Source organism: Borostomias antarcticus (assembly GCF_949987555.1).
Source record: "Borostomias antarcticus genome assembly, chromosome: 13".
NCBI lineage: Eukaryota > Metazoa > Chordata > Actinopteri > Stomiiformes > Stomiidae > Borostomias > Borostomias antarcticus.
In genome coordinates this window covers 10,753,777-10,877,554 of record NC_140246.1, presented here as the reverse complement: position 1 = coordinate 10,877,554, position 123,778 = coordinate 10,753,777, and the positions used below count along the sequence as shown (strand labels likewise).

The 123,778-nt window shown below is 44.8% G+C and overlaps 2 protein-coding genes across 3 annotated transcripts in view; both read left to right on the top strand.

Annotated features, from left to right (window-relative positions):
- Positions 1 to 12,396: 12,396 nt before the first annotated feature.
- Positions 12,397 to 89,931, top strand: osbpl8 (oxysterol binding protein-like 8). The gene is made up of 25 exons (XM_084447497.1): positions 12,397 to 12,684; positions 25,213 to 25,266; positions 36,714 to 36,813; positions 57,450 to 57,486; positions 59,220 to 59,408; positions 71,637 to 71,707; positions 73,989 to 74,069; positions 74,815 to 74,916; positions 75,192 to 75,395; positions 77,718 to 77,802; positions 78,148 to 78,307; positions 80,442 to 80,667; positions 81,612 to 81,796; positions 84,043 to 84,124; positions 84,248 to 84,346; positions 84,543 to 84,639; positions 84,812 to 84,910; positions 85,050 to 85,147; positions 85,322 to 85,411; positions 86,454 to 86,590; positions 86,915 to 87,100; positions 87,733 to 87,820; positions 88,722 to 88,827; positions 89,023 to 89,128; positions 89,355 to 89,931. Exons 3-25 carry the CDS (start codon positions 36,766 to 36,768, stop codon positions 89,485 to 89,487), a joined length of 2,709 nt encoding a protein of 902 aa, XP_084303623.1. The 5' UTR covers positions 12,397 to 12,684; positions 25,213 to 25,266; positions 36,714 to 36,765; the 3' UTR covers positions 89,488 to 89,931.
- Positions 89,932 to 121,048: 31,117 nt separating this feature from the next.
- The window catches only part of nap1l1 (nucleosome assembly protein 1-like 1), a 17,557-nt gene continuing 14,827 nt past the window's right edge, over positions 121,049 to 123,778 (top strand). Inside the window, exon 1 of one of the 2 annotated variants that reach the window (XM_084448234.1) lies at positions 121,049 to 121,135. The gene's annotated coding sequence lies outside the window, so the exon portion shown is untranslated. The remainder of the gene's footprint in view (positions 121,136 to 123,778) is intronic. The other variant, XM_084448233.1, reaches the window with a different exon arrangement.

Here is a 123,778-nt window from a genome sequence, read left to right as displayed (position 1 = left end):
ATCTAGACACCACGAGCATGTCAATATGACTTTATGACCGAGCACTAGGCCATACCCAACATCAGGGGCGGAATGGGGAAATAATTCAGGCCGGGAAATGTAGCCCCAGTCAGGCCACTTTTTAAGCCGGATCAGACCAGTGATGTTTTGATAAACTATACAGTACGTACAGTATATCTACATTATAGCCACGGTCCTTTCTCCACCAGTGCTTTTTTCACCTACAGTATTGATTGAGATCGAGAGTATGCTGTAAGCAGACATTTACACGCTGCTGTGTTGTGACCATGACAAGTACAGTAGACATCAGCCTCATTGTCCCACACCCGATGAAATTGTACCAGAGCTCACCACCTGGGGGCACTCGCCACAATTCACTTTGCCAAGTATATTTTGCTTTGTAAAAAAGAAAAGAAAGGTTTGGTGTCTCAATAACAGTATATAGTGTCACGTCCTTATTTGGGGGTGGTCCGGGATTCAGCCAGATGATGCAGCTGAAGCTGAGTGCGTCTAGGGGCCAGACCCAGGAGCCTGAAACACACCCTACATGTGGCCTTGTGAGGAGAGGGCCAAGCAGGAAGTTGAGCAACTGTCCCAATGAGTTGCAGGGGATGTGAGTTGTGGGATTTGGGTGGAAAAGGGAAGTGCCTGGTTTCTTTACTCAGTAGTGTCAGACACACAACTTACACAAAACCCAGAAGAGGAAGGAGAAAGTTATGACATGAGGGGTGTGAGGACACCCCAACTCAAGTACAACTGAGAGCACAGAGCCCCATGAATGCATTTTGTGGCTCTGTGGGCGCTATGGCTGTCAACTGAGCTCAGAAATGATATTCAACCTTCTCTCTTTAATATTTTCCGATATTATATTCGCCTCTATCTGGGCCCAGGCACATTCACAATCACGCACACACAGACATACACCAGTGTTTGCCATGTCTCTCCTATGATATTTTTTAGCCTTTCTTACTCTGAAAATGCAATTTAATGTAATTTATTGCTTTATAAATGTTCTTAGCCGTTAGACAAACATACTCCAGGAGCTTGCTCGATCATCTCGTTGAGAGGGGTCAGGGAAGAATTTTTACAGCTGACTTTTCTGGCCCCCGGGTGAAAACGTTTTTTTTGCTTCCCTCTGGAATATATAGGGGTTGGACCTATGCCCACCTAGTTCTCTGTAAAGTGCATTGTGTTGCCTCTGCGTATGAAATGCACTATACAAATAAGCTTTGATTTGAAAGCTTAACATCACAACATCAAACTGCAACTGCCTGCTGGTGCTAGCTTCCTCGCCGATGGTGATGTTGCTAGTGCTAGTGCTAGCTTCGATAGCCTCTGGAGCACTTCTGCATTCGATTGCACCTGCTGCGCTGTCATTTCGAGTGGTAGCTTCTTCATTAGCATTGCCAGTTTTTTTTTTTTTAATGAAGAAGTGGTCAATTGTTTTTATAGCTCTTTTCGCCATTGTGAGCAGGTTGGCTATAGTTGTAGCTTGTTGAGCACTGAGCAGTAGGCTACAGTCAGATCTCATTTTTTTGTGGTAACAGATCAAACCGGAAATAGTTGAGGTAAATTTTTTGTTTAAGTAATAAATACACTTTTTAAATGAATGATGACCTAACACAAACTGGTACAAACCACAACTATGTATTTAATAATTGTGTTAATTAGTAAAAAAATAATAATAAAAAAATAAAAATAAGAATTGGAGCAGAGTTGGACTGGCCAATCAGGGGGGGCAATTGCCCCCCCTGCCCCCCCTATAAAATCGCCCATGATAACAATAACAATATTTTCTTTGAAAGCTACGACTCCCGGAACGAAGGCCGATAGACATGCTGGGTGGATGGATCCTGGTGACATTTATATTGGTAATTTGTGACCTTTATTGAGTGACACAGCCACTAATCAATGTGTTAGGTCTATTATATTGTTTCCAAACCTGCAGCAGTTTTCTATTGGAATAACTTGTATAATGACATAGATTGGAAAAGCACTTGGGTCTTGTCAAGAAAATTCCTTATAACAAATAAGGTGCGAGAGGTCACATTCAAGTTACTTCATAGATGTTATCCTGTCAAGACCTAATACATCCATGGTCAAGACCAACCTTATAAAGTATAAAATAGATATTGATACATCTGGTTCGTTTTGTGGTAATGGAGAGTGTAGTATATTTTATACTGTATCATACTGTATTACATCAATACATTTGTATTACTCTCATGTAGTAATCATTTTATTAAGAATAATGAATAAGCTTCATTTTAGGTAGAACTGTGTTAACATAAGTAGTTTAACAGGTTACAACAGATGTCAACATTCCTTTGTCTTTATCTCTGGGTCAGCGTGACCTAAAGTTCACCGCGGATGAAGAAGTCAGTTAGCCTACAGTTTGTAACGTGATCCTAGGAGGACACAGGAAGAACCCAAAATAGCCCCATGTCCGAGGGGGGCAGAACATCAGTTGACCGTTTGTGACCATGTTTATATCCCTTGTATGCAAATTGTTTGTCATGTGAGACCTGGCCTGAAGCCAGGACATATAAACTCGGCCCCATCTTGAGAACCTTAGTAATGCCGAAGATTTGACCCCGTGTAAAAGGCTTGCTCAATAAATTGTTGATTCGACCGCATTTTTCTCCTGAAGTACTTTTTTACTCAAAGTTGTGCATTAGAAATATACGACATACCAAAGTTGACTCCTTTGTGAAATTGAATATTCAACATGTACTATTTGGTCTTTTGATATATGATAAAATTAATCTAGACAAAATGTATGTTATCAACCTACTCTTAATCATAGCTAAGTTTCATATTCACTGTACAAAATGTGCTGACCAGCATCCAAATATTGTTGTATTTAAAGCCTTATTGATATCTTATTTAGAGAATTTAAATCATTGTATGAACCCCAAAGCTATTAAAACCAGGAAACTGTGTGATAGTTATGTTATGTTATGTTATGTTATTTTTATTTATAATGCGCACCCTCAACCAACTGTTACATCATCCCGGGGCGCATGCATTATGCAATAGTCTAAAATGTATATTACCTCAAGCCTTTTTTTTCCTTCTTTTGTTTTTATTTTTCTGTGATTGTGATATATTGATGCCAGTTCTGTAACTGCACTTTATCTTGATATACCGTATTTTGTAATTATTCTGTGAATATTTGTAAAAATAATAAAATAAATAAAATAAATAAAATAAATAAAATAAATAAAATAAATAAAATAAATAAAATAAATAAAATAAATAAAATAAATAAAATAAATAAAATAAATAAAATAAAATGCTGGGTGGATGGACAAAATGATTGAGGAAGTTCAACAAATAGATTGTATAGAGTGGAATTAAAATGACAGTATAGAGTGGAATTAAAATGACACTATACATAAACTCAGTTTGATGCACAAGTAGCAGTGGGCCATCATATATTGTGGTTTAGGCGTGGGTTTCAGTGGGTTCTATTTTCCATCCTATGATTCGAGCTTTTTAAAATGTATTTTACTTGATTTCTTATATCTTCTTTATCTTCTTTTTATTGTGTTTTATCATCTTATTTTGCCTACTTTTATGTTCATATAGTTTCTTTTTACAATATGAGGTACTCTGTGCATATAATTTCCCTGTTGTAAAGCACTTTGAGCGGCATTTTATATGAAATACAAATAAAGCTATACAAATAAATCTTTATTATTATTTAGAATGATTTACTGGCCTAGATCCACAGATGACCATGGAAGCTTATCTCTGATTCAACATTCCATATAACGCTTTTTTTACATTGCAAATTGTAATTTTACTGTGTGACATGTGTAGGTTAGGTAGCTAGCCTGCGGCATATAATCAACTGTAAGTTCATAATGTGATTTGACTGTCGTCCGTTTAGAAGCTGTACTACACTATTTCTGACACTAGATGTCATACTTGACCAATATATTCTGTAATGACCAGCCTGTGGTGGGAAGTTCGGATGTTTGTTACTGACTCGAATCTTTGAATCTCTTTCAGTCAAATGAACGAATGTTTTTTTTTCGAGTCATTACATTCATTTGAGCTAGTGTGGCACAGTAGCCGTCATGAGTGGTAGCTGGGGTGGAGCTCTGACAACGTTAGCCCAGTTAATACATTTTTTACAATGAAAGAACTGGGAGATGCAATCAAGTCAGGGGCCATACAACCCCAGGGAGAGATGGTCTGTCCTATGAGCTCTTTAAACATCTGGAGGAGGAAGCTTTAGTGGAGATTTTAGCTTTGATTCAAACTGTGTGGTAGGAGGGGAAGCTGCCATCTGAATGGAAACATGTAGTAGTAATTCCAATCCTGAAACCAGGCAAAGATGGGTCTGATCCGACATTATATCGACCTATAGCTTTAACGTCAGTATTCTGTAAGATCATGGAGAGAATGATCCATTCCAATAGGTTAGTGTATTTCTTAGAAACTAGGGGTCTCTTTACAGAGTTTCAGAATGGCTTCAGGGTTGGTAGGTCTACCATGGAGTCAGTGGCAGTTCTTGAGCAAGACATCAAGAAGGCATTTGTGAATAAAGAGGTTGTTGTAGGAGTGTTTTTGGATATTGAGAAAGAAACTCTTTATGGAAGGAGGGGCTGCTAATTAAGCTGTATGACTAGGTTAGGGGCAGGCAGAGTTAGGGGCAGTATGTTAAATTGGATCCAAGACTTCTTGAGGAAGAGGACAATTCAAGTGAGAGTGGGGGGGAGAGCTCTAAGACAGTGGAGATAGAAAATGGCAACCCACAAGGAAGTGTTATCAGCCCAGTCCTGTTTAATGTAATGATCAACGATATATTTACTAATATTGGAGGAGGGTTTGGACAGTCCTTATTTGCTGATGACGGGGCCATTTGGAAAAGAGGTAGGAATATTGGGTTTATCTTAAAGCAGGCCCAGAGAGCCCTGAATTCTATAGTGGAATAGGGAGACAAAATCTAAATATGTTGTCTTTGGTTTTAAAAGGAAGCTCCCAAATCTTCACCTGAGTATTTATGGGTCTCTTCTAAAGAGGGTTAAAGTTTTTAAATTCCTTGGCGTCTGGATGGATGAGCGACTAACGTGGGCAGGTCACATATCAAAAGTGGTGGAAAAGTGTGAAAGAGTGCTAAATACTATGAGATGTTTGGCTGGATGCGACTGGGGTCCGACAGGGAGACCATGTATCTAATATATCAAGCAATGATAAGATCAAGTATTGATTATGGGTGTTTTGTTTATGGGTCAGCCTCCAAGTCACAACTTAGCAAACTAGATGTGCTCCAGGCTAGGGCACTGAGACTCTGCTGTGGAGCGTTTAGAACCTCTCCAGGCCCTGCTCTGTTAATGGAAATGGGCGAAATGCCCTTGTCTATAAGGTTCAAGTTAGGGCTGCAGGACTGGATCTAGTTACGCAGTGCAGGTCAAGCATTTCCCGCAAAATGTTTGTTGCAAGGGTCATGTGAGTCTGGAGGCGGGGCTAAACACAGATCTTTTTTTTGACACTGTTAACCAGTGGGCTGGTGAGGTGGGCATGGAGCACTCAATAATTTCAAGTCATAGGACCTGGTCTCCGGCGCCATTGTGGCTAATGCAGGAGCGGGACGTTAACCTGACCGTCTTAGAAGGGGTAGACAAGGAGGGGATCCAGATGTTCCTTACGGGTGAAATGGTGACACATTTAGGGATTTTCACAGATGGGTCCAGGGATCCAGAGAGTGGGAGGGCAGGGTTTGGGGTCTATGTGGCACAGTTGGACCTTTGATTGGGGCTGCGTATCTCAAACGGCAGCTCTGTCTTTGTGACAGGATTGCGGGCTATCCTCTGGGCCTTGTGGTGGGTTGAAGATGTATAACCAGAATGGGGGCTCATATGCTCTGATTCCGCAGTTGCATTGATAGCTTTAAGAGAGGGCAGATCAGAAGCACGGCCCGATCTTATCCATGAGATAATGATTGTTCTGTACAGAATTGCCAAGGCCAGCTGTGAGGTGAAGTTCTGCTGGGTCCCAGGTCATGCTGGAATAGTGGGGAATTAAATAGTGGACTCCGTTGCTAAGAATGCTCTAGGTACAGAGGGAATCGATCTGTCTATACCCCTGGGAAGAGTGGAGCTGAGGGGACTAATCAAGGAGGGAGTTATGAAAGACTGGCAGGGAATGTGGGACAGGGAGACCAAGGGGAGACACTGTTATGGTATCCATCCTTCTGTTGGAACGAGCGCCTCTCCTTCTGTGGGACCAAGGAAAGACTCTGTTAAAATGTGCAGGTTGAGGTTAGGTCACACTGGGCTTCATCAGTCTCTTGTTATTGTGGGAAAACATTGCACTGGGTTGTGTGAGTGTGGCAGCCCTGAAACTGTGAAGCATGTTTTTATGGAATGTACTTGGTACAGAGAGCAGAGACAGTCTTTTTGTGTGTGGCTGTAAGCCAGCGCACCATGTATAGCAAAAATGTCGGGTTGTCCCTTCCTGGCTCCCTTTCCCTTGTTGACCTGCAGTTCTATGTTGCTACCACAAGAGGCAGTGGTCCCAAAACCTGCAGTGCTATGTTGCTACCACAAGAGCATTTACCGTTTTCAGCCACAGGAGGGCAGCAACAGGCTTAGATAGACTGGGTTCCTTGTTCAGTGGGCAGCAACAGGCTTAGATAGACTGTTCCTTGTTCAGTTTCAGCAATTCAATGAGTATTTGAGTTAGTTATTTGTGTAAGTATTTCTGTTATTAAATTATATTTCTTTATTATTTCAGAGACCACACACTCACTGTCTGTTTATGTAAGTGAATGGAATTGAAAGGTCAAACAATGTGTATAAAGGGTCTAAAAAGAAGTAATACTGTCACAATACTGAGGAAAGCGTGCATGCTCCCCTCACTTAAGAAACTGGGCTCCACTGCCCCCGACCCAATATGACGTGAGGGGGCGGAGTCTCGCCACCACACCACAGACCCCACAACTCAGCCCTCGAGTGGGCTAGAGACACAGGGTCTTCACTGGTGGGGGCAGGTGGGTGGCCCGGAGAGAGGTACACTGTCCACAGCCAGCTCTGACCCAAGGGGGCGGAGTCTCGCCATCACGCCACTATCCACGCCAAGGATCCCACAACTCAGCCCCTGAGTGGGCTAGAGACCCACGGGCTTCGCCAGTGGGTGCAAGGAGATTGCCCAGAGGTCACTGTACTGCGCTCAATCAGCTCTGACCCAAGCAGGCGGAGTCTCGCCACCACACCACTATCCATGCCATGAACTCCACAACTCAGCCCCTGAGCGGGCTAGAGACACGGTTTTGACCAGTGGGTCTATGGAGATTGCCCGGAAGTAACTGCACTACACCAGAACTGCTCTGTCGCGAGGGGGCAGAGTCTCGCCACCATGCCACGGCCAATGGGCCTAGGATATAGACAATTAACTACCGGTGGAATGGTGGTGGAGCATCCATCGGGGACCCGCTGTAGGTCCGCTAGCCTTGTGTTATATTCCGCCGGAGGTCCGCCAACTCGTCCATCGCAGACCCGCTGTAGGTCCGCTAGCCTTGTGTTATCTGGGTTTATCCCTTACCTTCGTCCAGAAACAGAAGTTGAACCAATTGCAGCAAAATCGCTAACGTTACAGGATCATCAGTGTAACTGCTTTAGCCACTGACCGCTACCATTAATGTTATGGAAGCTGCTGCTAGTTGTTGAGAGCTCATGAGCTAACTGGCTATCTCGCTCTTATTGTGCAGGATTAGCATTGGAACTGATGTGTCCAGGCGACAAGACCTATCTTAATTTATCAGACATTATTTCATGTCATTTCAATTCAGTTATTTCAGTGGCATTACTAGCTTCCGTCTTACCAGTCCTGAACAGAAACAAGCCAGCCACGCACATAAGCCAGGCTTGATCTGGCCTGGTTACAGATCACTGACTGCATTAGGAGTCTGTTCATTCTCCCTTCATTCTTTCATTCTCCCTTCATTCTTTCTTTGGCCTGAGTGAGAACCACCATCCGATCACATGAGAAGTGTTAATATTCCTGCACAACACGGGACTGTATGATAGAATACAAAGTGTTGGTGTACCTAGGTAATCAGTACTGACTGGTGGAGGTAATACGCCTCGACACGTCTACACTGCCGAAAACGCAACAGAAGAAGTAGCCGTCATGAGAACGAGGAAGAGAACGGAAATATCCGTAGGCTATTGGATATGGCTGGCGATCAAATAATATTTTCCTGCCCGGAGGCGGTTTATAGTGTGTTTAACACACAAATTAAATGTCTTACTCACATATATCAATAACGTGTGTATATTATAGCCTATAGGGAGGGAAAGTAATCTCATCGCCCCCTAGTGGTAGCGTTCCTAATGCCTAGAGAATGAATGGGATTTCTCATAGACACGTCTTTAGAAAAAACATATCTTGGTCGAAAGTAAACGGCAAATACTCGAAGACAAACTTTATTGATTCTGGTGATCATAGTTGATTTTCAATCACAATCCGAATTATGAAAATATTTTTCTTAAATTCCATTGACTTTGGAGGAATGGAGCAATTTCTTTTCTTTTTTTTAAAGAAGGCAAAATAGCCTACTGTTTGAAATTCTCACGGTTAGTAGATTATTACTGTAAAGACACTCACACGTTTTTTTGTTTGTTGATAACTTCACCGAAATGGGTTCGTAGTAGGCTAGAATATCCGGTCTATGGGAGTTTACATTGAAACTCCTCTCCGATAGGAACAAATCCGCTAGGGGCGCATGTTTTCACTTTCCCTCCCTATTATAAAGTGAAGCGTGTGCATGGATGTATTAATAGAACTGGATACAGTCACTCCATTCACTGACCGCTATCAACAATGAAGCCCTATTGAACCGCGCCATCTTGGCAAATTTGTAGTCATTTGACTATTTCCGGTGACTTTTGTACTTGCGCAGTTGTGCTTTTCTGGTCTTCCGGTGACTTTTGTACTTGCGCAGTTGAGCTTTTCTGTCCGACGCGCGTCCACGAAAAAGTTCACGTTTATGTGAAATGTAGACGCACGTTCCCGGCTCTCTCGGCTCTCCCCGCTTTGATTTAGCAATGAAAACCGGCTTGCATATTAACCTGTTTTTGTCAAATATATCCATTGGAGAAATTATTTTTTCATCCAGGCATCTTAGTTTTAACAGGTTAAATATAACTGAACATGTTTTGTTTGCTAGTAGATGGTATTCATTCCGTTCGCGATAACGTTATTGCAGCCAGGCTAAATTCCTCCAGGGAGCCAGTGACCGGCGAGTTGAAGAGCTTCACTCCCTGCCAGCAGGAGCTTTGGCCGCTGCTACCGCATCTCGGATAACCCGCTGAGTTCGTGGCTGCTATTTCACATTCGCCCTTGATCAATCCCAATACCGATCCATGGTAATAATGAATCAATCGTTCAGATCAGATCGGCAGTGCTGCATGCATGTTACAACATCATTGTTAGCTTTATTAACATAACCATAGCCTACATTTATCTCTCTAACGTTAGGCTATCCATCTTACACCAGTCGGCCATTCGATAGCTAGAAGCGGTCAACGCCAACGTTGACTGAAAACACCGTGTATCGTTTCATCTTTATGCTACACATCAACTCCTTTCCATTGTATGTGAATAAATTCCTGTTATTCTAAAAATATCCCATTTCTGTCCATTCCTGGAAAAGGCTAATAATTGCTATCAAATGATCACTCCAGTTTATCACCGTATCCCACTACCATTTCAACTATGCACAGGAGGTTGTCTTGTGGTCATTTTCATAAAAAAATGATTAGCCTGATCAGTTTGTTGTATGTATTAAGCCCTTTTTGAGCGGTGTGCTTTGACTACTCTCCTTTTTTGTGGTCATTTTCATTAACGCATTTGATTAAACAGTCAATGGTATTAAAAGACTATATCCGCACTGGCCTATGAACGGCTAAAGATTCCCCAGGCAGAACTGGTTGATGCTGCTAGGGAAAGGGATGTCTGGGGCTCCCTGCTGGAACTGCTGCCTCCGCGACCCGACCCCGGATAAGCGGATGACGATGGATGGTATTAAAAGACTTTAGCCGGGACCCCGTTGTTGTTAGAATTAATAGGCTACCTTTATTTGTGGTACTTGAACTTGTGTCTGCGTTGCTGGCTTGCCATCATGGATGTATTAATAGCTTATAGCTTGCCATACTCACCAACCTTGGGACCTCAGAAATAGGGAGCATTTCCAAACCAAATTGCGGGGGGGGGGGGGGGGGGGGGCATTAAAAGCATTACAAATTAGACATTAAAAGCATTCAGACTAAATGTGAAACATTATATATATATATATATATATATGTGTGTATGTGTGTGTGTATGGAGCAATTGTTTTTAATGTCCGACTTTTGTCTGTCCTGTTCAGTAAATGTGCATCTGTCCTAATTTATTGTAGCCTATCTACTACACAACCTAGTTCAAATGTATGAATCTCCCGCGGAAGTCAGGAGGGTTGGCAAGTAGGCTATGGTCACTGCTCCCCAGTAAAATTGAATAATTGAGGGGTTACTTACAGTACAAAAAAAGTACAGCATTTGTAGAACTCGGATGGTACTACATAAATTGCCATGCAAAGCCAGAGACTGTTGCTTGTAGACGACAAGACTGCTGTAACCATTCAAGTGTGGAGGCTACACTGCATTGAAGGTGGGTTGGCTTACTTGACAGTGCACACAGAAAACAGACACCACAAAAAAGGGCTTAAAGCAGGTCCAAAACAGCAGCAGGTCTGGTTGAGGTGTGAACTGGTCTCCTAAAAATGGCTTGAGCTGTGAGGATAAGAGGAGGCACACTGTAATTTGCACAGACAGCTTCAGTGGTAGTTTTAAAGTATTTATTTATAATAATAAAACAGATGATAATAAAAATATAATAAAAAAAAAACAATAATGTGGGACGCATGGCCATGGAGCACATGTGTGTCATACACTGGGACAGCTACATCCACAATATGTAAAATGAGAGCACAGAACAGACCCACTGAGTGGTTTGGCTGGGGAGGATGAGAAGAGGAAGAGGAGGAGGGGGTGGGAAAGGGATGAGGAAGAACAGTGAAATAAATGAACAATGTGATGGCAACAAATATGTCTTGGTACAAAAATGTACTTAGCCTATGTATACTAAACTAACAAAAAAAAGAGCAACAGCAGTATGTTCATCATCACATAAAAATAACACACTGATTTATTTGAGCTGTTCTTATTAAAAAATAATGCTTTGTCAGTTGAAGTTGCAATCCAGAGGAGGTGTAGGCCAAAGCAACTTCACCCACTCCGGATTGTTGCTTCAAGGGACCGCAAGATGTTTCTTAAAAAAAGGTAATTTCCCAAAGTGGATAAATGACATGTTTGGGTGTTTTCAGTCAACGTTGGCGTTGACCGCTTCTAGCTATCGAATGGCCGACTGGTGTAAGATGGATAGCCTAACGTTAGAGAGATAAATGTAGGCTATGGTTATGTTAATAAAGCTAACAATGATGTTGTAACATGCATGCAGCACTGCCGATCTGATCTGAACGATTGATTCATTACTACCATGGATCGGTATTGGGATTGATCAAGGGCGAATGTGAAATAGCAGCCATGAACTCAGCGGGTTATCCGAGATGCGGTAGCAGCGGCCAAAGCTCCTGCTGGCGGGGAGTGAAGCTCTTCAACTCGCCAGTCACTGGCTCCCTGGAGGAATTTAGCCTGGCTGCAATAACGTTATCGCGAACGGAATGAATACCATCTACTAGCAAACAAAACATGTTCAGTTATATTTAACCTGTTAAAACTAAGATGCCTGGATGAAAAAATAATTTCTCCAATGGATATATTTGACAAAAACAGGTTAATATGCAAGCCGGTTTTCATTGCTAAATCAAAGCGGGGAGAGCCGAGAGAGCCGGGAACGTGCGTCTACATTTCACATAAACGTGAACTTTTTCGTGGACGCGCGTCGGACAGAAAAGCTCAACTGCGCAAGTACAAAAGTCACCGGAAGACCAGAAAAGCTCAACTGCGCAAGTACAAAAGTCACCGGAAATAGCCAAAAGACTACAAATCTAGCCAAGATGGCGCGGTTCGATAGGGCTTCACTTTAGATTTCGAATCCTGGGGGCTTGGTGTTAGCTTAGCAAAGACACTCACTGCTTCCGTTTTGGATCACATGCAGTGAAGTGATTGCACGTCCCAGTAGGGAAAAAAGAGAATTCAACCTTTATTTATACATGTCTCACCGAAACTGCGGCTGTGAAGATAACGAACGAAATCGATGAAAGAGCTATAAATCACGTGACGCCTTCTTCTTCACTTGAAAAAATCGAATGCTGATCTATACAGATCGGTACCTGTACTGTACCAGGCGTGGCAGTCGATCATCGAGAGAGGATGTGCAGAAAGGCACTACAGCGCTAGAACTCGGAGCTTTGCTAAAATTCAGTTAAAAATCAATAGGTAAATAGCCTGTTAACTTATTTCGCTCTAATATTAACTTTCGTTGAGCTTCTGTCTAACATTGTTGACGTTAGGGAACTAACGCCTCTGCTGCTGTGTGATGGAGCTAGCTATCCAGCTCAACGCCTAGCTATTCTTCCTCTCTTCGATACTGTTAACACTCTTAGCTGAACAGCAAGTGAAAGGCAACTATTTAACCCAGGAGGGACCAGTCTGCATTTGACCAAAGAAGGTAGGTGTATTGAACTATACGTTTACTTCACTAACAAACGTTAGGTAGTTATAGCACTCGCTACACACACATTGACAAGGGAGTTGGGTTAGCTATCGTTAGCTAGCTAACGTTACATCTCCAGTGTTACACCGCTAACGTTAGCTATCTAAGATAGTTAGTGTCATACATTTAGATGCTACAAAACCGGCGATAGTAAGGTTAGCTAGCTAACAGTTAGCCATTCAGCCATCTATTCATCCATCCATCCAACCATCCATCCATCTATCCATCCATCCACCTGTCCTGTGTGAACACTGAGTGGGACTGTCTTTGATTGACAAGTCATACAGATCCAGACTGTACTTGCAGTGTAAGGCAATTTGCTTCAATCAAGATTCTTCAGATAGCGCTGCATCACTGAGTCAGATACTGTCGATCAGGTTATGTAACATATGAAGCATGCTGCAAATGTCTCCTGCGATTTTACCATAGCTATAGTTTTTCGTTTTGGTATGGGACAAACACCTTCGTTGTTGTTTATGTAAATCTGATTTGAAAATTAAAAAATGCAATGTTTTGCAGTTTAATAATAAGCTCCACATTAATTCACGATTCAACCCTGATTAACCAGTTGATAAATCGTAGAACGGTACACTACTGCTGCTTGTCGCCGCAAAGTTCAGCACCATTCGCCGTTTTCATTCTCTGATAAATCTTGTCAGATTCAAGTTGGACACTATGGATGCAGTGTTTATTTTGGAAACATGCTTCTTTGTATGGCCTCAAATTACACTGGTGATCCCGGTGGAGAAGGCCATACAGTTAGTAGCATCTTTGATGCTGTAACTTTCTCTGAAGTGAAGGGCCTGCAGCACCACACTACCACGGGACACGGTTCTACAAAGACTTGCTCTGTTGCTCTTTTTTATTTTATTTTTTATAATGGGCCTCATGTCAAACTGATTGTGTAAAGGAAGTAGCTCAGTTCGTTTCAGTCCCGTGCCATTTTTAACAGTTGAAATGAGTGTACTACTGTATTTGAATTAAGACATTTTCCTCTCAAAGACTAAATGATCACTTAAGTATACAGCTGAGACCTTACAGTGCATATATGCAGGCTCATCGTGGCTAGGCCTGGATTTTGTTGAACACACATTTCCATGTTTTCCATTCTCAGTGCATATTTGCATCTCAACGAACTGAAGGGTTCCCAGGCAGGAAACTTTCCTCATGCGAGCAAGGCCCATTGGGTCATTGGCTCAGGCCTTTGAGGTATGCACTTCATTTTGCCTGTCAAATGTAGTTTCCATTTGGCCTTCCTAAACCCCAACCTGTTGTTGGTCAGGGGTGCAGACTTGAAAATAGCAGTTTTTAATCCAAAGTAGGTCATTTGTTTGATCTGTGTATGTATGGGTTTGCATGTTTGTCACCTTTTTCACCTGTGATCTGTTTGCACCTCTGTTGGTGGACTGTTGCTCTCTGATATGGCACCCACATTGCTCAATTTGAATACAAGTAGACTATCTATCAAACTTTTTATTGCAACACCACTCAGAAATGTTGTTGTTCTTCATCTTTCCAGTAAACTAATGTGACTATTTTGATGGCTCATTGCATAACGGTGGTCCTTGACCTTGTGAGTGATAGTAAGTCGTTGTGTGAAGAAAACTCAGTCTTCACTCTTTGTGGTTTTATGGTGTAAAACTGTCTTTATTTTATGTGCAGCATGGAGAGAGACAATACAGCATTCAGAGTCAATGCAAAATCTCAGAAGATCCCTTCAGATTGAATGTCCAGCAGCAGTCAAAAGCAGATAGTGGTGGGTACATTGCTTCAAGGACACATTCCTCAGGGTATGAGATTAATGGTTGACTCACAGATAGAAAACAACTTAGAATATAACTGACTAATTTGATTTCAGCAAGCATAGCCTACATTTTCAGTTGTTAACGTATGGGTCATTTGAATGCATAGCTTTTTTGTTGTTGTTTATTTATGGGACACATTTGGCCGTGTAGAGCAGGTCTCCAGACACCACAATTACATTAGGGAGTGCGATTGCTCATGCTCAGGCAAAATGAGGGTGTCAGCCATGTTCATTAAATCAACTCGTATTGCCAATGTGGGGCTAGCTCCACATTTCAGAGGGGTGTCATTAAATCCAGAAAACAAACCAACCAGAATACAGAGTGGTTAAAGGATAAGGACACTGAATTTCATGTTTAGCCCTATTCCTGGCTTCCCTGGCATGTATCTGACTAGTACAGTTTAAAATATTTCTGTTTTGTGCAGTACAGAGTTCTGTGGCAATAACGCGAAATTCGGATTAAACCTCTGAGGTTTACAGCGTAAAGGATGGCTGTTGTAGGTTCGGTGAAATTCGTACTGTTTACAAGTTTCTGTTTACATAGTCTAAAGGACCTATGGTGTTTACAGGACGACTTCAGAGCTGGGTAAGCATAAACCATGTAATTCCTGAACTTGAAGTCCACGTATATCATACTTTTTATAGTTTTTCGAGTGTGCCTATAGCTAGCAACGAGCCAGAGTGCGCGCGCCAACGTTATTGACACAGAACTCTGTACTGCACAAAACAGAATATTTTAACCTGTACTAGTCAAATACATGCCAGGGAAGCCAGTAAGAGGGCTAAACATGAAATTCAGTGTCCTTATCCTTTAAGGCCTACATTTGAAAATATAATGAGGTTGGTTATACACCAAAGGCTGAAAATGTAGCTAGCTGTATGCCTGTAGGCCTATGTTGGTATCATACTGTAGTAGGCTAATACATGGATGCATGCTAATAAATGGATGCATTAGCCTGTAGCTATTTCTAAAAGCAGGCCTCGAGAATGCCTTAAGATGGACACCAAGAGTTGCTGATACGAGACCCAGGTAGAGGTTAGAGTGTGATTTCATATATCAGATATTCTAATATCTTCAGATGATTAAATCAGATTGCACTGATGGAATGATTATATTCCTCAGAGTGTAGCTTGATATTAGCGTGGAGCCCGCGTTCACAGCCGCACCAGCGTAGCTTGTGTAGAGTGTGAATCAGGCCTTGCCATTATTATAATGATTTAATGTTGCATTGTCAGAGATGTGATGCTGATAAAAAAATAGATTTTATCAATTGTGTTGAGTCATTTACTACCCTGACACTCTACCTTACTCTAATCTATGTGGCATACCAAGGTGCTGCTCTTACTCCATGGATATGGATACCATGTCTCTTATCCGCTTGGCCAATCTTGGTTGTGGGTACACAGCACACATAGACAGACAGGCCATAGAGATTAAGAGGAACGGTGTTGGCCAGGCAGACCATACAGAGAATCAAACCTATAGTGTGTCTCTGTTGTTGGCCTCATTGAGGATTTGTGGACACAACACGATACATGATGCAGTTGGTGGCTTGGGTGTTCAGCGCCTGTCTATCACATTGTCACACTGTCATCATGTCTGCTGTCCCTTGCAGTCCCCAAACTCCACGATGATGGATGGAGGCCCTAGTTACGACCTCAACTTCTGGATAATTTATCTTTGACATGACCACCGTTATAGGCTGATAGAATGAAATGCGCTAAAGTTCTATTCATCTTAATCCATTGAATTTTGCGGTGGGACAGTGATAGCCAGGCTGACCAACCATTTTTCCACTGTCAGCAATCACTTCCCATATTAAAACCCATATGATAGCATTATCTAGTTTAATTGCCCAACATTTCCAATAATTAGGCTAACCAATAATGTTGTTTCACTTTAATCCTAACATTACCCTCCATGTTTTTAATTATCTTTGCGTTGAACAATGGTGTTGTTTGGTCACTAAATGTAGGGTACATTTAAACCTGGGTCTCTCTGTGCACTGTTGTTGATATTGCATCCTGTCTAGGTTGAAACTCAGCCTTGGTGCCAGAGCTCCCTGGCTGTGACTTGACAGGTGAAGGGGGTGATGAGAACAACCCTATCCCCTACTGTGAAGGCACTGGACGGAGATAGTCATGGCAACTGACTGCACCGCAGCAGGGGATGTCTGTTTGGGCTTTGGCTTGAGTAACTGGCTATTGCGTAGGCTTCTTCCTAGAGAAACAACAGATAAGTGCGATGGTAATCTCAAGTTTCCTTTCCTGTCTGCTATCTTAAAGGCAAGACGAGTGTGTATTGTGTTTGAAAAGGTCTTGAACTGAAACTGGCTTGCAGCAGAAAAAGTTTTACTACTGTGACAGAGCGGATTATGATTTTGCATGACTGGCTTTGCACAAACTCCCATACTGAAAGCAAATAATTGCATTATGCTTAAAGCTGAAGTACGGAACTTTAACACCAGTCTCTTAATGAAATGTCAGTTATTTTCGAGTGACAATTAGGCGCACAATAGGTTCAGTGCAGAATAGGATTCATTATAGGTGAGCATACTGTAGGTAGATGAGGTACGCCTAGTCCTTAGAGAACATGCCCCAGCCAATTAACCTCAGCGCTCGCCCTCGTGACGCCTCCAGAGCTGCAAAGCTTCAGATATGAAAGGACCTCATTAGATTTGTGCACCCAAGTGACAGTCCCCCTGGGAATTGTGCTGTACTGCATATTCCCCTTAATTATTCTAGGGTCACACTGAGTGGCCAATACTCAAATCAAAAGGACTCGGCTGGACATCGGTACGCAATCAATGGACTTGGCACAGACCTGTGGTAGAACAGATTGTGATTCAGGTTTATTTTTCACATGTAAAAGTACAGTGTACAATATACAGTGAAATGTTGCTGCCGGTTCTGATGTGCTCTAAAGATTATAGATAATTACAAATACACACAATGTAATACAAATACCAATCACAATATAAAAATACCGGTATGGATGGATTATGTACATGCTACAGTATAAATATAGATATAAATAAACCCGGGGGTGGGGGGGGTTATACTGTCTTTTACAGATAAGGCATGAGTGTCTCCCTGGAGGGAGATATACTGTCATCTGCATTATGTAAGGGATAATGAACGAGAGGCCGGGCGTTGTGCTGTTTTAATGACCGATGCGGAGCATGTGAATTACCCGAGGCGTAGCCCAGCTGTTTACCTCTGCGAAGCCCGGCCATTAGCCCGCTTATACAACAGCCTCCAACAGAAAACATCATTCTGAAAACAAAATACATCTATTGCTCATATTAGCTTTGAAAAAATGATAATTCATGGTTATACCATTTCCATAGCAACTGGTAACTTGTAGTACATCCACCTACATTTTATTAGTAATAATTGTTGTTGTTGTTAGTGTATTTTTTCAGGCGAGAAAGTAACCATGTACATTCCCAATATGTGGTCAGTTTCAAAATAACAGCTGGTGACTTTCGGAGGTTGCTGGCAGGCTCTGTAGTCTACAGCCTCAAGACTGTCCCGTCGAGTGCACTTGCATCAAACACCATGAGTTGTTTGATTACGCATGCAGTCCCTACTAGTGTAGGCTATAGTTTTGGGCAATATAGTATTAACACAAGCCATTGTATAAACATATTTATACAACGGGTAGTTCTGACCACCCATTGCAGTTGGCTAAGACGCATTCGGAGCCGTGGTATAAATACTCTGCAACCACACACCTGTGACCGCACAGGTGATGTTTTGTATTAATGCGCTGCCAATCCTGTTAACATTTCAGAACATTTGTTCCAATGCATTTACTATTACTTAGCTTTCTATCCTTTTGTATCTTATGTAACAGCATTATTAGCATCTAGGGAGCAACAGCATCCCCACAAACTCATCTGATAGTGCTACTTTGCAAACATTCTGGTGCTGCACTTGTCGGTGGCTCTGCTTGTTAACGAAACTAGAAAGGGTTCTCAGAGACCACAGGGCTCCACCCATTAATGCATTTTGCTGGTGTAATCGAGTTGAAATGGTTAAACTCACTTCTCTGCATAAATATAGCACACTTGCACCATTGAAGAGTAAGCTTTTTGGTGGTGTAACTGATAGTGATTTTTATTAGAGGTGGTCATGTATGAACACAACTGAACATACTTGTGTCATTTTTTCAATCAGCCATTATAGACAGTAACATAAGACATACATTACAAAACTATATACAGAAATTAAGTCCAGTGTCCAAGTAAGTTCACTGGGGGGTAAAAAGGACGGTCACTAGCCCAGTGTCTCTGGGAGGGGTAGAAGGGCACTAGTCCTATGTACATGCCTCTGGGAGGGCTATGTGACGGATAATACTGTTTTTATGCCTCCGCCAGGCGATAGCCTGGCCGGAGACGTTATGGTTTCGGGTTGTCCGTCCGTCCGTACGATGTTTGTTAATGCAATATCTCGGGAACGCGTTGACTGAATTTCTTCCCTTTTGGTACAAATGTTCACTGGAACTCAAGGATGAACTGCTTAAATGTATATGTGGGTCAAAGGTCAAGGGTCACTGTGACCTCCCAAAAGGCGTTTTTGGCCTAGTGAACACGATATCTCAGGAATGGCTTGACAGAATGTGTTCATATTTGGCCAAAATGTCCAGTTGGACCTTTTGGTGGTCAAAGGTCAAAGCTCAAGGTCACTGTTGCCTCACAAAATGTGTTTTTGGCCTGATGAACACTATCTCAAGAAAGGCTTAACGGAATTTGTTCATATTTGGGTAAAATGTCCAGTTGGACACATGGATTAACACATTGCATTGTGGAGGCCAAAGGTCAGGGGTCACTGACCTCACAAAAGGTGTATTTCATTTCATTTCAAACCTTTTTGGCCTGCTGAACACGATATCTCAAGAACGGCTTGACAGAACAATATTTGGCCAAAATGTCCAGTTGGACTACATTAGATTAATTGGATTAGATTTTGGTATTCAAATGTCAAAGTTTAACTGAATGTTAACTGCAACTTGCATTGTTGGGCGGGCTATCCGAGATGCGGTAGCAGCGGCCAAAGCTCCTGCTGGCGGGGAGTAAAGCTTTTCAACTCGCCTGTCACTGGCTCCCTGGAGGAATTTAGCCTGGCTGCAATAACGTTATCGCGAACGGAATGAATACCATCTACTAGCAAACAAAACATGTTCAGCTATAATTAACCTGTTAAAACTAAGATGCCTGGATAAAAAAAATTATGTCTCCAATGGATATATTTGACAAAAACAGGTTAATATACAAGCCGGTTTTCATTGCCAACTCAAAGCGGGGAGAGTGCGTGCGTCTACATTTAGAACGTGCGTCTACATTTCACATAAACGTGAACCTGTTCGTGGACACGCGCAGTTGTGCTTTTCTGGCCTACGCAAGTACAAAAGGCACCGGAAATAGTCAAATGACTACAAATTTGCCAAGATGGCGCGGTTAAATAGGGCTTCACTTTAGATTTCGAATCCTGGGGGCCTGGCTCAGCCATTCTCTCTGCCAAAATACATCTCACTTTGTGTTGTTGTTTTTGCCTGAAGTCAAAACTCCGCCTACGCGCTGCTACCTGTGTGGCTTTTCCTCTGGGATGAGGGTCAGAAAGCATTTAGCATGTTTTTCAAAGTCAGACAGCATTTAGTATGATTAGTCATGCACGGTTATCTTTTTTTAATTTGTATTATTGTTTTTATGCACGGCTATCTTGATAAATGAAAATGTAACCGGTTGTACTGTTTCACCGCGGTTCACCGTGACACCGGTACGTCCAATCCCTAATTTGCATGTGCTTATGTTATGTACACTAAATATTCTATGTACACTAGATGTTCTAGATAGTCATTCAGGTGCCAAATGGCTTGTGGGAAGAAGCTCTTCCTGAGCCTCTCCGTGCTCGCCATGTGAGTGCGGTATCTCTTCCCTGATCGAAGCAGAGAGAACAGTCCATTTCCTGGGTGGCTGGGGTCTTTCAGGATCCTGTTGGCCTTGCATCTTAAGATAAGATAAAATAAGATGCACTTTAATAATCCCCGTGGGGGAAATTTTGAGGAAATGTTCTAGTGTAGATGTCCTTGAGTTAGGGGAGTGCCCCCCCCCCTTCCCCCCCCCCAGTCGTGTGTGTACAAGGAGTACAGTAGTGGAGACAGAACACAGCCCAGGGGGGCTCCCGTGTTAAGGGTGAGGGAGGATGAGGTGTGGCTGTCTATCATCACCACTTGGGGTCTATCCGACAGCAAGTCCAAGATCCACCTACCTGGAGCCTGGGGGGAGTTATGGTGTTAAAAGCTGAAGTCAACGAACAGAACAACAGTCTCACATAACTCAACATGTTCCCCTTGCTCTTGTCTAAGCTGGATCGGGTATGGCAGTGTGGAGGATGTGAGTGCATTCCTCTGTGGATCTGTTTGATCTGAGTCTGTATGCTTATTGTAGGGGGTCTAGTGTGCTGAGCAGTGAGGAGCAGCATGCTTCTTGAAGCATGTGGGGACAATGGACTGAGCCAGGGTTAGGTTGACTGTAAACACAGGTGCCCGTTGGGACTGGAAGACTGGGGATAGCCTGGTATCTTCTAAAGCTAGCCTGTATTGGTAAGAGTCGCATTTCTGTGGCAACTTGAGCTTTAGAGTGTGTTAGTTAATGCATTTTATATATTTAAATTAGTTGGACAAAGCTCAGATTAGCTGTGAGTTTAAGATGTTGTTTTGTGTGAGTTTAAGCTGTTGTTTTGTGTTCTTGGCCAGAATTTACCTTGAGAGAGATCAGGCTTACTTCAGTGTCTATTCTATATGTATTTTTAAAGTAAGTGGTCTGCTGTCATCTTGCTCAGAACCACAAATATTGAGGGCTTTTCCAAGACCAAAGATGCCGACTGCCTTTAGCACCGGAGATGCAATTGTGACCAAGCTGGAGTCTGTAAGGTGTTTCCGTCTAGAAGCAGCTTACTCTGTGACACAGCACCTTTGCCTCACCTCACCATAAAATAATCCCGTTCTCCTGCATGTGTGTCATTCTCTGCTGTCTGGGTAGCCTTACAAAAGGCAGGGCTTCCTGTCCACCCAAAACAGTTGTTGTGGGTTCACACATTCACAGCCAGCAATGCCAATACAGAGCCAATTACAGCTCAACACTGGGTGTGAACTCTAAGGGTGTAACCCTGGGGAGCACACTAGCATTGTAGAATGACTTACTGCACTACTAAAAGGCAGTGAGAAAGGAGAAAGCTAGAACAAAAGGATGGGTGATGCTTGACTGTTACTGAGGAATCATCGGACCGGCCTGGAGGATGTACCGACCCACCATCTCTGTCTGGGGAGCCGTCACTGGGATGAACAGCGTTATGTTAGCATTCCTCCGTCGGTTTGACTTCTTTATTGGTGAGACGAAGGACCTTTTTGTGCACAGCTTCTTTGTGAATGGAGTTAACACAATGGGCACAGTGGGCAGACATTTTCTTCTTTACTACTTTGGCTTTGGCAGCTTTGAAAAAGCCTTCTCAAATTGGAAATGCCGCCAAGTGTCTCCCGAAGGAATGATGTGTGCTTGGGAGTGCCTTTTTGCCTGTAAACTGACAGTTGATGGTGGAATCGGTAGTTAATTTCAGATTAACTATCCTGGACTGAGTAGGCCTATATTTCAAGTGTAATGAAGTGATTGACTTAAATATAGCAGACTTTATTTTGTTACGTTGGAGTGGATAATAAGCTATTTGTCTGGTGTTTTTTCTATAGAAAGAAATACAGGGTTTCTTTCACACATCACATACATGCGTGCCTAATGTCTATAATTTGATCACAAGTTGCCTAGGATTTGGCAATAAATGGCCTTTTTATTAAAACAGCCATTCTGTCCCTAATCATTCGGGTTGCATCATGGAAAGTAGCATGTCTTTTGTGAGGGGGTGTCACCAAAAGAACGGTGTAGAATCAGGCTGATCTTGCTAGTCCGTATGTGGCTAAGACCCGGCCTACGGTAGGAAGAGGGAGAGTGACGCTGATGTGCACCGGGGGTGCACTCTTATGTCACTTGCTATGCTGCAGGTCATTATTTTAGTTTCGGTTGTGCCTTCACCAAGCCCACTAATCCAACCAGTCCGCCTTACTGCTGGAACAAGGTCCCTCAAGGCAGGCAATTTTACAAGCTAGTGGCCATGAGGCTTTCAACCAGTACATTGGTATGAGGCTGAGAAAGTCAGAGCTGGTAAGAGGGCTTTCCAGGTACTGTATTTTTTCTCTGTGGATTGGCAGATTTAGACGAGTAGACAGATAACAAAAACACTGGAGGAGATTTTGAGTTTGGGAGTGAAGTTTTTTGAGTTTGCAATGAATAAGCCAAGTACCCATTGGAGAATCAAAACCAGAAATAACAAGTAGCCTAGTTAAAGCCTATGGTTGAAGTGAATGCATGGTTTGTTCAATAGATAGGCTTAGTCCTGGATGAACTTATTCTGTAGGTTTTGTACATTTAAAAAAGTGCTTCTGCACTGCCCAAGGGTGAACTCAGTAGTATTTTCATGACTCACACAGCAAAATTGAAATGTCCAAGAAAAAGAAAGAGCACAGTAAATGTTCACGATTTGTGTCTAACTGACTGTGCTTTTATAGGCCAGTGTTTTCTTCAGGCTAAACTTGTGTGTATTCATTACTGTAGAAGAGCAAGATTTTCATTGGCTGACCCTGTGGGCCATTACCAATAAAAAGAGCCACCGTGTGCCTCATTAAAGGCACTATGGGGACTATTTTCATTCTTGGATGTGTGTGCATTTCTTTCCTGCTACATATGCTACATTGTTCTCTCATCAGTTTGCAGTTCTCTCAGCTCTACACTACATGACCAGAGCAGAGCAGTTTGCTTTAGAGGAGGTGAATACTGTTGTAGAGGTCACACATTATCCATGTGTCATATGTCTTTCTTGACCCCCTAAAGTGTAAAGCTAGAACCTCTCCCGTTATTCACATGACACCATTTCATCACAGGACTGGAGTGTCTGCATGTTAGGCGTACTGTAAAAAAAAAGTTTGAAAAAAACAAACAAGTAAGCTGTTCAGGTTTATGAGCAATCTCTACTGCCCTCTAGTGCTCGTGTGCAATGGTATTGGCCACTCTTGATTGGTTTAATCTCATGCTACACATGGACACACGTCAGGTATAGAAGCAGCTGCACTTATTTTTATTCATAGTTTTGTCCCATTGAAATGAATGATGGAATGTTCAGTTGATTTGAAAATATCCACACATTTTGCAAACTGACCCTACTTCAACAATTTTCACAGTACCTACAGTACGTTTTCATATTATACATATGCTTTCTCACATTCAAATGTAGTTTTTGAAATATTCCCTGTTTTGTAAATATAATGCACACCATAAACACCAGCAAATTCTACCAGCAAATTCATACCAGTTTTCTAGCTTGTCACTACTCCTACTCCTTCTACCCTATACAAACATAAGTAAGTAGCATTGAGAACCAATGTTTCCCAAGCCTAGTGGCCCATAGGGCAGGAGCCTATCTCTTGATTCCTTAGCGTGTGAGGCAAGCTGTGATGCAGCTTGATGTACAAGTACTCCCCCTGGACATGATGCTAGTATGTCAATCTAACCCTTGAGTGCCAAGCTGGAAGCTATTGGGTACCATTTTTTACAGTCTTTGGTATGACTCGGCTGGGGAACGAACTCCCAATCTCAGGGCGGACACTCTAACCACAAGGCTACTGAGCTGGGGCCACAAACATATATCTCAAAATGTTCATCTGGTTGCCAGGATTCCTGCGTAAATATCTAAGCTGTGAGGTCTAAAGCCGGCCATGCTTTTCTCATGCCTGCCCTCTAGTGCTGGTGTGCAACAGTATTGGTGACTCCTGATTGGTCTAAATCTCGTGCTCAACTCGAGCCCTTTTGATATTCTGCGTCGCTAGCCATTCCTTTAGATGTGTTTCTCCAGCCCTAGGTCCGTGCCTATCTGCAGCGTCCACCTGGCCCAGAGTGGGTCCGCGCCACTGGGGGCTTCCAGCTCCATGGAAGTATGTGATACAATTATCCCAGCCAACGGAGGGTGGAATAGAAGGGGAGGAGAGGGAGAGAAACATCCCCCTATCTCTCCCTCCATTGCTTTCACAGGATTATATTTGGACTGTAGATTCATTGGAGACAATGTTTTTCCTCATCTGGGCCGTGCGGCCGATGTGATTGGTTCGGCAGCTGTTGAATGCTACCTGTCCAAGCTTTTGTATTTTGATTGGGCAGGCTGATTTCCCTGAAATTAATGTTACTAAAAGCCCCCTAGCTGTCCAGCCCTGTGAGATAGTGTGTGTGTGTGTGCGTGCTCGTGTGCGTGTGTGTGCGTGCCTGTTTGTGCCTGTTTGTGCTTGTGAGATAAGATGAACTTAAATTTAATTTAGTCTCAATTTAATAATATTGTCTCAAAATGAAGCACTCTGACTAGGCTTTCTCTGGTCTTTTATTTTTAAGAGACAATATTAAACACACACACGTACAGTACACACATACACACCACTGACACGCACACACACCACAGACACACACGCACACGTTATGCTTCCTGCCGTCTGTCTTGTGGTCCCATATCATAAGGGGAGGGGAAAAACATTGTGATGTCATCCCTCTCAACCTCTCTCTCTCTATCTATCTATCTCTGTAAAGGCTGGCTCTGGTGTTGCCGTGAGAGACCGCTTTCTGCCGTGAGAGCTGCGTGAGGTAGGTCCTATATTTGTCACTGCTTGCCTCGCGTGTGTGTTCTGTCACTGGCCAGTGAATGTGCGTGTGTATAACCGCCGCCTGTGTGTGTAACATGACGATGTGCTTTTGTCTGTGTATGCGTGCATGCTTTTGACACAGCCTGAACAGCGTCTGTGTGTGTTTGTGTGTCTGGGCGTGTGTGTGTGTCTGCGTGTTGCAATATCGCAGTGTATGCCAGCTCGTTGGCAGCACAGTGAGGGAGGGCTTGGTTTTGTTGTTTCGTTAAGACAGAAGCCTGATCAGAAAAGATGGCACACAGCACTAAGGCCTCTCAATGTCAAGAAGTGTGTGTGTGTGTGTGTGTGTGTGTGTGTGTGTGTGTGTGTGTGTGTGTGTGTGTGTGTGTGTGTGTGTGTGTGTGTGTGTGTGTGTGTGTGTGTGTGTGTGTGTGTGTGTGTGTGTGTGTGTGTGTGTGTGAGTGTGTGAGAGAGACAATTGGAACGAAGGAGAAAAGGCACACTCTCACCTCTCCCAAGTCCCCTAAGTATGTTTTCTGTTAAACAAGCCAATGGCTACATCTACATTGCATGCATTGTTCAACATCACCTGCATTGTGTATGGGCTTTTCTCTCTGCAGAATGCGTTATCTAGTATTTGAAATGTTGATGTCATGTGTCATGACAGAACCCTCTAGCAGCCTTCAGTGTATAGTATGCTCTCTGTATTGAGCTATTTAGCCATATGGGCTATGCCCTCTCTAGCTACCTGGGGTAGATCTATCCTAGCCAGTTGGGCTAACTGCGCTAGCTCTTTAAACAGCTGTTGTCAGAGGAGAGGGTTTGCTGTTGCCTGGGAGTGGTCTAGAAAGCTCTGGGTCAGCACAGTCACCTTGACACCAGGCAAGCCAGAGCATCCCTAATCAGTAGTCTCTCCCAGAATCCTCCTCTGCAAAGGAGAGCAGAGAGGTGGGAGGAAACAGAAGCCTAGGGCTGTTGGTCCCTCATTTTCTCGTAAATGAAACTAAATTAAATGGTTTTAGCCCAGCCTATTTAGTTATTAAATGTTTCATTACCGTCATTATTCTGTAGGCAAGGTCTTTAATATGTTTATCGGCGTGTGTTTTCTTGTGGAGTGGTGATCTGTAAGCTCATGTGTCACCCTGTCTCTCTTTATGGTGCTTGTTATCTCTGCTTTGCACTTCAAGGTTTTTAGACTAGCTGGCTTTCATCAAGGCAACATGAACACACACCTAAAAGATGTGTTTAATTCCCCTTAGTCTCAGACTGCTCTCCACCCCATGTCCTGTTTACATAGGTGATTAATATTCCACACACTGTGACCTACATGAGTGTTTAAAGAAGCCCCCCTCCAACACACCAGCAAAATGGTACACGGATATAACATTACCCTTAACAGTAGCATTTTGGATGGATGAATAACTTTCCCCATCAGAGCATGGTGTTTCATACCCCTAGGCTACATTGCCATCTAGCCTAGAGGATTGTGACTGGCTGACATTTCCAAAGTGACGCTACATTGATTTTTCTCCATGGGAAATCTCATCCACCCCTGACCTAGCTCTGTGGACCTTGAGAAATGTTTTTCATGAAACTCAGTAGAGGGGTGTATCCTGTAGCATTGGCCAACTTAGAACCCATTCGATTTTAGACCAGATGATCTGAATCACGGGACGGATCCACATATTATTTTTCATTAACATTGAGAGTGTAGTGGTGTCGTGATAGGAGTTATACTTTCAACCGACTAGCAACTACTACCTTTTCATGAAGCTTCTTCGCAAAACGTCATGGCCACAATCCTTTTGCGGGGATAAAAACAGCCCACCTCAATCCACTGCAGTCAACCAAGCAAACTAGCTACAGTAGGACACAGTGTTAGATTCTAGCTAGGTAGCTAGCTAGACAGCAGAGAAGACAATCTCCTTCCTGTTTATACCAGCACATGCAAGCATGCTATCTTTAGTTAGACAGACTAGCTATCTAGCTAACATTACACACAGGACTGTCTAAGACAAGGCGTTTTGTCAGGGACTTTTGATATGGATCTCGACAGTGCATCAGAGCTGGCTAGAAGGGAGCGTGTCTATGTTCCCACAGCTCTATGGTCCCACAGCCCAATGGTCCCACAGCTCTATGGTCCCACAGCCCAATAGTCCCACAGCTCTATGGTCCCACAGCCCAATGGTCCCACAGCCTTAGTAAGTCTTAGTAATGTGGGACCAATGGGCTGTGGGACCATTGTGCCTAATTTTGAAGAAAAAAAAAAAGTCTTTGTAATGTGGGACCATTGGGCTGTGGGAACATAGAGCTGACCCCGGCTAGAAGCTAGCTAGCATTACACCTTTATTTCTTACCTTCGTGGCTAACATGTTGGATGTCACATGTCACATGTCACATGTCACATGTTAGCTACTCCACTAGCTGCAATGCTAATTCTCGGTATGTTCCACTCAATTGACTTAATGCTAACAACGTTAGCGATTTAAAAGTCTGCTATTTTGGCCTGCCAGGGGTTCAGTTAAAGGGGAAACGCTGACTGGTGGTATGTGCTTTAAACATTGCAACAACAGAGCTGGTTGCACAACTTTGGGGACTGATATTACTTCCTCCCGCTGACATGGACATGTGAGAGACAGATCAGGCCCTGCTTGGTATGACTGTGGTTGTGTTGTGGTATTGATTCCATGATTCAAAGATGTCTATAATGTCAATATATAATGTAGAATGCCATGCTCAAACCAAGCATCTAGTGAGAGGGAGCGGTGGTACCATGTAAAATGACATGCTCAAACCAAGCATCTAGTTTCAAATGTGTTTATTATAGCTTGTCTTAAGTTGGATTTCAATGTAGGAACACTTACATTAATCAGAGGAAACAACAGACAAACTCAGGTGGATGAAAATAACATTCAATTGATTTGATAGGAAACAATATTTCATGTATTTAATGTATAGTGTATTTCACATTGCAAATGTTGGCATAGTAGTGCCTGTATGACTCCCATCTCGAATCAAGATCTTGTGCTTTCTTCAGAGTAGTTTCACAGCACTCGATGAGACGGGTGGTGTCGGGGAACTTCTTGTCCTTCTTTAAACTAGAGAAGCCCACTCCACTTAAACATCCAATAAATGTATGCTGACGACAGACTTCAATTAGCGGATCTGCGCTCTCCGAGCACCCTTTTCTGTTGAAAGGGGTGCAGGAAGAGCCCAAGGGAACCAAGTTTTGTCTGTAAATCTGTGACCTTTCAGCTGTTTCCACCATGTCTCTCTCTCATAATGACTTGTCTTTGAGATGAGGACATCAGAAGTCAGTACACCTGCACTATGGCCGTGTCCACATAGTGCCTTTTTCTGAGCGCCTGTGCCCTTTTTCAATTGTTTTCCAATGAGGAGAGAGCGTTGGCTCTTGTTCTGTTATTCGCTTGCATGGCTTCTACCACTTCTATGCTGAGCACACCCACCTGGTCCTGTCATTTCTCCCTTCTGACACACAAGTAGAGGCACGCATAGTTTTGTGGCTTGGCTGACATCTCCGAGTGGATGGTGACACACCACCTTAAGCTCAAATTGGACAAGACTGAGCTGCTGTTCCTTCCAGAGAAGGGCTGTCTGCACCGCGACCTGGCCATCACCAGTGACAACACAGTGGTTACGCCAACTCCAACTGCGATGAATCTGGGAGTGACCCTGGACGATCAGTCATTCTCGGCACAGATCACAGCCGTTACATGCTCTTGCAGATTCCTACACTACTAATCAGGAGGATTCGCCCTTACCTCACTAATGAAACGGCGTAGGTGCTCATCCAGGCTCTTGTCATCTCCTGTCTGGACTACTGCAACTCCGTCCTTGCTGAGGCCCCGGCATCAGCCATTAAACCTGTGGAGCTTGTCCAGAAAGCTGCAGCTCGCCTGGTGTTCAACCACCCAAAGTTCTCCCACAGAACGTCCCTTCTTAAATGTGACAGACATGTCCATGTCGATTGGTTGCGATTGGTTGCCCCGTCACTCTGGGGCCCCTGCAGTCGATCGGCACGGTGAGGGCTCTCTTCGGTCCTGGTCCCACATTGTTGAAATGAACTGCCCACTAACGTCAGGACAGAAGAGTCAAAACTCACTTCTTCAAGAAGTACTACCAGGATCCTTCCTCTTAAGCACCTATTGTATTTATATTTTGCTACTCTTGCACTTGTTTAAAAAGAAAATGCACTTGTGAGTTCTGGTGAGTAGTAGTACACTGACTACCTACATTAAATGCAATTATTGTAAGTTACTTTGGATAAAAGTGTCTGCTAAATGACTAATGTAATGATAAGGATGATGGGGAGAGACAGGGATGCCTGCTTTGTCAGGCTGTTCTGTACAGCCTGGTCCTTCTTAAGGTTGTACTTTAGACAATATGCCTCAAATGATTGACATCCCTGCTTGCCTTTCACGTCCGTTCCTCACATGAAACGAATAGGTCATGTGATGCTGCCATCATTAGTGTCCAGTACCCAAACCAGGCCCGTAGCCAGGGGGGGATCGGGTGGATCGAACGAACCCGTCCCCCCGTCCCCCCCGTCAACAACTTGCCGAGCGGCGGGATCTTCGGGAAAAATGTGATACGGTCCGCTTTTTGATAAAAAAACGAACCCCCCCTTCCACGAGGTTGGCTACGGGCCTGCAAACAGCTCAGAACACCCAGTGGAATGATGTCAAAGATGGAGAGACCTGACATTCTCAGCCCTGCTGTAATCAATTTTCAAACCAAAATACTCATGGGAAATTACTTGAATCACGTGGTTAGGTCAGGGGTACTAACGTATATTTCACTTAGTAAAACCATAACATTACCTATAGGCTTACTGTATTGTATTACTATTTATCAGTCATATTGGACAACCTGTTTTTATGGAAAACAATGGAAGTGGATGTACTGTATGTTCATTGTTTTTACTCTATCCTGACTTTCATCTCAAATAGTGTCCCTAGGGAATGAAGGCTGCCAATTAGTAGGTATGCGGAGTGTGTGCATGTAACCTCCGTTGACCCTTCTCTGAGGCTGATTCTGGTACAGGCTTATCTGAGGAACTTGTACCTGTAGTGTGTCTCCTGCCCCCCACCGCTGTGCCACTGCCAAGCCACTATTCTCGGTTTCCCTGCCCGTGTCCTGTCTTTGGCAATGATGAATAGTTCTTTGGGACCATTCACTATTTATGGGAGGGGGTCACTGGAGGTCTTTAGAGTGCTCGGAAATAAAAATGCATGACCCTCCCTCTGACCGAAATATAATTCCTCCCTGAGTGATTGAAAAAAAAAGATTGACCCTCCACCACCAAATAGGCAATATTAATTTTAATATGGTGTTACTCGAAATAAGGTTCAAATCTGCCCCCCAGTTTTGCTTATTATACCAATTACGTTATACATGTTACTGTAATGTCAGTAGCGAATGAAGGAAGTGAAAGCACGCAGCTTTATCAACCAGCAACAGTGAAATGCATTTCATTTCCTAGCCTTCTAGGAACAGGCGCATGTCAGTGTCTGTTAGTAATGTCTATGGTTCCACACACGTTGCTAATCTACCCCATCATCACGAGCAGAGCGCCACCGGGTCATACAGAATAGCTTGCTAAATTATGAAATGCTGAAGAAACTATTTTATAATGATCGATTCAAATTTGTATGACCCTTCCCTGGACGCATTAAAAAACAGTAACCCTTCCTTGGATTAAATTTTAAAAAGCATGACCCTCCCCTATTTTCCTCCAGTGATCCCCTCCCATAAATATCAAACCGTCCCTTAGTTGCCAGGCAGCATGGATCAGCATAGAGTGAGAAAGAGAACGGGAGAGGGAGGGAGGGAGGGAGGGAGGGAGAAAAGCTGCTATGCCAAGTTGCTGCTAATGCAAGGTTATTTCAAGGGTATGGCTAAACAATTCATGGAACACACACCGTTTAAAACTAGTGGCAATATGGAAAAATAATGGAAAAACGTGAGAGAAAAACAAAGCAGTTTTTTGTTTAAAGATTTGGACCTGTACTAATGTATGCCATCATGCTCCTTCCTAATGGAAAGTAGAATGTTTTGGTAAAGTAATCACACCTTACTGTAGACATGGAGCTTTGCTTTGCGGAACTCTTTATGTAAGAAACAAACCAAAGAAAGTGAACAGTAGCTAACCTCAAACACGTTTACTGGAGAAATTCAAGCAAATCCCATTTTATTTTTGCAATTATCATAGGTTAAGGCCATTTTGGTGTTGAGCTCTGGAACAGCAGCCACTTGAATGTTTAAGCCCATTGTCCTTGACCAGCCCACATTGTTATACAGTATATATTCTGGTTCATCAGGATGTTGCTTGCGGAGTCATCATGGTTTAGCACTAGAACTAGCTATGCCAGGCCTTTTGAGGAAGGGTAGAGTTAATCTATCTATGGTAGGTAATAGGCTAGTTCAGAAGGGTTGTGTGAAGCGTCTGTAGGGTGTTCATGGGTGTGCTAGTCTGTGCAAGTCTCTCAGTGCTCCTGCCTGTACAACTGTGTGACTGAGCGTCTGTCAACCCCTCCCATGTTCCTTCACAAAAATAGCTTCACTTTCAGTAAAGCTACAGGAGTCCAGCCTGTCACTAGTTCCTGTTTAACAATCTTAGTTCCTTACCTTTCAAGCAATATCAGTCCCCTCTCTCATTCCCTCAGAGCTGTATGGCATTCTCACTGTTCTGGGTGCAATTTTCCCCTGATTAGATGGCCTTTTAAACTAACGATGGGTCCCAAGACAGTCTGGTTGGGGGGCAGCTAAAAGCTCATGGTTAAAAGCTATTTCAATATGTTCACATTACACAAAATTGCAATCATCTTGAGTGGCTGCAGCTTATCTGTAGAGAAGCATTTGTTAATAGACAGCTTTTGGGAGTTAGCGCCACCTGAAAAGGAGTCTATTGTAAATAATTAAAACAGGTTGCCTCTCTCTTATTCAGTTGGGATCACGATAAAGGTATCACGATAACACCGTGTTTGATTTCCGCGCTTTGAAATACTCACTAAATATTGTTCAGCATCAACCAAAGTGCACCAAGATTCATTTTAATGTTTATGCAGAAAGAAGAAAAAGTACATAGTGCTGCTAATTTCATTTGTGGTTTTCAATATGAAACTTGGTGAAATGACTTGTGTCTATCGGTAGTTTTTCAACATCTTCAGCACATTTTAACAATACCACGATAATACTGATAACCGTGATCATTTTGGTCACCATAATCGTGATGTGAAATTTTCATACCGTTACATCTCTACTATCGACAGCTTTAATACAGTGCGGGCAGACAAGACAACGGACTAGCAGGAAGCGGAAGGGAGAGGGGGCTAACCCTGCTAGTGAACAACAGATAATGTAATCCTGGACACAGTCTTATTCCTAACTGTTAAGGAACCAATGTGCAATCATTGAACTGATTGCTGTAAGCCTGCGTCCAACCTATACTGAAAATTATTTTAATTTAAAAACGGGGCGAGTTTGTCAGCGCAACGAGGGAACTATTTAAAAATAGGTTTAGAAGCCATCATGTTCAACTTTTGAACTGTAAGTAAAACGCGAAAATGCAAATATCTCTTAACGTGAGCTTTACTTCGGAAAATGGATTGCGGTAATGTGATATACGTTGGGTGACAAGTTTTAGGAGATCAAATCATATTTAGACAGATATGGTTTAACATCTTACTTGAACATGCTGTAACATTCTGCTTGTCTAAATGCATTTTTTATCTATTGAAGTAATAGATAAAAAATCTATTACCCCCCCCCCCCCCCCACAGACACACACACTACTCTCTCTCTCTCTGTGTGTGTGTGTGTCTCTCTCTCTCTCTCTCTCTCTGTTATTGTTGAAGCCTGTGTACTGTGTTGGACTAATCGTTCCTTTGATGTGTTTCCAGGATCACCCAATTTAATCTGCGGCTTTTAAGTTTCTGTGTGTGTGAGCGAACTAGGAAATATGACCCTAGCTTCATACCAGAAAGTTAATGGATTGTTACTATTTACAAGCCTTACTATTTGTTGAGCCATCTGTAGCTAGTAGGGTTGCAAAGGGGCGGAACATTTCCGGAGATTTACTGTGGGAAGTTAACCTCAGGAATTTTGGAAATGTTGCCCTTTTTTATAGCCCATAACAGGTTTTTTTTCCAACAAATTTTTATTTTATTTTATACATTTATTTTAGGATTTTATCCCATTTTCACCTGGTAGCCAATTTGCCCTGAGAAGAAGTTGTAGAGTTGCTAAGCACATCGACCATCCGCTGGTGCCAGACAATATGGTTACGAAGAATGCAAAAAATTGAGGTCTGCACTGACAGCTGCTCCAAGGTATATTTATTACTTGAGGACAAAAAATGTTTCGACCCAAGGTGGGTCTTCGTTGTGAATGAAATTCAAGTCTCAACAAAGTGTTCTGTTTTCCTACTTGAATGTTGTTCTAACTTTGTAGTTCGTTCTCATAGATCAGTCTGTTAAAACTACAAATTCTTCCTGTGTGACATCACTTCCCTGTCCTCTTCATCCTGAAACTATGTCACTTCCTTTTTCACTGTATAACCTATCAACCTCATCCACATCTGACTCACTCTGCCTGGATTCACTTCCTGAGCTAGAGTCCGACTCTGCAGAATCGTTACAGAATAAAACTATTGCCTTTGTTTAAAACCAGCTTGACCAACCACTCAGCGTGTTCTTTGAAATCTAAACTAAATCAAGTAAGATTTTTTCCTTAGCACCGCCCCAATCCCTTTTATAGGGTTCACCCAATTATTTCTAAGTGCACAGGGTCACCACTGGGGGTCAGTCATCACCAGGAAAAAACAGTACCCCATTATGACTGACCTAGTGTCCAGATACCCCTACTAACTGTTGAGGATTCATCACACAGCCTGGCCAGTCGGCAATACAAAGGGGAGAGACAACTCCATGACTCTCTCAGCTCGCAACCGTAATTCCGACACCAGACAGGGCTGCTGTTGTGTGACGAACCCTCAAGCTGAGATTAAACTAACCACCCTCGAGGAGTAGCGGCCCAATAGGCCTCTCCCTCTGAGATCTGGCCGTACTCGGATCTGGCTGCACCAACACTAGACTACGCCACCACGGACCCCTATAACAGGGAACTTAAATGTATAATATTTGCGAAAAAAACAGAAAATGCAATTCTAGATCTTGCAGCATGATCTTACGGCGTATTCACATATGTTAGTGCGCACCATTGATGCGCACCAAAAGCAAAAGTGATACATTAGCTGTGTTCGGAATCGCTCCCTCGTTCCCTCACTCCCTATTCCCTATATAGGGTTCACCATGTAGTGAACTACCTAGGGAACGGAGAAAATGTAGGGTACATGCACTGTTCCCTGCAAATCAAGGTGAATTGTGGGTAATAAATAGTGGACTATATAGGGAACGAAAATTCCGTGGAGAATTCAGACACTACAAACAAAATGGCTGACGCCCTATATAGTGCACTATATAGTGAATAGGGAGCGATTCCGAACACAGCTATTGTTTCATTTCTCAGCTTCTGCGGTTCGCTTTCACACAGCACTTTCTTTACTCTGGTCCAAATGCAGCACCACAAGTCACATGAAAAGGCTCAGTGCTGTCATTGGTCAATATCTTTCTGGGGGCTGGTGCAAGAGCGTCATGAAAAACTCCCGGGAAGAACAAATTTATAATGTGCACAAGGTAGTTGCGTAGGTCCGAGGTCTCGCGCTTTCACACCATAACTGGTGCGCACAAGAATTCAGTTGAAGCCACTCCGAGACCACCCCTTCTGGAGGGTCTCGGTGCGGCTGTTTTGGTGCGCACCTGAGTGCAATTGCTGTGTTCACACAGGCCTAAACGAAGTGCTCTCGGGCCCAAAGCTCGTTTGGTTCGCACTAACTAGTGTCTGTGTGAATACACCCTTTAGTTAACACAACCTAATTTTAATGCAAATTCAGTTGATTTTCTACTCTGCACAGTGAATTCCTCCATCACATGTACAATGCATTCTTCTAACACATTCATAGCTAATTCCTAGCATCCTGCACACTAAGAGGGCTTTAGAATCCATTAAAGTTCAACTCACAAATAGATTAAGTCAAACATGTCATTTTTAAAATGTGTGTATTAGAAATGTTTGCCTGAATGTCAGCTATGACAAAACAAAATGTTTATATTTATGTCTGTACATGACATGGTAAATACAGTTGGCAAATAACCCCAAAAGTCCCAGTTTATTGTCATTAATTCCCATTAATACCCGTAAATTAACATTAATTCCCATGAAAATTTTCCAACTTTGAATATTCACAGAATTTTGCAGCCCTAGTGTCTAGCCACATGGGAGAAGCTAACGCACTGGAGTACTGAAACCAATTTGTATTTTTAGCCTCTGTATCACTGTCTTGCTTGGCAGAAATATGTCTTCCTGGCTGACTGTGCTGTGTCCCTGTCTCCTGTCATGAGGAGAAATGGCCGGCCCCAAGGCTGCAGCAAAATAGCTGAAGCAGGTCAAGAAACAGCTGAAGTCCGTGGGGAGAAATAATTCCTTTTTTTCAGTGTTCTCTCTTTTCCTCTCCGAGATACGCCGTGACAGCCCACCCACCCGGGCCTCCACTTGCCCTGGAAAACAGTACAGGACTGTCATTTTTTAAAGGCCAGCTTGGCCGGGAGGCAGTGGGTTTTCACAGGGACCAGAAACCATCTCAGTTCTCTCAACTCAATGGACAAAAACTGTAGCAAAAACTGTAGGACAACTTTAGCCAATGGGGGCTAAAGTGCTCAGATGTGTTGTTATTGATCTGTTTTGAAGGGTTGAGAGAGGATGATGAGGTACCGTGGCGACTCTCATATTAGCCGTTAAAGTTATTGACATTTTGGAGGAGCATTTTTTGATTGCTTGGAAAATCGGACCGCTGGTGAGAAGACGGTGGAGATAGACACAATCAGTTGTCCCTCCAGGAGATGGGGATTAGATGCGAGAGTGTTTTTGTCTCTCCCGGTGGTTTGTCAAGATGGACAGGTAAAAGCAGTTTGAAGTAGCTGAGAAATGGAGAGATATTGAGTTTCACAGCATGGATGGGTGGGTGTGTTTTGAGCTCAGTCGTGCTCTGGAGGAGCATCATATGTAGGCCTAAGGGAAAGTGAAATTGAAGAGGAAGAGCTGTCCAATGGTATCGGCTACAGATGTCCCAGTGTGTATTGTGAGATCCCTGAGAGGGCTCACTCCAGGTGGTTTTGGCATATTTTCGATTGGCATATTCTGATGCTAAACTGCACTGTTCCCTCATCTTTTAGTGGTGTGTTTATGTGCATATGAGTGCGTTCGTTTTGTGTTTGTGTTCATGTTCGTGATTGAAGTATGAATGTATCGGTCCAGTCTGTCAGTCCCATCTGCTACATTAAAATTCCTCATTTCTCTCTCTCCTCACAGACATGCAGGCCCCTGAGCAGCACTAACGACAGACCGGACTCTGGGGAGAGCCATGGAGTCTTGTTGCTCTGAGTCCCAGGGGGAGCCTGAGAAAACTGTGGTGAGTAGATCCCAAGTCCCCTCTTGTTGTCAGGCAGGGGAAATGTCACACAATGCCTCAGTCTCTCCTCTTAGCCTTGCTCTTTCTCTCTCCAGCTATACTGTAGATGGCAATTAAAAAGTTAGACAGTGCTAGCTTTGCTTCACCTGTCCAGACAAGGACAGCACACATACGAGGACACACTACACTGTCCAAACGTCCCCATAATTGATGGCCATGGCTCTCTGAGAAGGTCAAGATGGAGGCAGATGGAGGTATAATATCCCCATTAGCACCAATGACAGCAGGGGTATATATCCTGTGTTCTCCATATCTTAATGATAAGCCCAGTAATATCGCTGACCTGCCACAGGCTTGGCAGAGTGCTTGCTCGCGGCTACTGAGCCTGTTCTCTGTAGTAGTCTTGTCAGCCTAGACCAAGCTAGACCAGGCTGTGTGGGAGTCACTAGAGGGTCATAACAGCCACTCTTGGGCTCAGTCACGGCTCACATTGCTGCACTTGTTAGCACTCTGAAGCAGACACTAAAAGGCCACAAAAGCCTTTATGTTCTCGCTCACTCTTATCAGTGAATGTCAACATAAGAAGAGAGATATTGTACTGTAAGTTGGATGTGGCCCATTGTACTTGGGACACTCATGCAGGACACACACACACACACACACACACACACACACACACACACACACACACACACACACTCACAAACACACACTTACTGGTACAGAGCCACAGCTGCTACCCACAGCATATACACATGTACAGTACTGTAGTTTCCTATTCAGAATAACCAGGGTTTGCTCATTAAGGGTTTGCTCATTTAGTCACAAATGTAGGAAGTTGGTGCAATTATGTCAACAGTCAGCTCATTAACCTTTTATCCTAAGGGACTATTAACCCAATACGATTGGAGGAAATTACAGTTTAATACAATAAAATGTATGCCAAGCACATCCACCACGCTGGTGCAGGACAAAATGACATCTGATAAAGTAAGGTTGAGGTCCGCACACAGCTACTCCACAGGACTATTTATTAGGTAAAAGTTGACAACGTTTCGAAATTACAATTTGCCTTCTGTAACATTGTGTTTTAGTCCATCGGAATCCCATTTGGAGTAGACAGCCGATAGATGGAAGGACACGCACACACACTACATACTCCTACCTCCCTCTAACTCCCAGGAGTGTATAGAAGCCTCAGCCCTGTACCTTAGAAACAGTATTTCACCTAAATTATAATCCTCACAGCCACCTTTTACAGTGGGTGTGAAGGCAATTATAACTCCAGATGACTCCAGTGATTACAGCGGGGGCTGCTTCTCCTATGGGGCTTTTAACACACAATGATATCCTTTTGATTAAAACTGAGCTAAAGACCTTTTCTGTTCCTCACAGCCAAGCGGGGAGTTGGTTTGCAACTCTTTGATTAGCCTACTACTCTGACTGCTCTACAAAGGAAACGTTTTGATACAGTGAAGTGGTGATGTATTTGTTTGTGCTGTCCTTTTGTCTTCTTTTTCACCACTTGGCCATATCTCTGTACGGAAGACTAGGGCAGCAGAATGAGTTCTCAAATAGAGCTGTAGTAGTATGACGGACATATCATAGGTATAGGTACTGCATTTGTAACACGCTCCCCATCCAGTTGTTACACTGGCCCGGAGCGTCATGGTGACACTATTTCCGTTTCTATGAAGGCACTATGCTATTTGAGGGATGATGGCGCCCAACACAGATTAAGGTGCCTGGGAAGGCATCCAGGAGACTGCAGCCTCTCTGCTCTCCCAAACATCCTCACAAGAAGGATCAGTTCACAAAGGGAGGCTCATGGGAAATGTGGTCTTTTTGGGCGGAAAACACTTCCGCTTCCCGAAACTCCTCGTAGGGCCTTTAAGACATAGCCTACCCTTTTCCCATAATTAATAACAAATATGTTTCTTCTCTCTTTTTTGCTGCAATCCAGCTAAGCTTGATTCAACATCAGGTCTAAATTTCAGGTTATTTACTGCACAATTTGTAACCTTAATTGAGTAATTGATTCTGAAGCTCCAGAAACGCCCTATTTCATGTAACACAGAGCGGTTTATGATTTCTGATTAGAAAATTTGAAAGGTTCTGAAAAATGCAACCAACAAATGATTGGACACACTTATTACAGTCCTGCGACTTCCACAGATTACAGATTTATTTCATTTTAGTGTGAGAGCGTTTTATTTATTGCTTGCTGTCACATTGGGATGTACTGTGAAGAAAATTGCAACAAAAAGTGCTTCTGAGCCAAACCGTTTACTGCACCTTTAACTCACCATGCCCTTGCCAGTGCTCCAAAAATAGGGCCGTCGTCATTTTTATCCGAGCAGGAACAGAATCTGGGGCATTTTGGCATCATTTTTCCTCCGCTGTCCATTCAGTTGGACTGTGGCAGCAAGATGAAATTTCCCTCACAAATCCCCAATTATATTTTTGTCAAGGACCCAAATACTATACATGACTGACTGGCCATACTGTAAAACCCTCAGCAGTGGTGAGGTATTACTGCTAGACCTCCTGGTAGAAGGTACAGTAGAAGTGGGAGAAGTTGGTTTGGAGGTGATACTGGGAGGCAGATGTAGCCTACAGGTACTGCTACAAGTACTCTATTCAATCCCAAGTCTGCATCCTGTCTTTTAGTTGTAAGCCCATGTCCTCTCGATATCCCCTTACAAAAGCCCATTCCAGCTCAGCCCAGTTCAGTATAGCACAGTACAGCCCAAAATATTATAGACGTGGACTCACAGTGTAACATGACCTTTTGAGCAACCACCACTTCCTTGTTTGTTGTCTGTTTTGGATACTATAATGCCCATGGCGTATCTGTTTGATTGTAAGATCAAAATCTATTTGGCCTTAACCTTGCACAGTGCTAAAGTGAACTAGCGTTGATGTCCAGCTCTGTCATGTTCTCACAACCTTCTTCACTGCCGCACAGGAAACAAACATCCTCTGTCGCTTGCTCTCTTCCTGTAGATAAGAACCAAACACTCATCCAAAGACTCTGAAAGTTTAGCATGGAGAACAAGCCAAGTAAAGGCACTGTTGACAGAACTGACAAAGACAATGACATTCTTGCCAGAGGATGGAAACTATAAAGCAAATGCAATGGCCAAAATTCAGACGGGTGACAGTGACGTTACAGTATGACCTTCTTATAACACTCAAAAACAAAGCCAAAGGAGGTTAGGAGGACCGTTACTATAGGTACAGTACACATCCCCAACAGTTGCAGTGGCAACGTTTTCATTTTATGGCTGTCCGCCATAACACCCGAGGGTAATGGTGCTTGGCTCTTTAACAATCACGTCTGGACAGACGGAAGCTTCTAGGATGCCTGGTCCTCCAGCGCGTCTCTCTCTGACAGGAAATACAATTCATTTTGTCAGTTTTAGAGGGAGGAAAGGATACGATACGATAATACTTAATTGTCAGAAACGGTAATTATTCAGAAGGTATGGACCATGTATCAACTCTTACTGATCGATGCTGTCTCTCTAGAGAGGGACTGATGGACATGTGTGGAATGCGGCATGTGGAACTAGGCCTACACCAAGACATGTGTAGGTGGGTTAAGGGTCTGTGTACGGGCTAGATGGGATTATGTAGTGTACTGTGTGTACTTCTAAGTGGTACAAGGCTATACACTGTCTGTGTGTCTGTGTCTGTGTCTGTGTGTGTGTGTGTGTGTGTGTGTGTGTGTGTGTGTGTGTGTGTGTTTTAAGAGGGGACGGTTTAAGAGATTGAAGTGCACACTAGACCAACAACTCACACACATACTTCCTCTGCAGTATCTGGTTACCATGGCCCCCAGACGGTGAGTGTCAGTGAGACGGCATCCTGTGATTATGATGAAGTATCTTTTCAGCGTACTCTGCCGTCATTGCTGAGTGGACCTGGGGTGGGGGGGTCTTTTAGACTAATGACACCTCGGTTAAGGTTAGCTTGCATGAGATGTCACAGAGACAGCGATAGAAACCAAGAAGTGCAGTTAATCAGTGAGAGATGACAGGGATCGCCATGACTCTTTTAAAGAAGCCTAGTTGGAGCAGAAACATCCTTGTAGCTGTTTATATTTCAAACAAGGTTTACTCAGTTCTATGTTTTTTTAGATTAAGTTGCTAACATCTTTGCATAGGGATTGTACACTTGGGTCTGGCCAAGAGATTTCTAATGCGACTTAGAAACTAAAAGGCCCTATAAATCATTGCTTTGTTGTGCTCTTCTGACTTATCATATAGGTTGGAGCTCAACTCAGCTTAGTGCTCAATGGAGCTTAGTAGTTTAGCCTGATTAAATTAGCTATGTGTATTATATTGCAAATAAGCTTTGATAACTTAGTGTGATGAATACAGAATGCTAGTTTGTCGATTTGTGTGTCTTGAGTCTAGAAGTGGAGAAGCGCTGTCTTGTTCAGTGGTACTCCACGCTCCCTAGCTTCAACAAGGTGTGAGAAACAGATCCAATTCAAGATTTAAAATGATTCACTCTGTCTGGGCCTCATGGCTCTGTGTCTCTACAAGAATCACAGCCTTTCTGTTGAGACTGGATTTATATTGAGACTGGATTTATAGTGTACTGTACCTCCACAATCATCTCTTTGTAAGGCTGCCAAAAGCGAACATACGCATCTGTAGCATTGTAGTTGTTTTTCTTATTGTAGATGCTGGGCAATTTTATAATGTCGTATCTGGACCCAGGCACACTCACACTGACGCACACAGACATACACCAGTGTTTGCCATGTCTCTCCTATGATGTCTTTAGCCCTTTTTGCTCTGAAAATGTAATTTAATGTAATTTATTGCTCTATAAATGTTCTTAGCCATTGGACAAAACAAACTCCAGGAGCTTGCTCGATCGTCTCGTTGAGAGGGGTCAGGGAAGAATTTTTACAGCTCACTTTTCTGGCCCCTGGGTGATACTGTTTTTTTTACTTCCCTCTGGAATATGTAGGGGTGGGATCTATGTCCACCTCCCTTGTTCTCTGTAAAGCACATTTTGTTACCTCTGTGTATGAAATGCGCTATACAAATAAAGCTTTGATTGATTGAAATAGAATGTCCTCATACACTAACTTTAGATAACTGGGCATCTAGTCAAGCTGCTTGTTAGCTCAAATGGCTTTTAAAGCATTTTGCTAGTGGGGCAGAGTAATTTGTGCTTTTATAGCATCATTCGAAATAAGGCAGGTTTTCAAACAGCAACTCAAATCAACTGTGCAAACATAATGTTTGCCTATTGACGACTAGCCTGACCTCTGTCTGATCTAAAAGGTGCTAGCACATTTGGCAAAACACACATTGTGAAAAGCAAACAAAATATTACCTCAGTCGGACTTGCACAGAAGATCATCGACAAGCCGGCAGAGGAGAGTGAACATTTGTGTTGTTGATGCTCTCATCTCGTCCATTTGTCTTATTTCTCATGCCTTGTGCTCACCTGTACGCTGCACACGTGCCTGGTGTAGGGAGTCACATGGGTTTGTTGTTGATACTATTATCCCATGTTGGTCCAGTCTAAAACCTGGTGCCATGTAGAAGAATGTGAGTGGTAAACCTGCTCATCAGACAGTATCCACAGTATATCTTGCCATTTCTCATAATATGATCGCCTTATCTCTAGTCATACAGGCTCTTTTTCTCATACCCTCAAAGTTGTGCCCACAAAAACAGTTTATGCTCCTGCGGGAGCAGTTGTACCCGCTCTACCGGGTGCAAAGATAGACCAGCCCTCCTCTGGCCTAGTTGGCATTGTGTCATCAGAGCTCCCCACTTCTTCCCTTTATTCTCTCATTTCACAAGGTCAGCATGAAACTGAGGAAATTACTAAAGCACTCAATCCATCTCTTCATTACAGGCAAATTAAGCCTCTTCTTAAACAAATAGATTCCCCGCTACTTCAGCTGTAGCCTCCCCATTCACAAATATGTTTTCTCTCACCCGGCCTTTGAGGATTGTGCACAGACTGTTAGTGGAAGAGTGCTCTGAGGTAAACTGTGAAGTAGGTTAATGGAAAAAGAAAAAGAAACACTGAGGCAATGAGACAGTGAGGCCGAGCACCCATAATAAGATGGCCGCATAGTTGGGGTTGTGTCTGCTTTTCCATTGCTCCCTGGGTTGTATGGTTTTCTGTGATGGCTGTGGAAATTATATTGGCCTGTTTGGTTTATTGGTGCAGAAGGACATGAATTAACAGGCACTCATTGTGGTTTAGTGAGACACAGGATGATGGTTGTTTTGTTGCTGTATGATGTGCAAACTGTGTTCAACTGTGGATTAGTGGAGAATATGAGTGCGCACAGTTGAATGGGTGTGTGTTTGAGGGCCTGTGTGTGTGTGTGTGCGTGTGCGTGCGTGTGTGTGTGCGCGTGTGTGTGCGTGTGTGTGCGTGCGTGTGTGTGCGTGTGTGTGTGTGCCATTTTGTAAAACAAATGACAAAGGCAAACTATTAGGGAAGAGAAAGGATCAGAGAGACATCTGGAAAAGCAAAGGAGCTATCGAGACAGAGAGCTTGCAAACCGTAGACTGATAAAGCTGAGAGAGAGAGTAAACAAAAGAAATGGAGGGATGAAATACAGAGGGCAGGGGAGCAGAGAGAGAGAGAGAGAGAATGAACGAGGGAGGGGCTGTGTGTTTACGAGAAAGCGGATGAGAGAGGAGAGAGGGAGAATGCTCGTCAGTGCAGCTGCCAGCAGGACAGCATGTGAAAGAGGGAGGGGTCTCGTGTTCTCCAGCACACTCTCCCTCAGTGTGTGTGTGTGTGTGTGTGTAAGCTCAGCTCAGTCGCCCGTCGTACCAGGTTTGGTCCTGTCACACAGCGGCAGCAGCAGCAGCCACCACGTCCCCGCCGGCTGACACACACACACGGTATGCGCTTCCTCGCTTACTTAAACATGGGAACAGGAGTGGGTGGAGGGTGCCTGCAGCTTAACACAAGCTAGTTGTTGCAAAACTGTCTTGTCTACACCAGTCTCTGCTTGTTCTTCTTCCTCAGGTTGTTCAGAGTTTCATAGAAGTTGCCGTTTGTATCTGTGTGCCCGATCAGACCATGTGAGTCATACCTTAAAAGAGTTGTGAGTCTCTATTAATTCAGGAACGGCTGTTGTCTAACCGTGGCTAATGATTCTTGTTGATTGTGTGGAACATGAGCTTAAAGCCTACAAACTGTGTGTACTGTACTCAGCTAGCATCTGGAGCGGACATAGGGGTCACTAAACACTATGACCTGGAATCCTGCCATTAAGAGAGATAGGACAGCTGTCAGCTTTGCATAAATAAGCACATCCCTTCTCTGTATGAGCTTGGGGGTGATGGCCAAGGCATGGATCTAGTCTAGTCGGAGACCAGGCCTCCCTGTTTAACAGGCAGTATCACAGCAGCCAGCCAGGTAGACAGATCCTGAGGGCGACAAGTCTTCCCAGGCCAGAAGGAAAGACAGCTCTTCCTTCCGACCAGCACAGAAGTCTACTGTCAAAATCACTGTGGCTATTCTTCTTTTGAGCACTAACAATAACATTTCCAATGACGCGACAGTTACCCTGAGGCGTTTTTTGGAGGGTGGATGAGGACAAAAGAGCAAGTTATCATACGAAAGGAAGTAGTTCTTGTGTGTTGTACCCATGACTCTACCCACGATGCTGTTGGACAGGCCGTTTTAGCTGAAGAGGGAGGAGGGTTTTGGCTGTGGCTCAGCATCGATGATGCAGACAGCTGGGAGTAAGCGCATGTAATCAGATTGTTAGCATTAAGAGGGTCCTGCTGTGTAAATTGATTTTGGAGCATGAGGGGAAACGGGGGATTGGTACACTCCCCCTTCAGCGGGGAATCTCTGGAATGAGTGATCCTGAACAGGACTCTCGCTGGTCGAGATGCGCTTTCACCGGAGAGCTCTCTCTGACCACACTTGGAGATACTGGTCTGATGTTCCAAATGGACACTGATTACATCATATATGAGTTCTAATGGGAGGGATACGGATGGGATCATTACAGTATATGACCTGTAAGACTAGACAAGACATGTGAAACCAGATCCATTCAACTGGGGGCCAGACTAGGCTATCGCTGAAGTAATTTCTTTCAACAGTCAGAGAAAGCAATGTCTGCAATGTTGTCAGTGAAGCTCTTGAAACACATGTTCAATGACATGAAATCCACCATTGTGCATGGTCATGTGTTCTTCAATGTAACTTCCATTTGGCAGGTAGCCTAGTTTCAGTCATGCTGTGAACTAGTGATTTGTTTCTCGCTGTGTGTGACTGTGGGAAATGCCTACCCTTAGTGTAATGTGATCATCGTGCCTATAACGCTTGCCTATATCAAATAGTGTTTGACTCTACCCTTTGTCAAACCGCACCAACGTGGTTGCGGCCTAAGGCCTGGATAACACTACTGCGTTTGTTCATGGATACGTTTTTGAATGGTTAAAATGAACCGTGATTACACAGGAAATTGCATGTACTGTAAAGATCTGTTCAAATCTCTTACCCGTTAAGGGTATATTTTTCTTGGCTAGTCTAGAATGTTGTGAGTTTAAAATGCAGCTGTCCAGCCATCCAACCAACTCCAACAGTCAGCAACAAATACATTTCCATCCCCCTTTGTTTTACATGTCTGGTGCACATTCCCTGCTTTTAAAATAATTCCTTTTTTGTGATCAAACCAAAAAGATAGCCTACTTTTATTTCAAACTCTAATTGTAATCTCAATCTGTGTTGCTGTGGTGATAATATAATAATAATAATAATTATTAAAATAACAACATACAACCAAAGTAACAACATACAGCTACTGTTTCAAAATCCCAAAATACTTTATTTATCAAGCTACCAATTACTTCACACTGGAAGTGGTAACTTTGTTGTATATATGCCTTGCACAATCTTAACTGGTCATAGTCAGCTAGTTGTCAGAACAGACTGTCTTTTATCCTACTTAAATGACTCAATCACACAGAACAATGTACTCTGATGACTTGCACTGAATGGAGTCAGCCAGGGTTGCATAATCCTGACTTGAGTTTCTGATTGATTTTGCTAGGCTACTATCAGCTCTCTAGTTAACCGTGGTACAAAATAGATTGTATAAAACAAGTTGTAGCAGCTGCACAATCAAGCCTAAACAATGATGAAATCAGCCCACACATGATTAAATCATTAAAATACTCAGCTAAACTACAGTACAAAGTGGTCACACTTGTAATCTACAAAGTAGCAGGTGGCAAATGTTTCTCATTCAGACGAGAGGGGAGGTGACGTGACTGCTTGCCTCTGCACACACAACGTCAATGCGTGTCGCCTTTTTTATGGATTTCTTTTGAATGGCTCGGATCTACCAGCATTGTCTCTGCCATCGACTGGTCAATCGTGATCGACGTATTGGGCACCCCCGATGTAGCCTATGTTGTAAGAGATGAATGAACTCAGACAGGTATATTGCTATTAATTCTCAACCACTCTCATCTACTTCGTGTTGCTGCATTTTTTGTTTTATTCTTATTATTTTGAAGCGTCTACTTTTTAGGGGGAACTTACAGTATAAACATTGAATACAGTAAGTTCAGCCTACGTTATTATTCGCTTGGCTGTTTTTGCATGACTCCTGTTACTCTTATTTCCAAAATTATATTAACTATACTATCCACTAAGATACTGTATAGCTGAAACTCGTAAATCACCTGTTTGATTGTTATAATGTGAAGTGAACACAGTGTTAGTGTAGGCCTATTCCTATAGTTTTTCAAAATCCTATCTGCCTATTGCACTAGAATGCAGGTCCTGATTTCGAGCACCAAAACGTAGCTCCAGCCGTATCCCAAGGCCTCCGTTTTCGAGCTTCGTTTTGGCTGCGGTAATGTTATATTTAGGCGCAAACGTAGGTCTTTTTCATCGAAAACACCAAAAAACAGAGGCGATCAGGCAAGTATGCATTTTCTTCAATCCCTTAGACCTCCTTTCTCCGTTACCAAGCTACAGTACAAGCTCATTTGTTGCCATGTCCCTCAGGGTTTGCATGGCAATGACCTGCCAGCTTCAGTTTGTCACGGAGCCTCTGGATCCCAAGCAGAGCTGAAACTGAGACACCCGTTTTAGATATATGGTTGACTCCCACTCTAGCATGACAGGACCAACCAGAACACCGCGGCGGCCCCATAACGTCCCATGCAGCATCAGGGTGTGAACAGAAGACCCCCCGCTCTACTTCTCCCTGATGACAGATACAGTTCCATTAAAGAGAGGGGATGAAACCGACCCCATCGCTGCCAGGGATATTCTACTCTTCACCCTCAAGGCGTTGGTCAGAGGCTATCTTTACGTTCTATTATGGGTATTATAGGTTAGCGTAGTTTGCCTGACGTCTGTTTGTGGGTTTCCTTTGACGGTATTGGGCTTCCTTCCTCTCGTCCTTCCCGTAAGACCTATTGTTGTTGTTGTTGTTGTTTTTGTTGTTGTTGTTGTTCTCACACCTCGAGTTGAAGTTCAGGCTGAGTCTCCGCCAGTTTCAACATTTTACCATGACATTACAAAGACGCTGGGATAGCACCACTTGTCACTTAGCACCACTGGGCACCATGTGTTACTGTAGTTCTGTCACTCTAGGCGTATGGTCAATCGTATCAGCTATACCTTCAATGAGACACTTTCAGGGACATTGGCAATTTGCTGAGCCCAAGTTTTGGCAATAGGTAGTACAGTATAACCATCACACTTCCCCGCCCAGGGGTGCATGGTTTTTAGGTCTGTGCACCTGTTCCCTTGCCTTGCGAGACCATCCTGATCTAGCGAGCTCACATTATGGTTCTCCCCACGGATCAGTGTGGCAACGCAAACCGTTTGTCGCTAGAGGCAGTGCCAATGTGCGTCACTCACAATTATGAGCAGGCAAATGGCTCAACCCATTGTATTGACTAAGGTTTGGCAGTGTGGCCAGATTGATCAGTGTACAGAAACAGAATGTGAGCTTGTGAGGTCATACAATACAAGGCTACCTGTTCCCAAGGCCCTCTGTGATAGCTCTTCTGGGGGTTATCTGAGGTGTGGAGCGAGACTGTTGCTCTCCTCTCACTAGTAACCAACAATATTCCCTCCATGGGAGGCCAGAGGCACTGTCAGTCCCTGCCCAAACTTTTCTCACCATGTCTCTCTCTCTCAATTTCTCTTTTTCTCTCTCCCCCCATCTCTCGCTCTCTTACTGTCCTGGCCTGACCAAATTCCCCTGACTAGAAATATCACACAAAGCTGTTAAAAGGTGACCAGTGGACAAATATGATCAAATGCGTCACAATCAGCAGCATATGTTTTCATTTGAGACCTTTCATTTGAGTTACACAGAATATTGTGTGGGTGTGTGAGTGTGAGTGTGTGAGTGTGTGTGGGAGGGGGGGGGGCTTGCTGGCTTTGCACAAGCTGTAAACACACACACACACACACACCAAGTCCCATGGGCAGTTGCCCCCGCTGACTCCTCTTCCCAGTCCATCTCTAAGACTTGGACCTAGCCCTGCCCACCTCAGCCCAGGATATATCCATCATCTCAGGTCACGGATGAAAAACCACCCTGACACTAATACCCAAGGCCTCAGATTTGCGGCGTTCTCACTCAAAAAGTCATTGCAGAGGAAAAGAGAGAGAGAGGTTGGGAAAATGGATGGGATGGGGGATTGGTGTGTGCAAGAGGAAGGAGAAACCATTACTGGTACATTGCCGGTCTGCTCTTCAGAAATGCAGTGGGAATCTTATTCAGGACTGGCTTCTCGGTCTGTTGAACTAATCCTCCGTAGACCATTTTAGTCTGGCGCTAGTTCTGCTTCTAAATCCTTCTGGACTGTCACTTCAGTGTTTGTGTTTCTCCAGTGTAAAATGGAAAGTCCGCCAGCAGCACTGAACAGGCTTGAATACCTCTCCTGCCGTGCCTTGGCTACTGGCCCGCAGTGTTTACTCAGCGCGCTGGTTGCTTTGCGCTGACCGGCGCGGATCCATTTATCTAATGTTTGACGGAGAAGCTTCTTGAGTGTGTTTTTCAGCAGGCCCGAGCACGGGCGGCCACTGGAAAGGACCTGAACAAGCTGAGGGAGAGTTTTTTGTGGTGTATAACCATTAACAGACGCACGCCGTCACAGGCTTTGTTTGCTCTGCCTTTTTAGTCCTTTACCGCAGCACTAAATGCTCCATTAGGTAAATCTACTGTAGATTGGTTAAGAGGAGCAGCTAGGAGGATTAACTGAAAGGTGCTGATAATGCGATAGGACATACAATGACCAGATAGTTGATTCACCTAATAGATTGATGTAAGCTTCAGTAGGGTTTTAGCTGAAAATTTTAAACACTGTATACACTTCTTATACACAACATTATAGTTTAGTCCTTCAACTGTCTTAATATCAAATTAATTATAGTGGATCCAGTTATGGGTATAGGTATAGGGTGGGTGCAGCTATGTTGGATGTTTTAATTACTAGTTAACGTCAAAATATTCCAACAATTCACTTATTTTCTTTTATTTGTTTATACATCTCATGGTTGACCTAGTGCAGCCAGTGGAGTGTAGTTGCCTCGTGACGGTGCCGTTGTTCGTCTTGTTACTTTGATGGGCTTGTGTACTCAGGGGCCGAGCGGTCAGCATTTGTCACGCCAGAGTGGGCATCGATAGCCACAGGGAGTTCTCATCAGGAAGCAGCTGGAAAGTGGTCAGCAGCAAAGGATCTTTGGGGGCTGATTAGCCGTCGTCGCAGCATCAGTACCACCTGATGGGAGCAGGCGATGGGCCCCTGCTCAGCAGAGAGAGAGGGGCTGAAGTGCCCGCTCTGACATCCCTACACACACTCACCCGCTTGGCACCCCTTCCCCTAAGAGATCTGAACACCAGACATTGTCCATTGAAAGTACAGTTTAGTCCATGACTAGGCTTGATCAATGTCTGTGCAACCAGCCCATAATGTTATGCGATAACATGATGGTGTCGCCCATCGAAGATGTTTGACGGCCGTCGTGGATGGCTTAGGACATCATGATGTGACAGACAAATACATTTAGCCTACAGCCTAGCATGTACATGAATTTGAGTGGCACTGCATGCATTATAGAGTGGAGAGGTGAGCTGAGAACAGCGCAGCATAAAGAAGACATCCCACATGTCTGTTCCTATTTGACCATTTAAATAAGTATGTGATAGACAATTAAAGCAGTGGTTCTCAACCTTTTTCGAGCTCTGGTCCCCTGGCATGTTTTGAATAATCCTGAAGGACCCCCCACCCCTGGCCTGGGTCCAGACTTTCAAATTTGCCCACTCCACCGAAGTTGACTGATTCTTCCAATCCAATCCAACTTCATACATAGAGCACATTTAAAACTACAGGAGTTGACATTTAAAACAACAAGAGTTGTTTCTTAAAAACACAGTAGATAACACAATAGAAACATAATGAAACATAACAAAAAAGAGCTACCCTGAACTGTCAGCATGGCCTGGAGTGTACAACTCAGCTTGACTCCCAACTGATATCACACTTGCGGTAACCGCTATATTGGTGTTACTTCCTTTTTCAGTACGGCGGCCGTCAAACACAAAACACCATTGTTTCTTAATGTCTTCATTTATAAGGAATCTAAAGTTAGTATTTTTTAATTTAACAGAAAAATACTATGATTCATAAAAAATAATTATTCAATTAATTGAACTAACTGGCTAAGATAAACTAAGATTTCAACGGAGTGTAACAAGCTGACATTCTGTCTGATATCAGGCTACCCCACACCACCTCTTCACAACAATATACTATTTAGTAGCATGGCCACCCATTAAGGGGCCTGGCCCACCCCAAAAGTGCACGGCCTCTCCTCTGGCGCCCATAGATTAATTAATTAATAACATTAATTAAATAAGCCTTGTTACTTTTAATTTTTATTTTATATATTTTAGATATGTATTTTCCACCTTTCCACAGTCAGTTGAGGTTGTGATTTCATCTCATCTGCATTCTGGCTCCAAGTAGGCCAGCTGGGGATTGCAAGGTCCCTGGTTCGATCCTAGCTCCTGGCAATGTGCCCAAGTGTCCTTGAGCAAGACACTGAACCCCAAGATCGCTCGAGTTTGGCACGGTGGCGCAGTACCTAGTACTGTCGCCTTACAGCAAGAAGATCTCCAGGCCTTTCTGTGCAGAGTTTGCATGTTCTCCCCATGTTCGCAGGGTTTCCTCCCAAAGAACCCAATACGAAAAACATGCAGAAGTGCAGATGCTCTTCAGTCCGGTCCCTGACTAGGACTTGGACGATGGCTGCCCACTGCTCCTGGCTGCCCCTGGAGGAGGACAGCTTGGATGGGAGAAATGTAGGGAACAATTTTCACCGGTGACACCTGGACTATTATGCAAGATCGTTTCTTTGAGCTGATTATCCTTCGGGGTTATTCAGGTCAGGTCGATGTGTTTGAAGGACATGCCTATCTTTAAATCAATTTAAAGATCTTTAAATTAAAATATCTTTAAATTCTTATTGGGGCGGCTGTGACTCAGGAGGTAGAGCTGATCATCCAATGATCGTAGGGTCAGCGGTTCGAATCTCGGCTCCTCCTGTCCACATGTCGAAGTATCCTTGGGCAAGACACTGAACCCCAAATTGCTCTCAATAAGCAGGTTGGCATTGGCACATTGCATGGCAGCTGCCGCCATTGGTGTGTGAATGGGTGAATGAGAGGCCATTGTAAAGTGCTTTGGATAAAAGAGCTGTATATAGTTAGGTCCATAAATATTTGGACATTGACACAATTTTCATCATTTTGGCTCTGTACAACACCACAATGGATTTGAAATGAATAAGTTCAATTCAATAAGTGCAGACTTTCAGCTTTAATGTCAGGGTATTTACATCCAAATCTGGTGATCGGTGTAGGAATTATAACAAATTGGATATGTACAGTATGTGGTGTCCCCCTTTTTAAGGGACCAAAAGTAAATTGACAAACTAACATAATCATAAATCAATGTCATTTTTAATATTTGGTTGCAAATTCTTTGCAGTCAATCACAGCCTGTAGTCTGGAACCCATAGACATCACCAGACGTCGGGTTTCGTCCCTGGTGATGCTCTACCAGGCCTCTACTCCAACTGTCTTCAGTTCCTGCTTCTTCTTTGGGCGGTTTCCCTTCAGTTTTTTGTCTTAAGGAAGTGAAATGCATGCTCAATTGGATTCAAGTCAGGTGACTGACTTGGCCATTGCAGAACATCCCACTTCTTTGTCTTGAAAAACTCTTTGGTTGCTTTTGCAGTATGCTTCGGGTCATTGTCCATCTGCACTGCAATGAGTCCTGAAGCATTTGGCTGAATATGAGCAGATAATATTAGTCGAAACACCTCATAATTCATCCTGCTGCTTTTGTCAGCATTCACATCATCAATAAGGGAACCAGTTCCATTTGCAGCCATACGCCATAACACTACCAACATCATGGTGGTATGCTTTGCATCATGAGCAGTTCCTTCCCTTTCCATACTCTTCTCTTTTGCATCATTCTGGTACATGAAGTCTCATCTGTCCATGGGATATTGTTCCAGAACTGTACAGGCTTTTTAGGCCTTGTTGAGACTGGATTTCTAGGCTACTTTCTAGCCAATGTTGACTGAGCAGTTAACAAAATCCTCCTTAAAGGACAATGCTCGTTTTTGACAACCTGGACCTTATTTACGACATATTATAAGACGTTTGACTCACCGAGATCACTTTGGTGTAGTTCGGAGGCATGTAGAAGAAATTTAAAATCCAGCGCGAGCCAGTATATCCATGTAATGGCGGTGATCAGGGCAACGAGAATGCAGTTTCTAAAAATCTATTTTCTGCCGCGAAACGGTTGTTTTCATCAATCTGTCTTGATGAATCGCTAGTTGTGCTTACATAGAGCATAGGCCTGTTGTGGTTTTCACATGCCATGATCTTTAGAAACGTCTTTCGAAACGAAATAGCTTCCTCACTTGCTCCAGCACGCATTCGCACAGCGCGCAATCGTTGCTCCAGCACGCTGTGCGCATGCGTGCTGGAGCAAGTCATTTGGTGTTGTTTTTAAATTGTAATGATTTGTGCATACAATGTTTCTCATATCAAATTTCACATGACCAGCCGCACCATCCCTCGCAATCTCAAGAGGCGGCAGAACACTGTTATTATGTTCAGTTATCAGTCTTGCATTGACTGAATCGTGGCAGTTAGTGTGCAACGCCTAATAAAAAGACGGTCGTGAAACGCTCAATTAACTTAAAATGAAATGAAAAACGTGTGAATGAGAGTAGGTCTTTGTGATCCAGAGCCATAGAGGCTGTACTCTATTGCTATCTTTCGCTCTCATTCTCCCTCCCACCCTGTCTCTCTTTCTCTGTCTCCTCTCCATCCTCCCCAGGGACTCAGACTGACAGCCATTGTCTGTTGCTCCTTGGAGGTGGTAGAGTAACCATGTAATCACTCTCACTGAGGACGTCCTCTGATGCCAAGAGCTGCTGATGCTCCACAGCCCCCCAACACTGGCTAACACTGGTCAATTAAATCTCTCTCTCTACCCCACCCTCTCTCCTTCTTGCTCCAAAGGGAAAATGGTCAGTATAATAAAAGTAAAAGTTTCTGGTCAGTCAAACTTTCTCTCTGGTTATAGCGCTAATGCTATCAGGAGCCCAGGTGGAGGGTGTGTTTTGATGGTGATGGCCCATCCCCCCAGACAGTATTTGTTTGCCTTTGTCACTCAGCTGATGAGAGAAAAAGGAGTATAAGGATATTACGCGCATGCACACACACGCATACATACACACACACACACACCACACACACACACACACGCGCACGCACACACACATACACAAACACAGTTACACACATCCTTTCTTAAAGAAAGTTCCCTATCATTAGTCTCCTTAAGCCACAGTGAAAGAGACTTCAGCGATACCTTCCCGCGTTACACCACCAAAACAAAATGGGTCACCAATGTGCTGCAAGTTACGTTAAAGCTGCATTCATTTATTTTATTTGCATTGTCAAAACTAACGAAAACCACCCAAATCAGATTGTTTAACTGTGCCATAGTGTCTACTTCAATGACTCATCCCTACAGGTCGCCGGTCTGTTGCATTTCTGTCTGTGTTGTCAATATCTGGCCCGTGCCTTTGCTCCGACCCCGTGCCTTTTATGGCTCTGGCCATTCATTTTAGCCATTTGTTTGTGCGAGTCCCTTACTGCCATGTAGTGGTAAGATAAAATCAAGGAATGCAGCTTTAAACTGTATATACAGTAATAGGTTTTGCCACAGCATTAAGAATCTCTTAAAAGAATGCAGTTTTCTGGGGGGGAAAGGGACTACACACATTACAAACAGAGGAAACCATTTAAGCCACCTTAAAAACGTTTATTTTTAAGACCTACAAGGAAAACATTTAAAACATTTAAGACCTACTTGGAGCATCTGCAGATGGAACACTTGGCCACCTCAGAGCCCAGATGTCAGCATAATTGAAGCGTAATCATCACTTGGACAAGGAAAACAACAAAAGAAGAATTATAGTAAATCCCACAAGAAGCTTAGAAGAATTTACCATAGGAGTACTTGACAGCAGTGTACCAAAGCGAATTGTTTCAGTTTTGCATTCTAAGGGAGGCTAGCTTCTGGGTACTAATAATAAAGGGGGGGCACAAAAAATACTGACTGAATTATTCTCATATTATTCAAATATCTCATTTATATTATGTATTTAACTTATATGAAATATATGAACTCATCATATTGCGCTTACATAGAAATAACCATATTTAAGTTAACCAACTTTGGATGGCAAAACGCCAGTGTCAGCATCATAAAGCAAAAACAGGCGTTAGAGGAAATTGCAGGAATGGTACGACCCCCCCCCCCCCCCCACCCCCGCAGCAAGGAATCTCTGAAATGAGTGATGATTCTGCGTTTATGTAAATCCAAAATTCTCAGATGGGGGGGGCAACTGATTTATCCTTAATTTGGCATCTGTCACTAGTCTGCCAGTGCAGGCGGTTCTAGTCCGACCAGGAGGATAGAAAGGGAAGGCTGGGGACAGTCTGACACTCCTCTGACCGCCAACCCCCCGGGTCCTCCCTCCTCTGCCAGATAAAAGCCCCAAAACCCAGACCAACAAATGGCACTGTCTGAAAATACACCTTTCATGTTTTCTCCTCTCTCCCTTAGTGTATGCCAGAGATAAGCCTCTCTGGAAATAGAACTAGGCAGGCACCGTACACAGACTCAAGCTATTGGGAATGGGGGGGGCTGGGGTAGAATTGTATGGTTTGGGGCAGAATTAATACTTGTTTTATGGGCTGACAACATATCCCTCATGGACGAGGTTCTGAATGCATTGACAGTGTTCTTTGCTTATCAGTTTTACCCATTCATCATTTACCTGGAGGGCTTGAATTACAGTATTTCAATTGTAAACCTACCAGCTCCACTTGGTCTGTAACTTCAGTAGCTGACGTCAGTCGTGGCAGTCGTCAGTCATCACCCCAACACGCTCACACCGTCTTACTGTAAATGATGCACTCCCAAGTGACATCATCTATTTGCTTTACCTACCATGCTGTTTGGTGCAGCGTCTGTCTGACTTCATTCACCTGACTTGGTCATCTTGGGGAGTTGCTGGTCTATGCCGAACCCTGTTGGTTGGATGGAGTTCCAGTGTTCTGTGACTGCCTCTAATGGCGTGAATTGTAAATTGCTTGTGGCGTGGCCAGGTGCTGCTGTGTCTAACAGGTTTGTACTAATCCTGTACATGGAGATAGATGTCCAGAAACTATCCCTACTCTCACTCTCTCTGACATGAAGACAATTCCATCTTGCCACTCCGATCTAGTCAATTTCAGCCCTACTGAAGACAGTGCTCCGATCGGGTCAGTTTACAAACTACTCCCGTAACTAAAAGCAGAAGGGAGGAGAAGCTGCTGGTCAAGGGGCTTAAGTTTGAGGGCTGGGGTTCAGGGCACTATGAGGGAAGAAGGCCACCTTTATTTAACTCAAGGAAAATGATTGATAGGCCAAGAAGCCTACCTTTAACCAACACTGGCTTGCTATAATGCTGCTAACTAGTGTCTCCCAGTGGTACACACGTCATCTTCTTATATCATTTATTATATTATTCATGTAAGTTATTTAAATGCTAATAGGACACAAGTAGTCATCACTCCGCTACGAATGCCCTTGATGTGTTTTTGTGTCCCCATTACTGTGTAAACTAATTTCCCCAGTGTCACCAAGTTATTTCATCATCAGCGACTCTCCAGATCATCATTCCACTCCACACACACACACACACACACGCGCGCACACACACACACACGCGCGCACACACACACACACACACACACACACACACACACACACACACACACACACACACACACACACACACACTATTCATCCTCTCCTCGTCTGCATAATTAATCAGAAGTAATCACCTGGTAAGACCGACAGTGTGTGAAGAGCTGTCACTCAATAGGGCTTCACATCTCGGCGCCGTGTGGTCGTGGTGAACACCGGGGGGGGGGGGGAATCTCAGTGGTGCTCCATGCTGAGAAAGGGGTACTTTCTCTACCAATCATTTTCTTTCCATAATAATATTTTACAAGTTCCCAAGATGGATGATCCGTGATGTAGCATTCATCGACCGTGTGCTTTAACTCAAATATACACTCTAGTGCCACTGCTACAGTACCAAACATCCCTTGTACTATGATTCTTTCAGAAGTTTAGCCCATTTAACTTTCTTTTTTTTTTGAGACAGACAGTATTTTGATGTGATCAACTGAAAGTAGGCCCATTTAGCTGATATTGGGAGACAATGCCTTCAGTCAGGTTTTATGTAGGCTAATGGAAAAGCCAATCTACAGGTGTCTCCAAAGCTTTATTAATAAAATGCTGACCTCCACTGACCCCTCTCTAATCAGGTCTCCTTGTGGTCTTAAGCTTTTGGGCTGTCTCTGCAGTCAGCGCCCACAGCCTATCCCCATGCACAGGGCTGGGCTCTGGCTAAGACCCGAACCAATGGGAAATCTCCACTTCTCGACAGACAGGAGTGGAAGCCAATCTGTGCCTGTGGTTAGCTTAAGCAGTCTTATTCACCTATCCACCCAGTGCTGTGTATTGTCTGAGGGAGAATTGTGAAAACCGCTCTTCTAGGGTACTGCTGTGGATTGTGGTTATTGCCCTAGGTGTGTGAGTGTGTATGTTTGAGATCCCACCCCTTGTCATGTAATGACAACAGCAGCCTTATCCTCCCTCTCATCCGCTCACCACGCCCTGTTCTGTTGCCAGTGTTGTTGTTGCTGTGTCCCGAGTTGGATTTCTTTTCTTATTTAAAAAAACAAAAAAAACTAATGTCCGTTTTCCTTGTTTGTGTCTTTTTTTGTCTCCCTCTTTTTTTTTTTCTACTATCGTACCCTGTGGCTTCTGCTGGTGTCCATCACCGCCACCGCTGCCCACAAAACCCCTCCTCTACAACATCTGACCACCTACCACCTGGCTGGACCCATGCATCTCCCCTCTCTCTCTCTCTCTCTCTCTCTCTCTCTCTCTCTCTCTCTCTCTGTCGCACCCCGCCATCCCCGTTGTCAGCATCATGCAGAGATCAGAGAACACCCCGCCACATCAGGTAAGCTACTGACCTTTCTGAGGGGCGAGGAGGAGTGTGTGTGGGGGTGGGGGGGCGCTGTGTCATTAGGGTGGTCATCTCAAGCGTCATGCTAAACTGGGTTGCGAAAAGTAATCTCGCGTCCCGGTCAGCAGGGCTGGGCACATAGACGGCCCCACAGTGGGAGTCCCCATAGAGAGCCTGTCGAGACGGCAGTCTCCCACTCGTTAGAGAGGCTTCCCTCTCTCCCTCTGCTGTCTAGCTAAGGAGCACTACTGTAAGTTAGTGGAGCGTGCTAGTCTGTAGGCATTAGCCTAGTTTATCATCACTACTAGTTTTTCCTGTGCAGCATGGTCCACAGAGCAATACAGTGTGGTCATCAAGATACCATGTACTTTGTGTGCGTGTGCCCGTGTGCCCGGGCACGCTCGCGCGCGTTTGCTTTCACCAACCTAAAGAGTGTTGTTTCCTCGGTTACCCACTGATTGTCAGCACCTCGCTGCTCGTTTCGCGGAGATAATTGAGTCTCTGCAGGCGTCTGTCAGTCAGGGTCTAGCAGGAGCTGATTGGAAAAAGGCCCCTGCAAGACAGCGCTGCCCATGAGATTAGAGAGCCAAGCTGATTGGCAGGCTCATCCACCCTGTTAGTCTACCAACTTTCAGTTTAAATATGATAGGCTACTTTAATGCAATTCCTCACCACATGACATTCCCAGCAGTGGCGGGGTTGATAGTTCACCTTGGTCCTTGACCTTGAACATCAAATTACTGACAGGAGAGAGATACAACTGGATTAGGTTTTTCAGCCTTTATCCGGTCCAGTCTGCATTTGAGGACATGGATGTCCTCTCCGGCATGGCCCCCAGAGGAGAGGAGCCGTGTGGCACGCTGTCTGACAGGTCAGCCCAGAGCTAATTCATAATGAGTTCCTCTCTTCCTCTGCGCTGTTCCCTGTTGCATTGTCATTACTAATCAGCTCATTCTATCCTGAATTAAATTTGCATATGGCATTTGATTGGCTCCGGAGTCATTGTAATTACATGCCTTCAAGGATGGTTACTGTCTCTTGTGTGACGGCCGTCGTATTCAGGCTGGACTTTCAGGCTGTTTATCAGATTAACCCCTAGTTGTCCTCCTTGTGTCTTTCCAAAGCAGAGAGGAAGGTGACATTGACAGGCCCCCCAAAAATCCCTGATACACACAGGCGCAACACACACACACACACGCACACACACACACACACACACACACACACACACACACATATACTGTACACACATATTGGTGGGCTGACTCAACCCTTTGGACACTGTCCTGTGTGGATTATATTCTGGTATTCTGGAGTAAAATATCTTCATTTTAAAGTGTGCCTATCAGGTTAGGGCTAATGACGTGGATGTTAGAAGATAGCCACTGGGTAACGACAGAGCACTCTTAAAAGCTCTATGGGGATAAAGTGTCCCCTACCTGGTAGTACAGAGGTAATTTGATAGGATACATTTCTGTGTTATGACTACGGTCTCATGGAGAGTGCACCACCTAGCCTGTACCACTAAGGGGCGTGCTTGGGTTGTTTTCAAGGAAAGAGAAAAACTTCTGTTCTTCAGCTTTGAATAATGATTTTTCCCCCCCTCCCACCTAACCCCTCCCAAATCTCTTACTCCAACTCCTCTTCTCACCCCCTTCCTCCTCTCTTTCTCTCTCCCCTCTGCCTCTTTTTCTCTCTCTCCCTCTCTCTTGGTCTCTCTCCTCCAGCTGCCGTAGTGCCAGGTGATGACGCTGTCCTGTTGACCCCAGGGAGGATGAGCCAGCGCCAGGGGAGGGAGCGAGAGAAGGAGAGGGAGAAGGAGCGAGAGAGGGAGAAGGAGGCGGGGCTACACACCCCCAGCCGAGAGCTCGTCGCCAGCCCCTCCTCCCTCAGCCCAGGGGTCAGCTACAGCCACGGTAAGTCCAGCCTCCTCCTCTCTCACCTGTCCAGACGCCCTCTTAAACACTCACCTGGAGTCAGCTTTCCTCAGACTGCAGCTGACCTGACCTTATAAAGGTGCTAGGGGCCAGCTTTGTAGCCTGGTACGACCATCCCGTTCTCGCGAGCTCACATTCTGATTCACTAACGCAGAACGGTCTGGCCTTCGCCTCCTCCAGAGCGATTATGCCAAAACGAGATATGATAACCCCGTAGTAACATAGATTTTCCATTCATTTGGTGTCAAAGTCTACGAAGAGAGCCTTAACAGAGGGGCAGGAGGTTTACTACCCGTATCTTATTTGGTGTCTGACCAGGTTGGGTTAAGTTGTTCAATTCCATACCACAAGAGGGAGCCCAAGCGCAAAGGTAAATCTTTTTGAGCGTCCTCTTGGATAGATGGACTGACAGGCACCCTCAAACACACACTCCATGGCTACATTTTTTGCCACTGGGTTTCACAGTTTATTCTCTGATGCCTTGGTAAGCATTGGTTCTCCACCATGACCCTGTCATTCTCCCAACTGCACTGTTGTTGTTTGGCTATGAAAGTTTTTATGTTCGACAACAATGACGGCTCTCTTCTCTTTCTCATGCATCTCTATTCTGAATCTGTGGTGTTGAATTATCGGCAGGACATTATCGGATTTATGACAGACAGTACACACCGTAGTGTTCCTCTAAAGGCTTGTGGGTCTGTCTCTTTCCTTTCGGAGGCCAGGGCCCCTCTCCTCTCCTCTGCTCTGCTCTCCGCCCACGTTATGCCTACTTGAGAGCGAACTGAACGCCTGCCTACAGCCCAGCCCCGCACCAACACCCCTCCCAGCTCCATTGCTCACACAAGCTGCATTACAAGAGAAAACCAGCCTTTCCCATGAGGAGAATAGGGTCCCTAGACGCCCGGCTGTCATGCCCAGGGCGGTCTGCGCAGACCCAAGTGAGGTCTCCATGGCAACCTGTATTGTCTGAAGTAGCGCTCCGTATTGCTGGAAGGAGGGGAGAGTGGGAAAAACATATTGTATGATGCTCAAACGCCGCTGTTCGCCACTACCGCAGTACAGTATCCAGTCGGCTGACGTACCTACTGTACATCATTGTTTTCGCTGTCATTTATGCGGGCTGGTCATATTTAGCAGTATGTCTAATTAAAACCTAGCCTACCTAAACGTTATGCCTTAAAAATGTCTCCCTGTAGAGACCTAGGGTGTTGCAGAAAAAATAGGCCTACTTTTTTATTTCTTTTACGCCTCTAAAAGACAGGTTACTGGAGATGTGCTTTGTCATGTCAGATATTCTGCAGCCAAGCCTGCGCAGACTCGGTGTGCCTGCCAAGTGTGTCCAACTGCCACTGCCTGTCTACCTGGCACAGCCTGAAAGAGGCCCTCCATGTTGACTGACATGGCCACCCCAATCGGCTTCGGAGCCAGTATCGCTTTAACCGTCTTCTATAGACTCTCTCTCCACAGGTAGTCTAGCCGAGGGGGGGGCGACGGAGGGCTAAGGAAGAGGGAGGGAGAGCAGGTGGGGTTGCCCTGGATTTACGCTCAGCCTCAGAGATTATTCCATGTCAGCCAAGGCTAACGACACGGACAGTCTATCCCTCCTCCACCAATCACGGCCCTGCGCTCCCATCCCCTTTCTTCCGGCGGGGCTTAGACCGCCACTGCAGGTCGGGCGGAGATAAGGAGGACACCGTGATGGAGGATCTGTGGGCCTCGGGGCCTGGGCTGTGCTCCGACGTCCGTCGGCTAGACGAGCGCTGCTGTTGGACGGACCAACGGATGTAATGTAATTACACAGTAGAGGTCTTTTAGTCACTTATAGGGCTTTGGTTTTTCTGCCGACTTCAGTCGCCGTGGCTTGCTCCAAGGAAGGCAAGTACTGTGGAGTTGAGTGATAGGGTACTATCTGTAGCGTTGCGGCAGAGGGCAGTGCCTGTGTGTCATGTGTTTAGTCAGTGTGTAGAAACGGTAGTATCATGTGTTTAGTCAATGTGTCTAGTGTCAGGTGTTGTGTCTAGTATCATGTGTTAAGCAGCAACCCCATCCCCCCTCTGTCTTTGCTATGTGTTAGTATACCAAAGAGAACTCTGTGTGTGAATGTGTGTGTTCGTGTGTGCGTTTGTGTCGCTAAACCTGTCATGAGGATCGAACTAAAGAAAAGTCAAGCCAAACAGAGATTGTGGGACAACTGCTTCAAGTTCAGCTGTGTGCACTGAAGCAGGGTGCTAAATTCCGCACTGCGCTGAATTTCCGCACCGCACTGCGCTGACGTTAAATGGGAGGACACAGAAAGGTCTTCCTAGGCCTGTGTGCAGAAAGCCTCTTTTCCCAGGTCTAATCCCTCACTGGCTTAAGGGGTTTCAAGCCCTTTATGAAAAGCTCCCAGAGATACTACCAGCAGATCTGTGGGCAGATGCTTCAAATAATTTGATGTTGTTTTGACTACGATATAGCCTTCTGTTGCTAAGTGCATATATTAGCAGTTCCTGACTATAGACTAGTAGAGCTGACCACTGTGAGCTTCCAGTAGAGGAGGTGATTATAGCTAAGAAGCTTATTGGCACTCCTAGTGTTGAGAAGGTTTCTGGTGCTTGGATCAGTTAGGTGCAGCACGTAGCTCAGGAGGGACAGCGGCCGACTGGGGATCGCAAGGTCCTCGCTTTGATCCCAGCTCCAGGCGTGTGCCAAAGTGTCCTTGAGCAAGACACTGAACCCCAAAATTGCTCATGTGCAGTACCTAGTACTGTCGCCTCACAGCAAGAAGGTCTCCGGGCCTTTCTGTGCTGAGTTTGCATGTTCTCCCTGTGTTTGCAAGGGTTTCCTCCCAAAGAACGAATGCGAAAAACATGCAGCAGAACAGATGCTCTTCTGTCCTGTTCCTGACCGGGACCTGGACTGAGCACTTGGACTTGGTCCCCGGGCGCCATGAACGATGGCTGCCCACTGCTCCTGGCTGCCCCTGGAGGAGGACAGCTTGGATGGAAGAAATGCAGGAAACAATTTCCACCAGCGATCCCTGAAGTTGTGTGTATTGTGTGCTATGTTGCCTCTCACTGTGTGTAATGTGTATGTCCCCGTGTGGCCGATTAAAGCCCCCCCCCCCCCTCGGGTCCTGTAATTAATTCATTGATTAATTAATTAGATTGAGAGTTTTACAGTAGATACAGTAGATGGGGTTGTGCATTTGAAATGCAATGGTGTCCATTGGTCATGTGTATACCATCACTATACATTAAAACATACTTGTTGTTGACAATATGATCTATGACAATGGACTATGAGATTGTGAGGCCTAAAAACATGACTCGCCCTAGTTGAGCTGTCCTGCTTCGACGAGCTTCCTTTTCCTTAAAATAAGGCCAGGTGCTCTAGGAATGGCCAACACCTGAGTCAGGTTACCAGTAAAGAGGCCAACCATTGATCCTGAGGGGAGATGACCCAGTCACGAGGCTGTCTGGTTTGACAGCAGGGTCCTCCATCGGATACTCAACCTGCACACGAGACACGCTGTACATGAACTGTTGGATCCACTTAACAAGGCCAGAGTTTGGATTCAGAGCTGGCTAGACATGTCAGGGATTAAGGGATTGATGATATGGTCTTTCCCTGAGTTGGGGACAAATGTAGACCTTTTTTATGTATTTATTTTTTAATCCTGCTAAGTGGGCACTGGCTGTATTATTATTTTTTGGCTCTAAACGCACCTGCCTTTGACCAGATATTACAGTATGAGTGCTGTTGAAACGAGGCCAAGTGGAAGTGCTGGTTAAAAGCTCTGAGCGCAGAGCTGGAATGGTTGTTTTCAGTGTCCCTGCACAGTTGACCTCTTGAGGAGATTTGAAAGGTTTTGGGCAGTAGGATTTTACTGTCACTTGTCTGGGCTTCGGTGGGTCATCCAAGGTGTCGCGTGTGCTCAAACCATCCAGGTCAGGAACCTAGGGTGAGCTAGTTGCCCTGTTATCGTAACCATGGAGGATTAAAAACATACTGCAACAAGGATCCAAGATTAGATCACTACCTGCCCCTGAACTGCTATCCTAACAGAGATGGGCTTCATGTTAACATCAATACAGTACATTGGAATAGACTTCAATTGACATTTGTTGAAATTATTTTAATGTTGAATTTATTCTGTTAACTTAATGTCAATGTAAACACAGCATTGCCCCTCCTACAAAATATCATCCAGTAATTTAAACCTATATTTACTTATTAATGCTCATCCTCTCTGATTTGCTGCCAAATTAACCTGTTGTGGCACAAAGCCCCTGTTCTGTTATCTTATATTAGCTTATGTTAGCTTAGCATGGGGACTGCTAGGACAGAATAACCTTTATAATCAATGAAATATTTTTTCTTTGAAGTAACTTAGACTTTAGCCACAAAGGAGGACAGAAGGCTAATGTTTTCACCCTGGCTAGTCAGCTAGCCAAGTTTTGCTACTTGTTACAGTGGCTGTAACTGATCTTATTGTAAATTAGGTGTAGTGATACTCTGGTAGTAGACAGCTGATATATGTGGGAGTGGAGACTGTTTGGGTTCCACATGCATCTCTGAGTGAGTGAATCTTAAGGGAAACGTGAAGCTCCTCTTTGACATTGTCCACACAAGAGAGGGCATTACTGTATGTACGGGCAGACCATTCTTTATCTCAGGTGTATTGTTGACCAGGTAGTGTGGACACTAAAGTGTCAAGGTGAATTTTATGTTTGGTTGGAAATTGTTTGACTGCTAACACTCTTTTGTACACTTTCATCACACGGAAGGTACATTTAAGCTACAAGGTACCACCTGTCTCCTCAAAGGGCAATGAGCTAAAGAAATTAGTCAAGCTGACTTCAGCCCCTGTCTCAATGGCATTTCTTTGCTTCATAGTTTGATTTGTTTTCTATAGTAGAAGGCCATTACAAGAAGAATTGTGACCCATCTGAGGTACAAGTTAAGTATGCCATGGATTGAAATGATACATGATCTTAATCACACTGTTAATTAGTTCACATTGTCTGGCAGCCGCAGATTGATCTGTTCACTCCATGAGATGTTTTTGTAAAGGTTGCTGAGCAACGCTGTGACATCGAACCAGCCACTCGGGAGTTTATCGAGGTGATGACTTTGTTTGCCTCCCCAAACAACTAGGGATGGAATGCTGCCTAGACAATTGATAACGAACCATAAATGGCCAGATGCCACCGAAGTGCCATTGTTGACGGAACGAGCAAGTGTAAATATTGGACGGCTGGCTGGCCAAGCTGTGACAGTGACTAATAGCAGGCCAGGTCGACTGAAATGGATACGGGCTTGCCAGAGGACTATGGCCACAAGGAGATTGGGTTTCAACGATAAGGACATTGAAGTGAGGCCTACTTGTTCTCGCAGAGATAACCATTGGTGCCCTGTGAGACTCACTTCTCAAGGCTGCTTCTCTTGGGACTGGGGTTGGTTTTTGAAGAAACCTGCTCTACCTGTCCTGTGGACCTTGCAGAATTGTTGTTATCCTTAGGGGAAGCAAAATCTCTTCCTGATAGTGATAGCATGGCAGTCTCATAGCAGAGTCCACTTGTCACCCTCAAAATTGCATTTCCAGATGGCAATATCCGGAGAAAAATATAGATCTTTTGCACATTGCAATTTCCTCTGTAATAATTTGGTGCCTTTGTTTAAGACACCTCTTTAGAGGGGTTTGAGGGTTGCCTTAATGCATTTACACGAATTGGCCAGACATGCATTAATCAAGTCTGCCCGCCAATTGAATTTGTGTGTCTGGTGAACATGATGGGAGGTTCTGAGCCCTTTTCCCAAGAAGCCTTGTTCTATCCTCACAGGCAGCATCAGTAGAGACGTGTTTCACTGTTTTTGTGTGTGTTTGTTTTTGTGCTTCATAGTATGTTTAGTATTCCGTGTGTGTAGCTATCAGATACTGGGTGATCTTATCTGCTGAAGTGGTTTGTCAGACGTGTGGGATTACATGCATGTCTGGAGCTGTCGAGAATGAAGGGACATACTGGAAGGGAGAGTACATGAGAGGAATAACAGTTAGAATAACACGGTTAGAGAATGAGATAAAGAGGTAAATCGTGGGAAAAATACAGAAACAGAAAAGTGTGAGAGAGAGAGAGAGAGGAAGTAGGAGAGCAAGCGAAGGGGGACACAGCGTGAGTGACAGTAAGAAGAGGGATTATCTAAGGACGAGAAGTTGTCTGATTGGTTGGTAGCTCAGAACGGTAAGCATACAGAACAGAGAGGGAGAGTGTGGTGCGGCGTGCGAAGGTAAGATGAGACGCAGCTTGTCTGCACACCACCACGGGAGGGGGCAGGGCTCCGCTGGTACGTCCCCTTTCACACAGACAGGAGGAAAGGGGGGAGAGGGAGGGAGGGAGGGAGCAATAGAGAGAGGAATAAAAACGTGCCGCACTGGTTCAGTGCCTGGAGACTGAGGTGCCGTAGTGCTGTGTGTGTGCGTGTCCTTGCCTGGCTTGCTGCTGCGGGGGACAACAGACCGGAGCGTTTCGCGGCTGGCACCCCCTCCGCCCTCGACCCCGGCCACCCCCACCCCGCCCCAGTCCCCCGACGCTCCACGCTGCCCCCCTGGGCCCCTCGCTGCCGGCCCCATGATGAAGGAGGAGGGAGTGCTGTGCCGCCGCCGTTTCTCCACGTGCGGCGGGACCTCGTCCGTGGGCCCCCCCCACCCCGACGGACGCAAGCTGATCCGCAACGCCTCCTTCGGAGGCTATCACGAGCTGTCACCCATCTCGCTGCCAGGTGGGTGTGTGTGTGTGTGTGTGTGTGTGTTTGACACAGGCTGACAACCCTCGTCATAGGTGGACAGAAGCCTGGTGTGGTATCTGTAGACCTGGTTTTATACTAGTTGTACCTGGTAGTTGAATAGCAAATTTGACTTGTTTGTACCCTAGAGATATAGTATCATGACCCTAGATCAGAAGTGCCAAATACGTCGATCGCGATCGACCAGTAGATCTCAGAGGTTATGCTGGTAGATCTCTATGTTGGTAGATCTCTATGCTGGTAGATCTTGATGATGCGTGTTGAAGTTGCGTGTGCAGAGATAAGCAGTCTCATCACTTTTTCCTCCTGCTACTTTGTAGATTACAAGGGTGACCTGCAGTTTAGCTGAGCGTTTTAATGATTTAATCATTAGTGGGCTGATTTCATCATTGTTTAGTCTTGTATGTGTAGCTGACAGCTGATAGTAGCCCAGCAAAATCAATCAGAAACTCAAAAAAGCCTGAATTCTGCAACCCTGACTGATCCATTCAGTGCAAGTCAGCAGAGTGTATTGTGCTGTGATTGAGTCATGTAAGCAGGCTAAAGACACTCTGTTCTGACCACTAGTTGATTGTTACCTGTTAAGATTGTGCAAGGCATATATACAACAAAGTTAACGTTCCACTTCCAGTGTGAAGTAATTGGTAGCTTGATTAGTTAATTAATAATAATTGATTTTGAAACAGTAGCCGTATGTCGTTATTTCGGTTGTATGTTATTATTTTTGTGCGTGGCGACGCACCAAAGATGGCAAATATCCAGTTGTCACTCCCTCCCTCCCTCCGTCGGGTTGTTGACCTGCAGTTCTATGTTGCTACCACAAAAGGGCAGTGTTTATTTGTGCATGGCTGTAGGCCAACGCACCTAGAATAGCGTTTGACCGGTTATCACTCCCTCCCTACCTGCATTTCTCTGTTGGCACCACAAGAGGTGTTAATTAATGTTATGTTATTTTCAGTATGGGATTATTTTTTCTTTTAAGATATGACTTTAATGACACATGAATTAAAACCTAGCCAATGTTAAGTGACAAGTGACAGAAGGGCGGGGGTTCCGGGGGTGTGAGGCGGGGGCCCGCCGGGGGGCGGGGTTTGGGTGGTAGATCTTGATGAGCTGGTCATTTTAAAAGTAGCTCACCGCCCAAAAAGTGTGGGCACCCCTGCCCTAGATAATACTGTTCTGTCTGTTATTTAATTGATTTTCACTTGGATGCTCTTAGAAGTGAAGTGTTGCAAAGTAAGCTCTCTATAGTGTTTAGTCTGTCTTACTGTCGCAGCAATGTATTTATTCGAAGCATAGATATTCTGTACCAGAATAATTTACAGTACCTGGCAACCTTGCTGAAGGAGTCTTGGCTGAGTAACTGTGGCTGCATTTGAGCTGACTTCGACTTGAGCTTGTGTTTGAAAGAGCTTTCATCCAACTTGAACAGAGGTTAATTAGAGTTTAACATACACTTTGAGTCTGAATGCCTTTGCACACCAAGGGCACAGACCTCGAGTCAGCATGTTTTTCTACCTGACAGCCCATGGGCACCAGTTCCATTCATCTTTATTGAAGTCTACTGTAAGAAGCTCTCAGCTTTTAGAAAGTTTGCAGGAGACAGATGGCACAATGTTGCACACGCCTTCTGTTCATTTCTGTCCCCCCGCTCTCTTTCTGTCATCCTGTCTCACTCCATCTTTCACTCACCTCAGTTCAGGATTGTAGCTTCCCTGACCACCCACTGTTTTCGCAGCTTTTCCGCATAAAGTTGTCTCTCGGTAGTTTCCTACAAAGAACTCTCCAGATGGATGACGCATCATGTCTATTTCTCAGGCCTGGGGACGTGGACACAGGAAGGGCCAGTGATTCAGCAGATCAACCTGGGAAGCTCTCTAAATAACCATGCGTAGGCAAAGTGATGGCAAAGGTCATTTCACCGTCCTAATATCAACCCAGCGTCTTCCCCCAAAGACGGCCAGGATAGAGGGTCGGAACGGAAAGAGGATCGGGTTCATGTTGGTTGTGATTAGAGACTCCATTGTTGTCGTTGTTGTTTGTGGCTGCTAGCTAGTCTGACTTTGGCTGGCTGTAAATGATTTTGGAGGGCATTTATAGAGATCCTTTACAAGTGCAACATAGAAAAACACTTGCTCAGTCAGTTGACAAGTCGGTACCACATCACGGTCACTATAACTGTAGCATGTCATTACAGAATCGCCACAGATTTAAAGGTTGCTTGATTATAGGGCTGAATCATCAGACCATGTCACTCAGAAGTAGTGAATGCAATTGAGAATCCATACCATTTTGCACATTATGATAAATTGAGGGTTTGAAATGAGTGCATGTTAGTTCCCTACTACTAGACCTACTAGTACTAAACCAACTGCAGTGCTGTTTCTTGTCCACCTAGAACCTGAATTGTGCATACTGTACTAATGTATGGCCCTAAAAAGTGGTGTGTCGTTCTAGTAAGTACAGCAACTCCTCCATCTGTCTGTGTCAGAGCAGCTGTTGCCATGGCACCCATCTCCTCTCTCAAATCTGCGGCATCATTGCCTCTCGGGCATAGCCGTTTTAGTTCAATGTCATGAGGAAAATTATCTTTGAGTTATGTACATTAAGTAAGTTTTTATTATCCGGCTTTGCTGGACAATATTCAGAAATGAAGAAGACGGCAGTATCGATCAATATGTCAGGGACTTGTATTATTCTGTCTGTCACAACTACTCTCTGCCAGGCATCTCATCTTGAACTTCTCTGTTTTATGCCTTGTTTTGTGTCTGCCTTTGGTGTACTAGGATAATGGGCATACATTGTTTTATTGTTGAAACTGATACAGTTTGATTTTAGCATGGAGGTGGAATACAGGAAGTGATGTTGACACCGTTACAAGCTTTGTATGAGCTAGAGTGGCAGAACTAGTTTTACACGGCTCTTCATAGCCATCCCAATGACAGGGCAGTGTTCTCTCCTTGTTGATTTGTTTTTTGTCCTTCTCTCTCTCTCTCTCTCTCTCTCTCTCTCTCTCTCTCTCTCTCCCTCTCTCTCCTCCCCTCGTCCCTTGGTCGCATCGTAGAACTGCAGTGAGAATCGTTCATGATTAAAACCCTCACTGCAGTCAGACATACACACCTCAAAATCTCTCCCCTCAACACTTTCCAGTAGCTTTTCAACTAGCCGTCTACCAGCCTTCATAACGTATACAGAGCTTCTTTCTCTCAAACTTTCCATCCCCAGTTACAGTTTTCAGTCGGGCAGAAATCCCAGTTAACAGACGCCTATCCCACTTTTGTTTTCTGACCGCGCCTCATTGAGACGGTTTTACACAGAGCCTCTTCTTCCTTCCCTCACTCCACCTTTACTCATCTCTTTAATCCCGTCTTACACCTGGTTGGGAGAAACTATCCCTGCAGTGACCTCAACACCATGTTCAGTCCTTTATCTTGGTTGAGAACGTCCTCTGTGGGCTCTGTGTGAATGCATGCCCCCGTGCTGTGCGTGTGCTAGGCTCATATGCTTCTGCTCACAGTTGTGTTTTACGTGTGTTGACGCTTTCTGGAAAATCCCACTATCCTGTTTAATTAATGTGGTTTTATGAAGGTGGAAGACAAACACAAACATAAGCATGTAGTGGCTGACAGCAGACACACATCACTATCAATAATACATTAACTAGGTGCAACATTTTCAGGCACTGTAGGTAGGTACAACAAAGATCACCGCAATCCCCACAGACGCACAGAAGCAGGCGTTCCTATTGTAAGGTGCATATGGCCCCACTGGCTCACTATATCATTTCAAACTCACAGTATGTAATTAACTCCACAGGGAAGAGTAGTTAACAAAAAAATCATTTTAGCCAATTACAACATGACTCATCTATTCCACCATGGTTAACCTTTATATGCGCGTCCAACTGATAGGACCAACTGCAAGGGAATTCGATGGGCGCCTTTTGACACAGGAAGTCACAGAGCCACCTCTGGCCTTGTCACAAACAGGGGTGGGGGGTGATAGAGGGTCGAGAGGTTTCTATTATTAATGTACCCCCTCTCCAGTCTCTTATCTCTGCCCTCACTCAGTCCCCCAGGCGAGTGTCAGCAGGGTTACCATGGCATTTCAGTGACAAGCAAACAGGAACAAACAATCTGTGTTTGATCTGTTCCTGCTCTGGGCTAAATCCAGATTTGTCCTCCAGCTATGCCTGTACAATTTACAGTATAGTGTACACACACACACAAACACACACACTCTTTCTCTGTCAGTCACTGCTGTGTTGCATCATTTTCATGCAGACACTGGTCAGCACCCTAGTTTTAATACATGGCACTAAGCCCCATCTCGCTTTCATCTCCCAGCCATGTTTGTCTTTCTCTCTCTCTCTCTCTCTCTCTCTCTTTCACACACACACACTCACACACACACTCACACACAGACTCTTCAGCCATTTGGGGCACTCGTTTTTTTTATTATCAGTGGAAATGTTCCTGTTCATCTACTCAGCCTGGCATGCTCAAGGTTATCTGGTGGTTTTCTTTCTCTTCCATAGTGTGTGTGTGTATGTGTGTGAGTGTGTGAGTTTGTGAGTGTGTGCGTATGTGTGTGCAAGTGTGTGTGTATGCCATATACGGCCATACGACCGTACTTAGTGGAAATTTGTTTTTTTTGCGTTTCACTGCCTTTACAACAGAGCTTCACTCCACAGGGCAGTGTCAGTCACACCTCATTTTCAATCTGACATTGTCATCGCCTCAACAGATCCTCAAGAGTGCTGTCACATAGCACTGCCAGTCACACTACAGGGATGTCATAAATAATGCACCACAATCCTCAACACTGTTCCATTGGATTGGATTGGGATAGAAACTGACAGGAAAGATTCTGATATTCAGGTGGTGGTGAATGCAGAAATGTGATTCTGATGGTTTTATGGATTTTAATTTGTCACCACTCAAAACAATCATTTTTTAAATCATGTTTCTCAAAATCTGGAAGGTGTGTAGTTTGTTCATTCACTACTACGAGCTGGTCTCCTGGGCCTCTAGACGAGTGTATGTCGCCGAATTCTTACTCACAACACCCAGCCATACCTTTACTGTAACTGTGTCTCCGTAACTGACCCTTTTTCCCTTTCTGTCTCGTTAAAGATGGCCTGTGACAAGAGACCGGAGGCCATGAAATATTCAGAGGCTAAAGGGCTGTAGGAGGCTTCTGTGAAAGAGCAAGAGCTGTGCACACAACAGATTGCAAGTGTTAGCAGCTACTGGCATCTCAAGGGGGTGTGGTTGACTTTGCTGTTTTCACTTTCTTGTTTGACCCTTCCCTCAGCACAGTATCGGGTGAATGTACTGCTGGAAGCACAGAAATAGCTTCAGGTGTGCCCCAGGGATGGGTTGTCGACCCTTTGCTGATTCAGCTGTGTCTTAATTACAGGTTTCGACCGGGGGAAAGAAGATGTCTTGCCGTTGAAAGAGGACTCCTCTCACTCCATATCCAAGAGCAAGGTACTGCCCTGAAACACTCTCTCCTTTATTTTCTCCTTCCTTTCTTTTTACAGGTAAACAAGAACAGAGTGCCCTTTCATCCTTAAAGGACAATGCTCGTTTTTGACAACCTGGACCTTATTTACGACATATTATAAGACGTTTGACTCACCGAGATCACTTTGGTGTAGTTCGGAGGCATGTAGAAGAAATTTAAAATCCAGCGCGAGCCAGTATATCCATGTAATGGCGGTGGTCTGGGCACTTAGAATGCAGTTTCTAACAATCTATTTTCTGCCGCGAAACGGTTGTTTTCATCAATCTGTCTTTATGAATCGCTAGTTGTGCTTACATAGAGCGTAGGCCTGTTGTGGTTTTTCACATTCCTCTGTAATATGATCTTTAGAAACGTCTTTTGAAACGAAATAGCTTCCTCACTTGCTCCAGCACGCATGCTGTGCGCATGCGTGCTGGAGCAAGTGAGGAAGCTATTTCGTGTCTAAAGACGTTTCTAAAGATCATATTACAGAGGCACAGAGGCTTTAATTTACATGCAAATCGTCAAAGGTTATTGGCAATAGTCAAATGAAAATGGATGCAAATGTACTTATACAAAGTTTGAGCATGGAGTTGCAGAGGAAACAAAGCCCCACCAGGCTATGTGGGATATGTGCGATAGGTGCTTTGTGTTGTTGACTATTGATCTATCGGCTTGAAGGCTAATACAAATTTAAATTGGTATACTATAAGCCAATGTTTAGCCAACTGCACAAGGGTGGTAAATGAGCCCTGATGCAGAAAAGGTTTTTGACTGTTGTATTGTAGTGCTCCGCTGATCAGTTCAAACATCTGAAAAACATTTTCAGGCGAACAAATCTCTCTATCTGACTGTTGACAGCAAATAATTAAATGAATGCTGTCTCAGGGAAGAGGGGACAATGGTATGGTGTAATAATGTATAATTGTCTCCTATAAGTACACCCAAGTTGCACACCACGCATAATGGTGCCATATTATGTTAATCGCAACAGTTTCCACTCCAATGTTCAGGTGGTTTGCGGCGCAAATTAGTCTGGCTCAGTGCATGATTTGTTATATTCTCTTTCTACTGTCTTCCAGTGCTTCATTCTGGACAGGTGACATACAGCAGACAATAATTATAATTTAAGACTTGGCTTATAACGTCATACATTGTCACCTTTTTCCCAAAACAGCATACATTGCCCTCTTAAGTTCTGAGATGTCTATTGAGGCGTTGATAAACAACTCAATAGAGTTTGAGTCTTGCACGTTTGCATGCCAGAAACCTAATTTGATATTTTTCGAAATCCTAACAGTGCATGGTGGTCACAGTGTCCAATGCAAACGTTCCCAGGAATGTTTTATTTTATGAATCATTAAATGTAGGCTATTTGTTTATTTTCCGCTCCCCCTGTAAAAAAAAAAAAAAAGTCCCCTCCCTGCTCCTCCTCCGTGATGGCTAGAATGAATAAGCTTTGCCTCCCAACACGCCTATGAACAGCTACACCTACTTTGAGGCAAACTTTGCACAATCCTGACAAATGCACCTTTAGGTGGCACAACAATTCATAAAATGCCTATTGCCTTAGACTTTGAAGATAGTGTCAGTGGTTTTGCACGACCAAATCAGAGTCCACAGTGTCTTAAAATGATCAGTTCTTTGATGACGATAGTGGAAAATATGTCATTATTGGCACCACAAACTTATCAGAAAGTGTACACAAAAGTCTATCAGAGCAAATATTGGAAGATGGCAAAAAGAGGCTAATTTGCATTGCAGTCAATGGCGAGACCCCCATAGTTTTGTCCCACCTTGTGGGCGAGTCCTCCATCATGTCATGGCTGTGGAGATCTGTTGTTGGCATTGGAGAACGGTTCCTGGGTATTATGTGTCTTCCAAACACTCTCCCTCACTACCTGTGGGTTTCCAAGCCCCCAAGTAGCTCTGCTTCAAGATTCTCACACTCCCGTCTCCATGTCCTCTCTATAAAGAGAGCCTATTCAGTTCTGGAGGTGGCTAGCTGTGTGTTATGCCTGTATAGACAACCACAGTCTCCATTAGCGTAGCCGAGCTAGCTCTAAGCTAAACGAAGGTTGAGACAGGGTAAGCACAGAAAATGCTAGGCTAGGAGACTCGGTGGCGTTATATAAGTCTAACTTTGGAAGGCTAATGATATTGTCACCACTTTTCACGCTTCTGTGAACCCCAGGAGTTCATCCAATATAACAGGGTTTCACCATGATTTTTATGCTTTAAGTTTTTCTATGTTTGTCTCAACAGTCTGAGTCCAAGCTGTACAATGGATCTGACAAGGATGTGTCCGCTTCCGGAAACAAGCTCACCAAGAAGGAGTCACTCAAGGTAAGGAAGTAGATAAGCCGAAAGCTGCGTTCATGCACGCATTCAATTCCCACCCTTCCAGAACATGAATGGGATTTTAAAAGATGATAGATGAAGGTGTAAGCAGGACAATAATAGCAACGGCAACTATTCAGAAATAGGGCTTTCCCATTATCTTCACCTAAAACATTTCCTCCCATTTAAATATACCCTACCTTGTGCAGCAGGCAGAAACCCTTTCTCACAAGTAGCTGTTCACTAGATCCAGTGGTAGGCTGGAAGGAGCAAATAGAATTTGGGATTTGACGCGTGGCACCTGTTCAAAGGCAGCCATGTTCTGTGCTGGCTGCCTGGGGCTGGCTTGGAGCTGAGTAATTCACTCTGAATACTGATGTGGCCCAACTAGCTGAGTTCATCAGGCTCAGCCTGGTCTCAGACACTGGAGGCTAGCAATTATCTACCCTCCTACTTTCAATCATATCAGATTCGAGTCTCGGTCTCGAATCCGATATAATTGTGATAATCTGTCTGAATTGTCCTTGAGCACTGATAGTTTACCATAGAGATTCTCTTTGAATCTTTTAAAGGGCCATTGTTTCTGCGTAGTATTGGCTAATCAGTGAGTATTGTAGTTCTTGGAAGACATTTGGATTAGTTCAATGAGATGCAGTGAAATAATTGAATTGGTTGAATACAGTGTAGGTTTATGTCTCAGTGTGAAGGTGGTGTTGAGTGGTTGCTAGCATCGTGGTTGTGCTGCCTACAGGTGCAGAAGAAGAACTACAGGGAGGAGAAGAAGAGAGCCACCAAAGAGCTGCTCAGCACCATCACCGACCCCTCTGTCATCGTCATGGCCGACTGGCTCAAGGTAAGCTCGTCAGATAAATAACTGATGATTGCTTGGCACTAGGTGATAGCGTGTTGTCAAATTGAGTGTATTAGCACATGCAACAAGTACTCCACAAGTACACCTGTCCAAGATTCCTCACAAACTGCAGAAGGCTGTAATGTATTGATATATACAATATTCAGTATAATTCCAAGAGGCTATTGGATACCTTGATATTTGGTAATAGGGTATTTCTGTGTTTGTGTGTTTGTGTGTGTGCGTGTGCGTGCGTGCGTGTGTGTATATTCCTGCAGATCCGGGGCACTCTGAAGAGCTGGACCAAGCTTTGGTGCGTGTTGAAGCCGGGGGTGCTCCTCATCTACAAGACCCACAAGAACGGCCAGTGGGTGGGCACCGTACTGCTCAATGCCTGTGAGCTAATCGAGAGGCCCTCCAAAAAGGACGGCTTCTGCTTCAAACTCTTCCACCCCCTCGAACAGTCCATATGGGCTGTTAAGGTAAAGGACACCGCATTAACGGCTGTATTAGGGGAAATGTAGTTTTCTTTGCATTTAGTCTCAGGCCAGTCTTGGCACACTCTGTCACCACTCCACTCAAGAGCTCTTGTGCCAGCTCCACACGGTCAGCATGGAGGCTGATGCCATCCAGGCTGATGTCATCCGCGTAGTCCAGGACCGTTAGGACGACAGCAGGGAGTCGTCCTCTTAGGTGTAATAATGAGACAGAGTTCCTGCTCCCGTCCACTGCATTCCTGCCTGAGTGTGTAGTCCAGGACTATAATGAAGATGAGGGGGGCGAGGGCGTCCCCTTGCAACACCCACACCAGGATGTCAAATTCCTCACTGTTGCCGTCTGGGGTCACCACCTTGGCTGTTGTACCCGTGTACATGGTCACTATGGCCCAGAGTAGATTGGGAGGGACACTGTAAGCTTCATTTATCACGCCTCTGTGTATGAGAGTCAAATGCCTTTTTGAGATCTTTGCCTCCAAAAGTCTGGAGACATCCCCATTGAAAATCGTTGGTAGAACAGCAGTGAAAACCAATGCTACCAATCAGAGCCATGCCTACATATCCAATAGGGTGAACGACATGCCTTACCGGAAATTATGTCCTCCCCCTATCTTTGCCCCTATTTTAATAAACTGGTGTGGAGAATCAGCATCGAAAGTTTGAATCAAAACATTGCAGTTTTTTTTCCAATCTCAAATTGTTTCCATACATTTTTAGCAACGGAATCTGGATGAATGTCCTCAGTAGTTGAGCGCAGCATTTAGAGACTGACTCATGAGTATACTCCCTCAATGATTCAAGACCAAGATCTGGGCTACGGTGGGCCTCTCAAGCCATTTTAGTTTTCTCTCACTAGTAAAATACCAGTAAAAAGAGCATTACAGTTGTCCAGTGTTAGAAATAAAAGCATGAATGAACTTCTCATCATCATGTTGAGTACTTTGGCAATGTTTCTTAGGTGGAACAATGCTGTTAGTCACCTTGAGTATGTGGATTTAAAACTTAAATGGGTCTAATTACACTTAGACTTGTTACTTCCATTTTATTCTGACCAAATTTCCTAACCTATTAGAGAGTGCATCTCTTTTGGCTTTGGGGCCAACTAAGAGCATTTCTGTCTTATCTTCATTGAATTATAATAAAATATTGCTCCTCCATTGATTAATTGCAGCCAGACAGGTAGTAAGGAGCATAAGGCATTTACGTCATTCGGCTCAACAGAAATGTATAATTGTGTATCACATTTCTCTGATACGATACAGGCCAGTGGTTTAAGTCTTCAGCCAGTAACTTTGAAAAGCCAGTCGCCTTTATGTGCTCTAATTGGTCTAGCTGTGTGTATAAGTCAAGTAATGTTTATTCAAAATTATCATTCCTTCTCATAAGCAGTTGATGTATTTGATTTCAAAGCAAATCTATACAAATCTCAGATCAGATCTCAGATTACTTTGGTGTGGAAAAAAAGCTAATTTCGCTCCCAAAGTAGCCCATTATAGCGGCAACATTTTGGCGCCGCCAAATCATGTGCTGGTGCCACTAGCTGAGAAAGTGTAAAACATCATCCATTCTCCTGTCTGGTTGCCTTGTCCTTGGTGTGCATGTATTTTCTATAGCTCTTGTCTCATTACTGTTACATATTCTGACTGAGTTAGATCTATGCATTTATTCTTCCACTCAAGCGTGTCTCCTTTCACAGAAGTTTAAAGGTTTAAAGGAACTCAATCATAACCAGCAGTGTATTATGAGTGCATGAATAGTAGATTTCTCTGGTGAATTAATGAAATTAATCATTATAGAAGATTTTATTCTTCTATATTCTTCTTCTTTTATTTTATTCTATTATTATCTCTCTCACTTTTTTTCTCACACACACACTCTTTCACTCTGTCTTTCGCTAAATCTCTTTCTTCTTTTATCAAGAGTTTGCATGATGACATACATATTAAGCAGTGTTTCATTGAAACTGGATTCAGTTATTAGGAGCTGACCATCACAGTTTCACAGTTTTTTGTGTGAAGGATGTCCAGACGAAATCCATAGTCCAGCTTGACATTGGCATCATGGACACTTGAGAAGAGGTCTCATTTTAAACAGCCTTAGGAATAAGTGATGAGTGATTCTCTCTCACACACACACACACACACACACACACACACACACACACACACACACACACACACACACACACACACATAGTGTGTCTTAGTGCTCTATTGTGTTCCTGTGCCCAGTGAGTGTGTGCTACATTATTAACCTGTGTGTCTGTATTTGTGTGTGTGTGTGTGTGTGTGTTCTGTATATTATCAGGGTCCCAAAGGGGAGGCCGTGGGCTCCATCACCCAGCCATTACCCAGCAGCCACCTCATCTTCCGCGCTGCCTCCGAGTCTGACGGTAAGAGACAGCGTTAGTTCATTTATAGCTGCAAACCTGGTGCTCTGTGGCTCCCTTCCTTGATAAATCAGCATGGGCGTGTGGGTGCACGCATGGCTCTGTATCTGCGCTCGTGTGTGTGTGTGTGTGTGAGTGTGTGTGTATGTGTGTGTGTGTGTGTGTGTGTGTGTGTGTGTGTGTGTGTGTGTGTGTGTGTGTGTGAGAGTGTGTGTGTGAGTGTGTGAGTGTATGAGTGAGTGTGTGAGTGTGTGAGTGAGTGTGTGTGTGTGCACTGTATATACAGCTATTCTGTAGTCATGCAAAGCATGCGCGAGATGAGATGCATATTGCCTTCCTCTCTCTCAGGCCGGTGCTGGATGGATGCATTGGAGCTGGCTCTGAAGTGCTCCAGCCTGCTCAAACGCACCATGATCCGCGAGGGCAAGGAGGAGCTGGGCACGTCCGGGGAGCCCTCCCACATCAATTTCTACAGTCTGCTGCGAGCCCACAACATGCAGCCTTTCCAGTGAGTTCTACCCCACCGGTAGTCCCCCTGTGCTTCCTGCCCAGTATTGGGTCCTATCCTGTCCAAACAGACCTGACTACCCCCTACCCCCCTCTCTGCCCAGACCACCGTCCCCCGGACTCTCTTGCATCCCGTCTGACTAGCCAACTGCCGCCACCCCCAACCCTCTGCCCAGCCCCTCCCCATATCCTCTCTCCCTGTTTCACTCTAATTAGAGACTCAAAGCTTTGCCCCATTAGCTGTTCTTGTTTCCAGCTTTTCTGGCATGTCTCGATGGGGCTTTGTAACTTTAGAAGTTCTTCTGAGAATTAGGCTGGGTTTTGGCAAGGGCCTCACAATACGATACGTATCACAATGCAGGGGTCACCATACGATCGTATCATGATTACACTGCGATCTGATACATATTGCGATACATTGCATATATTTAATTTACATACATACATAATTTACTTAAAATGTAAAAATAGAGCTGAAAATCCACCCCCTTCCCTGCTCCCTGGAGGTGATCCTGAGGGCAGAGGAAAGGGAAGGGCATTTTAAATCGGTTTAAAACTTGAACAACGATTGAATATGTCTGTTACATATTGTATGTGTTGGTTATTTGTTGTGTTTTCTTTTGAGCCCAGTATGTGTTTGGTGTTGTCTTGGTGTTTTGTGTTTTTGTCTCCCCCTTCTGTTTCATTGTTCTCAAGTTTCTAGTAGATGCGGTTCCAATCATCATTCATCATTCACACCTGTTCCAGTTCTCCAGCCTACCTCCCCACTCATCCAATCATCCAATCGCCTGGTGTCCCTCCCCTATATATATATATATATATATATGTCCTTTTGTGTTCAGTTCTGTCTCTCCTACCCGAGCGATGGCAGGGCTCTGGGTAGGTAGAGTGCTTTGGTTTTGTTCAGCCTTCTTGTTTGAGTTATTGGTTAACATTTTGTTGGAGCTTCAAAGTAGTTATTAGTTGTTAACCTGATCCTTGTTTTGTTTAACAGCCCACTTTAGTTGTACTCGTTTGTCTGTGTTTTGTTAACCGTTTTTGTCTGTTTGCACACAGGGAGCGGTGAGCAGGCCTTAGACTTCGTTTACACATACACGGGTATTTACAAAAACGGATATTTCCCCCTCTCCGTAAAATAAAGAGAGAAGAGAGAGGAAGATAAAATCATGCACACGAACCCGCATAAATACGCCGCCACCCGCATAAATACGCCACCAAGAGCACTCTATGCCTGTAGGCGGCAGTGTAACGAGAAGCATGGAGACACGTTAGCCAATCAGAATCCTGTAAAAGAAAAACAAAACAACGAATGAACAAATTCCTCTCCTCCTCCACATAATAAAGCAGTTGATTATTTGCAAATGCAAACACACCAACAGACTTTGCACTAACATAAAAACGAACATCGCTTTAGCATCCATGATTATTAGAGCACGCCAGAGGAGCAAACACACAAAGGTCGCACACCTGACGCAATGCATTTTCTGTCGCATACATGACGTAAATCTTCGTCTTCCTCTGTTTACATGCAAACGAAATAACAGAGTTTTCCTAAATCTCCACTTTGGCCGGAATTTTTAAAACATTCGTTTTCAATGGGTTAAAACCTCCGTTTACGTGTAAACGACAAATGCATATAAATATAATTTATATTTACATATTTTATCATTCATCATTTATTTTTGGTTATATTTACTTTGGTGCCACATTTAGTTTCTCACTGACTTCCCTGTGCTGCTTTTGTTTGGTAATAAATCCTCTTTATTGCATATTAGTGTCTTGGTTTTGTGTACTTGCACCCTCACTGACCCATTGTGTCACCCTATGTTGCGCTCTTCTGCCCGGGGGGCAGGGGTGGGGTGTAACAATGTCCATTTTATATATCAATGTTTATTCCCTGTCTTGTTCTTGTTATTCCCCCCCCCTCCAATTTTTTTGTGTGCAATATTCGGCTGTATCGATTTTTGTGCCAAAGGGATAACTCGAGAGATATTATCACATGCTGGAGATAATGTGCCCTACCAGTGTGGCAGACGTTCGCTGTACATTGTCGGTGGACGCATAATAAACACTACCTAAATATTAAGTATTGGTATTATATACCATAAAACTATAAAACTGTTTGTCCTTCTCAGGTTCAACGACAGTGACCAGTTCAAAGACCCGGACCTGTACTCAGACAAGTCGGACCGGGAGAACGAGCAGGACCACGAGGAGTCAGACCCCGAGGGGATGGAGAAGAGCGAGGAGAGCGACAGCGACACGTCAGAACGCCAGGACGACTCCTACATCGACCTGGACCCCAACGAGGCCCTGAGGGAGACCCCCTACCTGGAGCAGTCCCACGAAGAGCTGGGGGAGGTGAGGACTGGATACACGCTCAGTATCTGTGCTCTGATTGGCTGGGACGACGGGGCTTTTGTCTGCCTGATGCCTGCATGGAGGTTTCTTTGTTCAGGAATTTTAATTCAGATTCAATTTAGATGAAAAATGACACATTCCTAAAGAGAATAGTTGATGTACAGCATGTATCTTTGTATTGTATGTATTTTTAGTGAAGTGTCAGAATAAATAAGCACCTGGGAAACCGTTTGAAATGACAGCAATGCTTGAGTTTGAAGATATAAGCGTGAAGGAAGGAATACAAAGAGATGGAATAGAGACACCTTCTGTTAGTGGTATGTGTCCAAATGTGTGTGTGTGTGTGTCTGAGTCGTGACAGTTTATCCCAGTTCTGCAGCAGGTGTTAAGAGTGACTGAGACAGTTCTACTTCCCGTTTGGTTTCCTCCATCTGTGACCCATCACTCTAGCCTGGAAGCCAGACTTCCTCGCAAAAAAATCCCTTTTGCGATACAGTCTGGACTTCTAGCTGCCCAGAACGATTTCAGTGGGTGGGAGTACTTGCCTTGGCCTCATATAATGTTCACATCACAGTCCAGAAATATTGGAGCACTTCCGCAGGCTCTCAATGTTCCTGTGGCTACGGCAGTGTGAGGAGGGTGTGTGGGCTGTGCGTTGTTGGAGACGGAGTTGGTGTGCGCGCGACGAAGCGTGTGAAATCCCTCGCAGCGTTTCAGTGGCATGTCTCTAATTAAACACCTAGCACAGGTTCCACGGGGAACAGGAAGATTGAACTGGATAATTACCTGATTTAGGTGGTGTATGATACAGCCGCTAATGACCACCTCCGAAATATCAGAATTGGGTTTTGTTATTAAGGGACGGTGTGTGTGTGTGTGTGTGCGTGTGTGTGCGCACGTGTGTGCGTGTGTGTGTGCATGGTGCGTGCACGCGTGCGTCCCAGGCTGGCGAAGCGGCCCAGACGGAGACGGTGTCGGAGGAGAACAAGTCTCTGATCTGGACCCTGCTGAAGCAGGTCCGGCCTGGCATGGACCTGTCCAAGGTGGTGCTGCCCACCTTCATCCTGGAGCCACGCTCCTTCCTGGACAAGCTCTCCGACTACTACTTCCACGCAGACTTCCTGTCCGAGTAAGTTCCCCCACATCCTGTCTGTTGAGAATCTGGCGAAAGTAAGCACGGACTACGATATCAGCTAGCCGTGTAGGTCTCCCCCCAAAGCCGCGCCATTCCAGAGCCGCACCAGGCTATTGACGCAATTCAATTCGATTGCTTTTTTGAATGTGTTGGATACATTGGATAGCTTATCGGTCATATTGTCCTGTAAATACTACTTCACATATGTGTTAATGTCATTGAAATAACCAAAGGCCTTTAATAGTCTATAAGGAGCATTAATACCTTTAATGTTTATAGGGATGCATTAATCCAGCCATTCCAATGTTGGGTTAATAGCAAATGAACGTTGTATATAGTCCTGTACATTGCTTATTCCTTCAACCTGCAGCATTGAGTAGCCTACATCATGCTGAAAAACTACATTAACTGTAATAACACAATTTGCCTTCAACACATTGTGCCACTTTGTTTCCTATGGTTAGTAGGGTGGTCCTTAAAATTGAAAGTCGGAAAGTCTAAGCTCCAACCCCCCCGAATTCATTGGAATAGTGCCTCTCTCCTGGTGAATTATTTTCTCAATCAAAACATTTACCCCTCCCTCATCGACCTTGAAGTTTCGCTCTGAGGATCCCCGAGAGATGCTTTTTATCTGGGAATAAATTGAGTGTATAAGGATTAAAATGAGAATGAAAATAAAAATGAATGAAAACTTGTTGTTTCTCATTCTCATCCTTGATTTTTTGTGCCATTTATTCCCAAAATGTTAGCTTATAACACAACATAGTGTTTTATAAATGGTGACCTCATTACACAGTTAAATGTATGAAACTATAACAAAAATCTTAAGCAAAATGGCTTTCTACCTCAAATGCATACTACATAGTTTGTAGCGGCTGTATGTAAATCAAGTGTAACTGCAGTATATTTTAACATGGAAGTATCATTTTGGTTCCATGAACACAATCTGAGTCTCTTTAGAAGACTAACAGACTACACGATTCTGTGCCCCTCAAGGATCCAGGTCTCTGGACTCCAACTGCAAGACATGGCATCAACCAACAGGGCATATTCACATAGTGCGCACCAAAAGAGAAAGTGATACATTGTTTTCATTTCTCAGCTACTGCGGTTCGCTTTCACACAGCACTTTCTTTACTCTGGTCCAAATGCAGCACCACAAGTCACATGAAAAGACTCAGTGCTGTCATTGGTCAATATCTTTCTGGGGGTGGGTGCAAGCGCGTCATGAAAAACCTTTGAGGTCAAACGTGGCGTGCACAAGGTAGTTGCGTCGGCCCGAGGTCGCGAAATCGAGAGTTTAACATGTTTTTGAATGATTTTTCAAGGTGCCCACCCACATCCATTGTATGACCTAAACGGTGGTAGAGCAATTATCAACTTTCTCAAAAGTGCTAGTTTTGTCAACATTTTGATTTGAACCATTGTATATGATCATAAGTAACCTTAAAACAGGGCTAAACATGATTTTTCCCTTTACTACTCCTTTAAGATTTTTGTTATAGTTTAATACATTTAACTGTGTAATGAGGTAATCATTTATATAAAACACTGTATGCAGTTATAAGCTAACATTTTGAGAATAAATGGCACAAAAATTGTCAAGGATTGTTGTTTTTATTCATTTTTATTTTCATTCTCATTTTAATCCTTATACGCCCAATTTATTCCCAGATAAAAAGCGTCTCTCGGGGATCTTCAAGGTCGGTGAGGGAGGGGTAAATGTTTTCCGATTGAGAAAATAATTCACCAGGAGTTTTCTCCACTATTCCAATGAATTCCGGAGATTGGAGCTTAAAATAAATGAATTCGAAAATGTACCACTCACGAAGGACCACCCTAATGGTTAGAGTTAAGAATATTTGAAGGAATCGAGAGAATGTTTATTTTATACAGCATGTAGGCTTTATTTTGAAGATCTGTGTACTTTTAGACACATCCCTAAAGTTATGAGAACGAACCCAACATTTTGATAGTTTGCTGCCAAGTCACAAAAGTTTACGCTCATGAAATTATAATCACAATTCTTTCCTTTAGGCCATTTTCCCTGTCCCAATTTAAAAATTCTCCTTCTACTTTAGAACACGTTTTAGGGTTCTGAGTCAGAACAGACTGTTTTCATAAATAGACACTGGAAATAGACTTCCCTTGCTAGAGGCAAAAAAATCCAACTAATTATTATTCAGTTTTACTTATATTAAGTAGTATTAATTGTGGTTCCTGCTTGTGAATGTTTCCAGGGCTGCAGTAGAGGAGAATGCCTACAACCGGATGAAGAAGGTAGTGAAGTGGTACATCTCCGGATTCTACAAAAAGCCACAGGTGACGATGGAGAAACCCCAGAGACGGTTCAGACTGTTCTCACAGCGACAGAATGTCTCTGTACCTGGACCGTTCAGTAGATGTTTCTAAAGATGGGATGTTTCCCCTCCCTCTGAAATGCAGGGACTGAAGAAACCGTACAACCCCATCATCGGCGAGACCTTCCGCTGCATGTGGCTCCACAGCAAGACCACTAGCAAGACATTCTACATCTCTGAGCAGGTGAGACCGCCGGGAGGGCAGACCTCCGAAAGAGCGAGGTCTGATAGTGTTAGCTGACTTTTACCTGCTGGTATATTTGTTTGTTTTTTTGTTTCTTTGTTTGTTTTTTTGTTTCTTTGTTTGTTTGATTGATTGATTGATTCATTCATTCATTCATTCATTCATTCATTCATTCATTCGTCCCTGTGTCCTCCAGGTGTCCCATCATCCTCCTGTGTCGGCCTTCTACGTTAGCAACAGGAAGGACGGCTTCTGTCTAAGTGGCAGCATCCTGGCTAAGTCCAAGTTCTATGGTACTTGCCTGTTCTATGGTACTCACACACACACACACACACACACACACACACACACACACACACCAGCAGATATCTACACCCCATTGAAAACGACAAAAAGCACAAAGCTATTAGCTAGTTTGACGCCTGTGGGAGTAAGTGGGTAAGCCTTCTGTCTGTGGTCCCGCAGGAAACTCCTTGTCGGCCATACTGGACGGAGAGGCTCGCCTGACCTTCCTGAACAGAGGAGAGGATTACGTCATGAACATGCCCTACGCTCACTGTAAAGGTCTGACCACCATCTCCCACCACAGCACTCTCCAACTTTCTGTTGTTCCATCTCACATTTGACTCCACCGACAAATAGCCAGCTTTAAAAGCTGTTGAGAGCCTAGTGTGTCATCGCAGCTCTCGTCATTGACCTCCAGGTATCCTGTATGGCACCATGACCCTGGAGCTGGCCGGCCAGATCACCATAACCTGTGAGAAGACCAGCTACAGCGCCCAGCTGGAGTTCAAACTCAAGGTCGAAAAACCAGAGACGACTTATTACACGTTTGTTTGTGAATACTGTTTAAGCCAACTTGACACGTCTCAAACCGAGGCTCTAGAGGTCTGCTGTCGCTATATCATTGACTTCAACCCCAGTTCAGTATGGGTAATGGGATCTTAATATGACCTATGTGTGATTCTCCCCCAGCCATTCCTAGGCAGCAACGACAGTGTCAACCAGGTCTCCGGGAAGATCAAGCTTGGGAAGGAGGTGCTGGCCACTTTGGAGGGTCACTGGGTAAGAGCTGCTGGAACTAGGGCACGCCCAGGGGCGGACCGGGGAAGTAATTCAGTCCGGGAAATTTAGCCCCAGTCGGGCCACTTTTTAAGCCGGATCAGAACAGTGATCTTGCAACGAGCCGGCGCGGTGAGATGGAACACTTTCAGTTTCGTTTTTGTAAACGTGAAATGAACGGGCTTTCCGATTGTGAATAATAAACTGTCGGCAAGTTGTTGAGCGGGGCACGCCCACCGCCGCGCCTTCGCCCGCATACTCCGCATTCTCTATGCCGAGCCCTCGGGGTTTGGACAGCAATACCCCCAATGTGTAATATCTGTCGGCGGTATCCTGGGCCAACGCTGACACCATCATGGAGTTGGCTACTGTGTGATTTTCAGAAAATGGAATGTCCGTTTCTGTTGAGTAATGAATGTATTATGCGGTCTCATACTGTACAATGGGACACGCTGAACACCAGCTGAGGCCTCTCTGGTCAGGGGCGCAGCACACTGACCACTCGCTTCCTGTGATATTGGTATATTCTGCAACATCCAGCTGTCTTTCACTGTGTGCTCTTTATTACTTAGGGAGCTGAGCTGTAGCCATAGACTGTGTGTGTGTGCGTGCGTGTGCGTGCGTCACTGTTAACCCCCTCATATAGCAATCATTATTCACACACACACACCTTCCCAGGGCTTTCTGGGTAATTACTGCTCAAGCGGGGTCCGGGGTTTTTCTGAGAAGAATAACAAGAAGGGAGGGGTGAAGCTCATTTGTGGTGTGTGTGTGTGTGTGTGCGTGCGTGCATGCGTGTGCATGCAAGTCACGTTTGCAGACCGGTCAATACTAATACAGCTCTCTCTGCCTATATGGAAAGGTCATTGATTCTCAACACTGGTCTGGCTTTCCTGCTTCGCCAAACCCCCCTAACAGCGACTGAACATAATTGGCACGGAACACTTCGTCCTCAGTCTAGACATAATCAATCACGTCGGCAGATTGTGTGTGTGTGTGCGTGTGTGCGTACGTGTATTAATAGTCTGTGTGTTTGCCCCTCCAGGACAGTGAGATCTTTATCAACGATAAGAAGACGGGCGTGGTGGACACGTTCTGGAACCCCACCCCCGAGCTGAGACAGAGCCGGCTGGTGCGCTGCTGCGTCCCCCCTGAGGAGCAGGGCGAGTTCGAGTCAGAGAGGTACGGCACGGCCGCCGCAGTCACACCGCCCAGGGGCACTGACCTTTTGGGCAACACGCGAAGAGAGACATTGGTTTGATTAGAATCTATTCTCTGGATTGACCCCTCCCTCTTCTCCTTCTCTCTGTCCTCTCCTCCTTCTCTCTGTCCTCTCCTTCCTCTCCTCCCTCTCTCCTCCCTCTCTCCTTCCTCTCTCCTTCCTCTCTCCTCCCTCTCTCCTTTCTCTCCTCCCTCTCTCCACCCTCTCCTCCCTCTCTCCTTCCTCTCCTCCCTCTCTCACTCTCTCCTTCCTCTCCACCCTCTCCTCCCACTCTCCACCCCCAGACTGTGGCAGCATGTGACCCGGGCCATCAACACCAAGGACCAGACGGAGGCCACCAACGAGAAGTTCATCCTGGAGGAGGCTCAGAGGAAGTCGGCCCGCGAGCGCAAGGCCAAGTGCGAGGAGTGGGTGCCGGCGCTCTTCGAGCAGGACCCCGTGACCGGGGAGTGGCATTACCGATATGCCGAGTGAGTAGACCCCCTCCCCCTCCTCTAGGGCGCGGCGGTGTTCAGAGGTTATGGCCGGGCTGAACTGAGCGGGGGGATTTTAAAACTGGCATCTTCAAAGTCTCTCTCATAGGGGAGGGGCCATCTAGTGGACATTTGGGGGAGCAGCACAGCGAGCTGTCCTTATAGGTAGGGACGTGTGTGAACTATGCAGCTGCATGGTGGCCTTTTTGAACTACGTCAAATGCCATGACACGTAAGATGAATGCCGTCAAACCTGGGGCGAGTTCAACTACGGCCTATGGGTTAAACAACATGTTTCCTCGAAATGGCGTGAGGCGGTGTGCAACAGGCTTTGAGGTAGGTTTTCTCTTGTTTGGTGGGTGTGTCCAAGGTGTTGCTGAACGGGGCTGAACTCACCCCTGTTTATACGACTGACATCTTATCCGAATGGCTAGGTCTGATCAACAGTAGCAACAGTAGCATGTGACCTCTAGTGGATGTACTGGGTCACAACATCCTTAACTTGATTCTCTCTTGTCCTCACTCACCTCTGCCCCTCTCTTTCTCTCTTACCGCCTCTCTCTCTCTCTCTCCCAACCTCATATTCCTCTCTCTGTCTCCCTCTCTCTCCCCCCCCACTCTCTCTGCAGCACCCGCCCGTGGGACCCTCTGAACGATATGATTCAGTTTGAGAAAGACGGCTGGATCCAGACTAAGGTCCGACACCGCACCCCTATGGTACGTTCTGGCAGTGTTATTAGTCTCAGTAACCAGGGGCCGCGGAGGGACAATTGCAAGTGCCAGGTAGGTCCACCCCCCCGGACACGCCCACACCACCCGCCCACAGCGCTGCTCGCCAAAGGCATTTTTTTTTTTCTTCTTTTTTTTTCGATTTTGTTCTTTCTTTCTTTTTGTTGCTGCTTCTTCGGTTCGCACCACCGTCCACCTGTTTGCCGTCTGCGCTCCCTGCTCCGGCCAATCACCAAACAGCACACACACACACACCGCCATCGCCTGTGGTTGGCTGCCTCTGTGTGGGCAGCGCGCCCCCCACCGCACCTGTGTCCCCCCTCCTTTGGTTTTCTCTACCAGCGTTGTTGATTTATGGATGATTTCATGATAGTTTATTTTATTTATTTTTTTATTGTATGACAGCTTGTTTGTCTCTTCTTGAGTGTTGCAGCACTCCACGTACAGTAACCCTCGCGGGTTCATTTCGGTTGCCAATTCTGTTTGTGCGCGCCTGCGTGCGTGTGTGTGTGTGTGTGTGTGTGGAGATGTGCTAGAGAGAACCACAGGAGCACGCTTACATGCTTCACAGCTGAGCTCTACCATACTCATCACTGATTAGCATGTGATCTTTCTGTGTGTGTGTGAGCGCAAATGTTTGTTTGTTTGTTTGTTGGTTGTTGTTGTCTTTTCAGGTAACCTATGTGTTTGTATTTACTCGGGAGTTTTACAGCATTTGCACTTCTTGTTCAATGGTAAACTGTGTTTGTTTTTGTCTGTTGTGTGGATGGAGTGTGTGATGGGGGTGTCTTTGTGCTCACGTTCATTTGGTGGCTGGTGTGTGTTGCTCTGTGTTGATAAGCTGTGTGTGTGTGTGTGTGTGTGTGTGTGTGTGTGTCCGGTGTTCCAGGTAATGGGACCAAAGAGAAAGCACAAGCAGAGTGACAAGCCCAAGAGCCCGGAGAGCGGCTGTTCCTCCCCGGAGCCCGACCGACAGGACTCCTCCGGCAGTGAACGTGAGACACACACACACACACACTTTACCAACACATGCATACAGTCACACTGTCTCGGCTCGCATGAAAGTTAAGCTCAAACTCAATGCATTTAAAACTCTGTTTCCCTGTAAATCTCATTCACTTATGATGATTGCAAAACTACAAGGAGGTGTGTATCAATTCCACCTTATCTGCACGGTTCTTGCATTTCAGGACACAAAAGCAAGCACAACAGCCGATTAAGAAGAAAAGGAACAGACCTCAGTGAACTTCAAAGTGCCATTGATTCCATAAAGCAGACACAAGACGACATTAACCGGTGGGTTTTATCGTGTGTGTGTGTGTGTGTGTATACGTAGGCATGTGGGTGTGTATGTGGGGCATACTGAGAAACCTCAGTGGGTTGTATGTTATAAATGGAAGTAAACTAACAATGTTTGTAACTAAATGTGAGTGTGTGTGCGTACACGTGTGTGTTTGTGTGTGTGTGTGTGTGTGTGCGTGTGTGTGTGCGTGTGTGTGTGCGTGTGTGTCCTCCACCACAGGAGCATCAGTGTACTGCGCAGCCGAGCAGCAAGCCAGACGGCATCCGAGGGCGGCTTCCTCCAGCAGCGGGACTACGCCATCATCATCTTCCTTATTTTCCTTCAGGTCTTCATCAACTTCCTCTTCAAGTAGCAGCCGTAGCCCACGGAGAGAGAGAGAGAGAGTCATAAACACACACTCCAATGCCCGGGACCCCAGAGTTCAAACAGGCTGAGGTGGAAGAATATGAACTCGATGCCTCCAACACTGAACCACAACTACTCTCTCTCTCCTGACTTAAACACAGCAACCAACGGACCAACACTTCACACGCCCATAACAGAAGCCCTACTGAAAGACAGTCTTCACAAATTGCTGTTTTTAAAATCAATTTATTTTTTAACCTACTCGCAGTTCTATCCATTTATTTCAACACCTGTAATATCCACCTATTTCAAGAGGGGAGCGGTGTAAAGTGCTTTGAAAGTGGCCCAGGTTTGGAAGAGATGGGCGTCGTCTTCAGCCTTTTCCTGACATTTTGGATAACTGGCCTTGGAGAGAGCATGGTCTGTAATGGGGGGGCCATGTTAAGGTTGGAGAGAGCATGGTCTGTAGTGGGGGGGCCATGTTAAGGTTGGAGAGAGCATGGTCTGTAGTGGGGGGGCCATGTTAAGGTTGGAGAGAGCATGGTCTGTAGTGGGGGGGCCATGTTAAGGTTGGAGAGAGCATGGGCTGTAGTGGGGGGGGGGCATGTTAAGGTTGGAGAGAGCATGGTCTGTAGTGGGGGGGGGGGCATGTTAAGGTTGGAGAGAGCATGGTCTGTAGTGGGGGGGGCCATGTTAAGGTTGGAGAGAGCATGGTCTGTAGTGGGGGGGGGGGGCCATGTTAAGGTTGGAGAGAGCATGGTCTGTAGTGGGGGGGGGGGGCATGTTAAGGTTGGAGAGAGCATGGGCTGGAGGGGGGGTGGGTGTTGAGGATTTTGGGAACAGACTTTGCTCTTGTATTTCACCCCACACCCCCCCCCCTTCCCCTGCTCCCTCAATACAGGGACCATTTTTACACTGAGACTTCTTAAAAATAACTTGATTTTATTCATTTTTTTAAGATTGTTTGTTTGTTTGGTGTGTCCTTTGTGAGTAGACCTCTACTTCAAATCAGAGGCATAATGGAGAGGGGAAAAACTACATTGAAGTGGTCCAATATATGTGACGTTTTTTTGATTATTTGATTTGGCTTGATTTTCTACATTTGAACGCAAAACAGGAAGACAATAAATGAAGGTAATTTGTGATCAAAAAGGTTATGAGAATAATATTGTCTGAATTCTGCATCCATAATTTGGATTTAAGATGCTTCTTTCACATTTTGCATACAAGGTCAATGTAAAAAAAAAAAAGATTAAAAAAAAAAAGAAGCTAGTAGCATGTACAGTATGAGGAACGTTCTCTTGACATTAACCCTACAGTATGCTGTCTTAATGTTACAGTGCTTTGAGAAATAGTAGAACTCTTAGCAGGAGTGATGGAGGGAGGAGGACGTAGATTTTTATAGTTGCTATTTGCACCATTGTCCACCATGCAGAACATTGATTTAGACATACAAATGTAAAAGCCAGCCAGACACAGTGTGTAGAATAGAAGAGCAGTCTCTGACCAGTGTAAATAGCTATGGGACTGCCTCACTCCCAACAGACCTGTGTTATTCCAAGACGTTCACACACGGACACGGCTGTGTGTACAAGCCAGTCTACAACACCAATTTACCTGTGTGTCTTCTGTGTGTCTTCTGTGCACGTGTGGGTGTGTTTGCACGCGTGTGTGTGTGTGTCATCATCGTCACTTCATCACTCATCTTGGCAGAAAAAAGCCAGACGTTAGAATGTGGTCCAGAAATACAACACCAGTGCCTTCCTCGAGCGGGGTGTGGGTGCTTGGGTTGGGTCTGTAGAGGTGGGTGTAAAACTGGGGGAGAGCATTGTCAATGTTTGGAGTGGAAGTGCCATAACGACGCCTTAGAGAAGTGTCCTGATTGGCTCCCCCAGCCCCGTCCAAACCCCCCTAAGTGTTGTCGTAGATATGCAGCTGTAGGTTTTCCGGAAGCTGACTCCTGCCACTGAGGAGAGAGAGGTTTCCTTTTCTCTCTCGGATTCATCCCTCCATCCTTTTCTCTCTCTCTCGCACTCTCTCATCACCGAGGCACCAAACTTAGGGGAACAACCCATGGCTCCGCTTGTTATTGTCATTTTGTTGTAATATAAAGAAAATTGCATTTTGTTTTCTGTGGCACATTTTTTGCTTTTAGGATAGCTCATTGTTGTTTTTTCCAATAACAATTTCTACAGACGATGATACTGTCCTGTTTCTATGTTTCCTTGTCGTTTTGCGGTCATGTCAAATTCCCTCTGTACCTCTAGGTATTTATATTTATTTGTATGACAAGAATAACTTCCTGGAAGTTTTGTCTTCACATGTAACATGTCACCAAATAAAAAAAATCACATTCCTTCTCGTCCTGTTGGTGTGGGGACCTACTTGATTTAAACCCATTTGGTCCTTGAGGAGATCGTACAGTAGGTCATCCACTAGACATACTGAATACTTCAGCAGGCTGGGTGTGATCCTCCACCATATTTTTATTGTGTCTCTCTCAAAAGACGCTAGGAAGCTCTACAGAAGCCACTAGAAGCATTTCATTGTACATGGTACCTATATTGTGTGCTGTGCATATGATGGATAAACATCCGTTAGTCCGTCCAGAGAGCCTTGTAACAGGTCCCTGTCATCACTAGAGGGCACTGTTGAGTTTTTGTGCCATCGAAAGGTAATCTCGACCTGGTATAGTCCAGCATCTCTAACATGGGAGTGTTGTTAAGGTATGTTGTTGACTCTCTAAAGCAATACCTTAGACAAGCACTGAGAAGCACGTTGTCCAGGCTATGACTCACATACTGTCCCCATATGAGCACGGTGACACCGTTGCCTCACAGCAAGAAGGTCCTGGGTTCGTGTCACGCCTGGGCTATCTCCCAGGCCTTTCTGTGTGGAGTTTGCATGTTCTCCCTGTGCTCACTCGGGTTCCCTCTGCATAGCACCCTAATATAAAAACATGCAGTGTTCTTCTGATCAGGACCAGAACTGAGCACTTGGACTTGGTCCCCGGGGCCACTGATGAAGCTGCCCACTGCTCCTGGCTGCTCTGGAGGAGGACAGCTTGGATGGGATAAATGCAGAGGATAAATTCCACCGGCGGCCACCGTGTTGTGTGTGCTGTGTCGCCACTCACGTGTGTTGTGTGTCACGTGTGACTCGGTAATAAAGACCATTGAGGTCCGGTTACCTCTAGCAGAAGAAAAGTTGACCTCCGCCCCTAGTCTCTGGATGCGTCCCACTAGTCTTAAACGGTTTCCTTTCCTCATCTAGGCTACTGTCCATCCTAAACAGGAACTTACCTGTTTAAACACCTGTTCACCATGTTGAAACCAACCCAGCCCTTTACGTACATCCAGGGAAGGTGACAAGGAAAGGAGGCTACGAAACACTACAATAACACACTCAAGAACTCACCGCAAGTCTCCTTTTACATGGACATCGGCATAGGAGAGATGAAGTAGGGCCAAGGACACACAACAGAACGATCAAGTCCCTCTCATATTACAGAAAAGCCTCATCAAATTATATTCATATAATTATCATAAACACTAAAAAACCTATCTTGGCTCTATCATGACAGCCCTGGGCTCAGTTGGAGGGACTTAGCGCCTTAGCGAGGGATTAGGGAGGGAGGGCAGTGATGACTCATAAAGGCCAGACTGAGCTAAGGATCGATGCCGATACGGCATTCATGAACGCCAGGGCGCATGCACCATTAGTGCCACCACCCTGTTGAATTATGCAGTGATGAAATCCACAAGCGGGGGGCACTGTCTCTTTAAGCAGATCATTTCCATGGATGTATTAATAGATCATTTCCTTAGCATGTGCTGCAGGGTCATTTAATTGAGTCACATGGGTCCTTTCCAAAAAAATAAGGACATTTTTCATAATGGATGGTTGGTAGGCTACAGTACGTAGACTTGGGAGTATGCATACTCCATACTCCGTTTGGACTTCAACGTGCTCGGCGACGATCCGCCAAGCTTTATTCTCCTGTCTCACCAGTGGAAGACACGCCAGCTGTTCCAGATGTGAGGATTCCGCGAGGATTCCACGCCTGGCGCTAAGCAAGGCTGTGCCACACTCTGACCACAGTGGCTCTCAGTTGTCATGTGTACCCCCCCCCACTGAATGTACTCACATCTACAAGTCCTGCTTGTTCACAATAAGCTTCTAGGTTCATATGCATACAGACAGCAATGAAATGATTCTGGCAATCTAGTTTATTTGTCATATACGGACAGGCTACCATACACAATGAAATGCTTAGCTGCGTCCAGTGTTGCGCTCGAACCTGCGGCCTCGCTGAGCTACAGGGGAAGCCGGGGAAGTCAGCGGCCTCGTTGGCATGCTGGGCAGAAGGGGAGGCCATATCAGCCCTGTACCCTTCTGTAATTCAGTGCAATCCCTGGACTAAGTGCTCACGTAGGCTAGGAGGTAGAAGCCTTTAGGCTGAAGGAGGAACCCTAAAGGTGAACCAGTCGGCTAGTAAAGGCTGCTGGTATGTCTGTGGCGCTGATGAGAGATCACTGAACAGGACAGAACAGCTGGAGCTGCTCATGATGACTTAATCCTTCTGACTGCCAGTGCATGCTGGAAAGGCCGTGCCCCCTGGAGGGCCCAGCTCTGTGTTTTCCCGCTCACAAACAAACACACACACACACGTTTAGTTGAATGAGTGCAAGTGATATCACAGTTACAGTAAACACTGCCATACACTTTCAGTGTGAGTTTTCGTGGCGACATTCTTTTGTAGCCTACTAGCTATGCATAGCCTACAGTGAATGAAACCATTAAGCGTTTTGGTGTAGGCCGAGCGGATCTGTTGACCATCTTCAAAACATACATCCGACCCTCCATTAAGTAGGCATTGTGCTCCAGTGTGGCACTCCTCCCTAACACTCCTCCAATCAAACCAGCTGGAGAAAATCCCCAAAAGAGCCCTCCGCATCATCCTTGGCCGAGAGTAGGCTACGACCACTAGCCTACGCACCGCAACCTGGCCATCACCAGTGACAACACAGCGGTGATGCCAACGACTGCGAGGAATCTGGGTGTCGCTTCTCCGTGGATGACCGACTGTCGTTCTTGGCACATAACAGACCTTCCACGCTCTTGCAGATTCCTGCTCTAGGATTCGCCCTTTCCTCACTGACGAAACGGCGCAGGTGCTTATCCAGGCTCTTGTCATCTCCCTCTTTGCTGGGACCCCGGCCTCAGCCATTAAACCTCTGGCATTTGTCCAGAAAGCTGCAGCTCTCCTGGTGTTCAATCACGCCATCATCTCCCACACGACTTCCCTTCCCCCGCACAATTTAATTCGATTGTTTTTTGGGGGTTTTAATGTGTTGCGCATATTGGATAGCTTATAATCGATCAGATTGTCCTGTAAATACTAGCCTACTTCACATATGTGTTAATGTCATTGAAATAGCCAAATGCCTAGTCTATAGGGAGCATTAATATCTATCGTTTATAGGGATGCATTCATCCGGCCATTCCACTTTGAGTTCATATCAAATGATCGTTGGACAGCTCTGTAAATTGCTAATTCCTTCAACCAGCAGCAAGTAGCCTACCTCATGCTGAAAAACGACAATTGACTCTAATAACACAATGTGCCTTCATACTGTAGCACAGTGTGCCACTTTGTTTCCTATTGTAACAGTCGAGAATATCTGAAGGAATCGAGAGAATGTTTATTTTCTACAGCATGTAGGCTATATTTTAATGATCTGTGCACCTTTAGACACATCCCTAAAGTTATGAGAACGAACCCAGCAGTTTCCCTTGGTGGTTATTTCTGCAGTACAATTCACACCACAACTATTAGACTATTTCTGTCTGTCCAACATTTTGACAGTTTGCTGCTCTTTAAATAGTTAATGCCATTGAAATAGCCGAATGCCTTTAATAGTTTATAGGCAGCATTAATACTCTTAATCATTTATAGGGATGAGTTAATCCAGCCATTCCAATTGAGGTAATATCAAATGAACGTTGGATAGTCCTGTACATTGCTTATTCCTTCAACCTGCAGCATTGAGCAGCCTACCTCATGCTGAAAAACGACAATTGACTAATAACACAATGTGCCTTCATACTGTATAGCACAGTGTGCCACTTTGTTTCCTATTGTAAGAGTCGAGAATATTTAAAGGAATCGAGAGAATGCCTGTATTTTCTACAGCATGTAGGCTATATTTTGATGATCTGTGCATTTTAGACACATCTCTAAAGTTATGAGAATGAACCTAGCAGTTTCCCTTGGTGGTTATTTCTGCAGTACAATTCACACCCACAACTATTAATGTAATAATCCGCCAAAGGTCCGCTTGCCATTCGATGTGCAAATGGCCAGGAACCCGCCAGCGGATTCGGCCGGAGGTCCGCCAGCTCATCCATCGGGGACCCGCTGTAGGTCCGCTAGCTTTGTGTTATCTGGGTTTATCCCTTACATTTGTCCAGAAACAGAAGTTTAAACAATTGCAGCAAAATAGCTAATGTTACAGGAATCATCAGTGTAACTGCTTTAGCCACTGACCTCTACCATTAATGTTATGGGAGCTGCTGCTAGTTGTTGTGAGCTCATGAGCTAACTGGCTATCCCGCTCTTATTGTGCTGGATTAGCATTGGAAGCATTGGAACTGATGTGTCCAGGCGACAAGACCCATCTTAATTTATCAGACAGTATTTCATGTCATTTCAATTCACAGCTATTTCAGTGGCATGACTAGCTTCTGTCTACCAGTCCTGAACAGAAACAAGCCAGCCATGCACCTAAGCCAGGCTGGACTTGGCCTGGTTACATTATGTATTTACAGGGAAAATTGGAATTAGAAATCAGTTGACTGTGCCACCACAACACACATTCATTCTGATGAAAAGTTTCAATCCTTTACTAAATGGCCTTTTCGTTTAGTAAATTGTTTGATTCATTAATTCAAAATAAATAACAAAGGTCTCATTTCAGTTTTCTGTAAAATAATTCATATGTCAAAAGCATAGCGTGGGAACGGACAGTAGCGGGAATAACAAGGTTGCGGTTTTGTGTGGCACTGCTTTGACCCTAAACCAAAAGGAGCAGCTCTCCAGGCCATGGTCGAGCCATACACCCCCTCCCAACCACTACGCTTTGCTACCTCGGGGCAATTGCCCCATCACTCCGAGGCCTCGGGTGCGCTGCCAACTAGGTGGCAGTGAAAGCGGTGGGCACCGACGGACCGGACCCATGGAACGTGACCTCGCTGGGGGGGAAGGAGCCGGAGCTTGTGAGGGAGGTGGAGCGATACCAAGTACACCTGATGGGGCTAACCTCCACGCACAGCACCGGTGCTGGAACCAAACTCCTGGATAGGGGTTGGATCCTGTTCTTCTCCGGAGTTGCTCACGGTATGAGGCGTAAGGCAGGTGTGGCTATACTAGCTAGCCCCCAGCTGAGCGCCTCTGTGCTGGAGTTCACCCCAGAAGAGAGGGTCGCCTCCCTGTGCCTTAGGACTGTGGGGGGGGGGGGACTCTGACGGTGGTTTGTGCTTATGCACCGAACAGCAGTTCGGAGTACTCAGCCTTCCTAAGTGGAGTCCTATTTGGGGCTCCTGCAGGGGACTCCAATGTCATATTGGGGGACTTCAATGCACACATGGGTAATGATGGAGAACCTTGGAGGGGTGTGATTGGGAGGCATGGCCACCACGATCTGAACCCGAGTGGTGTTTTGTTGTTGGACTTCTGTGCTAGTCACGGTTTGTCCATAACAAACACCATGTTCGAACACAAGGATGCCCACAAGTACACCTGGCATCAGAACACCTTAGGTCGAAGGTCGATGATAGATTTTGTTATCATATCATCTGATCTGAGGCCATGTGTTTTGGACACTCGGGTAAAGAGAGGGGCAGAGCTGTCCATTGATCACCATCTGGTGGTGAGCTGGTTTCGATGGCGGGGGAAACCTGGGCAGACCTGGAAAACCCAAGCGTGTAGTGAGGGTGAACTGGGAACATCTGGAGGAAGAGTCTGTCTGGAGAGATTTCAATTGCCACCTTCGGCGGAGCTTCTCTTGCATCCCTGTGGAGGTTGGGGACATCGAGCATGAGTGGTTGGTGTTCAAAGCCTCCATTGCTGAAGCTGCAGCTGGGAGCTGCGGCCTGAGGGTTATAGGTTCCTCAAGGGGCGGTAACCCTAGGACACTGTGGTGGACAGCGGTGGTCAGGGAAGCCATCCAACTGAAGAAGGAGGCCTTCCGGGATATGTTAGCCTGGGGGACTCCAGAAGCAGTTGCAGGGTATCGACTGGCCCGGAGGGCTGTGGCTTCAGCCATGACCAAGGCAAAGCAGTGGGTGTGGGAGGAGTTCGGAGAAACCATGGAGAAGGACTTTCGGTCGGCACCAAAGTGTTTCTGGAAGACCATCAGACACCTCAGGAAGGGAAAGAGGGGGACCATCCAAGCTGTATACAGCAAGGAAGGGACACTGCTGACCCCAACTGAGGAGGTTGTTGAGCGTTGGAAGGAGCACTTTGAGGAACTCCTGAACCCGACTAATCCACCCTCTACGATCGAGGCAGAGCCGGAAGATGAGTGGGGATCATCATCAATTTGGAGGAGGTCACTGAGGTAGTCAAACAACTCCACAGTGGCAAAGCCCCAGGGACTGATGAGATCCGTCCAGAAATGCTGAAGGCGCTGGGTGTTGAGGGGCTGTCTTGGTTGACACGCCTCTTTAACATTGCGTGGAAGTCCGGGTCAGTGCCAAAGGAGTGGCAGACTGGGGTGGTGGTCCCAATATTCAAAAAAGGGGACCAGAGGGTGTGTGCCAATTATAGAGGCATCACATTAGAGGTCTTCTCGGGTCTAAAATGTGGACCCGAAACCGAGATGGACCCGAGACATTTGTTCCGAGATCCGACTAAATCTGATCATTTTTTAAAATATGTATACCGGACCCGATTTTGTCCGAGAGCAGGAGTAGGACAGAGACCCGAGACCCGAGTCGGATCGGGTATTTTACAGATCCGACAGGCAGTAGTAGCAAGTAGCCTATAGTATTAATCGCTTAGGCTGTCACGGCTGTTGGCTTACATGCTGTTGCATCACAGTTTGATGGAATTGCGATTTCCTCTCAATCTTGACAGGATCAATCGCTGTTTTGTCAGGCTGTGATGTGATTTTCTTTCAGCATATTTTTCACAAGGTAGGCTACTGGTGGTGGCTGCCGTATCTCCGCTCGCGTCACGCCCGCGGTCTCACTGAATTCGCGTTATGCGTTTCTCTCAGGTATTACGCATAATGACACAGACCCGGGACCCGAGGTAATAGAATCGGATCCACCCGAACCCAATTGACCATAATAAAAGCGTGGAAATGTGGACCCGGACCCGTACGGGTCTCGGGTCCAGTTCGGGTCCTCTCGGATTTACCCGACCCGCGAAAGCCCTCTACATCACATTACTCAGCCTCCCAGGGAAGGTGTACTCCAAGGTGCTGGAAAGGAGGGTCCGGCCGATAGTTAAACCTCAGATCGAAGAGGAACAATGCGGATTTCGTCCTGGTTGTGGAACCACCGACCAGCTCTTCACTCTTGCAAGGATCTTGGAGGGGGCTTGGGAGTTTGCCCAACCTGTCTACATGTGTTTTCAGGTCTTGGAGAAGGCTTACGACCGGGTCCCTCGAGAGGTCTTGTGGAGGGTTATGCGGGAGTATGGGGTGAGGGGATCCCTACTGAGGGCCATCCAATCCCTGTACACCCAGAGCGAGAGCTGTGTCCGTGTCCTCGGCAGTAAGTCGTCTTCCTTTCCGGTGGGGGTTGGCCTCCGCCAGGGCTGCGCTTTGTCACCAATCCTGTTTGTGATTTTCATGGACAGGATATCGAGGTGTAGTCGTGCGGAGGTGGGTTTGTAGTTCGGTGAGCTGGGGATCGCGTCGCTGCTATTTGCAGGTGATGTGGTCCTGATGGCATCATCTGCCTGCGACCTCCAGCACTCTCTGGATAGGTTTGCAACTGAGTGTGAAGCGGCTGGGATGAGAATCAGCACTTATAAGTCTGAGGCCATGGTTCTCAGCAGGAAACCGGTGGTCTGTCCGCTCCGAGAAGGAAATGAGTCCTTACCTCAAGTGAAGGAGTTCAAGTATCTGGGGGTCTTGTTCACGAGTGAGGGAACCATTGAGAGGGAGTTTGGCCGGAGAATCGGAGCAGCTGGTGCGGTTCTGCAGTCCCTTTAAAAGAGAGCTGAGCCAAAAGGCAAAGCTCTCGATCTACCGGTCTATCTTCGTCCCCAAGGCAAGGTGAGGCAAGGCAAGTTTATTTATATAGCACATTTCAGCCACAGGGCAATTCAAGGTGCTTTACATGAGACATTAAAAGCATTAAAACAAAAAGCAAGACATTATAGACATTTAAAACAAAAGGCAGGACAAATTAAAAGCATGAAAACAAAAAGCAAGTCATTATAGACATTTAAAACAAAAAGCAGGACAAATAGAATACAGGAATAAAAGTTACAGTGCAGTATACTGATAAACATAACTCCTCTTAGAAAGCAGTGGCAAAAAGAAAAGTCTTCAGGCTTGTTTTAAAAGAACCAAGAGTTGCAGCAGACCTGCAGTTTTCTGGAAGTTTGTTCCAGATATGTGGGGCATAAAAACTGAACGCTGCTTCTCCATGTTTTGTTTTAACTCTGGGGACAGAAAGCAGACCTGTGCCAGACGACATGAGGGGTCTGGATGGTTCATAGCATATGAGCAGATCAGAAATATATTTTGGCCCTAGACCATTCAGTGCTTTATAAACTAACCGCAGTATTTTAAAGTCAATTCTTTGACAGACAGGAAGCCAGTGTAAAGACCTTAGAACTGGTGTGATATGCTCCACTTTCTTAGTCTTAGTGAGGACTCGAGCAGCAGTGTTCTGAATCAGCTGCAGCTGTCTGATCGATTTTTTAGAGAGACCTGTATACATGCCGTTACAGTAGTCGAGTCTACTGAAGATAAACGCATGGACAAGTTTTTCCAAATCCTTCTGGGACATAAATCCTTTGATCCTTGATATATTCTTCAGGTGATAGTAGGCTGACTTTGTAATTGACTTAATGTGGCTGTTGAAATTCAGGTCTGAGTCCATGACTACACCAAGATTTCTGGCTTCGTTTGTGGTTTTTAGCATTACTGATTGAAGTTGAGCACTGACTTTTAATCGTTCTTCTTTGGCTCCAAAGACAATTACTTCAGTTTTATTTTTGTTTAGTTGGAGAAAGTTCTGGCACATCCAATCATTGATTTGTTGAATGCACTTACTCGCTTGTATGGGATTATAGTCTCCTGGTGATATAGTGATATAAATTTGTGTGTCATCTGCATAGATATGGTAACATATTTTGTTGTTTTCCATAAATTGAGTTAGTGGGAGCATGTAAATGTTGAACAGAAGAGGCCCCAGGATGGAGCCTTGGGGAACTCCACAGGTCATTTTTGTCGGCTCAGATTTGTAATTGCCTATAGACACAAAATAGTCCCTGTCCTTTAAGTAGGATTCAAACCAATCTAACACTGTACCAGAAATTCCCAGCCAATTTTCCAGTCGGCCTAGTAGTATGTTGTATACTAAGACTGAGATTTTGCAATTATCTGTTTTTAAATGGATGTCCCCACCCTCACCTATGGTCATGAAGGATGGGTCATGACCGAAAGAACGAGATCACTGATACAAGCGGCCGAAATGAGTTTTCTCCAGAGGGTGGCTGGGGTCTCCCTGAGAGATCGGGTGAGAAGTTCAGTCATCTGGGAGAGACTCGGAGTAGAGCCGCTGCTCCTTTGCATCGAAAGGAGCCAGTTGAGGTGGTTCGGGCATCTAGTGAGGATGCCTCCTGGGCGCCTCCCTAGGGAGGTGTTCCAGGAGTGTCCGGCTGGGAGGAGGCCGCGGGGTAGACCAAGGACTAGGTGGCAGGACTACATCTCCGCACTGGCCTGGGAGCGGCTAAAGATTCCCCAGGCAGAGCTGGTTGATGCTGCCAGGAAAAGGGATGTCTGGGGCCCCCTGCTGGAACTGCTGCCTCCGCGACCCGACCCCGGATAAGCGGATGAAGATGGATGGATGGACTCCGAGGCCCCTGTGGTCGATTATATATAGCCTACGTATACGGTCATGGCTCTGTTCTGTCCTGGCCCCGCAGTGGTGGAATGAAGGGCCCACTGACATCAGGACAGCAGAATTACTGCCCATAGTTTGCCGCAGGCTCAAAACTCACCTCTTCAAGAAGTACTACCAGGACCGATTGTATTTATATTTTGCTACTCTTACACTTTGGCTTTGGCTTAAACACTAGATTACGCTCTTGGTCGCTTGTTTAGAAAGGAGATGTGCTTGTGAGTCACGGCGGATAGTAATACATTGACTACCTACAGTACGTAGTGCAATAATTGTCTTTGGATGAAAGCGTCTGCTAAATGACTGTAATGTAATGTAATGTAACACACGTGTAATGTAATGTAATGCTGTGGGCTCCCTGTGTATTTCATGGCAAATGAAGCTTGGCTCATTGTGTAACACACCCTATTAAATATTATATCCCAGAGTCTCTCCAGAGCCAGAGAAGACAAGAAGGAATTCTAATTAGCTATAGCTTCCTTTCTCTTCCCTGTTGAGATAGACTGTGGACAGTCTTCTGTACAGACGCATTGTGTGCTTCGGTATCTGATCCAGGTTCAAAAAGAGGTGCAGATGTGCTTGGGTATGGGATAGGATGGAAAAGGATATGCTAGAATTTGAAGAATACCGGGGATGTGCACTGGATGTTAGAGGGGCAGGGGCGAAGGTTTTAAAAAAGGGCACTTATAGGAAAACAAGAGAGAGGGTAGGTAGGGCATCGCCCGGGAGTAACAAATTATTTTCCAACCTGATATTTTGATTCAATGAAAACCTGTTAGGCAGGGCAGGCTCTGCGCAACAGGAATTTATTTATAAAAAAGGTTTAGCCTATAGAAAAAGGCACCTCTCTATGAGAGTCAAAAAAAGCAAGTTCCCTCGCCCCCTTTGAGATCTATGAGTGCACGTGCCTGAAGAATACGATAGCCTGCATTTTAGGTGTCATCTCTTGTCATGTACAGTATTTGGTGACATTGATGTAAAGTATGTTCTGTGTTGTATTTTAGATATTTTGTGTAGGCTACCTGTGTTTTCATGTTCCACTTACCTGGAGATTACACACCTATGTCTATCATACAGACATGAATTCTCAATCCTGATTTTTTTTTTTTACTGTACACTGTCCCTGCCAAATAACGGGAAACTACATGAAATGAAATGGAATGGAAAGAATATAATAGACCCTGCAACTGCAAATAGCACCAGCAATTTTATGTCATTTAATTCCAGAGTTACATAAGGCAAACCCATACTGTCAGCCTATGTCAACACAACACTCACCAGGAAAAGCCACATTCTCAGTGTCGGACCTTTTATGGTAATGATCATCAGTCTTGGGTTCCCGAACTCTGTCCCCACCATGTGATGGTGGCTGTGCATGATAGAAGAAGTATTCTCATTGTCCTTCTGTCCACTCTGTCTTAAGATGTCAGTAAGTTGACATTCATTATCAGTTCCTCTCTCCTCTGTTACTCTCTAGATGTCCATATTAGGCACATCTCACCTGTCCCACCAAGCCTGTACCACTGTTGCTAAGCTATCCAGCTCTGTCTGCTCCTCAAGGCTGCAGGGGATGCTGGGTAACTGTATGTCTGCCTGTCAGCTTGTTTCCTTGTCTGTCTACCTGTCTGTCAGTCAGTCTGTCCGTCTGTCATTCTGTCTGTCTGTCCGTCTGCCTGCCTGCCTGCGGTGCCAGCCTGCCAGATTGTGAAAGGGTGGCAATATGCCATGTGCCTCTCTGCCATCCTACTGTATCTTTGCAAATTGGAGTAAGACTTTTGCAGTTGAGTTTTTCCCTTTGTGAAACAGAGAAAGATAGGGAGGGAGGGAGGGAGGGAGGGAGGGAGGGAGGGAGGGAGGGAGGGAGGGAAGAGGACAGCGGAAGAATCTTCTGTATGTGCTTGTTATTATGCAATTCCCCATCTCCTCCTCCCTCCCCCTCTTATGAACTCTCCACAAACACCCCCCCCCCCCCCCCCAGCATCCTGTCACACAATGGGCAATGCCCAGATGTTCCCTCTCACTTTGTGCCCTTCAAGACACGGTCATCAGTAAACACTCGCTTTTGAGAGGCCATCTGATAGGACTGCAGGCACTGCAAGCCAGACTGGGCTATATGCTGGGCTGGCACACTGGGATACGATGTCACACTGACACACACACACACACACACACACACACACACACACACAGACACACACACACACACACACACAGTGCACACACAGATCCCTGGTTCTTTATCTGATTTGAATATGCCATCAGTCAAATGACGGAGCAGTTCCGCCACCCTCTACTCTCACTCACACACACACACACACACACACACACACACACACACACACACACACACACACACACACACACACACACACACACATACCCCCCCCACACACACACACACACATACCCACACACACACACACACACACACAAACTCTCACACCCATCTATTCCTCTCCTCTCTCTCCCTGCTGTCGCTTTGCGAAGCAGAGGAATGCCCTTAACCAACATAAAAAGACGTGGGTAATCCGCCGCGTTTGCAGCCAGCGCTGTGGCGGGGGGGCGGGGGGAGCTGGCTCAGCACTGTGTTTATCCGCTGTGGAATCGCCGGCGCATAAAAGAATTGCTGCAGCGAGGCTCTCATTCAGGACGGGATTAGCGGAGCATTACCCTCCTTTTTTTCTGTCCCCCTGCCACCCGACACACACACACACACGCACGCATGCACACACGCACACACACACACACACACACACACACACACACACACACACACACACACACACACACACACACACACACACAGACATGCACAGCGCATTCAGTGCACCGGACCAGCGAGGGATCACCCGACACATACACGCATGCACACACACACACGCACACACATGCACACACACACAGAGACATGCACAGCGCATTTAGTGCACCGGACCAGCGGGGGACAAGGCTGGGGCTGTGCTGTCCCTACGACCTGCTGCTGGACTCTTCTTTCCATGTCCCTCTCTCTCCCTCTCTCCCTCTCTCCCTCCCTCCCTGCCTCCCACCCTCCCTCTGTGTGCTCGTTAGGGTATCCCTGCAACATCTAGCTCTCGATACTATCTCAAAGTCTTGCTTGCTCCCTTCCCTCTCTATCTCTCTCTTTCTTTCTTTCTCTCTCTTTCTTTCGGTCTCTCTCTTTCACGCTTCCTCCCTCCCTCCCTCCCTCCCTCAATATTTGGTTTTAATTCAGCCTCCACCGTACAATTTGATGAGGGAAGTTCTCACTTGAAGGGTCACACCTTTTCTCAGAGTCCAATTGGAGCAGGATGATGCTTTTTTAAGCAAGGCTTTGGGGAAGACCGGTGAATCCCCTTTAACGCCTGGCAGTTGCTCAGTCAGTCAGTCAATCTCTCTCTCTCTTCCTCCCTCACTCACACACTCTTCTCCCACTGTAAAACGTACTGGAACTGTTGTACTGCAACAGTCTGAAACCTTGATAATCTGACACTTTCAGTACTAAACGTTGGCTCGTACAGGGAAATATTTCTGATGCTTTGCTCTCCCTCTCTTTCAGATCCATAGGAGCACATTTTATTCCCAGTGGAGAAATCATGTAAATGTATCTTTTAAAATATATATTTTTATTACTAATCATCACATGAATAGACTCCACACCCCAGGGCCAGGCTACCTCGCTTGGCTGTTCACCTCCATAAAAGCAACCTATAGAAGATGACTCGTGTCTTAGAGCCAGGTAAGTCAACATGATCAAATTAGTTTCTACTGCTGCAGCACATCTCTGTGGAAACTCATTCTAATCTGAGATAGACCATGCATTTACTCTTTTATTTTTTATCGACTGCCACAGTCGGTGAACGGGCTCATCTGCTCGTCTCACATTAGACCCGCTGCTCTCTGGCCTTTCCAAGGTGGAACTGACACGAGCCGACCGATGCTGGAGGGCTCTTGCTGTTCTCTCATGTCACGTTCCTTTAGTTTCATGCTCTGTGTTTAGCCAAATGCAGCAGGTGGAGTAGGTGCTGAGGCTAGGGCAGAGAGAGAGAGAGAGAGAGAGAGGGTGAGAGAGAGAGAGAGGGTGAGAGAGAGAGAGAGAGAGAGAGAGCTGTGGCAGGGGCCACTATACTTCTCACCATAGGCTGAAGTAAGTATCATCAACATGGCCGAGGGAAGACTTAAGGTTGTTGAGTGCTACCTCTGCTTAGCTTGTACAGTAATTGAGGGACGTTAACCGATATGTTCCCAAAAAAAAAAAAGTATGATGACTTCAGATCTGTTAAAGGACATGACCAACATTTTGGGAAATGCGCTTGTTTTCCATCTTCCCTGGGGTTAGACAAGCAGTATGAAGCATTTTCAATTCTGTGCGTGCAATATGGAGTGGCGAGACCTGGACCGATTAGCCTAGCTTAGCGGCATTCACTGGTACCAGGTTAGGCCGATTAGCCTACTTTCCAAATGTCACAAAATAACTCCCCAATACAACTCCAAAACTATTTTGTTTAGAGTTTTTAATGTGTGTATTTACCACGTTGAGTGATCACAATTTTTAATTAAACATTTTTGTTTTCTAAGAAGAAATACTCAAAACAATTTTCTTTAGAACGAGGCGTAGGGATTACACGCATCACTCCAAACGCGTAGCATTGTGACTAGCTAGGTATCGAGGTAAACAAACCTGCATTCCAACGAGCGAAGTGGATATCATCAGCTCGCACATAGTTAGATGCTACAATAGACTAGTTCGTATCTAGATACACTGTCCATAACTTTATAAATATGGTTCAGTGTGTTGTAAAGAGCTGTAATAACAAGCAGTCAAGGCCAGGGTATCACGGGTCGTTCCATAGATTTCCAAAGGATCCGGAGCGGGCGAAGCTATGGCTAAATAAATATTATTCATAACACCTGGATGAAGGCTCTATATATGGAATACAATTTATTACAGATGGAGAATCATCTTAAGTCACAACGGGGCTAGATGAAACCATAACAGAACACTTACCGCAGCCGTTTCACTTCTCTGTGCGATGGATGGGATGGCTGTATCCGTTAGAAACACTGTCATGGTTTGGTTTCTATCAATTTTTTTGGACTATTGGTCATCTTGTGCAAAATGATCTATGCAAATACGCTGCTTGTTGATTGAACTCGGTGTGTTGGGATCCATGTTCAAAGCAAGTAGCAATAGCTTCGCCTGCTCCGGATCCTTTGGAAACCTATGGAACGACCTGTGATACCCTGGCCTCGACTGCCTGTTATTACAGCTCTTTACAACACATTCACAACAATTTTACAACAATTCACTCAGCTGTGTCTTGTTCACACACTATAAATTCATAAACGTTTGATAATCTGAAGAAGACATACAGAACTGTAAAACTGTAAATTGCCCTGCGGTAAATCCTATTCTTATACTTGCAACTGAAAAGAGGCCAAAGTGATCTAAGATCAGTGTAGGTGCACTATGTGTATGTACACACCTGTTCATGGTATCATCCAGCCATAGATTACCAGAGCAATTGCTCTCAGTAACAGCAGCCCCCCCCCCAGTCTGATAAACTAGCTCCCTGCCTCTCTCATTGATTTGCTCTGTCCCCCAGGTCCAGCAAGGTGAGTGGGCCACATGCCCAGCGATAGCCCCCCTTTTAAGCCTTAATGGATTTCCTCTACATGTCTCTCTCTATCTCTCTCTCTCTCTCTCTCTCTCCCTCTATCTCTTTCTCATCACTCTGGCTTGTAACTGGACCAATCTTATTTTGTCCCCTTGACCTCCCTCTCATTCTCACCCAACATACTCGCATCAATTTGAAATGATGTGATATATCTCTCTGTCCCTTTCTCTCTCTCCCTCCCTCCTTGCAAAACAATCACATCCATTTGAAATGATGTGTCATCCCTCCATCCATTTACATCATCCTTTAATTAATTTAGCTAATGCATCTTTGTTTGTGAAAACACTAGACACCCCCACACCCATGGCGTACCCTCTTCAGGGAGGCCATGTTGGATCAGAGAGGAGGATGAGTCAACCCAATCAATGCCAAGCAGGGATGTGTGGGAAGCAGGGCTTCAGGAGTGGTGCTTATCATCCAGGCCCTCTCGAGGGGAGAGCTCTTCACAACCATGGCTGTGGAAACCTCTAGAAGGCTCTTGATCCTTCTCTGCCTGGAGTGTGTGAGTGGTGCAGGGGGATGCTGTTCAGGTCCACAGTAACGGGAGATTTGTTTGCCGCTGAAAAGCTCTGTCTAAGTTTACTGTTTTACACCTTCTATTTGCGGTCGTTTTTCGCATATTGGTGATTTTATCTTCTTATTTTAATTCAGCAAATATTTTAACGATCGGATGCCAGATTCTTGATTTTGACACTTGCATACTTGGCTGGGAATGCTTGCAAGCCATCGGGACCGTCTGCTATCTCTGCTTAACGTGCTTACCGGAGGCTATTCCATCGCAATAGGCCCAGTCATTTGGGCCTTTGCCGGTCTCGTTCGCGTTCCCTGCTGGACGCGTGTGTATCAATCAATCAATCAATCAAAGCTTTATTTGTATAGCGCATTTCATACCCAGAGGCAACACAATGCGCTTTACAGAGAACAAGGGAGGTGGGCATACGACCCACTCTCTACATATTCCAGAGGGAAGCAAAAAAACAGTAATCACCCGGGGGCCAGATAAGTGAGCTGTAAAAATTCTTCCCTGACCCCTCTCAACAAGGCGATCGATCAAGCTCCAGGAGTATGTTTGTCTACCGGCTAAGAACATTTATGAAGCAATACATTGCATTGAATTACATTTCAGAGTGAGAGAGGCTAAAAGCATCATAGGAGAAGAATATTCTACGGACATGCTACATCATCCACAGCAGACACAGGGGTATCTATCGGACTGCGTGAGGTCTGCTGGTGACAGTGGGGCATCCACTGGACCTGGTTAGAAGATAGGAGGGAGAGAGAGAGGCACTAGGGAGAGGGAAGGCAGAGGGAAGGCAGAGCAGGGTTAGTAGCACATAGAGCCATACAGACCACACAGATATTGAAACAGGCAACCTGGGGCAGGCTCCTGGAATATATTTGTCTAATGACTAAGAACATTTAAAGAACAATAAATAATATTAAATTAAGTTTAAATTAAGTTTTCGGAGCAAGAAAGGCTAAGAGCATCAGGTCCAGGCCTAAGCCGGGTGTGGACTGATGTGTGTCTTGTGTGTACGTGTGTGTGTGTGTACTAAATACTACGATATCCACAGCTCCGCAGCTGACACTGGACCTGGTTAGAGGATAGGAGGGAGAGAGAGAGACACTAGGGGAGACAGAAAAACGGTTAGTAGCACACTGAGTCATTGAAGCAACACAACAGTCAGAACAAGCCTGTTTCAGGATAACCAGCTTCTGTACACTACTTGATATACATACATTGCATAGCAGGACAAGTATCAATGTATACAGAGGATTCACAGGTAGGTTTGAGGCTGCCTTTCTGTATCTCAAGGTCCTAGCTAGTGATTGTAGGCTAGGTCGAAAAGGTACGTCTTGAGGTCTCGCTTGAAGACCTCCGTTGTTTCAGCCCTTCTTAGACACTCCGGTAGGGTGTTCCAGAGGTTGGGGGCATAGAAACTAAAAGCTGCCTCTCCATGTTTCTTGGTCCTGGCTTTTGGAACTGTTAAAAGTTCAGTGCCTGAGGATCTAAGTGGTCTGTTTGGCATGTACTTAACAAGCATGTCTGAAATATATTCTGGTGAGTGACTGTGGAGAGTGTATTGCTATTGCTATCAAACCTACTCTCCTTTGTGGACTCCTGTGTGGAGTCCTTGCGTGTAAATCCTGCACTGTGCCATCCACCTGGCTATTATTACCATCTTCACCACGGGCTACTTTATCATCCATACTGTGCCAGCTGTCTAATCTCCTCACCACCGCGGCCTCCTTTGTGAGGCCCTGTGGTAAGTTTCGCCCTGTGTTAGAGCTAGCCCATCCTAACAGTACAGCCTGCCTCATACTTTTCCTGCTACCTTCTGTTACTCCTGTACTGGCAGTTGCTCCTCTCTCCACAGGGACAGATGACACCGCATCCCACTGCCCCAGATTGCTCTGGATGTATCCAGCGTAACCAGAAAACTGTGGAGCTGGAGGGTAGAATCTCCACCCTCCACTCTATACATCAGACTGAACAACTCTTGGACACACTGGTGCCTGACCTGGACAGCAGCTGCCTGCCTCTCAATGAACTACCGATGGCAGCAGAGCTGGAGCCCCTGGCTGGGGTTATGGGCCTTGGGGAGGTCAGCTGGCCTGAGCTTGGAGCATGGCCTAAGCGGTCATGCTCCACCCCTATGCTCCTGAATCCCTGGATTGTCATCCAGTGCAACAACAGGAAGCGAGGGAGGAACTCTTCCCATGTCGTCTCTTCACCCCCTATGCCTGTTCTCCTGGAGAACAGCTATGCAGGCCTAAGGAATGAGGATCTCCATCTGGGCTCTCCTGGGCGCAAGATGACTTCGGATCCGGCTGAGCCCCTACCAGCGCCCCCCAGCCGCCCTCCTCGGTGTCCAGGCTCCAGGCTGTCCTTTACTTCTCATCCTTCACGGCCCCCCAGTGCCACGCTACCCTCCAAGCGCCCCCTTGGCTTGGCCAGTCAGCCTGGTCCCCTCCACCTGGCCACCATCAGAGAAACCATCCTCCACCAGAGGATCAGCGTCAGGTGCCCTCTCGCCAGCAGCGGTCTCCAGTGCCCCCGTGCACATCAAGTCCCCTGCATCTGTGCTTATAGTGGGCTCTTCTATGGTGCGCCATGTTGTAGTTCTGAAGGCCTACTGCTTCCCAGGGACTAAGATCTCAGACATCAATTTTGTCATTACATCTCTCATTAATGATCATCCCCTGGTCTCATCTGTCGTCATCCACGTTGGATCAAATGACATCAGGCTCCAACAGTCTGAGTGGCTGAAGGAGGACTTCAAGGCCCTGATTGCCACTGTTTTGCTAACGGGCAAAACCTGCATCATCTCCGGTCCCTTCTCCTCCCCCCGATATGGCGACGCCAAATACAGCAGGATCCGCCAGCTCCATGTCCACCTCTATTCCTTTTATCGATAACTTTGCCGGCTTCTGGAACCGACGGGACCTCTTTAATCGGGACGGCCTTCATCTCAGCAGATCAAGCGCTCGTCTGCTGTCAGTGAGTATGGACCTGACCCTGATGTCCTGCAGGGTCTGATGTGGGGTAAGTCCTGCTTTAACGACTGTTTACTCCATGAATATAAACCTCCTGCTCCTTCGGATTGGGCTACATCAGGGCTTCCTGATAACTGTTTACCTCTCCATGTGACAGCGAGTCCTCAGCACATACCCACTAGAATCACGGTTAGAATCCCTGTCCACCTCTCAAATTGGGCTGACATATCTATTATACCTCGCACTGAGACACCTGTGCCCCTTGACCCAGGCCCCTGTTATTCCAGGCTCTGTCCCATCTGATTTAGAAGTTGCCCCTGCTTGTCTAAACAATCCAACTGCCTTTAAGGGAAGGAGCGGGCTTGGGCTGATTCATCTAAACATAAGAAGTCTCCTTCAGCAACATAAATTAGATCATCTGAAAATGTTAGTCTCTCAGGCTGACCCTGATGTCCTGGTATTGTCTGAGTCCTGGCTAAAACAATCTGATTGTGACTCCTCTGTAGCTCTGCAGCAATATAATTTATATTGAATCAATAGAGTTGGCAAGGGTGGTGGGGTTGCTATTTATGTAAAATCTTGCCTTGCTTGAAGGTTGAACTGGGGTCTAGTAGCTCATTGTTAGTGATTGATGTCTAGAAGCCTCTCAAGGCTGAGGTCAGCGCTATTGACAGAATCTCTGATATACTCTATTTGTATTCAAATTCAGAGATGATAGTGATGGGTGAGATTCTAATCTGGACTGGCGGAGTGTTGCTTCTGGTAGGTCACTGAGACTATAGGCTGAATACTAAAAATGATGCTTATTGATTAAATCTTCTCTAACAGATGTAAGTGACCATTGTCCTACGGCTTGAGTTAGAACTACAAAGTTGGTGAAAACACGGCCATGTATTGCTTTGAGGAGAAATCTTAAATCCTTCAATTCTCAAGCCTTTTTGGATGATATTATTGACTGAAATAGTTTATGCTCAATTGAGTCTGATGACGTGCAAGTCGCCCTTGACTCTTTTGTAAAAACACTTTTACACTTTTTTATCACTTTGTAGATAAACACACCCCTTATAAGAAGACTAGGATTAAAGATAGAATTGCATCATGGTTTTCTAGTGACCTTTGTTTAATGATAGGAATTGTGCCTGGTCCCATGCCAGATGCACAAGGAAAGCTAAATCTGACTACTTTTTGGATTTAGTCTCTAACTCCTATTCAAACACTGCAAAGTTCTGGGGTGCTGTGAACTTAACTAAAAACAAACCCTCTAGTTCACTGCCCTTGTCTATTAATGTAGATGATCATGTAATCTCTGATCCAAATTATATTTGTTTTGCTTTTAATAAGCACTTCGCTGAGGCAGGGCACTTATGTGATAGGCTGTATACTGGGCTGGCTCCCTTGGATACTGATTCTGGTTGAATTCCCTCTTTGGACTGTGTCTCTCATTTCTCCTTTCAGCCTTTTACACCTAGCGAAACAATAGGAATATTGCAATCCATAGACCCTAAGTGTTCTACTGGTGAGGACAATCTAGATTCGTTTTTTATAAAACTGGCAGCCCGGTCATTAGTGAGCCATTGTCATGCATTTTTAATCTCTCCATTGCGTCAGGTATAGTTCCTCAGGTTTGGAAATCTGCCCAGGGGGTCCCGTTGCACAAAGGGGGTAATGGGGATAAGATGGACAACTATCGTCCTATCTCCAGATTACCATACATAGTCAAAGTTCTGGAAACCTTGGTAAATAATCAATTTAAATATTTTCTTTCAAGTCACTCAGTTTTAGGGTTACCACCAATCTGGATTCAGAGCTAATCATAGCACCATTTCTGCAGGAAACATTGTGCTGCCCTCTTTGTTGATCTTTCAAAAAGCATTTGATAGTCGATCACTACCTGCTTTTAAATAGACTATCTAGTATTGGTTTGGATAGAGGTGCTTGTGATTGGTTTCAGGACTATCTGTCGTCAAGGTGTCAGTGTGTGAAATAGGGCAACATTCAATCTGATTTCTTGTCTCTAGCTAAAGTTATGCCCCAAGGCTCAGTGTTGGGTCCTGTCCTTTTCACCATCTATATTAATGATATTGTCTGGCTGTCATGCTCATCTATGTTTATGATACAGTTGTCTATTGTATTGCGGATACTGTGCAGGAAGCCATTGAGAACCTGCAGCTTTTTTTTATGTGCTCCAAGAAGCTCTCACCATTCTGAAACTAGTTCTTAATCCTAGAAAATCTACGTTTATGTTGTTTTCTAGAGCCAGGATTACTGATTATGACAGGCTCCATTTATTAAGGACTAATGGCTCGCGTATTGAGAGCGTGACCGAGTACAAATATATTGGTTTGTGGCTGGATGATAAACTCTCTTTCAAGTTTGATGTAGACAGTCTAGCCTCTAAACTGCGGCAGAAAATTGGCTTCCTGTACAGAAACCGTTCTAGCTTTCCTATGTTCAGCAGGAAGAGAATTGTTCAAGCTGTCTTCTTATCAGTATAAGACTATGGTGATACAATCTATAGACATGCTTCTTTTACTACCCTGAAACCCCTAGACTCTGTCTACCATTCTGCCCTAAGATTTATTACATGTGATAGTTATGACACCCACCACTGTGTTCTTTATGATAAGGTAGGCTGGTCTCCTCTCTCTTTAAGGCGTAACTATCACTGTTTATTTTCAAAGCCATTATTGGTAAACTTCCACCATACATCTCGTCTCTGTTGGACAGGAGCCTTGGTACCTACCAGACCTGATCAAACGATCGTCTTGTTTTTAGGGTTCCTAGAGTGCATTCTGAACTTGGTAGAGTTGCTTTTTTCCATGATCCTCCATATACCTGGAATACTTTACAACAGACTCTTATGCTTGTGGTACTTCCTTCAATTGCAGAGTTAAAATCCATGGCTCTTGACATTTGTACTTTTACCTGTAACTGTTTTTAGTTATTATTATTATTATTATTATTATTATTATTATTATTGTGTATTGAATTTGTTTTGTTGTTATTTATGTATTTGTGTGAACTCTGTAAATGAGGGAAACCTCAGTGCGAGTATAAATAAAGGTTTGCAATGAAATGAAACAGTGAGAGTGCCAAGCAAGCAGACTACGCATTATGAGTTGATGGTTGAACTGACTATAGAACCCCGTCAAAGGATTTTGTCTGATTATTAAGTTGCTGGCTAGATCAGAAAATTTTTTGAAAGTGTTTTTTTCATATTGAATGCCTACAATAAGATTTTGTTTGACACAGCACTCAGAAGTAGAAGAAGATGCGCATGAACAGTGAGGCGTGCTACATGGTCAGTAATGTCTGCCTGTGACTGTTACTACGACAATGACCTCGCTCAGCCCCAACCAGCCGATGTGGCACTTTTCATTTAACCCCTGGATTAGGCTCGCATGTCTGCCTCTTCTCCCAGAGTCCAGTGCTGTTCCTCCGGACAAAGAGAGATTAGGGAGGTTTTCTGTCTCTGTTCTATCCTACAGAGACATAGGGTTCAATCCGTTAAAAGGATGTGGCCTTGTGTTTTTAACACTAATAAGCATTGAGACTCCACTTTGTGTTCATTTTCAAAGCTCTTGACTGCTTTTCAACAGTGCTTTGAGGTGTCCATGACATCAAAGCTACAATGGATAGATGAAGAGGTCTTATTGTACTCAATGACTGTTTATTGATGTGCTGATGTGTTGAGGCCACACGTGGATGCGCTTGACAATTAGTTATTCAAGGGTAATTAATTCATTAATGGCTCAGGAAATAGGCTGTGGCACTGATATACCGTTCCATGCCACAGCCAGAACATGAATTATACATACAGAGAGAAAACAAAATGACATGCAGTTTGAAGGAGCCCTGCTCAAACCATCACAACTGCAAATCTTTGTAGACTCTTTCATGTCTTGCATTTTGAAAGCCATGACGTTTTTGTGTTGCTGGTTCATTTTGGTATTAGCTTTTCAAAGCCACTTGGATGGCCAAAACACGTAAGATCCTTAAGGTAAAGTAGCTTTAAAGAACGTCTGTGTAGCACTAGTACCTCATGAGCTCCGCTCCTCTGGGATGAGTGACGAGGGCACCACAGATACATCATGAAGTTGGATGCCAATTAGGGATCCTCGAGGGCAGGTGTTTTACAGGTGTAGCTGGTAGAGATAGTGGGAGGATGGGAGCAGATATGAATGAATCATGAATTTCATTACAGATTAAGCATCTAACAATTACAGATTAAAAAGAAAAGACACATCAAGTTATACACTGAAGGCAGGTTAGATTATTTCTAGCAATGTTACCACTTATGGGTCAAAACATTTACAGACTTGAATTTATTTTTCCTCCAAGACTTTTATACTAGCTGTAAAATCATTTAGTGAGACAAGCTCCTGCAGTTTCACGGTTCTCTGAAGCTCATTCCAGACCAGAGGGATGGACAACTGGAAGACTTTTTTTGTGACAAATTCGGTCCGAACCCTTGGCACGGTCAGCAGGACACTGTTTTGAGAAGCCGATAGCCGATAAACATCATTGTCCTGCAGGGTATTGAATGAGCATGAATATGATGGGAGCTGTGTCAGTGTGGTCCCAGTGACTCAGCCTGCCCCCAAAGTTAAGGAGGGCCATCCTACTCTCATAGAGAGGGTACAGTGATGTGTTTGAGGTTTATAGTTAGCTTGTCAGCCAGCTTTCCAGATGCTCTAATCTGTTGGTTACTTTTTAGGGCGGTGTGTGTGGGCATGTCTGTGTCTGTGTGTGCTTTTTTTGTAAAGAGGGTCATCTCCTACTCTCCTCCCTGACCCACCCAGATCCGTGCATCTCTGCCATCTCCGCCTCACCAAACCTCTTTTCACATGGCGTTATGTAATGGATTTACATCATGTGTTATAGCCTAGTTAAGCATGTACTACCTGTATGTATCAAGCCTCTTGTGCAAGCAGGGAAGGGCTGGCTCTCTGATGCCATCTGCTCATTCCTCTCTGTTCTTTTTTCTCTTCTTCTTTGAGCCTCCCTAAGTTCTTGCTCCCCTCTTTTAGTGCCTGCGTGTGCATACACAGGATACCCAGATGTCATGACCCATTCTGCTAGCACAGCAGTCTCTCCCCTGGGCAGACAGCCACTGTGTGCCCCCCCATTACCGCTCTGAGTGTGTGTGTGTGTGTGTGTGAGTGAGAGAGAGAGAGAGAGAGAGAGAAAGAGAGTGAGTGTGTGTGTGTGTGTGTGTGTGTGTGTGTGTGTGTGTGTGTAAGTGTGTGCCTTACCTGCCTGGAAATCTCTCAGCTGTGATGGTTCCAGTAATGTTCTGTACTAACACAGTATCACAACCTGACCCTCTGTCCTACTTTCCTCCATTTTTCTATCAAGGGGAGACACAAAGGGAGACTGCCCTGAGGTCCAATCAATGTGTGAGTATGTGTGTGTTGGGGGGGCATACAGTATATAGAGAATCAAACCACAACTGACTTGACTGCGACGTATCCCTTCCAACATAGAGGTGTCTCCTATTCACAGACGCCTTTGTGTTTGTCGTGACAGACACCGAGCATGCCCCAAATCCTTTGTGTCGGGAGACCAAAGGGATTATATCCATCAGAGATTGTCAGCAAAACCATTTGTGAGGGGACAGAACAGCATTCGAAAAGAAAGGCATAGCTTGTCGCACTGAGTATTTGATGTCAACTCTCAAGGCAGAAGCTCACTTAAAGACATTGTTGTTTGTTCCACACAGTTGTGCGAATTATTTTTCATTTTCATATCCTGAGCTGGGTGAAAAAAGCACCTGCATTGCACTTTGTACTGACGGCAAACAAGCTTAGGAATAATTATACTGTGTTAACTTCATGGAAGGCCATTTATGTAATTGAAAGGGGAAAGTGAGAAAAGAGAGGGAGAGAGAGAGAATGTGAGAAAAGAGAGAGGGAGAGAAAGTGAGAGAAAGAGAGAGGGAGAGAAAGTGAGAGAAAGAGACAGAGAGGGAGATAGAAAGAGAGAGAGCAGGATCAGTATGTGATTGTGAGCCAAAAATGAAAAATACATCACACAAAATATCAACCCCATTCTTTGCTTCTCTGCGCAAAAAAAAAATAACTTGGCCTGCTTTAGTATTTACAGTATTCCCAGGGACACATGGAACACATAAAACCCATTCATAGCTGTCTTCGTGGAGCTAATACAGTTGCTGGCGATGAAACTGACTCCATCTTTCCTCCCTTCCTGCTCCCCCCCTGCTGTGCTCACTCGTCCGACAAAGAGACGTGTCATCACAGTTGCCCCTCAGCTGTGAGTTTGTGTGCAGCGGGAGACAGCGGAGTGCAGGAGCACACCCAGAAGGGGTTAAAAGGAGCTTCTGGCTGTCATTAATATTTAAGTCTTTTGGCTGTCTATATTGCGTCTCTTCTTACTGGTGCTGGAAAGCTGTCTCGTCAGGTGTTTGAGGTATCTTTGGGAGAGGATAGCACGGCTGTGGAGCCAGTAAGCAGGAAGGTGAAAGAAAGGAGTGATCTCCTTCGTGGTATGAAATGAAGCTTGTCACAGACAAATTAAATATTCGTCCAAGTTCGCTGTTATATTCTCATGCCGGCGCTGCATGACTTTTGTGCTTTTCAAAGGACAGGCTTGTTGCATTGCCACTGACAACACAGGTGTATCCAAAAGGGTAGCCTGTTTTAAATTGATGCTATAAATAGTCTATGCATTGATTAAGCCAGCCTCTCTGTCTACAGACCTTTGAAGACAAAGGCCCTGGCAACATTAGCCATTTGTAGCTAGTGTTCAAACACTTCTTTTTCTATTCTTCCCTATATTGTAAAGCATGGCTAACTTAGAAGTGTCCTAGTATGATTTAATAATGGAAAGAGAGGACAGAGCTGGCACCCAAACAGTGCATTTTCTCGGCTGCACCAGCGAGCAAGAGACCTCTGTGCCCTCCCGGTGCTTCCTGAGAGCTGTTATTGGCTGATATCGGGGGGGACTCTTCTAAATTTACATGTCCTCGTTGCCATGAGGGGAGCATCTGTCAGCACTTAATGCAGGTAATTAAACTTGAGCAAGCACATCATCTTCTGTTTCTCCCTGTAATCACTTGGGAGGCCATTTTAAAACCAAATATTATCTCTAACGGGATGGCTGCTTCTCTTAAAGGTTAAGTCTCCGTTTTGGAATAGTGACTCTGAAGCCTCTGAGGCTAGCAGTCTGAACCCTGAATTTGCATATGAGTGCTTCGTTAAGAGCCCTATTAAGGTGTGTCTGTGAACTGTGAAGGCTCCGTATAGTTATTTTTCAATGGGGGTTTCCCCTATTATGCCAGCCCTCAAGGTCTGTCTCTACACTGAGAAGGTATTTCTCCCCCTAATGGTACTTTCATGTGGTTTTATTTAATGGCTTGTTCCGTCACTATTGACAGGCTTCCTCTTTATCAGACAAAAGTGTCTCTTCTAATCAGAGGAGAAATACCTGAGTAAAAGTAGTTGTTATCAGAGTTGATTTGAGCATGATGTAGAGAGAGATTTTAATCTCTAGGGACTTTGACCTCTCCCAGAGTTGTACGGAGCACATGTGTCACAGGTACCACTGCGTCGCTTGTCAGTACAGCTTCCACTCAAGCTTTGTCCACACTGGGTTCCGACTCAGGTCCTCTGACTTACAAACACATGTGACCACTTCTCATAAACACCACTACCAGCTACGCCACAGAAAAGCTATCAATTCGATGGCACGGGTGGGTGGTATTTATACTAAGGAGTGAGATTAACCGATTCACCGATTCATTCATTAACCTTTACACTCACCCCCATAAACTCACTCCACACATCCTCCACAGCACTCCTGCTGAGCTGTTGAGCTGAGCCCAATGGTGTATCCAGAGTCAACGGCACCTCTATCACAGGAGTCACTGCGTTGCTTGTCAGCATAGCTTCCACCCTCACCTACCCACACTGTGTTCGAACTCGGGCCTTCTGATTTACAAACACATGTGACCACCTCTCCTAAACATCACTTCCAGCTACGCTACCGAAAAGCTAGCAATTTGATGGTGCGGGTGGGTGGTATTTATACTGAGTTTAACCAATTCAACTTGGTTGACTAGACCCTGACATGGCCAAAGTCTGTGATGTTATGTCTTGTGAGTTTCATTAGAACCCTTATGTATGTACTCTGCATTAGTAGGCTTTCCAGTCATAAGCATGAGCAATGGTGCATACGTCAGGTGATTCTAGAGCTGCGTGTATAAGGGGAATTGTTACCCAAAAATAAAGAGGGCTTGTCACCTTTAGATATGGGCCACCTTCAGAGGCCCCATTCTACAAGGCAAGGCACCAGGACCAATCAGGCATTCACCTCTTTCTTTCCGGTCAGTGCTTCCCACTGTGAGTTCAACCAACAATGGCCATTTCCATCCATAGGACGAATAATTCAAGGTTTAAAGGTAATTTCATGGGTTAGCCTTGCCCATCTAGCTGAAATTGTTTCTGCCTCTGTACAGATAGTAAAGCAAATCCTACATTAAACTGATGGAGAATTGCACATTTTATGATGATCCCAACAAGCATGCAAACCCTGTCACCACCTAAGCTGGTGCGTTCAAAATACAAATGTTGGAGTGTTACAAACATAGATGTCCTACGCAGATAGATATTGGCTGCAAAAAAAAAGATGCAGGCATACCTGTATCTGTATGCTACTTGGTTCCTTCTTTGTTAATAATGCAAAGACTTGGTGAAACTTTCATTTTCAAGTTGAATGCTTCTGTACTAACTATCTGGTGTATATTTCCAACCTCTCACATCCAGGTCACTGTGTTGGAACAAAAGGGGACTATTTATACATTTAAAACTTGATAGCTAGAGTGAATTACCGTGTATCTAGGGACAGTAGATGCTCTCATGAATCTGCTGGTCTGAAATACTAAGCTTAGAGGGCAGTGACAGGGTGACATTTAAGACTTACCTAATTGATATGTGTGAGAGTGAGTTTTGAAACTTGCTCAGTCGACAGAATTCAAATGTGTTTACTAATTGTTGAAAAGCGTACTGTAGTTTGTTGATGCACAAACTCACCTTGACATTTTGAGATGTTCAAAGGGTAAGCTTGTGCTGTACCTATTTTCCCTCCAGCATGTGAAGAGCACAGAGATAATGGTGCTGTCTAGAACAAAACAGAAGCCCATATGTCTCCTTATCACTGGGAATAGACAGTACTGTAACTATCATTACAACTAATTGCATTATGAAAGAAAACACAAATAATGAACAATCAGTCTGATTGTAAGATATCTACATTGAATTATAGCTCAAAATATTAACCAGAATCCTACTTCCTCATCTTGGCTGAATGTGCATAAATAAAAAATTTGCATTGTCACTGGCACAGAGCTGGGTGTGTGTGATTATAGACAAATATCAGAGTTAAGAGTCTTGGAGGTTGTCTTCTATAAATACATAGATCTCCTAATGAGAGACAGAAGCATCTTTTGACAATCGCAGGATAAAACATTGTTACAGTGTAAGTGTTCTGGTTCATTGTTTTGTGGGATGAAACACCTACTCCCAGACCAAGAGTCCATTCATGAAAGCCTTTTAGTCCATAAACTGTGCTTGCTTCAATATTTAGCCACTGGAAAGTGATTTTGGCGTGACACCCACACATGGTTGAGAGGCTTGCACTTGGAGATTTGGATCACACTTAATATGACCTTTTTCGCAATTGTCCAAAAATTGCTCACACGTCCATGTTCACATTCTGCCCACTGAATCTGGAGTCAAAAGGAAAAAGATGAAACATGCAACTGTTCACAACTAGCAAATTTTGTTGGGCCTATCACTGGTCTTTATGGTATGTGTTTGTTGTAGTTGGAATAACAAAGCATGAGATACTGAACGAGAATTATCAACAGATGACATGACTTTTAGGCCTAGGCCTATTGATGCATGATCATAAGCAGGACCTAAGTCAGAATGTGCTGCGCATTCCCTCGTGAATGGCATGAAGTGATGCATTTCTCAAGTAGCCTAGCAAAGCAAAGTAGCACAGCAAACCAGTGTCCTGATGTAAGATGAAAAGACGCACACATCATGATGTAAGTGTTCTGCTGTGTAATGATTAGCGGTTGATGGTGCAACAACTGACAGCCAACATTAGGAACACTTTCACCAAACTGCCCATGGAGCTATGGACCTGCCCCTCCCATCGGCGGAACGTGACTACCGGTTTACGTGATGACGCAGATGTATATGAGCGCAGGCGGCGGGATATCTCTCCTTTTTTACCGCCATCAGAGCGGAGGCTTTTTCTCTGGGACAGTGTTACTGCGCAGCACCACCTTAGTCAAGCCGCCAGCGAAAGGTAAGACAACAACTTGAAATGTCTTTGCGGATTCATCTTCTCGATAAAAACCTTTGGCGTTTGCGTTCTTTAACAGCATCGCGTACGGGGGGTATTTGTCACCGATTCGTAGGAAATATGTGTCAGGCAATGGATTAAAATGGAGTTGTAGCTTGCCAGCTAACGTGTTCGCTAGCCAAGTCGGCCAGCGGCAGCAGCCATTGAGACACAAGGCTTTTCCACCATGATGATGTGTTCCGTGCACGGTGATGAAAATGGCTCGTTGTTCTTCCCGGCTCTGAGACATTGCATTGAAATATCAACATACATTCAAGGCGTGGTTCTAGTTCATTTATTGCACGATCAGTTTTGTCATTGCTTCCCTTTTATTTACACTTGACCTCATTTCTCGGTAAGCCTGTAGGGGAAGTGTGGAGGGAGGGAGAGATGTGGCGGGTGTAGCCAACGTTAGCTAAGTTTTTTTGGGTAACGTTAATAACCATCTAGACGCCATGTGGAATGGACGTCTAGGCATGTCAGTCCTCTCTAGGTAGCCAGCCAATTGGGGGTAATTTCATGCCATATCCGAATACAATTCGGCTGTGGTTCTTTGGGTGATACTAGGACTGTTCTCTAGTTAGTTCAAGCTCTCCAGCAGGTTATAGCTAACGTTAGTCATTCAGATTTGCTAGCTACTGAGCTAGCTATGTCTACGGTTACAGAGTGGTAAGTGTAAACCAACTAGCTAACTAAACTGTTAACATTGCCCCAAATATTCTGATTCCCAGCGCATGCTAACTTGGCTGACGCCACCACGCACGACATTGGTGACAGTTGTGTAGCCAGATGGCTAAAGCTAGCTAGCTGTAGCCATGCACGCTTGATTGTGAGTTGCTAGAAGCCAGTCACCATTTCTTTGTCAACCAGCGGTGGTAGCTAACCAGAGCTGTGCATGCAACACGTGGTCCCTGGCGACGAGAAGGGCGCGTTTCTGAATGAAGATATGGAGTGAATAGTGAATATATGGATTGTATAGTGGATATATGGAGTGTATAGTGAATATATGGAGTGAATAGTGAATATATGGATTGTATAGTGAATATATGGAGTGTATAGGGAATATATGGAGTGTATAGTGGATATATGGAGTGTATAGTGGATATATGGAGTGTATAGTGAATATATGGACCATGGACGTCTCCATATCACCAACTTCCTCTTACTAGCTAGCTAACTATATTTAATGCCGATTAATTAAAAAATATTAAGCGGTTAAATTAATTCTAATATATTATATTATGCTATATATGATGGAACATTAGCTACTTTGATTTGGGGTGATTGTGATGATTAATAACAAGATAAGAGGTCTAAAGAAGATTATTTGATGTAGCAAGCTATGATGTGATGATATTGACCTTGGACCATAAAAGCCAACATGCGTAACCAAGTTATCTAACCAATAAAAAGCACATGACATGTGGGCCTCCAGCAGCATTTTCACTCTGTCCGTGGAACAATCATTGTCTTTATCCCAATAGGCACATTTGTACAGTGAATGTAAAGCTACATTGTATATCGTCTTAAATACCCATGGACAGTATCTGTGTAGAAATGCACGTGCAAGTAGCCAGGTATGTCAGGAACTTGAGCAATGGCAACTGGGCATAACCCTACTGCTGTCTGCCTGCCACTGAGGCCTTCTCCAGTCAGAGGCGCCAGGAACATAACATGCCTTTAGGAATTAGTGGCATAATTGGATGATATTGATACACTTTAACCACGGATTGGTTTATGCTTATGGTAGGTCTCTTTTTCTGGGGGGAAATATGTGTGAAATGTTGATGTCAGTTTTTTTTGTAGGCCTATTTAATTTGTACTGCTGCTATTCTGGAGCCTTTTCTGCTAGAAAGAGCTTTTTTATATCTCTGCTCTTGGGTGTGAATAATTTGGTACAACAGAGAACACAAGTTTTTTTTCTGACTCGACACCAAGGTATATAATTTGTAAATATAAGGCATGCATAGATAAAGGCAAGACTGGACCAAGCATTCACTTGGATGTGGGCAATAAGCATTTAGCCTAATTCATATTGTAAATCCTTTGCACACATTGTATTAAAACCTAGAATTTATAAATGTATAACATTCCAATGTTTTCCACACGTTTTTTGTTCAGAAATTGTGGTTAACAAAAACCTTTTACTGAATAAAGATTGGAATTTGGTTGTTAATTGACTTCATCCCCTTACCCAAATCCCTCAGCAGTGATGATCTGACTAGGCACTGTGAATCAGTCCTCCTTTAAGCTGCTTAAGTGTGTTTCTAGACCATTTTCCGACTGGTTTACTGGAATTACAGGTGAGCTTCAGGGGCATTCGGAACAAATTACTTCCCAGCCCCAGGCTAGCAGAAAGATAAGAGGAGGAGTCAATGAAAGATGGAAAGAGGAGAAAGAGGGAGGGGGTCAGAGAGGTGTTCTCAGACAGCTGCTGGAGGATCAGAAACAGCTAAACTCATTGCAGGCTTGGACCAGGCAGTGTTGAGGAGTGTACTCTTGCTGTGGTTCTGGCACAGACTCTCCCAGATAACTGTCTTAAGGTGCTGTAGTGATGCAAATTATAGAATATTCCTTTAAAGCTATTTACATTTTGAGCCTTTCATG

Excerpts from the sequence above, each read along its gene's own strand:
- osbpl8 (XM_084447497.1), top strand. The coding sequence starts at position 36,766 with ATGGAGTCTTGTTGCTCTGAGTCCCAGGGGGAGCCTGAGAAAACTGTG. Across the intron at positions 36,814-57,449 it reads GGGAGCCTGAGAAAACTGTG|CATCATGCAGAGATCAGAGA; the intron begins GTGAGTAGATCC and ends CCCCGTTGTCAG. Across the intron at positions 85,148-85,321 it reads AGCTGGAGTTCAAACTCAAG|CCATTCCTAGGCAGCAACGA; the intron begins GTCGAAAAACCA and ends ATTCTCCCCCAG.